A 127,655-nucleotide genomic window follows, 5' to 3' on the forward strand; every position below is an offset into this window, starting at 1 on the left:
GTCCAGTCCCGTTGACCTGCGGGTTCCCCGGGAAGGGGCCTTCACGGCGGGGCAAAGTCCTTCCTTTCCGCAAGGCCGCGAGAGTCAGCTCCTGCTGCCCGCAACGTGGCCGCGGGCAGGCGGCCTCGCCGGCAGAGCGCCCACACCGCAGTGTCCCCCTCAGCGCATGCTCGCTGCAACCGGGCAGCCGCAGACACGCAACTGCGCCTGCGCAGCCCTGGCTGCTGCCACAGACCCCCATAGAGCATGGCCGTAAAGGACTCCTGGACTGTCGTGAAAGGACGGCCGAGTGCTGGTTGACGGCTGGTGGCCATGTTGAGTGTGGGCGTTGGCGTTTTCTGGGTGTAGAGTTTGGGAAGTGAGATTTTAGCAAAGCAAGTGAGCCTCGAACACTTGATGGGGGTTGGGGGCTCCCTGGAACACGCCGTGCTTCATGAGGAGTGAGGTGGAGGCCTGCGAGCTGAGCTGCTGCTGCCGATGCTGCCCTGCTCCTCACCCGGTCTTAATTCACCTGAAACCCAAGGGCCTCTGGTTGTAGGACAGTCAAGGACATAGGACGGCCGTGCGGCCTCCGGAGAACCCGAGGCCGCGGAGGGAAGAACTGCCGCCTTCGGCTTCGCGGTGCCGGTAGCTGGCCTGCGCCTCCTGCAGGGTCCTCTGCCCACAGCCTTCCGCTCAGTCTGCTCCATACCCCCTTGTCCCAGCCCCGTAGTTCTTGAGCTTGTCCCTGTCGGGCTGGACCCCCAGCCTCGGCGACGCCTGCACAGAGCGTCGCTAGTGCTGCCTCCCAGGGCGTCGTGGGCGCGGAGAACTTGGTGGGCCACGCCTGGTGGACGCCCTGCAGTGTGCTGGCCGGGCTAACACCGTCCCATCCGTTACAACCCGTCACTGGTGCCCTCAGCGGGCAGCTGGACAAAAAGTGGACAGGCCGGTGCTGTGGTAGGGATGCTGGCGTGCCAGGTGGCTGCTGGACCTACCGCCCCAGCCCTGTGAGTCTTTGGAAGGCCCCTGTTATTCCAGTCCTGTAGAGCCTGCTGCCAACTCCTGCCCCGGGACACCACCCTCTCTGGACGTCCTCCTGGGTTCACCCTCATAGTCCTCTGTTTTGTTTTTTTTTTTCAAGATTTATTTATTTTTATTGCAAAGTCAGATATACAGAGAGGAGGAGAGCTAGAGAGGAAGATCTTCCATCCAATGATTCACTCCCCAAGTGACTGCAATGGCCGGTGCTGTGCCGATCCAAAGCCAGGAGCCAGGAACTTTCTCCAGGTCTCTCACACGGGTGCAGGGGCCCAAAGCATTGGGCCGTCCTCAACTGCTTTCCCAGGCCACAAGCAGGGAGCTGGATGGGAAGTGGAGCTGCTGGGATTAGAACCGGCGCCCATATGGGATCCTGGTGCGTTTAAGGCGAGGACTTTAGCTGCTAGGCCACGCCGCCGGGCCCAAGCCCTTTGTTCTGTTACTCAGCCTGTGTGATGCACCCTCCTCTTCCGTCCCCTCACACAGTGTGGGCAGCCTCAGTATCTCCTTCGTTTAACATCCACAGCACCACCCAGGAAGGCAAGATAGGCTAGAGTCTCCAAGCCAGTCACCCCCAGGAGGGCAGCAGTGAGCCACAAAACTGTGAATGGCCGGTGAGGAACCCTGAACCGCCCTGTGCACTCTGCAGTGTCGCCAGTCATTGCTTCTGTCCGTCCCCGTGACTCGCTGCTGTGACTCTTGGCCGATACTGGGCTCATTGTAGATAGCATTGCATTGCTTTTTGGTCTGAGGCGGCATTGAACTGTTGACCCCACAAAACAAGAAAGCAGGAATAAAGCTCTAGGCTGCAAAGCTGAGCCCTGGGATGAAAAGGACGTTAAAAAGCAAAGTGAGGCCACTGTGAAGAATGGTGTTTTGCCAGGAGTGTGCTGCCTTTTGCAGACGCAGAGTCCTCCCTGTGGGAGACGTCTCCACCCCAGGACGGAGGATTCTATCAAAGATACGCAAACCCCAGAGCTAATTCATACAGCGGTGAGGATGACCACAACAGGACGAGCGCAGTCTGGACTCCAGAGCAGAAGGCTGGAGACCTCCAGAGCGCTGGAGAAGATGCTGAAGGAAGAAATGTGGCATGTGGTCCACCTGCCAGGCCACCTAGGCGTGCTGCCTGCGCTTGTCCCGAGCTGTGGGTTAGAACAGCTTCCCCTGAGGAGAGCACCCACAGGTCCCCCAGGGGCTTTTGTGGGTGGGCACCTTCCAGGGCAGAGGAACATCTTCAGGGGCAAGCCTTTAGCATTGCTTACATAGTTGAAAGGGATGCATGCCCTGTGGATCTGCAGTTAGGCTGGGCAGGGTTGAGTTATGAAAGAAGGTGGAAGGGACAAATGCTTCATTTTTTTTTCCCTCCTATGTCCACAAGGAGGAAAGAGGAGGGGGTAACTCCTTGTGTCAAACTACATGGGCATCTGAGGACAGGGGACGGTCTTTTGTGGACGCCTTAGAGACCCAGATAGGGAAAGGTGTTCCAAGGTGTGACCTCAGTGCTTTTTATGGCTCTGAGACACTGTCAGCTTCACTGCACCAGAGTTGAGAAAATCTTTCCAAGGTCTGTTAGCTGACCAAGTCCACCTTAGTCCATCCACAGGCAGGAACATGTTGGCCGGGAGAATTGTCCCACCTGTTCTGCTTTGCATCCTCGGATGAGGCAGTGGACGTCCCCTGCTGGCCCAGAGGAGCTGATGCCCACGTCCGCCTGTGCCTCTGGGCGTGCTGACGACGCACAGGCAGCTGAGAAAGTGCTGTCCTGCCACATGCACTCCAAAGTTGGACCACATAGATTGGAGTTTGTCCTGTGGCCAGGGTCTGAGTCCAGCTCTCTGGTTGGAGTATCCCCCAAGAAACTACCTGGGGTGACCTCAGACTTGATTCCCATGCTGCAGCCAGTGCAGGGTCAGGTCTGATCTGTCACCTGTAGCAGCCAGCACACATACCAGTGGGTGCGGCTGCTGGTCAGTTCTGCCATCAGCCCCCATCTCACACAAATTGACAGGTGCTGTGACCTAGCCCACCACCAGCCCTGTCTTCACACACACCAGTGGGTGCCACAGCCTAGTTAAGGGCCACCCCCGGTACTCCCCCCCCAGGCCCATCACCAGCCCTGTCTTCACACACACCAGTGGGTGCCACAGCCTAGTTAGGGCGAACCCCGGTACTCCCCCCCAGGCCCATCACCAGCCCTGGTTGGTTGTGTGTGCTAGCATGTGCTGCATCCTAGCCAGGCCCATCCAGCATGCCATCTGGCTCTTGTGCACACTGTGGGAGCTGTAACAGCTCAGCCTGACGCTCCTCCAGAAGCAGCCTACACACTTGCCTGTGGGTGCTGTTGCTGTGCCAAGACCAGTCCACCACCAGTTCTGCCTCTTGTGCTCACCATCAGGAGCTGCAGTCTAGCAGAGAGTACCCATGGATTCCCTGCAGACCCACTCCCAGCGCTAGGTCTTGCACTTGGCAGGGAGTACTGTAGTCCAGCCTAACACGACCTACACCCAGTCCTAGCAGCTGCCAGCGGTGCTGCAGCCTATCCCAGCCAGCCTGCACCCCTTCTGGCTCTCACGCACACGAACACGGCAGCCTAGCCTGGCCTAACCTGGTCTGGCCCACCCCAGGGCCATTCTGCCCCCTGACTTGGCTCGCATACCAGTGGAAGCAGCAGCCCAGCAAGGGAGTCCCTGAAACTCCCCTACCAGGCCCGCTCACAGCTCTAGGTCTTGCACATGCCAATGGGTTCTCTGACCCAGTCTGGGATGGCCCACCCCCCCATCTTGACGTCTGCCAGCAGGTGCTACAGCCTGGCCAACCCCAGTCCCAGCTCTCTCTGGAGGATGCAGCAGCCTAGCTCAACCTGGCCTACTCCCAGCTCTGCTGTCAACTGGCTGGTGTTCTGGTCCCAGGCTAGGGCAACCTACGTTCCACAGGGCTTGTCCTCCTAATTGCCGCGGAAGGCCTGCCCTCCTACCTCTGCTGCTGAGCCTGATTGCTGTCTGGCATGGCTGGGTGACAGCTGTTCCTGTGGCTGAATTTGGTGACCCCACCCTGAGGCCAACAAGACAGATTACCATGTCCTGGGCACTTGAGCCCTTAACAGCTGTGGTCTCGGTGTGTGGCATGGGCAGGTAGATGCCTGGGACACAACGGCCTGTTTCTTCACCTGGAAGAAGCTTGCAGGTGGCCACTCTCAGGTCACGGATCTGTGCTACCTTTTCTGGGAGCCGTGTACTTGGGGTGAGACATAGCCCCTGCCCTCGCAGGTCTGTGGACCCTCCGCTCTCAGGCCCGTGGCCCCTGTCCTCACAGGCCCCTGGCCCCTGCCCTCATAGGCCCCTGGCCCCTCCCTCACAGGCCCCTGGCCCCTGCCCTCACAGGCCCCTGGCCCCTGCCCTCACAGGCCCCTGGCTCCTACCCTCTCAGGCCCGTGGCCCCTGCCCTCACAGGCCCCTGGCCCCTGCCCTCACAGGCCCCTGGCTCCTACCCTCACAGGCCCCTGGCCCCTGCCCTCATAGGCCCCTGGCTCCTACCATCACAGGCCCGTGGCCCCTGCCCTCACAGGCCCCTGGCCCCTGCCCTCACAGGCCCCTGGCTCCTACCCTCACAGGCCCCTGGCCCCTGCCCTCATAGGCCCCTGGCTCCTACCATCACAGGCCCGTGGCCCCTGCCCTCACAGGCCCCTGGCCCCTGCCCTCACAGGCCCGTGGCCCCTGCCCTCACAGGCCCCGTGGCCCCTGCCCTCACAGGCCCATGGCTCCTACCTTCACAGGCCCATGCTCTGAGAGCCTTGCTTCCTCAAGCCTCTGAACCTCCTCCCTCATCAAATATTTGTCTGGTACATTATCAAGGGGACAAACAGCTAGACTGAGACCTCGTTTGTGCAGTGGAGCTGGGTGGGTCTGTTGACCCACCTCTTCCACCTCTTCCACACCAAGGCCACCAGCAACCCCTCCACCGTGTGCGTCTGCATCTGCTCCGAGGACAGTGCCCTGAAGGCTCTGAGGTTGCTGGGCTGGCCCACTGTAGCTGCTGCAATGCCTTTGAAAGCAACGCTTCCCAGAAGCAGTGCTGAGGCCCCGCACTGCAGAGTCAGCAGGTCATGTCCCTCCCACAAGCCGGCCTTGGAGGTCTTGTGACACACCAGGGACCCTTGGATGGCCCCCAGTCCCCGGCAGCCTCCTCTACCACGTGATGTGGCCTGGCTCCCCGAGGCCCATGCCAGCTGTGCAGTGGGGACAGCAGACGCTGTGGCTCTGGGGTGCAAGGGACTGAGGCTGCCCAGTTGGTCCCTGATCGCGGGGGCATTAGGGTGGCTCCTACCTCTGCCCTCACTCCTTCCACTGATGCTTGCTCATGTCTGGGCGTCAAGCAACCCCACCTGCTGACATGTCACTCATTGCTCACTCAGCAAACAGCATGCATCCCCCAACCGCAGCAGTCCACCTGGGGAGGGCAGGACATCACCAGGGTTCAGTGGTGACCACACGATTCAGGAGAGCATGGCAAAGTGAGGCTGCCCTGAGGAGGCCTGTTCCTGGCCTGGGCTGAAGGAAGGTTCTAGAAAGGAAATCATAGCACTGCACACTGGACCAGAGCCTGGGCAGGAGGGCAGGGCTTGCTGGCTCTCCTGGCCTTGTGGGCCCCACCCTGTCAGCCTGGCCTCATAAAGCACTGTTGCTCCTGCCACAGCCCCAGGAAGACACAGCCCCAGGAGGAAGGTGGCTCAGACCCAGTAGCACCATGACGGAGCTCGAGACAGCCATGGGCATGATCATTGATGTCTTTGCCCGGTATGCGGGCGCCGAGGGTGACCCCCAGAGCCTGACCAAGGGTGAGCTGAAGGTGCTGATGGAGAAGGAGCTCCCGGGCTTCCTGCAGGTGAGCGACAGGTGGGGCTGGGAGGCCAGAGAGCCGAGGGACAGGGCCAGACCCATGGCAGGGGCGTGGAAGCAGCTGGGTCACATGGCCACCCAAGGCTGGAGCTCTGTGAGGGCAGCTGTGGTGGGACAGTGTGGAAGCAGGGGGCAACACCCTGGGGGGTGTGCACACTGGCCAAGGGAGGCACGGGGCATGCCCACTGTGGATGCTGGGTGGGGAGGCCGGGTACGAGCAGGTGTTGAGGATTAAGCCCTGGTGCACTGCAGCCATGCCTGGCCTCCTGCGGGACCCTGGAGAGAGCTCCACACCTGGACGCTGGCACTGGAATCACACCCATCCCCACTGGCCACCTCCCCCTGCAGCTGCTGACCACAGCTGTCCCAGCCCTGTCATCTGTCCTCCTCCATGCCCAGCTGCCTTATTGTTTGGCATTTGTGAGGCCAATGGCAATCAGGAACATCAATAGCCTTTCCTGGCCCCTGTCCTGCTGGGCCCGGAGCCTCAAGGAAGAGCCCTGTGGGGCCAGTGTCCCCTGCAAGCCTCATGTAGGTGCTTTAAACATTTGTTTCTGTCTTTTTAACATTTATTTTTATTTGAAAGGCAGATTTACAGAGTGAGAAAAAGAGGTTAGGTCTTTCTACTGGTTCACTCCTCAAATGGCCATAACGGCTGAAGCTGAGCCGATCTCAAGCCAGGAGCCAGGAGTTTCTTCCAGGTCTTCCATGTGAGTGCAGGGTTCTAAGGCCCTGGGACATGCTCTGCTGCTTTCCCAGGCCACAGGCAGGGAGCTGGGTAGGAAGTGGAACAGCCAGGACACGAACTGGTGTCCTAACGGGATGCCAGCACCACGTGGAGGAAGATGAGCCAGTGCAGCCATGGTGTCAGCCCCTGAAGATTGGCTTTTTCTCATTTGAAAGGTAGTGACAAAGATCTTCTGTCCACTAGTTCACTCCTCAAATGACTTCAAGGACCAGGTCAAAACAAGAAAGCCTAGAACTCCATCTGGTTCGCCATGTGGGTGACGGGTCCACCACGTGGGTACAGGGCCCACCACGTGGGTGCAGGCTCTGCCATGTGGGTGACGGGTCCACCACGTGGGTACAGGGCCCACCACGTAGGTGCAGGCTCTGCCACATGGGTGAGGGGTCCACCACGTGGGTACAGGACCCGCCACGTGGGTGCAGGCTCTGCCACATGGGTGAGGGGTCCACCACGTGGGTACAGGACCCGCCACGTGGGTGCAGGCTCTGCCACGTGGGTGAGGGGTCCACCATGTGGGTGCAGGGCCTGCCACATGGGTACAGGCTCTGCCACGTAGGTGCAGGCTCTGCCATGTGGGTGCGGGGTCCACCACGTGGGTGCAGGTTCTGCCACGTGGGTGAGGGATCCACCACATCGGTGCAGGGTCCGCCATGTGGGTACAGGGTCCCAAGCATTTGTGCCATTTTCCTTTGTTTTCCCAGGATATTAGCAGGGAGCTGGGTTGGAAGTGGAGAAGTGGGGACTCATAGGAGACATGTGTTGGCCCCCTCCCTGGCTCCCTGCCCCTCTGGGGACCTGAGCTGCCAAGCTGTCAAGCACCTGAGAATGCTGCCTCCATTTCCTGATGCTGAGGTGGTGAATCGGTGCTTTGACAGCCATCACTCCTCTTTCTCTGGTGCCCGTGTCTGTGGGAGGGGCTGCAGAAGCCAGGCGTGTGGAGATGGCCAGCCCTGGGCAGGGCCCCCCTCTCCTCACGGAGAGCTGGCGCGAGGGCTGAGGGCAGCTGTGTATGGCAAACTCTCCCCCTGAGTCTTACTGTGCATGCTTGTCCGTTCCAGGAACCCACACACGGAGCTGCTCACCTGTCCCAAGTGTGAGCATTTGCGTGATTTTATGTGAGAACCTTGCATCTGCTGGCTCACTCCTCCAAATGCTCCTATCCACCGGGGCTGGGCCAGGCCACAGCCAGGAGCTCGAGCAGGTGTCCAGCTCGGGTGCTCGTGCTGGGACAAACAGGGCCACCAGTATGTCCCCCTTCAGCGTGTGTGGCTCCACAGCTGTCCCAGTGTTGCCGGAGGGCCTGATCTGGACCAGGCCAGAGCCAGGGGAGTGATCCAGCTGTCCTGGATCACTCAGCGTGGGTGCTGACAAGAGCCCGACGACCTGTGCTCTCACAGCCACCTCCTGGGGGTACACCGTGAGAACCAGATCACCTAGGGGAGCCTGGTCAGGTCCTCGGGCAAGCCTTCCTCTAAAACACGAGACAGCGGAGCCATGCACCCTGTGAGGGGCACACACTGGTGGCCCTACTCCTCAGCGCCCGGCCCGGCAGTGCCTGGCAGTGCCTGGCAGTGCCAGAGCTGTGCAGGGACCCCCGGACCTGTTCCCTCGCTCCATGTGGAGCTGTGAGTCTCTGGTGGAGCGTCAGCGCCCCCTGCTGCTGTGCTCTGGTCACACCTGCTGCCACAGCCAGATGTCTGCACCCCAGCTGTACCCTTCTCCCTGTGTGGCCCAGGACAGGTCCCGTGGGGCCACCTTACCATCCCTGGGAATCTGGGCGATGCGCCCTCCTTACTGCTGGCTGTCATGATGACCAGTCTGCATTGGGACACACACACTCAGCAGAGACCAGAGGAGTGTGTGGCATGTGTGTGTATGTGTGTACCTACACGGGTCTGTGCACCTACAGCCAACAACGCCTGCAGCCCAGCGGCAACGTGTGTATGCGTGTGTGTACATGCAGGTATGTGTCATGACCCACAGCAGAGCCCAAAGCCCGGTGGAAGGCACCTCAGAACACCACTGCCTTCTGTTCCTTGCAGTTCCTGCTTGTTCCAGCAGGAGCACAGGTGGGCTTGCAGCCCGTCACCCGGCTTAGGACCCACCCCAGCACCTCATTCCTGGACCTGGGTGACAGCAGTTGGCCTGGAGGTGGGCAGTGAGGCTAGGGCCTGGCACAGGCTGCTGTGTCACCAAGCCTGCCCTCACCCCCTTTCTCCTAGAGCGGGAAGGACAGGGATGCCGTGGACAAACTGCTCAGGGACCTGGACGCCAACGGAGACGCCGAGGTGGACTTCAACGAGTTTGTGGTGTTCGTGGCTGCGCTTACATCCGCCTGCCACAAGTACTTCGTGCAGGCAGCGCCCAAATGATGCCCACGGGCATGGGGCAGCAGGTGGTGGGCATGGCGGCCCGCTCTCAGGCGCACCTGCTGCTGTGCCTCTGAGCAGCGCATGTGGGGGGCATAGGCCAGTTCCCTGCAACACCCAGTCAGTCCCTGGAACTTCCATGTCCTCCTCTGTGCATGCACACACAGGGACGTAATCATGAAATAAACCGTCACAATCTAAGAATGTGCCTCAGGCTGGCCCGGAACTGGCATTTCCCCAGCGTCCGCCTGTGCCCCCGCCACACCATGCGCCAGTGCTGCAGATGTAGGAGACGGGAGGCACCATGGCACTGGGGACGCCTCGAGGGTGGGCGGGAGTGGAAATCTTCTTTTTCTTGTCCATGGGCAATGCAGTCGCCAGTGTTTTAATCTGAGGAGGAGACACCAGCCCCTGGCGCTCCCGGGTTCCCTTGGCGTGGATTGAGCAGACAGGGGCAGTGACAGCCCACGGGACTGGGGCAGCGTTTGAAGGACAGTCCTCTGAGAACCAGGCACTGGCTCACGGCCCGGGCGGCAGGCCGCTCCCTCCAAGTGGTCTTCAGATGACTTCTGACCCTCCTTTTCCATCCCGTGGGAAGGTCTCCATGGACACGCCCTGGCCCGGGACACCTGTTCCTCTCATCATCAGTGGTGATGCTGTGGGCTTCACGTCCTGCCCAGCGCACTTACAGGGCAGGAGGCAGAGTGGTCGGAGATACGGGACAGGGAGACAGGAAAGGCACTGCGGTCCTCATGGAGCTGGACCTCCGGGGAGTCGCCCCTAACGGATCCGAGGAGTCATCCCTAACAGATACTGCTTCATGTCCCAGAGGACTCACTTCCCATCCAGCTCCCTGCTTGTGGCTTAGGAAAACAGTGGAGAATGGCCCAAGGCCTTGGGACCCTGCACCCGCGTGGTGCTCCTGGCTCCTGGCTTCAGATCAGCTCAGCTTCAGTCACTGCAGCCACTTGGGGAGTGAACCAGTGGATGGAAGATCTCTCACTCTCTGTAACTCTGCCTTTCAAATAAAAAGACACACCATCATTAAAAACAAATGAGCAAGAGGAGGCTTGAAGCTCAGGCAGCAGAGTGTGTGGTGGGTGGTCACTGCTTGGGGTGTGTAGGGGTCTTGGCCCTAGACCACCCACCCACCCAGGTAATGTGGTGGTGCTGCAGTGGTGGTCTCTGCAGACACATCGGAGACAGTCAAGGTGAACTTGACTGTTTATTAGTAGCCAAGCACAAGCTTGTATAGGGTAGGCTGAGGAAGGTCAATGGAGAGCAACAGTAATTTTATAGGATATTAATACATGTTACACGTTACAGTGTAGCCTATCAGCCTTAAGGAGCACCCACATCCTAACATTGTTTGTAATGAAACAGGTTTCTGGTAAGGTTAGGTGGGGGGAGGAGGTAACCCAGTTACTAGCAAGGGAAGATGGGGGTGGGGCCGGCCTGTTGACTGCTTTAGGCCAAGGCCGGCGGGCCTCCAGATGTCTGCCGAGTCCAAGGGGCCTCTGGGTGTGCACCCAGTCTTTAGGCTTTGGGCTGACCCCCAAGCCTTCCCAGGACCTCACCTTCCCCTGAAGCGCAACACGAGGCCCCGCCCAATACGAGTCACACTGCAAAGTGACACAAGTCAATGTGAGGGAAATAACTTCTGGTCAAACCCCATTTCTCCACAAAAGCTACCTTCCCCCAAACAAAATACATGTGACTACCTAACCCGCACCAAAGCCACCAAGGAGACAGCTACGTGCGGGCAAAATAATAATAATAAAACGAAACAGAGCTGGGAAGGCAGCCAGCTGTTCCCGCTTCCTGGTGGGGATGGCCATCCTTACCAGATGGCCAGTGTCCAGCTGACAAGTTCACTGCCTCTGGGATGTCCACACCCCGATGTGACAAGGAATGTGAACTGCCCACAGACACACCCGCCTTCTGGAAAAGTCTGGAAATGTCTAGGCTGGGCCGGCTTGGAACCCTTCCCAGCGTCCGGTGTGCCTCTGACAGGACCTCTGACAGGCTTCGCTGTTTGACCAAGCCGAACCCCTCGTCACGCACTTCTCCCCGCCCGCTAGGGTCCGGGCCGCCTGCCCAGCTCGGCCGCCTCCCGTTGCCGCGCAACCGCGTCCTGCCGGCACCTAGCAACGCGGACGCGCAGCCGTCAAGCGGCCCCTGGGCTTGTTTCCGGCTGCTCTCACGACCTAGCCGGGGATACTTCACGCTCTGGGCGCAGGCGGGTGTGCCGGCCCGTGATTTACAACTGGCTTGGGGGTGTGTGTGTTTAAGGTTTATTTACTTTCATTAGAAAGGCAGATCAGATTTGCAGAAGGAAAGATCTTCCGTCCGTTGCTTCACTGCACAAGTGGCCGCAGCGGCGGGAGCTGAGCCGGCGGGAGCCAGGAGCCCGGAGCCCTGTAAGGGTCCCGAGGCCTCGGCCGGTCCCCGCTGCTTCCCCGGGACGGGACGGACAGCGACGCCCTTCCGGGATGCGTGCCTGCGTGCGTGCCTGCGTGCGTGCGCGCGTGCGCCCTGCTCCCGGCCGTCATGGACGCTCCGCCGCGCGCCGCGGGGCCGCCGGCCGAGGCCGGGGAGGAGGACGCCGAGGACGCCGAGGGCCCGCGGGGCGCGCGCGGGGGCGGCGACAGCGGCCACGTCTCCCAGAGCCAGAGCCGCGCGTCGGGGCCGTGGGAGGACGAGGGCGCCGAGGAGCCGCCGCTGCGCCGCGCCGCCGCGGGCTATGCCGCCTGCCTGCTGCCCGGGGCGCGGCCCGAGGTGGCGGCGCTGGACGCCGGCCTCGAGGACCTGCTGACGCGCGTGGACGAGTTCGCGGGCATGCTGGACCTGATCCGCGGCGACTCCACGCACGTGGTCCGCGAGGGCGTGCCGCGCATCCACGCGCGCGTGGCCGAGATGAGGCGCATCTACGGCAGGATCGACCGGCTGGAGGCCTTCGTGCGCATGGTGGGCAGCCGCGTGGCCCGCACGGAGCAGCAGGTGGCCCGGGCCGAGGCCGAGCTGGGCGCGCTGCCCAGGGCCTTCCGGCAGCTGCTGCACGGCGTCGGCGTGCCCGGCCTCTTCGCCAAGCCCGCGCCCGCCGCCTACGAGCCGCCGCCCCTCTTTCGCACCGAGGACCACTTCCCGGGGCGCGGCGACAGACCCCCGCCCTGAGGGACCGCGGCCCGTCTCTGCAGCACTGTGACAATCCCGACAAGAGTCGCCGGAGCCTGGCGTGGCACAAGACTGCCTGCTTTAGAATCTAAGTGTCAAATAAAGTTCTTTAAGTTATTGTTTGAAAATACACAGTGATGTTGGTTCTCGGAGTGGGTTGAAGAGGCTCGGAGGGGCCTCCTTGCTGGAACGTTTGTGTGTTAAGGGGAAAACAGGCCTTCCATTTGCTGGTTCACCTCCGAATGGTCTGGAACCTACAGTCACATCCAGGTCTCCCACGTGGCTGCAGGGGCTCCAGCCCTCGGGCCTTCCTCCACTACTTCCCAGGTGCAGTAGCAGGGAGCTGCATGGACTTGAACCAGCACTCCGAGATGGGATGTCGCCATTGCGAACGGCGGCTTTTCCTGCTGTACCAAGCACCGACCCCTCCCAGCACGTTCGTTTCTCCCCTTGTCCCAAGTGTGAGACTGAAGACTCCCGCAGGGAGTCAGGGAAGGCCTAGAGGCCCCTGGCACACACAGGAGGCTGTGATGGAGAAGGGGCCCCTCCTGGCTGGGGGAACCTAGAGCCGTCTGTAGCCGAGCACCCGACCTGGGGGTGGGCCCACGTGTTCTCCACTGTGTGTGATGAGAAACGTGCCCGCCCTGGCTTTATTCGCCAGCTCCTTAGCATTATTTTTAAATCCAGGTGAATCACCGATTACAAATAAAGGCCCTCCTGAATTCAGAGCCAGCCAGAGCCCATGGTTACCGTGGAGCACCTGCTGTGTGCTGGCATCCTGTGACACTGGACATAAACAGTTTCCTTCTAATGCCCGTGTTGCTGTTTTTTGTTTGTTTTTATTTTTTTTAACTTCAGGCTAATACTGGAAAGCAGGTGGAACGTAGGACGAGTTAGCGCTGGGATTGGTCGAAGGTCAACCTGTAACAGCTGGATAGTGGCACAATTCCAGGAAAACACTCCCGACTTCTCTGTCAAAAGGCAATGAGAGAAGTGTAGGAGCCACTCAGGACGCTCTTGGCAGTACAGGATAGAGGCTTGTTTACTGGCTGGTTCCCCAGCTGAGCCTGGCCAGGCTGAAGTGGGGCATTCCACCTCAGGATCCCGGAGCTCCAGCTGGGTCTCACACGTGAGCTGAAGGACTGGACCCGTTCCTGCTGCCTCCACCGTGGCATCAGCAGGAAGCCAGAGTCGGGGTGCTCAGCTGCTGAGCCAGGTGCCTGTCCCCGGGATCTGACACGCCGCACAGCGTGTCCTCAGAGGGTGTGCAGGAGGAGCTGGTTACTGTTAACCACTGACGGTGAGGAGGGAGCGGGCGCCTCCGGCTGCAGGGACAGCGCCTCCGCCAGGGGCGCTGCGGGACGGCCTCCAGCATCCCCGAGCTGGAGCGCCCAGGACCCCAGGCCCCGGGGGACGCAGAGGAGCCACAGGCCTTGGCACGATGGCCACAGGCTTGTCCTCAGCTTTTGTCTCTGCCTCCCGGTGGGTGAGTGGGTGGGAGGGGACGGTGAGGACGAGAGCGCCAAGCAGATGGGGAGGCCAGGACTGGACTTAGAGGAGCAGCTTCGCCAACGACCCCGCCCCCACTTTCTTTCTCTAAAGATTTGTAGAAAGAGTTAAAAAGAACAGGAGAGACAGAAAGATCTTCCATCTTGTTCTTTCCCCAATGGCTGCAACTGCCAGAGCTGGGCCAGGCCGAAGCCAGGAGCCAAGGCCCCCATCTGGGTACCATGTGAGTACAGGGGCCCGAGGACTTGGGCCACCGCGGCTGCCTCCCAGGGTGTGCTGCAAAGTCTGCAGCCGTGTGGGCTCATTCTGTCGTCACAGCAGTCTCGGTGGGGGGTGCTGTCATCATCCCAGCCTACAGGTGCAGAAATGAAACCCAGGCAGGTACCACAGCTGTACCACATGGGGCAGGATTTGAACCCTGATCCCCATGTGTCACCATCTGCCTCAGCTGGGGGTGGGCCCTGTCTCACCTGGAAGAGTGTGGTAGTGACAGAGTGGGGGCCCAGGGAAGCAGCCCGAGAGCTCCCAGCAGGCAGAGTGCCTCTGAGCTAGACCATCCACATCCACTCCAATTCCTGACTCCACTTCCTTTGCGTGGATGCCTAGAAGCAAGTTGGCCGGGTGGCACCCTGGTAGCTGAGGCCTGCAGTGCTGTGGCCCCTAGCAGGCACAGCTCTCACCATCCCTACCAGTGGTATAAAACGATTTTTAAAATATATTTATTTATTTTTATGGAAAGGCAGATATACAGAGAGGAGGAGAGACAGAGTAGAAGATCTGCTGTCCAATGGTTCACTCCGCAAGTGGCTGCAACAGCTGGAGCTCAGCCAATCTGAAGCCAGGAGCCAGGAGCTTCTTCCAGGTCTCCCATGCGGGTGCAGGGTCCCAAAACTGGGCTTTCCTCCACTGTTTTCCCAGGCCACAGGCAGGGAGTTGGATGGGAAGCGTGATTGCTGGGATTAGAACCGGCACCCATATGGGATCCCGGCATGTTCAAGGTGAGGACTTTAACTGCTACACTATCGAGCTGGGCCCTACAACGATTCTTTTAAAAATATTTTTGGGCCCGGCGGCTTGGCCTAGCGGCTAAAGTCCTCGCCTTGAACGCACCAGGATCCCATATGAATGCTGGTTGTAATCCCGGCAGCTCTACTTCCCATCCAGCTTCCTGCTTGTGGCCTGGGAAAGCAGTCGAGGACAGCCCAAAGCTTTGGGCCCCTGCACCCATGTGGGAGACCTGGAGGAAGTTCCTGGCGCCTGGCTCCGGATCAGCGCAGTACTGGCCGTTGCGGCTCACTTGGGGAGTGAATCATCGGACGGAAGATCTTCCTCTCCGTCTCTGTTCCTCTCTGTATATCTGACTTGTAATAAAAATAAATAAATCTTTAAAAAATATATATTTTGGGCCCGGCGGCGTGGCCTAGCGGCTAAAGTCCTCGCCTTAAAAGCCCCGGGATCCCATATGGGCGCCGGTTCTAATCCCGGCAGCTCCACTTCCCATCCAGCTCCCTGCTTGTGGCCTGGGAAAGCAGTTGAGGACGGCCCAATGCATTGGGACACTGCACCCGCGTGGGAGACCCGGAAGAGGTTCCAGGTTCCCGGCTTCGGATTGGCGCGCATCGGCCCATTGCGGCTCACTTGGGGAGTGAATCATCGGACGGAAGATCTTCCTCTCTGTCTCTCCTCTGTATATATCTGGCTGTAATAAAATGAATAAATCTTTAAAAAATATATATATATATATTTTTATTTAGGACCTGGAGTGATAGCTCAATTGGCTAATCCTCATCATGCAAGTGCCAAGATCCCATATGGGGGCTGGTTTGTGTCCCGGCTGCTCTACTTCCCATCCAGCTCTCTGCTTGTGGCCTGGGAAAGCAGTCGAGGACGGCCCAAAGCCTTGGGCCCCTGCACCCGTGTGGGAGACCTGGAAGAAGCTCCTGGCTCCTGACTTTGGATTGGCTCAGCTCTGGCCATTGGGGTCATTAGGGGAGTGAACCAGCAGATGAAAGATCTTCCTCTCTGTCTCTTCTTCTCTCTACAAATCTGCCTTTCCGATAAGTAAATACATCTTTAAAAAATATTTTTATTTGAAAGACAGAATGACAAAGAGCAGGAGAAAAATGTCTTCTATTTGCTGATTCACTCCCCAAGCGGTTGCCAGTCTACAGCCAGGAGCCTAAAGCTCTACTCCGATCACCCACGGGGGTGTGGGGGGCGAGCACCTGGGCCGTCCCTCGCTGGGGCCTAAGCACCTGGGCCATCCCTCACTGGGGGCCGAGCGCCTGGGCCGTCCCTCGCTGGAGCCCGAGAGCCTGGGCCGTCCCTCGCTGGAGCCCGAGCGCCTGGGCTGTCCCTCGCTGCTTTCCCAGACTGTTAGCAAGAGCTGGATCAGAAGTGGAGCAGCTGGGGCGTCAGCATTAGAGGCAGCTTGCCCCGCAGAGCCACAGCACTGGCCTTCTGAGAATGTGTTAGGATTCAGGGTGGCTGTGTCCTCTCCCACACCTGGTAGCGGGGTTTCTGTGTCCCCCCTGCTGGGTCTGGGGTGGCGGGCTGAGAGGAGAGGCTGGCAGACGCTCTTCAGGGAGTGTGATGACATCAGAGAACAGCAACCCCTGCAGGAGGGGCAGTCTTTGGTGGGTGCTAGCCCTGGGGACCCCAGTCCCATTCCCTGTGGGTGGCCCATGAGGGTGACCTCCTCTCCGGGGTTGTGGTTCTGTGCCTTGCGGTGTCAGGAGGTCCTGAGTGGATGGGGCTCTTTGGGCACGGGGACAAGCCACTGCTCCCTGTAGCCACAGCAGTGACACCTTGGGGGAAAGAATGCGGCCCCCTGTGGCACACGTTAGCAATAGCAGAACTTCAGGGAGAGCTTAGCATCTGCCCAGCCCCCAGCTAGTGTCTGCTCAGGTCACTGTGATGACCCTCAGCTGGCTGTGGGACAGCTGGCAGGTCCCATGTGTGCCACGCTGTCCTCTGGGGACCCTGAGCTCCCCAAGGACACAGTGCTTGCTGGTGTGCACCACATGTCTGAGCTGACATCCATGTGTAGAGCCTGCCAAGATGAGAGTGTGCCCGTGACCCCAGCATGCCCTGGCCATGTGTGCCATTTGGCAAAGGAGTCGGGCAGAGGGGATGGAGAGCTGGGTGGGTGATCGCCCAGTCTGCTCTAGCCAGGGCCCAGAGGGTTGGATGGCCAGTGGGCGTGGCCTCTGTCCATCTCAGGCCGTGCCAGGTCTCACCTGATAAAGACCTGCTTCTTTCCCAGCCTACCCGGCCGTGCGGCTGCAGGCTCAATGAGCTATTCCGAGCTCCTGCCAGCCTGCCTGCCTGTTCTGCACACACTCGGGCCCTGTGTCTGCCCACGCCACCCTGTGGACTCCGTGTAAGGCAGCCCTGTACTTAGACTGGAGTCCCCCAGAGGATTAGCCCACTATTCCACTATGGCCTGGAGAATGGATTCTCAAAGCAAAGCGGACCTGTGAGGACTTCCTGTGATATCTTCAGGCTAGGATTGCACAAGCTCTGTCCACACGGGGCCTGGCAGTGGCGGCGAGTGCCCCTCCCATGCCCTGCTCGCAGCCTGCAGGAGGCTGGTGCCAGGGCTTCCCAGGGCTTCCCAGGGCCTCCCAGAAATTCCCAGGGCTTCCCGGGCCGGCGCTTCTCTGGGCTTGGAGGCGCCATCTGCTGCTGAGTCACGGCTGCTGCAGGCGGATGAGGAAGCTGGAGCTGCCCTGGCGGCCCCGCCCTGCAGGTCGCTCCCCACAACTCGGGGGCCCACATCACGGGACCCTCCCTGTGGGAGACAGCGCTGAGAGTCCTGTCTGTGGACCAGTGTGCTGGAAGGTTCCCTGCGGGAAGCCTTCACTCGTGCTGTGCTCGAGCCCGTCCTCAGAGCCGGGTCAGGGCGGCAGGGTCCGCCAAAAGTCCCAGCTCCAAGCAGGTGCAGGGAGAAGCCACAGCTGGCCCTCCTCGCCCCGCTGCCCACGGCCGCCTGGCGATGGGGTATGCTGGGCCTATGTGGCGGGTTTGTGTGAGGACTGCTAGGCTTGGAGCAGGCGCCTGGAGGGAAGATTCTGGAAAACTAGGGAAAGAAAGCAGAAGGCACATGGTGTGGGATCTGTGAGCAGGGGCTGCCTTTCCCGGACTCCCCGCGGTCTCCCCGGCCACGCACACACAGGCTGCCTGCTCCGGGGCCGTGCCCCAAAACCCTTGCTGCCCCTGCATGGGGCTCCTCTGTCCCTCCAGAAGTCTTGCCGTTCATCTGTTGGCTAGTTTGCTCCCCAAATGGCCACAATGGCCAGGGCTGTGCCAGGCCCACGCCGGGAGCCTGGAGCCACATCCGGGTCCCCCACGTGGGTGCAGGAGCCCAAGGACCTGGCCCGCAGGGAGCTGGATGGGAAGCGGAGCAGCCGGGACAAGTATCTGATGCTGACGCTGCAGGGAGCAGCTAACCCCAATACAGCACAACCCCAGGCCTGTTCACGGCTTCCCAGTGACGCAGGGTAGCACTCTCGCGGAGCTGAGCATTCCTCTGCTCGGAATCCCCCCTTCCCCCACCCTGAGCTGAAAGGTGTGTTCCCAGCAGAGCCCTGCGTATGCGTGTCTGCCCACAAGAGTCAGCCTGGGGATTGCGTGAAAACATCCAGTGGTGTGTGGGTGGGGAAGACATGGCATAAGACACAGGGCTGCTCACGCAGGCCACACGGTCTACCCAGACACAGCATGAAAATGCTGCCTGTCCGGTCAGTGACACCAACCGTGAACCCGTGTGTGGGCATCGGCACAGAATGACGCGCAAAAGACACGGGGCTGGAAGAGCAGTCTAAGCCTCCTGCTGCCGGGAGTCCGCAAGCCTGGCCCCAGAGTCCAGTCTCTGTCCTCGCCCTGTGTCTCGTGTCCTTTGTGTCGTCAGCCACTGGAGGTTGCGTACATTTAGGAGACTTTTTTCTTTTGAGGTTTATTTATTTTTATTGGAAAGTCATATTTACAGAGAGAAGGAGAGACAGAGAGGAAGATCTTTCATCCGATGAGTCACTCCTCAAGTGGCCATAATGGCCAGAGCTGAGCCGATCAGAACCCAGGAGCCAGGAGCTTCCTCTAGGTCTCCCACATAGGTGCAGCCTCCCAAGGTTTTGGGCCGTCCTCAACTACTTTCCCAGGCCACAAGCAGAGAGCTGGATGGGAAGTGGAGCAGTCAGCATTAGAACCGGTAGCCATATGGGATCCCAGTGCATGCAAGGCAAGAACTTCAGCCTCTAGGCTACAGTGCCAGGCCCTCTGGTCATCTTTAATCTGCAGAATTGCACCCACCACCCCAAAGCCAGTTCAGTTTCCAAGTAACTGGATCCCAAGCCCAGCGGGGTATACCTGTGAGAGCCTGGCCACTCCCCTCCTGTGTCCTGGGTCCCTGGGAGGGGTGAGGCTCGCAGATGAGAAGGGCAGCTGTCTTCCCCACACCACAGGGACTCGGGGTGCTGGCCCTGCCTTCTCCACATCTCCCTTGCACAGGGACCCCCACCACCCCAGGGCACAGAAGCATACAGGATGCGACATTTCTTTGTGGCCAGTGGCTCCTGATGGCACACCTCAGCAAGGACAGTCACACAGAGTGCCTGCCAGTCCTCCGTCCACCACCCACTTGCTGGGGCTCCCTGACCAGTGAGGGGAGGGGCTGCGGGGCACCTCTGTCCACCACCCACCCACAGGGGCTCCCTGACAGTGAGGGGAGGGGCTGCAGGGCACCTCCGTCCACCACCCACCCACAGGGGATCCCTGACAGTGAGGGGAGGGGCTGCGGGGCACCTCCGTCCACCACCCACCTGCTGGGGTTCCCTGACAGTGAGGGGAGGGGCTCCACTTGCCCCTCAACAGTGACTGAGTCTGGGCATGCCACCCAAGCATGCACACGTGGCATGTGGCATGGGTACACATGTACACACATGGGTGTTGGTGGACTTGTACCTGTTCCCTAGTGCTATGTGGACATGGGGATGTTTGTGCAGGCTCCCCAGCTACTGTCAGCAACATTGCGTGTGTGTGCGTGCGTGCCTATGTTGGCGGCCAGCAGGAGCAGGAGGAACATCCAGCTATGGCTGCCTGACTCTGTGTGCTTGGACAGAGCCCGGGGCTGCAGTGCCCAGGTGGCCAGGCACACAGCTCTGCCCAGGTTTCCCCCCTGCACAGCCCCGAGCCTGTGGTCCTGCCACACCCCATCACCTCCAGCTCCCTGCCTCTCCATGGCCTCCCCTTCAGGGGAGCTGGTCTGAGGCTAACACAGCGCAGCTGTCCCCGCAGCCCACAGCCTTCCCTTCCTGGCGCCTGGCGAAGGCCCCTGGGTAGCCGTCTCTCTCGTCTCTGACACAGCTCATTGTCACTCAGTTTTACGAGGCCTTAAAGAGTCCATTCAGGGAGACAGGGATGGCCTGGGTGTGGGGATAGACGTGGTCATCAAAGGGTGCCAGCAGCCAGCAAGGCTGGCACCGGGGTGCCCTGGGTCACCACCCGAGCTGGCAGCTGATCCCGCCCACCCCACACCTCCCAGCACAGCACCCTGGCAGGTCACAGGTCGGTCAAAGCGGGGTCATGGGTGGCCTGAGGCTGCACAGCACAGCCTGGGCTTAAGCCTGCCCTGGGGCCTGGGAGAGGGATGGTGGTGGCCAGTCCATGTCCCCCTCCAGAACCTGACTCAGTCACCTCCCAGAGCCACGCTGCCTCCAGCTGTGAAGACAAAACTTTCTTCACTCCTTCATTGCACGCCCCTGCCCTGGCACCCAGGGGCAGCCAGGCCTGCCTTAAACACTGGAGGACCAGAGAGGACTGTAGACGCAGGCCGGGGGACGACCTCCTGGGCCTCCTCCAAGGCCATCCGTGGCAGCCCTCGAGTGCTGCCCACTTTCCCTCTCGGCATCCCCTGTATCTGTCCAGAGTGGCTGTGTCTGTCAGTCTATACCAGCCGGCGGCTGCTGAGGCCCTGGAGCCTGGCACAGAGCTCTCTGCCAAGGGGAGTGGCCCACACATGGCCAGCCGAGGGTTAGTGCCCGGGTGATGCCTGTGGGTGGTTGGGAGGGCCGGCTAGGGGCAGTGACAGCATCAGGAGGCCAGGGGCAGTGGCCTGGCCTTGACCCCAAAGGACCCAGCCTTCCCTGCCCACCTGTGCTGTCCAGAGGCCAGGGACACCCCCACCTCCCAGAAGCAGAGGTGGATTCATACTCCCTGTGCTGCCAGCGAGCTGTGTGGGTGTCCCACGGTGAGCTCCTGGCCCAGCAGCAGTGGCCGCCACACCCCCTCACACTGCTGTGCCCCACAGCCTCGAGGCAACAGCCTTCTCACACCCGTGGTCAGGCGGGAAACTGAGGCGCAGAACGGGCAGTACACCTGGTGTGAAGGCATGAGACAAGGCCTGGTTCCTGGGTGGGGTTGGGGCTGTGCCAGGACAGCTGGGCAAGGATAAGGCCCCCTGTGTCCTGCGGGTCCCCATGGGCATGGCCGCCTGCTGGACCCATAGCAGCCTGCGAACTGTCACCTGTTTTTCTGGCAGCTATTCCCCAGGGGTGGCCGGCCTAGCCCCGAGTGTTCATGAGAGCAGGTGCAGTGTCCTCTGGCCTCCCTACCCCCTCCCCTGCCCAAGCTGCTTCTCCCTCCTCTCATCCCCCGACCCCTGCCAGCTGTCAGCCCCTCCACTGCGCCCCACAAGTGTGGTTGGGTATTCTCAGTCACCCCCTTTCCTGGGCTGTCCTCTGCTGCTTTCCTGGGTCACAAGCTGAGATCTGCATTGGAAATGGAGCAGCCAGGACACAAATTGGGGACCATATGAGACACTGATGCTACCGGCAGGAGCTTAATGTGCTACACCATGGAGTGAGCCACAGGGGCTGACCAGCACGTACGGTGTGCATGGCACTGTGCTCTTACTCCTCACAGTGGGTAAGGAGGAGATGTGCCACAGCCACACGCTGGCATGCTGTCTGTTTGGTTTGCGATCCACCACTGCTGCCCTGCGGCTCCTCCATGGGAATCCCTTGAGCTCACCGCTAAGAAAGAAGAACCCAGAGCCTGGAGCCAAGCTCACCCCTTCCTGCCCTGGGCTCTGTGGCCTGGGACGCCTTGCTTAACCTCGGGAGGCCTCAGAAACCTGCTCTGGAGGGTGGAGGGAAGTGTGTCTTCAGCATTCACAGGACACTTCCTGTGTGCTAGGCCCTGGGAACTGGGAACCCAGCAGTGCCTGCCTCGGGGCCCGGCAGACACCTCCTCTACTTGTGGTGTCGCTGGGGCCCAGCAGTGTGCCTGAAGACCAGCAAGGATTTGGGGAATGTGTGTGGGTGAAGGGAGCTCCCAGCAGGAGGCCATGCGAGAGCAAGGCAGGGCGCCACCGGGCAGGGCCCTGAGGTTGGGCTGTCCTCTTTGTGTGTCCCTAGGGTGCGGCTGGAGTGAGTAGCATCCCCTTCAGTCTGGCCACCCCTGGACATGACCCAAGGTACAGGGCCTCCTGTCTGACAGCTTCTACCGGTTTCCCGACCTGCCAGAGTCCTGGTCCCCATTTGACAGATGTGACAACTGAGGCTCGGCAAGGTTGGGTGTCATAGCTGCGCTAGCACAGTTGCGGGGTAGGGACTGAGGTCACCCCCATGACTGTCCCAGAAGGGTGGATAAACAAGACATAGTCTGTCCAGTCAGGGAGAAGGAGAGAAATGCTGGCGTGCTACACTGCGGCCAGACCCTGCGAGTGCTGTGCCAGGTGGGGCGGGGCGGGCACTGACCAGCACGTGTGGTATGCTCACTTTGGTCTCAAATACCTGGACTCCGTCAATTGCCACAGATTGGTGAGAGTGAAACAGGTTTAGGGTGTCCTTGGGGGACCATGGCAATATTCTGGAATGTTCTGGAAGTCAACAGTGAGGATGGTCACATAATGTCTAGAATGTGCTCAACACCGTTTAGTCATAGTACCATGCAAGAGTTTACTCCATGTTATCGGAATTTACCATCAATTTAAATAAAGAGAAAAGAGAAGTCGAGGGACCTGTCCGAGCACCGGTTCACCCCGCTGGAGTCCACCACACCCCCACAGACGCCCTCTTTGTCAGCCTGCCACTCGGGCTGTGGCCCAGGCTTCCAAGAGTGGAGTCAGCAGGTCAGAGGTGGCCAACCGGGTGGATGACAGAGCTAGGGAGGGAGCCTCGCCCTGCGTGGGCACCTGCTGGGCGGCCAGGTAGAATCCCAGGAGCCGGCTGCACGGGTGGTGCCCAGAGCCCAGCAGGGCCGCCCTTTGGCCTGCACCTGGGCTGAGCCCGGCCGTCAGCGCCCGCCTACTGCCTGCTGGAGTTGAGCCGGCCCCTGGGGATCCAGCAGGGCAGAGAGCGGCCTTGGAACCCTGCCTTCCTTGAGTGGCTGGCTGCTTAGCCACCAGGAAGCATGGACAGGGAGGAGGCTCCGTGGGCACCCAGAGCCACTTGGAGCCAGGCATGCTTCTGCTAAGCCCCCGGCAACGCCTGCCACGCCTCCCCGGAGACACCCCCGGCCTCTCCCACTGCGTCTGGCAAGGTTGACTGTGGACTTGTCATCAGGTCCGAGGTTCATTGTCAAGTCAGGGGCCTGGCCCTGGACAGGCAGGAGCCCTTTCTGTTTACTTGGGATTTTACGGCTTTACCATGTTTGTTTGCAGACACACAGAAGGTTTCTGGAAGGTTCTGTGTTGTGGACAGCAATTAGTTCCCTCTGAGGACCACAGGGAACCAGGTTTTTATCATTTAACGCCTTTCTGGGCTCTTGAGCACTAACCATGAGCATGTGTGACTGACAACAAAAAAATGTTGTTAATAAAAATTAAGCTCCAAGACAGAAAAAGAAAAAAAAAAAAACTTTAGTTATTTCATCCTACTAAATTCACAGGAAGGGGCCAGTGCTGTGAAGCGGCGGACTAAGCCTCTGACTGCAGCGCTGGCCTCCCTTATGGAGCCAGTTTGTGTCCCAGTGGCTCCATTTCCTCCTTCCAAATGTCCAGGGGCCTTCCTCAGCCCCTCCTCCTGCTTGCTCAGACTCCACCCCGAGCCTGGGCTCAGGCCCCAGCCCCAATCCTTGCTTCACACCTTACGTACAGCTGAAAGCTGAGACAATCACCCTGAGTGCTGGCCCGGAAGAGGCCCTTGTGTGTGCACCGTGCCCCCCGTGTCCCCGTGTCCCCGTGTCCCCCATGTCCCCCGTGTCCCCGTGTCCCCTGGCCCCACACCTCTGTCTGGTGGGCTTGCTGCACAGATGACCATCGTAAACAGCTCAGGGGTCCAGGCAGAGATCAGGCTGGGAGAGGGAGGGAGGGCAACCTGAACTCGCGCACTTGACCTCAGAAAAGTCAGCTCTGGGGGCTGGCAGCAGAAATCAACCGGCTAATCTTCTGTTTGCAAGCTCTGATATCCATATGGCTCCGGTTTGTGTCCAGCTGCTCCACTTCCCATCCAGCTTCCTGCTAATGCTGGGAAGGCAGTGGAAGACCACTCAAGTGCTTGCATTCCTGAACCTGCATGAGAGACTCAGAAGAAACCCCTGGCTCCTGATTGGCTCAACTCTGGCTATTGTAGCTATTTGAGGAGTGAACCAGCAGATGGAAGGTCTTTCTGTGTCTCCTTCCCTCTGTAAATCTGCCTTTCCCATAAAGATAAATAAATCTTAAAAACAAAAATCTAAGGCCTGCTGTGGTAGCCCAGTGGCTAAATCCTCACCTTGCATCCCATATGGGCACTGGTTTGTATCCCGACTGCTCCACTTCCCATCCAGCTCCCTGCTTGTGACCTGGGAAAGCAGTCAAGGACGGCTCAAAGCTTTGGAACCCTGCCACCCACATGGGAGACCCGGTAGAAGCTCCTGGCTCCTGGCTTTGGATTGGCTCAGCTGCCGGAGACCAGCTCCAGCTGAGTCCAGAGCTCGAGAAGGGTGCATGGATGAGGCGCGAAGAGAGAAAGAAAGGAGAGACGGACCACTAGGATTCCTTGATCATTGTGGACATAGCGAGAAAGCTGTCCGCTTTATTTATACAGAAGCAGTACAAGGTTTTCTTTTAGGGGCATTTTGACGTAGCCTCAGGGGGGCACAATTTACAACTTCTTGAGAAATGATTGAGGAAGGATTCCGCATTCCTTGCTTATCTTGGTTTGCCAGTCTTCATCCGCTCTCCTCAGGTCTGGGCTCTAACCTAGGCGCCGCCTGTGACAACCAGACCCCTACCTTGAATTATGTATGGGTTAGTAAGTCCGGGGTCTTGGTCTATGGGGATTACCGGCCATTGGCACTAAAGGCCATTAGGTCAGCAAGCTCACACAGTTTGTTAACTGAACAAGTAAAGCAAGAGTTATAACGGCGGAAAGAATTGTAATTAGCAATGAGCCAAGTTTACTCCATTTATGTTTCAATTCTACAATGGACAAGTGAGTGTTTCCAAAGATAATTCTACAAATTGTTTCACCTTAAGACAGGGTATTATCCATTCCAACGTTGCAGCCAAGAATTTCTCAGTAGGCAACACATCTTATTCAGTAATACACTCTTACTACGATTCTTATTCTACAACTTATCCATCACTTAATGGGAGAAATACATCAAAAGAGAAAAAACAAAGATCTAAGACAAAAGGTTCCAAACATTAAGTTCCTCTACAACTGCAGGTTCTACAACCTCATAAGTGATCAAACAATAATCAAAAGTATATCTTTGTGATGTTAGTGAAATCAGCCTATATTTCCTCTAGTTAGAAATCATGAAAGCAGCTAAAGCAACTACATTTTCTATGCTCTGAAGAGTTGCAAGGACAGGCTAACCCTTAAGGTCACAGTAACTATAATTTTTTTGCCTTAACAGGATAGCCTTTAGGGTCCCAGTAACAGGACAGCCTTTAGGGTCCCAGTAGCTATATTTTTTGTCCTAGCAGGATGGCCTTTAGGGTCCCAGTAACAGGATAGCTTTTAGGGTCCCAGTAGCTATATTTTTTGTCATGGCAGTTTTAACCCATACTCCCATCATTTCCATTAGTTTGTAAAATTCTTATCAAGCCATTTCCCAGAAAGCATGCTAAATGTCCGGGCCAGATTTTATGGCAATGGGTAGGTACACAATAAGGTGTCTGGAAACAGCATGGGCTTGATTGTACTCCTGTGTGCAGTTAAAGGCCCACTCACCAGGACATTATCAGTAACATTAACTCTTAAGCTCACGTTGGTTGTAAAAGCCATCTCACAGGGGCAGACAATGCCTCAATAGATTACATAGTGGGGTGGTTGAGTGCCCATGCGAAAGGGAGTGCAAACTGCGTCAAGGTGGTCAGAGATGAATCCGCTAGGCCCTGCCAAGCAGCTGGAAGCTCCCTGGGCCCTGCCATGCAGGGAGCTGTTCTCTTCACACCTTTGTGTCATTCACACCTACTGCACGGACCCCGGCACTCAGCTCTGGCCGTTGTGGCCACTTGGGGAGTGAACCAGTACATGGAAGATCTTTGTTTCTCCTGCTCTGTATATCTAACTTTTCCATAAAAATAAATAAATTTTAAAAAGAAAAGTCTACTCTTTCTACACGTGAGCGTCCTATCTGTGCAAGATGGAGGCTGGTAAAGTGACATCCTGTACCTGTCCAAATGGTGGCAGCTCCTCCCACTGGCCAGTGGCTTCCCCAGGCTCCACCAGCACAGCAAGGAGTCAGTCATTCCCCACCAGCAGCTACAGGTCTCCCTGCCACACCACCGCCTCCAAGGAGCGGTGCCCCAACAAGGCGGCTCTGTCCCCAGCCTGGGGGTCACACCGGGTCATGGTGTGCCTGGCTAGTTCCACCCCCTCTCTGTCTCTCGGGCTGAGATTGGGCTAGGTGAGAAGGTGAGGTGGACAGGTGAAGCCAAGCACACCCAGACCCGCAGTGGGAAGACCCTGACCACAGCCACTCCCCACATGTCACGCCCCATCCCATTTTGCCATGGGGTGAGAAAAAGGCCAGAAAACCAGACCTGGCAGCACAAGAATCAGAGCAGGGGTTACCTGGCAGGGGAGAGGGACTGCGGGGGCCCAGCAGGGGAGAGGGCGTGCAGGAGTCTGGCAGGGCTAGTAGCCCCTGTTTTTTGGAAGACTTATTTTTAAGTGTTTCAAAGGCAGAGTTACAGAAAGACAGAGGCAGAGAGATTGGCTAGCTGCTGGTTCGCTCCCTGAATGGCTAGTATTGCCAGTGTTAGGCCAACGCAAAACCAGGGAAAAAGAGCTTCATCCTGGTCTCCCACGTGGGTGCAGGGGCCCAAGTACTTCCGCTGCTTTCCCAGGTACATAAGCAGAGAGCTGAATCAGAAATGGAGCCACCAAGACTCGAACCGATGGCAAATGGACCGGTGCTTCTGTTTTCCATCTGACTGAAGCAGTGGCAGCAGAGCCTGCGCATTTGGTAAAACTCAATAGATGTGGGTGGGAGACTGGGTGGAGATTCTCCCTCAATATCCCCCTTCACCTCAGATACATAAATAATATAATAAAAATATATATTAAAAAAAAAAAGTGCTGGATGAATATCTATCAAAAAAAAAAAAAAAACTCAATAGATGCCTAGGACCTGTGCGTTGTTCTGCTCATAATTACACCTAGTGAGATTGAGGGAGAAGCAGAGGAGGGAAGGAGAGGAGGAAACAAGCTAACAGCAAGAGGAAGCATCAGAAAAAATAAATAGGGTGCCCAGCCAGCGGCCCTAACATGCGCATCTTCCCAGCCATAATCCTGAGTCACCAGCTCAGGGAGGGCTGGACAGTGACTCAGCAGAAGTGACCTCAGTGTCTGGGAGCCAGGATACAGACCTGAGGGAGTCGGAGGGGGAGTAGGTGGACAGGCAGGGCCTTGTAGGCCTTCCCATGAATGCCTGACCACTCCAGGGGCTGAGATGTGTGCAGGCTCCCTTGCAGCTATCCACAGCGTGCTATGGCCTCCTGACCAACGAGACGCAGGGCAGATCAGGGAGGGGACACTTAGAAAGCTGGCTCCAGAGGACAGGACTGGAGAGAGCTCTTTCTTTTCTTGCTCCTCACGAAAGACCGATGGCAGCGGCTCCAGCAGCAATATTGGACTGTGAAATGCCACAGAAGGCAGAACAAAGAGATGCGTTGTGGCTCCTGGCCTGGAGCCTGCGATCCTGGGTTTGTTTTGTTTTTTTTAAGATTTTTTTTTTAAAATTATTTTTATTACAAAGTCAGATACACAGAAAGGAGGAGGCACAGAGAGAAATATCTTCCGTCCAATGATTCACTCCCCAAGTGAGACGCAATGGCCGGTGCTGTGCCGATCCAGAGCCAGGAGCCAGGAACTTCCTCCAGGTCACCCACATGGGTGCAGGATCCCAAAGTATTGGACCGTCCTCGGCTGCTTTCCCAGGCCACAAGCAGGGAGCTGGATGGGAAGTGGGGCTGCCGGGATTAGAACTGGTGCCCATATGGGATCCCGGTGTGTTCAAGGCGAGGACTTTACCCACTAGGCCATGCCACTGGGCCCGCGATCCTGGTGGTTTGACCTCTTATTGCCCACCCTATGACCTCATTCCTCCTCACCCTCCCTTGTCTCTCACCACACCGTCTCCTGGTGATCTTCCTGTCCCTGCCTCTCGCCCATCAGTCCTTCCAGAAATCCCTCTGATCCAAAAGCTGCTGCCCTCCCCAGGGTGGCCTAAGCCCCTGGCCCCTCCCACCCAGGACGCTGCCTCATGGTGTTGAGATAAGCACTTGCACCCCTAACCCTGACTGGCAAGGTCTACCTGTCCCCCTCTTGCCACGCCCCCAGCTTTCAAGGCCCAGCCTAGGTCCTGGAGCCCAGGCACAGGGACAGCCAGTTCCTGTGTAGACCCTCTAGGAGCACCCCAGTCTGACCAGAAGCCCAGGGACGGAGATAGTGACAGGGCAAGGAGTGCTTTCTGTCTTTGGGACCTCCCCGGTTACACTTTGGTCCCATCCACCTGACTGGGGCACCCCCAGTTTCACCGAGCCCAGCTGAGCTGCTGAGTGGGGAGACGGGGTGCAGGAAGCCCAGATGTGCCAGTCATCATCTCTGACATCACAGACCGAATGTGGAGCCCAGGCGGGCCAGTGCCATGAACCCTCCAGGAGTCACTGGACATGGTGTTTGCAACAGCCCCTCGCCAGGCCACCGTGACCTTTCCAAGGGCGTGGGTGCAGCTTCCTCCTGGAGCTGGCCAGGCTGCAGCCAGGAAACAGGGATGAGAGTCAGGGCGGGTGCAGCCAGCAGCCCCTGGCTCTGGGTGTGCTCTGGCTTTGCTCCCTCCAGCCTTCAACCCACAGCATGGGCCAGTGTGAGGGTGCCCAGGCACAAAGTGGGATAAGGGGCCCAATACAGGGTGCACCCAGCCATCACAGCAGGCCCTTGCCAGGTCTGGCTCACTGCCAAGGGCAATTAGGGCTCAGTACAGCTGGTGGGTGGCAGAGCGTGTGGTCGGGCTGCTTCTGGGTCCACTCAATGTTTCTGAGCGTGCTCAGCCCACCTGGGCACAGGTGAGCGCATTAGAGTCTGGCCAGGCCCTCAGGAGGCAAGCCCCACCTTTATTACACAGAGAAGGAGGCAGAGGGTCAGAGAAGCGACTGCCCTAGGCCATCCAGCTCCAGAGTGACTGGCAGGGCCTGAACTCAGCAGCCAGGCTCCGGTAGCTGCAGAGGTCAGAGGTCAGAGCCCTGGAGCCACTGGGCATTGCTGCAGGTAATGCGATTTTGCTGTCACCTGGGCTTCTGACCCTAGTGGGAGCTTCCCCCCACCCCTCCGCCAAGATTTATTTATTTAAAGTTCAGAGTTACAGAAAGATATCTTCCATCTGCTAGTTCCCTCCCCAAACAGCTACAACAGCTGGAGCTGGGCCAGAACAAAACCAGAAGACAGGAGCTTCGGTCCAGGTCTCCCATGTGGGTACAGGTGCCCAAGTACTTGGGTAATCTTCCATTGCTTTCCCAGGCACATTAGCAAGAAGCTGGATGGAAAGTGAGGCAGCCAAGACTTGACCTGTCACTCCTATGGGATGCCCACATCATAGGGAGCTGTTTTGTGTTTGTTTGTTTTGTTTTGTTTTTGTTTTCCCACAGGGAGCTTTATGCCATAGTGTCAGCCCCTTGTAGTAGCTCATCTTACTCCCAGCTTCCAGTGGGGGAGGCTGAGGCTCAGGGAGACTGCTCGACTTGCTCAGTGTCACACAGATAGTGACGGGAACATCTTGAATCCCAAGAAGTCTCCTGGTCTGCCTTGAGAACTGACCCCCAACAGGAGCCCCTGCCAGCAGGACCCAGTGATGTCAGGAGCTCCTCGGACAAGGAACACAGCCGCCGCCCTTCCCTGTATGGCAGGGCAGGGCAGGGCTGACCTGTGTTCCAGCTCTGGCTGCCACTCCCTTGCTGCGTGACTTGGGACAAGGCCCTGCCCTCTCTGGACACAGGGTCACCACATCCAGCAGAGGAACCAGTCACGTGGCTCTCTGCTGCTTATTTCAAGGTCTAGGGGCCATCTAGGCAGGGCTCCGTGCATCTGCTGGGCCTGGGAGCACCTGTACGGAAGGCCTCTGGGCATCCGTGGGGCCAGAGACCCACAGCAGCCACATTACGAAAGCAAGAGCCCACAAGTTTGTAGTGCTGCCATCTCCCAGCTGTGTGAGCCTGGTCTGGTGACCTGGCCCTTCCCATAAAATGGGAGTAACATTTGTGGGGCACTCAGCTCAGCGCCTGGGGGTTGCTCACTCAGTGCACAGTCATAGAAGATGATGCAGAGACAGGGACGGGCCCTTGTTGTTTGCAAACACCTATTATGTGCCATAGCACACAGCAGGGCTTCTCCAGAGTCGCACGTGGCTGTCTCTGCGGCCTGTGTTTAGACCAGTGCTGGATTGGCCCTGAGACCCCCCTTTCTGTATTTTCCATTTTGAATCATGTGACTATTTTACTTCCTTGAAGTTTTTGGTTTTTTGTTTGTTTTTTTAAGATCTATGTTTTTGAAAGGCAGACTTAGAGAGAGGGAGAGAGAGAAAGAGAGATCTTCCATCAGCTAGTTCACTCTCCAAATGGCCATAATAGGCAGGGCTGGACCAGGCTGAAGTCAGGAATCAGGAGTTTTTCCTGATCTCCCATGTGGGTGTAGGGGGTCCAAGCTCTTGGGCCGTCCTCTGCTGCTTTCCCAGGCCATAGCCAGGGACTGGACGGGAAGTGCAGCAGCTGGGGCAGGAAGTGGTGTCCATGTGGGATGCCAGCACCACAGGTAGCAGATTAACCTTTTATGTCATAATGCCGGCTCTGCCTTCTTAAACATTTACATTTTAACATTTGAGTCTCAAAATGGCCTGCAAGAAAGAACTAGAGCAGGGCCCAGCACAGCAGCCTAACGTCTAAAGTCCAAGCCCTGAACGTGCAGGGTTCTACTCCCGACGGCCCCACTTCCCATCCAGCTTCTTGCTTGCAGCCTGGAAAAGCTGGATGGCCCAAGCCTTGGGATCCTGCACCTGCGTGGGAGACCCGGAAGAGGCTCCTGGCTCCGAATCGGCTCAGCTCTGGCTGTTACAGACGCTTGGGGAGTGAATCAACAGACGGAAGATCTTTCTCTCTGTCACTCCTCCTCTCTATATATCTGACTTTGCAATAAAAATAAAGTAAAAAAAAAAAAAGAACCAGAGCCAATTGATTGGCACACAAAAAGAAAGGTGACTCTTTCCAGGTCACACAGCAACAGGAAGCCAGCAGCCAGGATACTGTAGCTGACTGCTGTGCAGCAGAGAGGAGCCTCGTGTGTGGTCCCACTGAGGCCTCTGGGGAGTCTACTCGGCAGGTGGAACCTGCTTGGTTTTCAAACTTGCCCTGCAGCCTTCAGCTCCACAGGGGAGTAGAAGGAATAAAAATAGCCAGGCCAGAGGCTCAAGGGGCCCAGGCCTGAGGCCAGCTGTGGGCAGCAGTGCGTGGCTTTGCCATGACGCTCGGGAGTGTCCTTCCCTAAGCTGCCCCGGGTGCCCACAGGAGTCCGCAGCCTGCCGTGTGAGACAGGCGTGCCCAGCACAGTGTCCAGGATGGGAGCCCCTGAGGGACCTGTGGTGAAGCTTTACAAGAGAGGACCCAGCCCTGGGGGCTGTTGGGAGAGCATCCAGACAGGGCCTGGGCAGCGGACTCAGCGTCTACGAAGCCAGGGGCGTGGCCAGGAGCTGCCTCCTGGGACAGGCTGGGACTGGAGGCTGTGGGAGCCAGACTCCAGAGCAGGGGTAATGTGGCTGGGGCTACATCTTGCTTGCGGGTTGCCTGTGCGATGCTGCGCCATGCACGCCCTGGGGGCCACTGCTGGTGTCTGCAGAGGCCCACACCTGCTGCTGCCACCTCTCCCCACTCAGTAGGTCCCTGAACCTTGTCACACAAACAGCAGACAAAGGGATCATGAGGACAGGGATATGACATTGCAGAAGAGGATCAGAGCTTAGGACGAACACGTAGATCGGTGATGTGACCAATCCACAGATAGAAGACCAGAATAACAGAGAGAGAGAGACAGAGACAGAGAGAGAGAGAGGCCTTTCCTTGCTGTTTCATTCGCCAGGTGACTGATGCAGCTTCCTCCAGGTCTCCCCCATGGGTTCAGGGGTCCAGGCATCTGGTCCAGGCCATGAGCAGGGAGCTGTATTGGAAATGGCACCGCTGGGACATACACTGATACCCGATGGCATGTCAGCATCACAGGTTGCAGCTTTACTCACGGACTCCAGCCCCAGCTCCAGCTTTGACCTTGCCCAGCCATGTTTCAGGCATTTGAGAGTAACTAGCGGACAGAACGTCTCTGTCTCTTAGCCTCTCAACTTTACAACAAAACTTTCAACTAAAAAGGAAGGGAATGCTGACACCTGCTCTGGAGCGGGTAAACCATGAGGACTTGGGCCAGGTGGATTACGTGAGAGCGCATGCACGGGGGGGTTGCCGGGGACCCAGACCAAGACTACAAGGAATGTGTCTTGGGGACTGAGTTTCAGGCACACAAGCCGAGAAAGGCCTGGAGAGCAGCATTTAGGGGCAGAGAGTGGATTCTAAAGAGGGAATGCTTTGCTGAGGAGTAGTACAGAGGGGGCCTGGGGAGTGGGAGGGGGTGTCAGCCACGTGTGCTGGGTGTCTGCCTGCGGGCACGCCTCCCGCCCTCTGAGCTTGGGGTCTCTCTGCTCCTGGAATAGGGAGGGCTCAGGAGGGCAAATCCAAGCCATTTCAGCAGTAAGGGCTGGGGTGAGGAAGTGCCCAGGTTTGGTCTGCCTGGCCAGAGCACCCGCCACCCGAGGACCCTGTGTTGGGGTACTGGGATGCCTGCCTTCTCCAGGGCTCTCAGGGGGCATGTTACAGACAGAAGCAGTTCAGCGATGTTCACTATGCACGTGCTGTGTTCCAGACCAGGCCACTGCCCCAAGGGACGAAGCAGCGGATGCAGGTAGACAAGCCAGATGGGTGGGTCTCAGAGCTGCCGGGTGGAGGGGCAGGTCTAGAGCCTAGTCCCCTGGGCCCTGGCCGAGCAGAGAAAAAGACTTCCCTGCCCTGTCTCGTGGGGCAGCTAGCACGTCACAGCCCAGGGGAGTGCATGGCCTTGGAGGAGCCTGTGAGGGCTCGAGCAGTGGCTGCGGGGAGAGCAGAGTGTCTCGTGGGAGACTTTCCCTCAGAAAGGCCACAACATAAGCTGAGGCCAAGATCACATCCATGAGCTGGGAGGCGCACCTGAGGGGAGTTGGCTGTGCCAGGCCACATGAGGTGATCATGGGCTCTGGAAAGGCCCAGGGGGATTTGCTGCCTGCTGGTCCTGGCTTTGCACCAGCTGCCAACTGCTTTAGGCAGAAAGCCCCCTACTGGGGCCCCAGAAGGAGCCCTGACTTTCCTTCCCCTCCCTGGTTGCCATGCTTTGGGGGCCTTCTTCCAGCTTCTGCTGTGACACCACCCCTGAATTCAGGTTCCTTGCAGTGGGGAGAGGCGCACATAGCTTTTGCATGGACATTCACGATGGGTGGCCCCCTTGGCAGGATGGCGAGGTGGTGATGGGAATGTGTATGGAAGGAGAGACAAGATGGAGTCGGAGAGCAGTCCAGGCTCGCTCTTGGACACCAGCCTCCTCTTTCAGGGGTAACTGCTTTCGTACCTTCTGCAGGCATTTTCCCACTCCCCTGACCCCCTCCACCACACTCTGGGCTCCACCCCTGGACCTACCACCTCTCAAACCTGGCCCCTCCCTGGGGACCGTGCTCCCTGCACATGAGCCTCTGGGAGAACAGAGAGCCTGCTGCGGGCTAGAGCGCCCAGCCTGAGTTGAAGGAGCCCTGGGGTTAACCCTCCGGGGCAGCTTTCTGTGTGAGAGGCCACATTGCCTGCCTTGGACAGGACAAGACTGGGCCGGGCGCTTGCCCAAGGGCTGGTCTCACGTGTGGTCATTCCTCCAGGAAGATGCCAGCTCCCTGCCACGGAACAGAAACATGGTCATCAGACTGTGAAATAATTGTGGCGTGTAAAATACACAGAGCGTCAGTTGCCACCAGCCAACATCCACGCCATTTCCTCTGTGCGCATCATTGCATCATGCTTGTGAGCAGCGATTCCAGGTTGGGGGAATGGCTCCGATGGGGCTGTGACCCTCCAGCACCCCCTGGCTGAGTCATCCCAATGCTATGCGCCCTGAGCACCTGCTAGGTGGAGGCTGGGGAAGCATGGAGGCACCTATGCTCCCTGGAGCCCACAGCTAGACAGGGAGAAAGGCAGTGGACACCGAAGCACACACAGCCCAGCACCTGACCCTTAGCAAGCATAGGAAAAAAACAGCAAGACACAAGGGTGGGAGCTATGTGGGTTTCAGGGCCAGAGTGGAGTGAACCCTACAAGGTGTGATCCCTGGAACCTTGTGAGTGTGACTTCATATGGAAAACGGGTCTTTGCAGATGTAGCTGAGTTAAGGAAGTGTTTTTAAAGATTCATTTATTTTACGTGAAAATTATAGAAAGGGGCCTGATAAAATGGCTTGATTGGCTAATCCTCCTCCTGTAAGTGCCACTATTCCAAATAAGTGCCTGCTTGTGTCCTGGCTGCTCCACTTCCCCTCCAGCTCCCTGCTTGTGGCCTGGGAAAGCAGTCGAGCATGGCCCAAGTGCTCGGACCCCTGCACCCACATGGGAGACCTGGAAGAAGCTCCTGGTTCCTGGCTTCTGGCTTTGGATCGGCTCAATCCCAGCTGTTGGGGCTACGTGGAGAGTGAACCAGCAGATGGAAGCTCTCCCTTGGGCTTCCTCTTCTAATACATTGCTCTTAAGACAGTCAGGGGCTGCCTAATTGCAGATTATTGGCTAGACAACCTGGAGCTGCAGCTTTGTCCCAGACCCTGAGAGACCCAAAAGAGCCCATACCTCCGGGGCCACAAGCTGAGTCAGCTCTGGGCTCACCAGAACATGGGGATCAGACACGCCCCATCCAGCTGGGTTCAAGTGGGAAATTATTTTCTCACACACCTGCCAAAGGTTCACAATTCCCACTAGCCCCAAACTTCTTTCTATAGTGGACCTGATGGGATCTGGACTCTGTGTGTGCGCTCACACACACACATGCGTGCACACACACACACCCCCATCAGCATCCTGTGGCTTCCAGAAGACCCTTGCATGTGCTGTGTTCGCTTCCCCTCAGCGTAGCCCTTCCTTCTCCTTCTTTAGGCTTCAGCTGAAATGTTACTTCCTGTGGGTCAGAGGGGCGGTGCCTTGACACAGTCGCTAGAGCTGCCATCTATGATGCTGGCATCCCATATAGGCACCTTTTCAACTCCTGACTGCTCCACTTCTGATGCAGCTCCCTGCTAACGTGACTAGGAAAGCAACAGAAGATGGTCCAATGGTTTGGACCCCTGCAGCCATGTGGGAGACCTGGAGGAAGTTCCTGGCTGCTGGTACCAGACAGGCCCAACTTTGGCTGTTGCAGTCACTTGGGGAACAAACCAATGGATGGAAGATCTCTCTCTCTCTGTAAGTCTACTTCTCAAATAGAATAGAATGAAGAACTAACCTAAGAGACAGACACCACTACGATTGTTCCCATTTCACAGATAAGAAAAAGAGCAGCCAAATGACTTCCGCAGGCTGGGAGCTGTGGTGTGATAGACTCCGGCTTCATCTGGCTTCCTTCCTAGTGCCCTGACTTTGTTCATAACCACCACACTGCCCTGTGTCTGCGTTGATGGTCCCTGATGATGAGGCTGAGCCTTCCCCAGGTCGGGGTGGAGGGGTAGGGAGAGGCAGAAGTCAGGCAGTAGAATGACTACACATGCCAAGGGGGATCACCACACCCCGGCTTGGCTTGCACACCCCTGTCCCCAAGCAGGAGCACAGAGCATCACGGCTGTCTCTTCACCTGCTGGGACACCACAGCCCTCGGCAGGTCACAACCGTGGCCTGAGGCTGGCAGAGGCGTGGCCTCAGCTCCTCAGACCCTGGAGTGTTGCCTACAACTTTAGGAGGGATGGAAGGGCAGGAAGGGTGGGGGGGGGCCTGTGCACCTGCAGGGAGTCAGAGAGAGGCCATGAAGGAATGTTCCTGAGGTCACTTGAACCGATAACATCTGGGCTGGCTGAACAGCTGGTTGCTCCCCAGGGACCTTGGACAATGAAGGCTTCACTGGGTTATGGTTCTTATATGGGCATCACACACTAAAAAGTTGACTCAGGATGGATTTTGATGAAACTAGGGGCAAGATCAGGGCTGGGATGAGACCCTGGTGCTACCACTTCCTGACTGCGTGCCCTAGGGTGAGGCATTCAACCCAGCAGAGCCTCAGGATCTCTGAGTAAGAGCCAAGTGGCCGGGCAAGGCACCTGTGATGCAGCTGGGGCTTGGGACGCAGGGGCTGGTGACAGCGTGCCATCAAGCACTGCTGCGGGCAGTCGCAGTGGGGGGCCCAGCCATGTTGTCCCCACTGGCCAAGCAGGCATGTTTACAGAGTCGCTGCCCCAGCTGGCATTTGCTGGCATCCTTCCTGGCATCTAGAACATGTGAGTCAGAGGGCACAGCACGTTGTCATCTTAACCCCCGTGTCACTGCTGAGCCTGCTCTGCAGCAGGTGCACTTGAAATCAGAGAAATGAAACGAGTGGAGACCAGGACCATCTCTCTTCAGAGTCCTCAGCCTCCGTGCCAACTTTGCCTTACTGCTGGCACCTTCTGGCCCCCTGCATTCCTCGGGGATCTTGCCCCACTAGGGCGAGAGAGCTACTGCTGTCCTGAGTTGAACTTGGCTGATCTCCACCCAGGAGCCTCAGCCAAGTCATGAGCGAGGCAGCAGGCTAAAATGTGCAGGACTGGTCTTGGCAACCCTGGCCTCTGACCACTCCTGACGACCCTGGCCACTGGCCACTCCTGATCACCCTGGCCTCTAACTGCTCCCAGCGACCCTGTCACAGAGATCACTGACCGCTCCCAGCGACCCTGGCCACTGACCACTCCTGACGACCCTGGCACTGGCCACTCCTCACAACCTTGGCCTCTAACTGCTCCCAGCAACCCTGTCACAGAGATCACTGACCGCTCCCAGCGACCCTGGCCACTGACTGCTCCTGATGACCCAGGCCACTGACCGTTCCCAGTGACCCTGGCCACTGACCACTCCTCACAACCTTGGCCTCTAACTGCTCCCAGCGACCCTGTCACAGAGATCACTGACCACTCTCAGCGACCCTGGCCTCTGACCACTCCTGACAACCCTGGCCACTGACCACTCCTGACGACCCTGGCCACTGACCACTCCTGACGGCCCTGGCCACTGACCACTCCTGACGGCCCTGGCCACTGACCACTCCTGACGACCCTGGCCACTGACCACTCCTGACGACCCTGGCCACTGACCACTCCTCACGACCTTGGCCACTGACCACTCCTGACGACCCTGGCCACTGACAACTCCTGACGGCCCTGGCCACTGACCACTCCTGACGACCCTGGCCACTGACCACTCCTGACGACCCTGGCCACTGACCACTCCTCACGACCTTGGCCACTGACCACTCCTGACGACCCTGGCCACTGACAACTCCTGACGACCCTGGCCACTGACCACTCCTGACGGGCCTGGCTTCTGACTGCTCCCAGCGACCCTGGTCACTGAGATCACTGACCACTCCCTGTGACCCTGGCCACTGAATGCTTCCTAGAAGGGGGGGGCATTGCTCATTGAACATTCACTGCATCACAGGTGACCATTCTGTCATTTCCTCACAAACCAGACGTCATCTGAGTTATGCGCTTGCGTGAGGAACCCTGGACATACAGAGTGAAAACCATGGGCCAGATGCCTGTTCCCCCAAGATAAGGATGAAGAGTGGAAGCTGATATTAACAAAGAATCTGTCAAGAGTTGCACACTGACGTGAGAGTGGCATCCCATACGGGTGCTGGTTCATGTCCCAGCTGCTTCGCTTTCAACCCAGCTTCCTGCTAATACACTTGGGCAATTAGTAGATGACCCAAGTCCTTGGACCACTGTATCCATGTGGGAGACCCAGATGAGCTCCTGACTCCTGGCTTCGTCCTGGCCTACCCCCAGGGAGTAAACTGGAAGATCTGTTTCTCCCTCTCTTAGTAGCTCTGGCTTCCAAACAAATAAGTAAGGTCCAACTCAATGTCTCAACTGACTAATTCTTCACCTCCAAGTGCCGGGATCCCATATGGGTGTTGGTTTGAGTTCCAGCTGCCCCACTTCCCATCCACCTGCCAGTAGAGGATGGCCCAAAGCCTAGGGATCCTGCATCCATGTGGGAGACAAGGAAGACGCTCCTTACTCGTAGCTTCTGATTGGCTCAGCTCTGGCTGTTGTGACCACTTGGGGAGTGGATGAAAGATCTTTCTGTAAATCTGACTTTCCAATCAAAAGAAACAAGTCTTTAAATCTTATAAAAAAGAACAGGGCTTTACCCTCCTACCTTGGGTGTCAGGACAGGGTCTCTGGGTGGGTGACAGTGGCTGGGCAGGAGAGTCAGGGGGAGCTCAGAGGTTGTGGTTAGCCACGCCTTCTGGTGCTTCCTGGAAAATCCAGTCTGGGGTGGGGGCCTTCAGCCTGCAGCTGGCGTATGGAAGTTCCTGGGGCTGCTGCTGGAGGTGGGTGTGATGGCTCCCCTGCCTGACCCTGCGAGAGCCAGACTGCTTCTCCAGTTCCCACCTTTGGCCCCAAGGGCGGGGGGCCAGTGCTTGTGGCAGGAAGAACCAGTAGATGGTTCTCTCTCTCTCCAAAACACAATATAAAGCAAAAAACAAACAAAAAGCCAGTCTTAAAAAAATAACTGAAGATTTTGTTAAGGAAACAGGGTCACCAAAGTCTGGGGAACGTCCGGCAGGGAGGTTTCCATTCTTCCTGGTCACCTCCCCACCACCTGCAAATCCTACTAAGCCTAGTTAATTACTACTCAACGCAGGGACCTCTTCATCCAAGAAGCCTTCGGGTTCTACCAGTTTGTAGTTTATTAACAAAAAGGCTCTGTATCAAAGTGATACACTAAGATCAGTAAGCTTGGTGTGTGTGCCTGTCTAGAAGGAGGCCAACTGCTTACTTTTTTTCCTGAGACTATAAGATACATTGTTACTGCCCAAGAAACTGGCCACCTTCACCAAGTCCCTGGCATTGTGGGGAAGTGTGGTGTGGGTGGGCGGGAGACACCCAGGGGTCTGGGAGCACCTTGAGTGTCAGACTGGGAAGCTCGGTATCTTCCTCCCGCCGTGTGCTCCTAGGTCTCCCATACCGACTCATTCTTTGATGGGCCAGGGCCTAGGGACCGCCCCTGCCTGGCACCCAGCCAGGCCCAGAACAGGCGCTACTGAGATTTCTGGGGAGACGCTTGGAAAGCAAGCTGGAGCCGGTAGATGGGAGGCAGAGCCCTGTCCAGGGAAGCCGCAGACGTCAGCCCTGGGGGGCCTGCGATGCACGTGGGGTCTGGCAGTCCAAGGCCTCGCCCACTCACAAGGCTGAAGCCAGAGGTTTCTGAGCGTCAGCTTCCTCGCCAAAGAAATGGTGGCAGCGCTCTGCTCTGGACACTGAGCAGCTACCACGTGAAGTCACAGTTGTTCAAGGCCATCTGTCCTGCCACAGTCCAGGACACGGCCGCCTGCCTCCCTTGGCACTGGCCAGCCTCACCTCCACGAAGGCAGAAGCCTAGGGCCTGGCACCTGCCGGGTTTAGTTGATGGACAACTGACCCCAGGCAAGCCACGCCCTCCCAGGACGCGGTTCTTCTTTGCAAGTGGGTCACCTCGCAGTCCCTTAGTTGACTGCATTATTCCCCTTTGCATGACTGGCCTGGCAAGGGGAAGGGGGTGGGGTCCCTTCGGGGCAGGCGGGCGGGTGTGAAGAGGCTGCGGCAAAGGTTAGTGCACATTTTTGGTTGCCACTTCCGAATCTCCCAGAATTTTTTGCACTTCTTGTCTACTTAATAACAATCATAAAATGCAAGGCAGTTTTTTTTTTAGGGTATCTAATTTTTTTTCTTAAAATGCCGTCTTTGTGCCGCCCACGCGAGCCATCCCAGGACGTGGCGGCGAGGGGGCGCAGACAGGTGCGGCGCATTCCCCGAGCGCAGGCCCGGGCGCGCTGGCCCAGGTCAGCCCCGCGCCCCGCTGCCCCGGGCCTGCAGCCCCGCACCCCGCGCCCCGCTGCGTCCCCTGCGCCCCCGGAGCGCGCGCCCGCTGCGTCCCCTGCGCCCCCTGCGCCCCCGGAGCGCGCGCCCGCGGCCAGGGGCCCGGCGTGGGGCGGGGCCGGTGTGATGTAATCCCGGCGCCCGGGCGGAAGGATATGGAGCGCGGGCCTGGTTGGCGGGGCGCTGAGGCCAGTTGCCGGGTAACGGAGCGGAGCGGCTGCGGCGCGCCGCCTCCCGCCCTCCGCCGAGTGGCGCCGGGGCAGCGGCTCGTACGTCAGGCGCAGGCCAGGGCCGCCCGGCGTCGGCAGCGCCCGCAGCCCCTCGGAGCGAGAGGAGAGGCGCCCCCGCCGGCCGCCGGGGCAGGTACGGCGCGCGGCGCGCAGGGAGGGCCGGCTGAGGGGGCGCCGGCAGCCTGCGGGGCTCGGGGCCGGGCGCCCGCGCTCGCTCGCGGACAGTGGACGATGAGTCCGCACAATGGGCCGGCCCGTCCCCCGGGCCGGTGCGGCGGCGGCGGGGGAGGATGCGAGGCGCGGGTGTGCGTGCTGCCGGGGGCGGGGGCTCCTCTGCGGCGCGGGGCCGGGCGCGGGGAGGCCCCCGGCGGGGGGCCCGGCTGGCTCGCTCGCGTCCCCGGCGTCCCGCTCCCCCTCCCCTCCAGCATTGTCCTTTCGGGGCCCCGGGAAGGGAGAAGCGCGGGGCGGGGGAGGCGGCTGAGCGGCGGCCGCGCGGGCCTATGGCGCGGGGCGCGGCGCGCGCGGGGCGGGGCCGGTGCGGCGCAAGGTTTGGCGAAGGTTACCGGGCGAATGCAGAAGTGACAGGGCCCCGAAGTCGCAGGCGTGCCACCCCGAACGCCCTGCTGACTCGCCGCGGGCCGGACCCGAGAACGCGCGTCTGCAACCCGGCCGGAGCGCCCCCAGACTTGGTCGGCTTGTGCCAGTGCCTCTGGTTGTCCCTTGGAATCGGGGCCGCGCGGGTGACAGCTCTGCCAAGCTCTCGTGGACACCCGCTTCCCTCTCCTCCCCCTCACCGTGCGCGCCGACCCCGGACCGTGGCAGAAAGAAATCAGTTTTGGGGTTGTTCTTTGCCAGCCTTTTCAGCTCTCGTCCTCTGTAAGCGAGCTATTTAAAGACTTAACCCTGGGGGTGCGGAGGGGGGAGTGTGGGAGACGGATGCGGCGGGCAGGGGCTGCACGGGGTCGGGGTGCCTTCGCTGTTGGAAGTCATAGAGCTAAGTGCGATTCTTGCCGGGGTTCACCTGGCTGGCAGGCTTGGGCTCATCGCGCAGGTGCACAAGGATGGGCTTGACAGTCAGGGGCCTTGCTTGTATAGAAAAAGCATGTTGGCAGGTGGGTGGTGGTTGAGCGGTTTGGGTCTCAGGCGATGCTGAGGGTGGAATCCTTGAGCTAGGTTTTGGCTGTGTGCTAGGAGACCGGCTCTGGGACAATTGGACTGATTCGAATCCCAAGTCCTCTGCATGCTGAAGGTCAAACATGATTTTGGGCTGAACCATTCCTAACTAGGTCTGGGGATCCGCAGGCGTGCCTTCGCATACCTCCGGAAGCACCTTGCGAGCAGCGCTGTCTGTCCAGCCTGTGTCGCCGCCCTTGCTGGCTAATGCCGTTTTAATCCTTCGGAAAGTCGTTTGTGGCTTCAGTGTTGGGTGTCAGGGGATTTTTATAAGCACATGTCACCCACGAAATGCCGGTTGCGTCCCTCACGGGTTGTTGGGAAGGGGGACTTTACTGTGAGATTTTACTCAGCTTCGTGGCTTGGAGGGGTTGGGGGTGGTCTGGAGCAACAGCAGGACTGTCTGTTGTGGCCTCCGTGGGTGCCGCAGGGGTGATAGCTGGTTTGCGAGCACTGGCTGGCGTGAGGTGAGTGTGCAGCACCTGCACGGTGCTCCCCGTGCCCACCTGGTGGTGCCAGAGCTTTGCCGCTGCCCTGGTAGCCCTTGCTTGGAGCAGTTGGTGACCACTGAGCTGGTTTCTCATCTGTAGAATGGGACAGTTGATGACACCCATCTCCCAGGATGGTGAGGATGGTCTCATGGGGACCCCTTCACATGTGGGGTGAGGGTTGTTCCCCTGGGAGCCCCAGCTCTTCAGCTTCTCCCCGATCCCTCCTGTTGCCAGCCTCCAGCTCAGCAGGCGTCCCACACGACCTTGCCCGAGACACCGGAGTTGAGACTCGCAGCCTCGCCGTCTGGCACTGGTTCTCTTTGTGCCTGTTCCCACGCAGGCCAGCTCCGTGAGGCTCACGCGTCCTTGACGGTGCCAAGCCACTCCAGCTCTTTGCTGCATTGTTTCCTTAATGGAAATGCCCTGCCTCACTTGTGCTCCAGGTTTTAAAAGTTCACCTCAGATGTTATGTGCCCTGCAGTGCTTTGGGCCAGTCCAGAGCAGGATCCAGGAACTCCATGTGGGCTCCATTGAGGTGGCAGGTGCCCAGGTACACTGCCTTCCCGTGTGCGTTAACAGGAAGCTGGGTTGGAAGTGGAGCAGCCCGGGCCCAAGCCAGCACTCAGCCGTGGGATGCTTAACCCGCAGTGCCACAGCCCTGCCCTTGAACTTCTGAAGATTTACCTAATTATTTGAAAGGCAGAGTTATATGAGGAGAGGGAGGGAGTGACGGAGAGAGTAGGATCTTTTATCCACTGGTTCACTCCTCAGACGGCTGCAGTGGCCGGGGCTGGGCCAGCCCGAAGCCAGGAGCTCCTTCTGAGTCTCCCGTGTGGGTGCAGGGACCCACACACTTGGGTGTGTTGGGGAGCTGCCGTCACAGTTAGTGACTTGACTGGCTGTGCCACAGTGCTCATCCCTCTTTGAAATGTTTCTGAGAACAAATATCAGGGTACCTACCACAACATTAAAAACTCGGGTTCACCGTGTTGGGATGAATCCTGTTGAGAGTATTCCCGTAGGTTATCCTGGCTTCTCACGGACTCAGTAATGAGAGTCTGAGTGTGGGTCCAGCCCTTGCACCGGCTTGCTGCCTTGTGTCTTGTGCGGGTGCAGGTTTGAAGGTGGTGGTACCTTGGAAGGTACTGTCACGCCCTGCCCGGTAGCTCACCTGCTTTTGTGTAAACCTGTGTTACAGAGGTGGACTGTGCTCACAGTCCTATGGTTGGGCCAGGGCGCTGGGTGTTTACCCTCCCAGGCCGGGCTTTGTGTGCTGGGGGTGGGAATTGGGAGGAGGGAGGTGTCTCACTTCACTGTACGCTACCCCCCTCCTTACCCAGGCTGGAGAACTGTGGAGATGCCTGCCTTTTATGAGCTGTATTCATTTCCCAATTCAAAGTTACACAGACAGAGAATGGCCTGTCTGCTGGTTTGCCCCCGATGGGGCCAGGGCTGGGCCAGACCACACGCCTGGAACTTCATCCGTGTCTGAACCGTGGGCCATCTTCAGCCATTAGCAAGGAGCTGGATCAGAAGTGGGACAGCCAGGACAGGAACCAGCGTCCACTGGGGATGCTGGCATTTCAGCATGGCTCGAGCTGCACACCACAGTGCCGCTTCTTTTCTTGTCAGCCAGAGCTTCCGAAATTTGCCTCCATCAAGCTTTGTTTTTTTTTAAAGATTTATGTATTTTTATTACAAAGTCAGATATACAGAGAGGAGGAGAGACAGAGAGGAGGATCTTCCGTCCGATGATTCACTCCCCAAGTGAGCGCAACGGCCAGTGCTGTGCCGATCCGAAGCCGGGAACCAGGAACTTCTTCTGGGTCTCCCATGCGGGTGCAGGGTCCCAAAGCTTTGGGCCGTCCTGGACTGCTTTCCTAGGCCACAGGCAGGGAGCTGGATGGGAAGTGGAGCTGCCGGGATTAGAACCGGTGCCTATATTACCAAGCTTTTCATTTGTGGTGGTCCTACTCTCCTTACTGCTCCCCCCTCAATTCTGTCTTGGCTGGTTCTGTTGCCTGGATTATTTAATATGAAAGCCATATCATGCTGTCTCCCACTGCCCAGCACGTTTGCACTGTGGGCCCCTTCCTGTGCCCTTGGGGGCTGTGACAGTTCTGTGGGGGACGCTGGAGGTGTAATGCCAAGAGAATTTGGCCTTGCCGACCCCTCTGCTCCCGCCCCTTAGTCCAGAGGGTTAGAAAATAATTCGCTCCACCCTCTGGCCTCATCTTCCACCCAGTCTCTTCTTGTCCGCTTGTATCTAGGCAGGAGACCTCTGGCTAGTTCTCCAATTGTCTGTCCAGTTCCTTTAGTCTGGAATGTTCTTTTCACCTTTTTCTTCCCTATCAGAATTGTGGAGACTTGGTTAAAATGCTGCTGCTTCTACCACCTGGTTTTTCAGAGTCAACTGTACATTCTTGCTGTCAGTGCCTGCCTGATACCGTCACTGCTCTGTGTGTGTGTGTGTGTTTGTGTGTGTGTGAGAGAGAGAGAGTTAGTTAGTTTATGTTAGCTCTACATGTAGGTCTTTCCTGGATTATGAAGTGCTTGGAGGAAAGAGAAGGAAACGGTTAGGTTTGGGGTTATGCTGTTGAGTCCCTCTAGCGTGCGAAGTGGGATTTTGCACAGCTTTCATTTTCTGAACATTAGCTGGGCATCCCTTTGCAATCTCTGACTTCAACGCAGGGGAGCAGGGAGGGGGCAGCTGCATGGGAGAACTGGGTGGGCCCCCACCCAGGCAGTGGGTGCTCAGTGTGTGGCTTGAAGGGCTGGATTAGCTGCCTGATGGGTGCGTGCCACTTGCCACCTGCTCACAGGGCTGCGTCTGGAGCGTGTGGGTCAAGACGTCGGCTGCACTCAGTGAGTTGGAGGGGCCTTTTGAAGGGGTCGGTGGTAGTACTGAGTTATTCGCACTCGGGCAAACCCCCCTGCAGCTGAGCGTGTTAAAGGCAGCGAGACAACTGGAACCAGCAGAGTAGTCATGCACCTTGTCGTTGTTCAGCACATAGGAGAGTTCCCCACACATCCAGGCTTTCCCCTCGCTCTGGGGCTTGTGGCAGTCTCGGCCCCTGGCTGGGTAGTGAATAGGCAAGTGAGGAACCAGCGACTTGTATGCTTTTAATTACCAGATGCAAATTTGTGTGCATCACTGCTCAAGTAAGTCCTCAACAGGACGGCTAGTTCTGAATGCGGAGACCCCGGGTTTGCCAGGGTGACACTGACTGTTTAACTTACATGGGCTAGGTAAGTCTTTTTATCTAGAAATATGTTTTCCTAAACTCTTGAAATCTGGTCCCCAAATTTGGGCATAATAGGACTAGTGTAGTGAGTGAACATGCTAACACAGCTGGCGTCTTTATTGGAAATCAAAGGCGATATGACAGAGGGGAATATGCCGGAGTCTGAGTGTGTGGTGGTGGTGAATGACATGCGTGAACAGACACGTGGGGTGGTGAATGAATGAGATAAGAATACAGGTGTATGTGTGGGTGAGGTCTGAACACAGGCTGTGTGTGTGTATTTGTGAGGTCAGTCAACACAAGCGGATGTGTGAAGGAAAGGAGGATGTGTGGATTAGGTCCGTGAACACAGCCATGTGCTTGCATATGCATGAGGCCTGTGAATACAGGCACTGTGTCTGTGAGGTCTGTGAGCACAGGTGTGTGTGTGAGAGAGAGTGCTCCTTGTGTACCCACAGGTGTGGACACTGTGTGTGAGTGCTCCTGGAGTACCCACAGGTGTGGACACTGTGTGTGTGTGTGTGTGTGTGTGTGTGTGTGAGTGCTCCTGGAGTACCCACAGGTGTGTGTGTGTGTGTGTGTGTGTGCTCCTGGAGTACCCACAGGTGTGTGTGTGTGTGCGCTCCTGGAGTACCCACCGGTGTGGACACTGTGTGTGTATGAGTGCTCCTGGAGTACCCACAGGTGTGTGTGTGTGTGTGCGCTCCTGGAGTACCCACAGGTGTGTGTGTGTGTGTGTGTGTGTGTGTGCGCTCCTGGAGTACCCACAGGTGTGGACACTGTGTGTGTGTGAGTGCTCCTGGAGTACCCACAGGTGTGTGTGTGTGTGTGTGTGTGTGTGCGCGCGCTCCTGGAGTACCCACAGGTGTGGACACTGTGTGTGTGTGAGTGCTCCTGGAGTACCCACAGGTGTGTGTGTGTGTGCGCTCCTGGAGTACCCACAGGTGTGGACACTGTGTGTGTGTGAGTGCTCCTGGAGTACCCACAGATCTTACTACCCATGAACACTCTTATTGTAATCTTTCAGGAAGTTTCTTATTTTTAGAAACTGTGAAGTTGAATTTGTATATTTTGTGTTGTTTACCAAAACAATTTAAATGTAATTGGGTATTATAAAGCAAATTTTTTGATAATGTGCAGACTAAGGAAGTCTGAAAGTGTGTAAGTTATAATATGAAGTTTTCTTTTTTTCTCTTCTATCTTGTACTTGTTTTACTTGGGAGAAACCCATTGGTAACTTCACTGTTACATCACAGAGATAGGCTTGAAAGTGTAGAAGTAGGGTTGTGGTAGAGAGTGTTTTTGTGTCGGGGTTTGGACAAACACTGAATGTTGGAGTACTTTTCATGTCTGCCACACGCATGTGCTGCTGTTTGAAATGTGACTACTATGCTGCACTCGTGGTCGGGCCGGGCTGTGGTGTAGTGGGTGTAGCTGTCACTGTGACAGTGGTGTTCCGTACAGATGTCTGTCTCTCTCCTTGGCTGTTTTGCCTACAGCTCGGCTTCCCTGCATCTGTGCCTGGGGCAGCAGCGGTAGGGTCCCTGCTGTCCAGGGGTAAGCTCCTGTACCAGCCCGTGGCACCCATGGCCACTGCAGCCATTTTGGGAGTGAACTAGAGTTTGGAAGACAACCTTCTCTCTCTAACTACCTTCCAAATGAATAAAATATTTTTTGAAAATTGTCAACATATATTCAACTAATTGATGGCATAGGTTTCACTTTTTTGTTACTGTGCCATAATTGCCACGGTGAACGTTCTTATGTGTGCAGAGCGTCTGTAGACGGCTCATGGGCAATGTGTGTTATATAAATATTACTGAACTACCAATTGTTCTTGCACTGAAGTGACAGTACCTGTTACAGTGTGAAGCACAGCATTTACAAATTATATAAATTTTATTTTTGAAAATTTTTACATATTTGATCAGAATGCGAAGGATCCAGGGTAGAGGAAAGTGGGCGAGACCATTGTTTTCACATTCTTGTTTTTCCTCCCTGTCCCCGGGGGAAGGGGAGAGATAAGGGGAGAAGCCCCACCCAGCCGCCCACCCATCCCAGGTGCCCGATGTGGGGCGCGCTCCAAGGGTCCTGCTCAAGTGGTTTTGATAGTTCAGCAGTTCTGTATTGCTGCCGATCTTGCCACTGCAAGCACGATGAACTCTCTTTAGACTGCGCTGGCTGACATAGTCCACCTTAGAGCCTCTATTTGCTCAGGTGTTCACTGCCAACTCTTGGCTGGGGTAGTTGATCAATTTATTTTGTCCTCTGTTATGGTACCAGGTGTCTTCTGCAGGCTCCAGTGTACTGCCTTATGCTCCATGTGTACCTGGATATGCTGTCTACTGCTCCATCTGAGCCATTGAGGACGCTCAGCTTTGACGCAGGCATTGCACGATCAGACCGTGGAACCTGCAATGTTCTCCATGGTTGGAGTTCTGAGTCCAGTGGTTCAGTTGGGGGGATTCCCAAAGAAACTTCATCTGAGGTGATCCCAGACCTGATCCTTGTGTGTGCTGACCAATACAGGGTCTCGCACAGTCCATCACCCAAATCAGCCTATGTGCACACTGGTAGTTGCGATTGCAGGATCTGTTGTCTCCAGCCCTGTCTTCTACACATTTAATGGGTGTTACAGTCCAGCTCGATCCTTCCCACCACATACGCGACCCCCCACGCAAATCAGTGGGAGTTGTAGTCTAGTTGGAGCGACCCACAATAACCCCCACCAGGCCTGGCCCTTCCGTTGTTCCTGAGTTTGCCAGTATGCACAGCAGACTGGTCCGTTCTGTCCCACATCCCATTCAGCTCTCACGTGTCAATGGGCATTGAAGCTTAGTCTCACTATCCCGCCCACACATGTGCCTTGGGTACCACTCTCTGTCTAGCCATGCCTATCCCAGGCCTGGTTCTCATGCTTACCAGTGGGAATGGCAACCCAGGAGGGAGATGCCCACTGTTTCCCTAATGGGACCACTTTCACTTCTGGATCTTGCACTTTGCAGTGGTACTGCAGTTTAGCCAACAGAGTTTGCCCCCCATGCCAGCATCTGCTAGCTGATGCTGCAGCAAAGCCCAATCTCCCCTTACCCCCCTCTGGCTTATTCATGTACCAGTAGGAACAGTCCACCCAGCCTGGCTTGTCCCTGATCCAGCTTACATGCAGGCCAACAGGTGTTGTAGCCCTGTCTGACCTGGTCTGCTCCATATCCCAGCTGTCACGCTCACCAGTGGGAATAGTGGGCCCGGCAGGGGAGCTCCCTGCAGCCCCGCTACTGGATTCACCTGCTCTCGCCTGGCCTCATGTGCACTGGTTGGGCATTGTGGCCCAGTCTGGCATGGCCTGCTTCACCTTGGAATTTTCTAGTGGGTGTGTAGCCTGGCCCGGCACTGCCCCCAGTTCCAGCTCAAGCTGGTGGGGATTACAACCTAGCCAGCCGAGCCAGATCCCAGTCCCAGCCCTAATGTGAACTGGCTGGTATTGCGGCCCAACTTGGCATGACCCACACACCATTCTGGCTCTCAGATTTGCCAGCAGGTGATATGAACTGGCCCAGCCTGGCTTGCCCCAGACCTGAGCCAAAGGTAAGCCTGTGGGAACTGTAACCTGGCCTGGCCTGGACTGTTCCTTTTCTTGGTTCTTGTGCTCACCTGCAGGGACTGTGTTCCGACAGAGGAGTTCCCCAAGCTCCTCCATCGGAACCTCTCCCAATGCCAGATCTCACACTCACTGGTGGGTCCATGGGCCAGCCCTATTTAGTCCACCTCATGTCCTAGCAGGAACAGTATCCTTTCCTGACTGGCTCTCATCCATTCTGATTCTTACTGTTGGGTGCTACATCTCAGCCAAGCCTGGTCTGCACCCAGATACAGCTCACACATGGCTCAGCAGGGGCAGAGACCCCGCCCAACCCATCCTATACTCACTATGGTTCTCATGAGCACCAGTGGGTGCTGGAGTCTAGCCCAGTCTGGCATACCCCAGACCCAGTCCACACTCATGCCCAGGGAGACTGCAGCCCTGTCTAGACCAGACCACAGCCCCCACTCCGTCCCCTGCATTCACCAGTGGGACCCACAACTCCATCAGGGTGTCCCCTTTGCTCCCCAGCCGGGCCTGATCCCAGGCACAGATATTGTGCATGCCAGTGGTTGCTCTGACCCTGCTTGGCATAGCCCCTCACCTGTCTTGGGCTTTGGCTTCAGCTGATGCAGCCTGGCCTGCCCCGGCCTGCCCCCAGTCCTACTCTATGTGGTGGGTGCTGCTACCTAACCCTGCTTAGTTTGCTCCCATCCCTGGCTCATGCAAACCAGTAGGTATGGCAGCCTAGCCTGGCATGACCTGCACTCCATCCTGGTTTCTGCACTTTCCTGTGGGCTATGGTTTGCTCAGGCCACCCGGTCTGCCTCTTTCCAAAACCAACTCACACACTTGCTGTCAGATGGAGCTACCCTGCCCAGCCTGCCCAGCACCTAGGCTTGGACCACGTGCTCATCAGGAGGAGCTGGGACCCACTAGGGGAGTTTCCCAGGCTCCCCCACGCAGGCCACTTGCAGACCCAGATCTTATGCATGCCAGTGGGTGGTGCTTGGCCCTTGCCCGGCATGGCCTGTCCCATCTGTTCTGGCCTTTGTATACGCTGGAGTTGCCTGGCCTGTCCCACACCCTGTTTTAGGGTGCTCATGTGGGTGCTGCAGCCTGGATCTGCCCTGCTTGTTCCCAGCTCCAGTACCGTGACTATTGGTGAGTTCCATGGTCATGTCTAGCTCAGCCCATCACCATCCCAACTCTCAAGATAACCAGTGGGACTTGTAGTTCCATAACATTGGGCCCACGTATCCCCCACAGAATCCCTGGACCTGGTTCCCTTGCGTGCCTAGTCTAATGTGCCCCATCCCCTGATCCGACACTCACTGTCCGGTTCTGGGATCTAGTCCTGCCAGACAGGCCACTAGCCATAACTTATGTGTGCTGGCGTGTGGTGCTCAGCCATGTCCCATGCTAACACACCCAAACCAGGACTCACATGTGGGTTGGTGCATCAGTCTGACCCATACAGATCTTCAGGTCTCTCCCCTCCAAACCACCAAGCCTCAGTTCCATCGCTTACCTGCAAGTACAGTGGCCCTGCCATGGGTGTCCCTCAGGGTTCATTTCTCACCTACACACACAGTGGCCTTATTCATGGATGTCCCTAGGCAATAATTCCCTATCCTCAAGACCCCAGAGCTTGCCACCGGGTGGCCAGCAGGTACATCTTGGCGCTGTTAGCACTCTGCCTGCCTGCCTACAAGCCCAGGATCCTCCCCTCACCTAGCAGTGGTGGATGGGGAGCTAGGATCCCCAGCAGGAAGCCTGGCCTGGCATGGTTCCCCCAGCCACAGCCACAGGGGGTCCAGACACCTGCACTGCTGCTCAGCCTTAGCTGGAAGCATGGCGTTGTAATTGTGTGGGTTAAGGTGCTCCTGTAACAGTGCTGCTCCTCTTCCCATCTAGCTTCCTGCTGACCTGCCAGGGACACAGCAGGTGATGGCTCGACTGCTCTGGTCCCTCCACGTGTACCTGGTTGATCTTAGCTTAGTTCGACCTTTTTGGCCATTTGGGGAGTGAATCAAGGGACGAAAGGTTTAAAGTCTGTCATTTTAAATAAATCAATCTCTTTTTGAAAAAGATCAATTTCCATCTGTCGGTTCACTGCCTAAATGACCGTGATAGCTAGCACTGGACCAGGGCAAAGCCAGGAGCCTGGAACTCCATCCACGTTGGACCATCTTCTGCTGCTGTGCCGGGTGCGTTAGCAGGGATCTGGATGAAAAGTAGAGCAGTGCATCTGGGATGCCATTGTGACAGGTGGCAGCTTAACATGCTGTGCTGTGACACTAGCCTGAAAATAATTTTTTTAAGATTTTAATTTTTATTGGAAAGGCAGATCAGATTTACAGAGCGAACGACAGAAAAAAATCTTTCATCTGCTGATTGACTCCTCAAATGACCACAGTGACTGGAGCTGAGCCATTCTGAGGCCAGAAACTGCTTCTGGGTACAGGGTCCCAAGGCTTTGAGCTGTCCTCCACTGCTCTCTCAGGCCACAAGCAGGGAGCTGGATGGGAAACAGGGCAGCTGGGGGACATGAACTGACACCCATAGGGACCCTGGCACTGGTAAGGTGAGGGCTTAGCTATTGAGCATCACTCCAGACCCAGATAAATACTTCCAAAGATTTATTTATTTTTTATATGAATGGCTGATTTACAGAGAAGGTGAAACAGAGACAGAGCTCTTCCCCTGCTGGCTCACTCCCCAGAGGGCTGCTGTGATTGAAGCTGGGCCGATCTGAAGCCAGGAGTCCAGAGATTGTTATGGTTTCCCATGTGGGCTCAGGGGCCCAAGGACTTGAGCTGTTCTCTACTGTCTTACCAGACCATTAACGGGGAACTAGATTAGAAGTGGAGCAGCTGGGACAGGAACTGGGAGCACAAACCGGCATCCCGTATGGCATGCAGAGGATTAGGCTGGTAGGCCACCATGTTGCTTCCCCCAAACTGTTTTTTTGAAAGGTAGAGTTACTGTGAGACAGAGAGAGACAGAGAGGGGTGAGGTGGGGGATCTTAACACCTGCTGGTTCACTTCCCAAATGGTCACCATGCTGGAGGCTGGAACTCTGGGTCTCCTGCATGGGTGCAGGGGTCCGGACACTTGGACATTTTCTGCTGCCTCCCCCGTGCGTTGGAGGAGATGAATGGGAAGTGGAGGTGAACAGGTGCTCTTGGGATGCCAGGATCACGGGCAGTGCCTTAACCCCTGTGCCACTTGCTGGTCACAATTGAAGTGCAAACTTCTAAGGTATTGCGTATGTTTATATTTTTGTGTTAGACATTTTAAAATGTGTGTATAAATAGCATATCATACTTTATTTTTTTCCTAAATATTTATTTATTTTTATTGGAAAGGCAGATTTACAGAGAGGAGAGACAGAGAAAGATCTTTCATCCTTTGGTTCACTCCACAAATGGCCACAACAACTGATGCTGAGCCAGTCCGAAGCCAGGAGCTTCTTTCGGGTCTCCCACATGGGTACAGGGTCACCAGGCGTTGGGCCATCCTCTACTGCTTTCCCAGCCAGTTAGGGAGCTGGGTGGGAAGTGGAGCCACCTTGGAGGAGCAACGAGTTGAGCCACTGTGCCAGGCCCTGGACTGGCCCATCTTACAAATATAGGAGTGAGTCTTCAGATGGACTCCTCTGACTAGATTGCCTGAGGTTGATTTGAAAACCAAGGATGGGACAGGTCCTTTCCAAGACTCGTTCACTCCCACGAAGCAGTCCCACAGGCCTAGCTTCTCTGACACTCGCCTCTACCTGTGTCCTCATGCAGCTGACCTGTCACAGACCCCTCTGTTCCCCGTCCCTCCCTCAGCCATGCCCTCACTCCTGTCCTGGCTCTCTAGCTTCCAGCCTCCAGAGCACACGAAGGTGAGCAGCATGTACATACTGTTATGCTCCTGGTAGCCATGCTGGAAAAGAGAGCGGGACACGTGCTTGGTCTGTCAGTTGAGATGCCAGTGAAGGTGCCCACATCGCGTGTCAGAGTGTGTGGATGTGAGTCCCGGCCGTGCGCCAGATCCCGACCGGACCCGGCTCCAGAGCCGGGCCCTGGCAGCTCACTGCTGACCCGGCTCCAGAGCTGGGCCCTGGCAGCTCACTCCTGACCCGGCTCCAGAGCTGGGCCCTGGCAGCTCACTCCTGACCCGGCTCCAGAGCTGGGCCCTGGCAGCTCACTCCCACATGTTCTTGGCTTGTAGCTCCAGCGTGCCCCAGCCCCAGCCATCCTGAGTAGAGGCGGCTCCTGGTTGCATACTCATCCTCCTGCTCTCTCTGCCTCTCGAATAAATAACTTAGAAAGAGAAAAGCCAGATTAGTTTAATAATTTTTTTACATAGTCCTACATACCAAAAATAATGTAACCAAAATAATCAATTAGTTTTCATACTGAACCTTTGGCGCCTGGTGTGCTTGGCACTGCACTGTTCAGGCTGGCCACATGTAAGGCCCCAAGGTCACACGTGCAGCTCCCACATGCAGCTCAGGGCCGTCTTGCTGGCGCCAGGCCTTTGATCTCTCTGCTCATCACTTCCAACTTTCTACCCTTCTTCTAGCTTCACTTCTGGAATTCTGTGCAGGTGTTTCACTGGCACCTCCGATGGGCAACACGATGACTCTGGACGAGATGGCTTCTCTCTCTTCACCATCCTTGCTGTGAGCTTCCCTGTAATGGTCAAGGGCAGCTCCGGGCTGCCATGTGTCCTCTTCCACAGCCCACAGCAGCAGGACAGCAGCCCTCTTGGTCTGGAGCCCTGTGCCAGACAGTGCATCTTGCCCCTAGAGTTTCCCCTTGCAGAGAACCCTTCTCTGGGCACCCGTCTGCTCTTCTTCCCGCTTGGCACTGGACACACACACTTGCCTTATGCTGTGTCAGCCTTGCCCTTGAGATCCACCAAGAACAGTGCTCTGCATGTGTGAGCACAGGTTGTCCTGCTCGTGTCCCCCCCGGAGGGACTGCCTCCCACTGCTGCCCGTCACGACACACACGCTGAGGCCTGCCTGCCTCAGGCCACCCTGAGCAAGCTGGGCAGGAAGGGGCTCCCACCTGACCAGGAACACCCAGCTGGGGCTGAGTACTCCAGCGGCCTGGCCAGAACTCCCTCAGAAATACAGTCGGATCTAAGACTGCTCCCACCTATTCTGTGCTTATCAGCTGTCACAATTGTAGCAAAGTCTCACTGGTCCCAGTCCTGGCCCCTGGTGAGACTGAGGGATGGCGCATAGGACAGCATGCCATGTCAGGAAGCAGAGGAGACACACCTGGCTCACAGCCTCTCCCAACAACTCCCTGCCGAGGGCGAGTCCCTGAGACCGAGGACCCTCCACTCAGTGCCCACCTCCTTCTCTGTGAGCACTGGGGCTTGGGGGCTTGAACACGGGCAGGACTTGGGAAGCCCCGTCCTGTTCAGAACGCCCTCTGCTTTCACTGGCCCCTCCCCACATGCTCCTCCTGCACCCCTTTACCCTGCCTGGGCAAGGCACATACCCACTGCCTTGCCCAGGCGGCAGTTTGTGAATGAAGGCGCCTCAGGAGGGGCAGGACGGTGCAGACCACGCGCAGCTCGGGGCAGCGCGATCAGACCTCTGGGGCGGACTCCTCCCAACGCTGCCACGGAGGTCCCAGACACAAAGCACAAGGGGGAACTGTTCACAAGGAAAGCTCATTTTCTCCTTACCCATTTTTTTCTTTTTAAAAAAGTTTTTTCGTTTGCAAGGTAGAGTGACAGAGAGAAGATGAAACATAGCAATTCTCTAAGGGCTCACTCACCAGTGATTGCAGAGCCCTGGCGGAAGCCAGGAGCCAGGAACTCCATCTGGGCCTCCCAGTGGGTAGCGGGGGCCCACACACCCAGGCCACCTTCCCTTCCACTGTTTTCCAGACAGATCTGCAGGGAGCTGGATGGGAAGAACGGAGCAGCCAGGACTTGAACCTGTGCTCTGAGGCAGCAGGCCAGCGTTGTAGGGGGCGGCTTAGTCCACTGCACCACGACATGGGCCCCTCTCGTCCCCCGCTTTCTGCAGCTGCATCTAAGGAGTCTCACTCTTCCACCTGTGAGTTCCAACCACCACTTTTTAGGTAAAGCACCAGATACTCCCAGGAAGCCTTTGCTCAGCTGAGTTTGTCAGAGCACATCATCCTTGTCTCTGACCTACCCGTGGTGAGCTGGGACTTGTGTCACTTAATTTTAAGAAGGAACTCTCCTTTCAGGCAGCTGTCTTAAGTCTGAAACTTTAGCTGCACCCCTAAAACAGGGATGGGAATCTTATTTCTGCCATAATCTGCAAACCATGGAAAAAAAATCAACTTAGAAATCAGCCTGCTGTTTCTGAGTAAGCAGGGAGCCCTGTCGCCCACAGCTGTCCTCTGCAGCCTGCCCGCGCCGCCTCGTTCCTGCAGCGCCCTTGGTGAGCACAGTGATTCTGGGTTTCAGTTTCGTTATCTGTGAAATGAAAGTAACAGTGTCTCGTAGAGTGAAATGAAACCCCGACCCTCACGGAGTAGGGCTCAGGCTGCTGCAAGACCACCACACTCCCAGCTGGAGACAAAGCTGCATCCTTCACCTTAGCAAGCTTCCCCTGGAAGGACATGTTGCTAATCAGCGAGAATGTCTGTGGGAAAGCTGTGAGGGACGTGGTCTCAGGAGGCTCAGGCTCCGGCTGCCCTGCTGCACACTGCAAGGAAGCGGTGTGGCCTCCACACCCCGGGACGCGGGGAGCCCGACCCTGGCTGCCCTGTTGCTGCACACTGCAAGGAAGCGGTGTGGCCTCCACACCCCGGGACGCGGGGAGCCCGACCCTGGCTGCCCTGTTGCTGCACACTGCAAGGAAGCGGTGTGGCCTCCACACCCCGAGACGCAGGGAGCCCGACCCTGGCTGCCCTGTTGCTGCACACTGCAAGGAAGCGGTGTGGCCTCCACACCCCGGGACGCAGGGAGCCCGACCCCGGCTGCCGCCCGACCCCGCCATTTCAGCTGTTGTGGGAATCAGTCAGTAGAGGAAGGTCATGTCCTCTCTCAGACTTTCAAAGTAATATTTTTTTTTTTTGAAAAAAAAAAAAAAAGCTAATTTGGTGTGTTGGACAGGGTGAGTTTCGGCTCTGCTGAGGCCCTGAGGTGCAGCAGTGGCAGCCCAGGTGTGTCCCTGGGTCCCCACCACTGGCAGCTCCTATTGCCTCCTGAGGACCGAGGTGTGTCCCGGGGAAGGGCAGGATCCGGAAGCTTCTGATTTACTGCACAGTACAGGAAAGAAAAGAAGGCTGGGTTATCTTCCTAGATTCCCCTCAGTTAACCGCTGCAGCCGTAAGAGGTGCAGCGTGTGAGGACCTGGCGTGGCCTGGGTCTTAGGGAAACATTAGTTCCATCAGCAGGAGCAGATCCATCCACAGACACTGTCCACTGTCTCAGGTGCACATGAGCCTGCTCAGAAGGTCGAGGTGTTCTGAAATGAACACACCTGCTCTGGGGACGCTCTGACGGGTCTCTAAGTTAGGTAAGAGGAAGCAGTTGTATAGCAGAATAATACTTTATACTATGAGGAAACTTTATGGCAGGTTACCAGCGGAATTTTGCTTATTCAGATAGCATCTAGGAGCTGGAAAGGTTACTGTGCTTACCTTAAGAACCACATCTACAGACTTCATGTACGATTTGGAAGGCATGTGATAGTGGATGAAAAAGGAAAACTTCTGCTTGATCCTGTTCTGAGGTCCCGAGTGTGAATCTTACTGCAGAATCAAAGCTTCATTTGGACCCTTGACAATTCCTGGCTAATTGCTTATGAGTCACGTAATCCAGAGAAAGGTTTGATACAGTTAGACGCTTTCATGTTGCCGTGTGGAAACTTGAAGTGTTGAATGTCGCCTCAGTCCTTTAGCAGACGACTGAGATCACAGAGTGCGCTTCAGCATGGTAGGGCTTGTTTTTAATGTAAAAACTATAAAATTACACATTTCTGTTTCTAAATTTAGAGTTTTTGAAAGTTTTGCATTTTTTAAACTTGAACATTGTTTACATAGTGGAGGGCTGCATGCCCATATGGACCTATGATGCGGGTGGGCAGGGTTAGGTGTGGAGGAAGGTGGGTGGGACAGATGTCTCAGCTTTTCTCTGTGTCTGCAGGGAGATGGGGGCTGCTGCTTGCTGTTAAGCTCCATCAGTACACTGGATGGAGGATAGCTCTTTGATGCCTCACAGTCCACGATGTGGGGAGGAGTGTTCCAAAGGTGTCACTTAAGTGGTTTTGTTACTTCTGAGAAGTTACTGGTTTCGTCGCCCTAGGGTTAAGAAAATCTTTCCAAAGTCTGTTGGTTGATCAAATCCACCTAGGACATGCTGCAGAGCTTGGCCGTAAGAACTGTCCTCTGAAGAGACAGTTGACGTCCCCTGCTGGCCTAGATGAACTGACCATCATGCCCTCCATGTGCGTCTGGGCATGCTGTCCACTGCACAGGCATCAGCAACTGAGGAGGCCCAGTCCTGACACAAGCTCGGACCACACCACCTGTGGTTTTTCCTGTACCCAGGGTCCGAATCTGCTGGTCTTGTTGGGGGAGTCCCTCAAGAGACCTTGCCTGGGGTGACCTCTGACTTGCCAGCCAGTACAGGGTCAGGTTCGCTCTGCCACCTGCACCTGCCAACACATGCTTCTGCTGGAGCAAAGTGCGTACCGACCTGTATCTCCTGCTCTCGTGCGTACTGGTGGGTGCTACCGCTGAGCCCAGCCTGACTAGCTCATGCTGACAGGTGCTGTTGCTCCCAGCCCTCGTTCTGCTCACCAGCACAAGGAAGGCCTGTAGGGGACTGCTCACAGTTCCTGACAGGCATGCTCCAAGCCCTGGATCTTACTCCTGCCAAGGGGTGCTGTGGTGCAGCCTGACATGACTTACACCAAGTCTTAGCACTTGCCAGCAGGTGCTGTAGCCTCGTCTGGCTGGTCTGCACCATTCTGGCTCCTGTACACGCTGGCAGGTGCAGTAGCCTAGCTCAGCCTGGCCTACCTCCAGTTCCAGCTACACACTCACCAGTGGAAACAGCAGCCCAGCAAGGGAGTCCCCGAAGTTCCCTTATCAAGCCCACTCCCAGCCCTGGGTCTTTTTTTTTTTTTTAAAGAATTCATTATTTTTTATTGGAAAGGCAGATTAACAGAGAGGAGATACAGAAAGATCTTCTCTCTGTTGGTTCATCCCCCAAGTAGCCACAACAGCTGCAGCTGAGCCAGTCTGAAGCCAGGAGCCAGAGCTTCTGGATCTCCCACAGGGGGACAGGGTCCCAAGACTTTGGGCCATCCTCTACTGCTTTCCCAGGCCATAGGCAGGGAGCTGGATGGGAAGTGGAGCAGTTGGGACACAAACCAGTGCCCACATGGGATCCTGGCATATGCAAGGCTAGGATTTAACCACTGAACCATCGCACTAACTCCCTAACCCTGGGTTTTGTACATGCCGGCAGGTGCTGTGGCTCAGTCTGAGATTACGCACCCCCAGTCTCGGTGTCTGCCCAGCAGCTATTACTGCCTGGCTCCAGCTCTCACTGGTGGATGCAGCAACGTAGCCAAGCCTGGCCCACCTCTAGCTTTGATGTGAACTGGTGGGTATTGTGGTCCAACCCAGCCTCGCCTGCACCTTGTCTTGGCTCTGGCTGTGGACTGACTCAGTGCCTACCCAGAGACTCGGCTCACACATATGCCAACGGGTGCCACAGCCCAGTCTGGTCTGGCCTGGTCCCAGCCCCAGGTCTGTGGGAGCTGTGACTTAGCAGGAAGATTCCCCAAGTTCTATCAGACCTGTTCCCAACAACAGATCTCACAGGTGCTGGTGGGTGCTGGTGCACAGACTGACATGGCCAGCCCCCAGTCCTGCACTCACCGGAGGGTGCCATGGCCTGGCCTGACTGGCTTGCACCCATTCTGGCTCTTGGGTAAGTGCTGCAGCCTAGCTCAGCATGACCGACACCCAGACCCAGCTCTCATGTTACCTGGCGAGTGCCATGGCCTGGCCTGGCCTGGCCCACATTCCTTATGGCTTTTGCCAGTGACAGTGGGTGCTAGAGCCTAGTCCGGGCTGATCTGTCCCTAGACGTAGCCCAACACGCACTCTGATGGATTCTGCAGCCTTGCCCAGCCTGATCTGCCCTTAGCCTCAGCTTTCTAACTCACCAGAAGTGTCGTCTCAGGACCATTCCCAGTGCTGGGTCTTGTGCGTGCTGGCAGGTGTTTCAGCTCAGCCTGGCATGGCATGCCTTCAGCCACAGCTCTTGCTGGTGAGTGTTGCAGCCTAACTCAGCTGGGTGTGATGCACACCTTGTCCTGGCTCTTGTGTCCGGCCTGTGCCCGGACCTAGTCCACACAAGTGCTGACAAATGCTGCACCCTTGCCTGGCCCGCCTCCAGCCTCAACTTTTCTACTCCTCAGCAGAAGTTGCGACCTAGTGGGGTTGTTCCCCAAGTCCTACCAGACCTGCTCTTAACCCCGGCTGTCAATGTGCCAGTGGGTGTAGTGGCCCTGCTTGGTATGGTCTGCTAGGTACTGGCTTTTGCGTGTGCTGATGGTGCTGCAGCTTGGCCCCACCGGGCCTCTTCCCGGCCTCAGTTCCTGTGAGTGTCAGGTGGGTTGCTGTCAGGTGAGTACTGTGATCCAGCTAAGTATGTTTCCTAGCCTCACTTTTCTTTTTTTAAGATTTATTTATTTTTATTGGAAAGACAGATATATAGAGAGTAGAAGAGACAGAGAGGAAGATCTTCCGTCTGATGGTTCACTCCCCAAGTGAGCGCAACAGCTGGAGCTGAGCCAATCCAAAGCCAGGAGCCAGGAGCTCTTCCGGGTCTCCCACGTGGGTGTAGGGTCCCAAGGCTTTGGGCCGTCCTCCACTGCTGTCCCAGGCCACAGGCAGGGAGCTGGATGGGAAGCAGGGCTGCCAGGATTAAAACCCGCGACCATATGGGATCTCAGTGCGTGCAAGGCGAGGACCTTAACCACTACACTATCGCGCCTAGCCCCACTTTTTGCATGTGCCAGCGGGCAGCAGGCGATACTGTCCAGCCCAGCCAAGGTGTCCTGTGGAGTGGGGCCTTGGCCTGACCCGCACGTACCCTCCGGTTTCCCTTCTCTAAAACTCTTGGTCTCAGCTCCCTCGCCTACTTGTGAGTGCAGTGGTCTGGCCCGTGGAGGCCCCCAGAAGTCACTCCTGTGGTGTCGAACATGCTCTCAGCAGCTTCCACTCCCGTGCGTCTCCAGACCCCTTTCCCTGGGTGTGTTTCCCCTCCCCCCCGGCATTCCCTGGCTTCCCCACTTATCTGAACAGGCAGCTGTTCTGGACACTGGTGTAGTTAACACACATTTGGCACTAACCAGGCCCAGAGTGTCCGCCAGCTCCTGGCTGCTTTTCTCCCTGCAGTGTGACACTTGCCTGGGTAAAAGGCAACCCAGACAGTTGCCTACGGCATGGGAAAATTTACATTTTTTAAATTAATTTTATTGTCTCCTAATTGAAGGTCTGAAGATCTCCAAAATTTTATTTCCTCAATTTTCTACCAATTTTTTATAGAAACTATGGAATTTCATAAAACTTGTTTTCTTGCATTCTGTTTTGGTGTTATTTGTTACACACATTCCCCCCTCCTTTATTTTATGTGCGTTTTCATCTTGTGAACCACCTGTTGTGGAGTTTGCCTCGCTTTGCTAAGGGCAAGAGGCAGCATTAAATCAGACATGCTGACAGAGGAGAATGAATTATCAAGTAACTTGAAGTCAAGTGAAAGCTGGGAACAATATACTTTACATGAGTAGTTCATCTTAATAGCTGAGTTAGTATGACAGAACATAGAAGCTGAGCAGACCGTGGAGTGTGTGTGGGCACAGCTGGGCTTGGAGAACTTAAACCGATTGGTTGTGAAGTTCTTCAGCTCTCAGTGATTTTGCATTGGTGGAAGTGCGCTTAGTACTTCGCATTCACTGTAGCTCGGATTACATAGACCTGTGCGTTAGTGTTGTTACACAGCGTAAAGATGGATTTATGTGTTTGAGAGGCAGCGCAGAGCTGTTCCACCTGCTGGTTTACTCCCCAACAGCACTGGTTGGGGATGGTCAGGGGCTTGCTCCAGTCTCCCGCCACCGGGGGTCGTCCGCTGCCTCCCGCACATTAGCAAGCGTGCGGTAGTTGGATGTGAAGCGGAGCAGCTGGAACTTGTGCTGGCCCTCCAGTGTGGGTGGCGTGAAGGTCCAGTGCTCCATGCTCTGTGTTTGCTTTTGTTTAAGATTTACTTACTTATTTGAAAGGTAGAGTGACACGGGAAGAGAGAAAGCGGTTTCCCCCGATTGCCTGCAGCAGCCAGGCCTGGGACAGGCTGGAGCCGGAGCCCTGCGGGTCTCCCACGCGTGTGGCCTGGGACAGGCTGGAGCCGGAGCCCTGCGGGTCTCCCACGCGTGTGGCCTGGGACAGGCTGGAGCAGGAGCCCTGCGGGTCTCCCACGTGTGTGGCCTGGGACAGGCTGGAGCAGGAGCCCTGCGGGTCTCCCACGCGTGTGGCCTTGGACAGGCTGGAGCCGGAGCCCTGCGGGTCTCCCACGCTTGTGGCCTTGGACAGGCTGGAGCCGGAGCCCTGCGGGTCTCCCACGCGTGTGGCCTGGGACAGGCTGGAGCCAGAGCCTTGCGGGTCTCCCACGCGTGTGGCCTGGGACAGGCTGGAGCAGGAGCCCTGCGGGTCTCCCACGCGTGTGGCCTTGGACAGGCTGGAGCCGGAGCCCTGCGGGTCTCCCACGCTTGTGGCCTGGGACAGGCTGGAGCCGGAGCCCTGCGGGTCTCCCACGCGTGTGGCCTGGGCCAGGATACTTCCCAAGTGCGTCGGCAGGAAGCTGCATTGGAAGCTTAACCCACTGCACAGCAGTGCCAGCCACCGAAGAGGCTCTTCATCTTTCAGGCAAAAATGAACCAGGTCTGGGGGCAGTCCTGGGTCACACTGGGTAGTGCTGCCCTTCAGGAGCCCGTGTCCCATATCAAAATGCCAAATCCAAGTCCTGGATGCTCCATACTTTGAATACAGCTCCCTGCTAACGTATCTTGGCAGTGCATTAGCCCGCGTGCTCCTGCCCCCGGATGGGAGGTGAGTTCCTGGCCAGCTCCTGGCCGATATGGGAATCTGGGGAGTGATCCAACAGGTGGAAGTCTTGTCTTTGCTTTTCAAACGAATAGATCTTTCATTTGCTTGAGAGAGAGAGAGAATCTTCCATCTGGTGATTCACTCCTCAAATGGCTGCAGTGGCCAGGGTGGGGCCAGGCTGAAGCCAGGAGCTTCTCTGGGTTTCCCATGTGGGTGCCGGGCCCACACATGTGAATTGTCCTCCACTGCCTTCTCTGATACTGGAGTGGCTGGAGCACAAACCGGCACCCATATGGGATGCTGGCATTGCAGGTTCTGCGGCTTACCTCACTGCTCCACAGTGCCAGCCCCAAATAATGAATCTTTTCAATTTTAGTATATGTGCTTCCAAAGCGAGCAGCAAATAAATCATGGTTTAAAATTATGCATCGAGGGCCTGATGCAGTAACCTGGTGGCTAAAGTCTTTGCCTTGCACATGCCAGGATTCCATATGACACCGGTTTCTGTTTGACTGCTCCACTTCCCATCCAGCTCCCTGCCTATGGCCTGGGAAAGCAGTCGAGGATGGCCCAAAGCCTTGGGACCCAGGAGAAGCTCCTGGCTCCTTGCTTCGGATTGACTCAGCTCTGGCTCTTGGTGGCTGCTTAGGGAGTAAACAGCTGATGGAAGATCTTTCTCCTCTGTATATCTGCCTTTCAGATAAAACTAAATAAATAGGAAACTAAATAGGAAAAAATTGTGCATTGAATAAAAAAAAGAGTTAACCAGATCTGGTACAGTATTGAGACTTACTAAGACGTACAGTAAGGCCCAGAGCAATGGCTTGGACGGTAAATACTCATCTTGCATGTACCAGGATCCCATATGGGCGCAGGTTCGTATCCCGGTGGCTCCACTTGCCATCCAGCTCCCTGCTTGTGGCCTGGGAATGCAGTAGAGGACGGCCCAAAGCCTTGGGAGACCCAGAAGAAGCTCCTGGTTCCTGGTTTCAGATCGGCTCAGCTCCGGCCATTGCAGCCTCTTAGGGAGTGAATTAGCAGATGGAAGATCTCTGTCTCCTCTTTTTTTTTATGAGTTATTTATTTTTATTGGAAAGGCACATTTACAAAGAGAAGGAGAGACAGAGAAAGATCTTCTGTCTGCTAGTTCACTCCCCAGGTGGCCGCAGTGGCCAGAGCTGAGCTGACCTGAAGCCAGGAGCCTCTTCTGGGTCTCCTATGCAGGTGCAGGATCCCAAGACCTTGGGCTGTCCTCTACTACTTTCCCAAGCCACAGGCAGGGAAACAGATGGGAAGTGGTGCAGCAGGGACATGAACCAGCTGGCGCATGCAAGGCAAAGATTTTAGTGTTAGGCTACTGCACCAGACTCAAAAGTAAGTAAATCTTAAAAGTAGTGATCTTTCCTGTAAGAAAAGTCCTATTAAATAGGATTCCGTTTCATTGTGACCAGAGCATATGCGCTTACCAGTGTGTGTCTGACCGCTTGGCTAAGGAAAACCTGAATTTCTTACCCTTTATGCAGTGTGCCATGTGGAAAGAGCTCAGACCTCATACTATTCCTGTTTGTTACATTATGTTATTGTAAAAAGCAAGTTTTGGGTTGGTGTTGTATCGGGTGAGGCTGCCTCCTAGCTACCACATCCCATATTGACGCTGATTCATTCGCTGGATGCTCTGTTTCCAGTCCAGCTCCCTCTAATGTCTCGGGAAAGTAGTGCAGGGTGGTCAAGTGAGCCCTTGCCACCCCGTGAGAGAACTGGAAGAGGTTTCTGACACCCATCTTGCCTACCCTGGCTGTGGCAGCCGCCTGAGAAGTGAATCAGCTAGAAGATTGTCTCTCTCTCTGTAACTCTGTCAAAGAAATAAATGAAAAAAGGGAAAGTCTTAGTCATTTCTTTGATCTTGACACACTCCAAGAATGGGTCCGAGAAGCTGGTTTTGTGGCATAACAGCTTCAGCCGCTCTCTGCAGTGCCAGCGTCCCACGTGGGCGTGCCCCGCATCTAATCCATCCCTCTGCCGTGTGCCTGCCGAAGCAGCAGGTCGTGGCCCAAGGGCTTGGCCCCTGTAGCCGTTTAGGAAACCCAGATGAAGCTCCTGGGTCCTGAGTTTGGTCTGGCCCAGCTCTGGCTGTTGTGGCATTTCAAATTAAAATGATTTTCTAAAAAGCACTTCCAGCCTCATTTGTGGTGACTGCATTCCCAGGAGGCTGTTCCGCAGCAGTGTGGGTGGGTATAAAGATGAGACCAGAGGCCACAGGGGCGTCTTGAGTATGTAGACCGAGAACGCAGGGTGGCCTAAGAAACTGGAGAAGCCCCTGGAGGAGGTAGAGTGGAACTGACCCTGTGCTCCCGGCTTGTGAAACCTCTGGCCATGCTGCCTCTGTCTCCGCTCCCCTTGCCAAGGGTCACCAGAAGGCTGGTGTCAGCAGTGTTAGACCCCGGAGTTGCTTCCCAGCAGGAGTTCCCAGTTCTGTCCCTTGAAATGGTCACCAGGACCGTTGACCGCTGTCTATTAAAGTGAGGCCTGCTTTGAAAGTGCGAGCACACTGTCCCATGCAGTCCTGGTGTTCTCCAACTCCAGGGTTCAAGGCGGGGCTGTCTGTTAACCCACTGCTGAGTCATCGCTCAGTCCAGGATGGAGATGGAGCACACACGCACGTAAGAGCCTCGGTGCTGAGCGCCTGCAGTTTGGGGTGGTCTGCCTCAGTGGCACGATCCACCTGCCTAACTGAACAACCTTTCTCCAGGTCTGTCTCTTGGCCTCTCCCTGCCGGCTCTCCGTCCTCATGTGGCTTCGTCTGTTTCTGCTGCTGCGCACTCTGACCTTTGACCTTACTGCTGGACCTTCCGTGGTTACTTTGAACTGTAGTGAAATTTATCTGCTGAAATGGGTGATTGTCGCACGTGAAGGTTCCTTTTGGGCACAATGTATTATCTCAAAATACCGTGATTGGCATTTCATTTTCTAGTTGTGAGGAAGTTTCATCTCGTCTGCAGGCACATGGGCAGGGTGGGGCAGGGACCCTGTTGAAATGAATTCACGAACTGTCTCTCCAACAAGTGACTATGTTGACGTCAGGCCCAGTGCTGTGCGGAAGTTCCGAGCTGTCGGGAATGTGCGGCGTTTGCCTTGTAGCCCCTAAGCTGCTCGGGGCTGCTGTGACCGAAGAACTGATTTTCAACCTGAATGTGGTCACATGTGACTGGTGGCTGCTGGAATGGACAGTGGAACAACAGGGAGGGGGTGACACAGACTAGGTGGACAAGAAAATACAGACGTCTGTGTGTGCATGTACTTAAAGTGTTAGTACCATCAGAGCATTTTAGGAAAGTGGTAAGCAGTGCTCCAAAGTATTAACAGTGACTATTACATGCTGAAACGTGTAGGTTTGGTTTAGAAGTGCTCTGAGGCCAGGAGGCTGTGATAGGTTGGACAGGGCCACCTGCGTTGTCGCCATGGACCCACTGTTGTACCTGGTTTTCAGTGCACTCTGGCGCTCCGAGGAGCTGTGCTGTGGCCAAGTACGTGGAGAAAACAGGTCCCCCTAAAACCCGGGCAGCGTGTCACAGGGAGATGCTGTTTGAAGTGATTTTCATGTGCTGGGATCGCATCGCAGAGTCTTATGGAATGAAAAACACGCTCATGTTTAAATTGGCCACGTGTGTCACTCCTACATGCTGCAGAAGCGGAGTTACAGCACAGTGTCTGTCGTGGTTTGTGGAAAGCCCTGACAGCACACTCCGAATGTCAGGAACACTGACCTAATCTGAATTCCCAGTGACACACGTGAGACTGTGCAAGGATGGCGCTGTAGTTCTCGGGAATTTGCCAACATCAGAAATGAAGTTTTGGAAGTTACTGAACTTCAAAGGGATTCTTCACTCTTGGTATACATTGTTATTATTTGAAATGTCATCGTGTTTCTCTACTTGGTGATAAAGGAGGTTTTTACATCAGTCCTATTTTCTCTGGGAAACCAGCTATTTGGGGCTAGTCCATGTTACTCCAAAAACATGTAAGGTAGGTAAAGAGTTAAAAGCATTTAAAAATCCACGTGGTGGCTCTAGTGCAAGGCCCTCCTGGACGGTGAGTGCTGGAGACAGGCCTGGGCTGCCGAGGGCACGGGCAGGGTCAGCTGCTTTTCCTGGCCCCGTCACACTCGGGCGCACAGCTTGTCACTGGGAAGCTCGGGTCAGCACCGGGTGCTTCCACCTTCAATAGATCGCTCTTGTTCAGCACTAGGACTGTGGTTAAGTCCAAGGGCCCTAAGATGGCAACAGGAAGAGCCAAGGTGGGGCTGGCGGCAGGAGGCGGCTGGTTAATTACATGGCCGCTTGAGGGGGCACCCCATGCTTGAGCGCAGATGGTTAATTACATGGCCGTTTAGGGGGGCACCCCATGCTTGAGCACAGATTCCGGTCTGAGCTCCTGTTTCTGATTCAGCTGCTTGCCCCTGTGCCCAGGAAGGCAGAGGGAGAAGGCGAGACTCTTAGGCCGCCGCCTCCATGTGGGAGTCCTGCGGGGAGCTTCCGGCTTCAATGTGACTGTTACAGGCATTTGTGGAGTGAATCAGTGGATGAAAGATCTCCCCCTCCTTCCCTCATCCTTTCTCCTTTCCTTTTCCTCCTTCCCCACCTTCCTAATGAGTAAATACATCTTAAGAAGTAATAAAGGAGGAAGCTCAGTGTGTACGGAGCCTTGCTGCTGAGGGCAGCAGTGGGCTGCCTATGCAGACGCTGGCTGCGCGCTGCGCGGTCTCATGGCCGTGTCCCGGAGACACCAGACCCGACAGCCAGGTGGGGCCTCTGTTTCTGTGTTTATGCTCTGGACGTGACCATTCTGGTCAAGCCTCTCATCTGAGCCTTGTTCTAGAAAATTAAAATGTTACCTGATAAGGGGAGAAGCCCTGATGTGATGAGAACTACTTTATTATAAATGGTGATTTCATAGTTTTTCTTTTTAAAAGATAGTAAGGAGGTTGAGAATATTTTATTTGATAATAATTTATTCATTTGCGGGGCTGGTGCTGTGATGTAGTGGGTAAAGAAGCTGTCTATGGCGCCAGCATCCCGCATGGCGCTGGACTGGGTCCACTGCTCCGCTTGCCGTCCAGCTCCCTGCCGGTGGCCTGGGAAGGCAGCAGCACGTGGGCCAAGTGCTTGGGCCCTTGCAGACACATGGGAGATTTGAACGAAGCTCCTGGCTTCACAGCAGTCCACCTTCAGCCATGGGGGCCATTTGGGCAGTGAAACCAGTGGATGGAAGATTTCTCTTGTCTCTCCCTCGCTGTAACTTTGCCTTTCAAATAGATAAATAAAGAGAAGGGGCAAGTGTGTGCTGTCTTAGCTGCTGATTCACCCCCCAAGGTAATGGATGACCAGGGCAGGGCTGGGCCTGAGCCAGGAGCTGCAGCTGGGAACCCAAGGCCAGCACTCTGGTGTTTTAACTGCTAGCCAAATGCCTGTCAGCTAATATATTTTGAATAATTACTGCTTTCCAGATGATCCTGCTAGTTAAGGAATCTGGGATTAAGCAAGTAACAATGGATAGTGGGACGAGAGTTCACATTAAAACAGCTTGACATTTTGGGACATGCAGAGGCCACACAGTATGGAGATGAGCCTCTCATGCTCATTGCCACGTTTCTGGGAGGATCCGAGGGGAGAGTAAGTGTATGCTTGTTTACATAGGAGAACCTGAGACCTGGGCACACAGTCCAGCTGTTGAGCAACGGAGGTGACAGAGTACTGCCCAGCATCCTGTCCCTGGTCATCTGCTAACAGTTTGAGAACAGGGCAAGAAGCTGAGACCGAAGTTCCAAGAACAGTCCAGACCTGCCGTTATGGTGCAGGGCAAAGCAAGCCGTCCAGAGACTGGTGTGCACCGAGGGCGCTGTGCGGGTGGGGGTCCCCAGGACTGGTGTGTACTGAGGGCGCTGTGCACCGAGGGCGCTGTGCGGGTGGGGGTCCCCAGGACTGGTGTGTACTGAGGGCGCTGTGCAGGAGGGGGGCTGGTGTGCACCGAAGGCGCTGTGCGGGTGGGGGTCCCCAGGACTGGTGTGTACTGAGGGCGCTGTGCGGGTGGGAGGTCCCCAGGACTGGTGTGTACTGAGGGCGCTGTGCAGGAGGGGGGCTGGTGTGCACCGAGGGTGCTGTGCGGGTGGGGGTCCCCAGGACTGGTGTGTACTGAGGGCGCTGTGCGGGTGGGGGGTCCCCAGAACTGGTGTGCACTGAGGGCGCTGTGCAGGAGGGGGGCTGGTGTGCACCGAGGGCGCTGTGCAGGAGGGGGGCTGGTGTGCACCGAGGGCGCTGTGCGGGTGGGGGTCCCCAGGACTGGTGTGTACTGAGGGCGCTGTGTAGGTGGGGGGCTGGTGTGCACCGAGGGTGCTGTGCGGGTGGGGGTCCCCAGGACTGGTGTGTACTGAGGGCGCTGTGTAGGTGGGGGGCTGGTGTGCACCGAGGGCGCTGTGCGGGTGGAGGGCTGGTGTGCACTGAGGGCACTGTGCAGGTGGGGGGCTGGTGTGTACTGAGGGCGCTGTGCAGGTGGGGAGTCCCCAGAACTGGTGTGTACTGAGGGCGCTGTGTAGGTGGGGGGCTGGTGTGCACCGAGGGCGCTGTGAAGGTGGGGGGCTGGTGTGCACTGAGGGTGCTGTGCAGGTGGGGGTCCCCGGGACTGGTGTGCACTAAGTGCTGTGCAGGTGGGCTGCTCTGCAGGTGGGGGTAGGTGACCTGATGCCACAGACCTAGAGGGCTGCACTCTGTTCTGCCTTCCCTGGGTCCCCTGTATTCTGCACTGTGTAGATTATAACCACTAGTGACCCCGTGGACATCAGCAGTTACTCTAGGCCATCTGTTGACCAGGTCTTAGGAAAGCCTCGTTCAGGGTGATTACACAAATGAGAACTTAAACCAGTCTGGACGAGGTCACGTGGAGCCAATGTGTTTTGCTTTATGTTGTATTTGTATACCATTTTAAAATCTATTTTTAAAAATGTTTAATGTGTGCTTGAACAGCATGGTAACAAGGAGTGAAGAGGGAGGAAAAATATCAGTTGATCTTCATCTGTTGGTTTACTCCCCCAGGCCCACAAGCACAGTCCTAGGCCAGGCTGCTTCTGGAAGCCACCCACTCCATCCTGGCTGCCATGGGCATGGCAGGAGCCCAGGTACTGAGCACCCGTTCCCTGCTTCCCACAATGCACACCAGCAGGAGATTGCTTGATCTCAGCCAAAAGGCTACAAGTGATTTTTTTTTAATGAGTTAGAGAAAGATCTCCTCCCATCCACTGGTTCACTCTCCAAATGGCCACAAGGCCAGAACTGGGCTGATCGGGAGCCAGGCGCCTCCTTCTCGGTCTTCCACATGGGGGTCAGGGGCCCTAGAGACTTGGGCCGTCCTCCACTGCTTTCCCAGGCCACAGGCAGGGAGCTGGATGGGAAGTAGAGCAGCCAGGACACGAACTGGTGCCCATATGGGATGCTGGCATTGCAGGCAGAAGCTCGGCCTGCTACGGCACGGCACTGCCCCAGGAGGCTGGATCAGGAACAAGGGAGGTACTCGCTTGGTGGTCCCCACACCCACCTTGTCCTTTCCTGTTAACCTGCTATGTCTTTGATGCTTATACTTAAAGTGGATTTTTTATAGGTAGTTTGTAGTTGAGTTTGCTGTTTTAAAATATAGTCTTTCTCTGCCTTTTAAAGGATATATTTAAATGCTTTTCATTTATTATGATTTCTGATAGCTATCATTGTCTGTCCTCACAGATACTGTATTGATTTCATGTAACTTGTAAGAACCATGTGGGAGCACTTCACAAGGTTCATGGACAAGATTTGAGTTGCTGGTTAATTTTTAAAGAATCTATGCATAGATTTTTTTTAAAGATTTATTTATTTTTGTTGGAATGGCAGGTATAGAGAGAGGAGGAGAGACACAGAGGAAGATCTTCCATCTGCTGATTCATTCCGCAAGTGGCCACAATGGCCAGGGCTGAGCTGATCTGAAGCCAGGAGCCAGGAGCTTCTTCCGGGTTTCCCACGCGGGTACAGGGTCCCAAGGCTTTGGGCTCAATTACTCTCCTAGGCCACAAGCAGGGAGCTGGATTGGAAGCAGAGGATTAGAACCAGTGCCCATATGGGATCCCGATGTGTGCAAGGCGAGGACTTTAGCCGCTAGGCTACCACACCGGGCCCTACACATTGATTTTTAAAATAATACCTTTCTAAAGACCTCTCATATGCATCAATTTAAAATACTTTGGGGTGCTCACACTGGAACATTAAAGGTTACCTGTGGCACTGGTATCCTGTTTGAGCCTGTTTGAATCCCAGCTGCTCCAGTTCTGATCCAGCTCCCTGCTAAGCACCTGGGAGAGCAGCAGAGGGAGCCCGGCTTGCTGGGTCCCTCACAGGGGAGACCCAGGGAAGCTCCCGGCTTTGCTGCCCAGCCCCGCTGTTGCAGTCTTCTGGGGAGTGAGCCAGTGGAAGGAAGGTCTGTCTCTCCCTTCTCTCTCTGACTCTACCTTGGGAATAGGTGAATGAATGTTTAAGAAGAAATCCTGGCACCAGGTTTTACCCTTCAGTTCCATTTCCCACAGACTTTGTGAAGCACATCTAGCAGCATACTCGTTTACTCCTGGTTTTATGTTGCTGTTATCACACATTTTACTTACATATATGTGACAAGTCCTATAATCTGTTGTTTTTGTTCAGTCAGATACTTAAATTTTTTTTTAAGTTTTATTAGAAAGGAAGATTTACAGAGAGAAGGAGAGAGAGAAAAATCTTCCACTCACTGGTTCACTCCCAGGTGGCCTCAATGGCCAGAGCTAAGCCAATCCAAAGCCAGGAGCCTCTTCTGGGTCTCCCACGTGGGTGCAGGGTCCCAAGGCTCTGGGCCGTCCTCGACTGCTTTCCCAGGCCACAGGCAGGCAGCTGGATGGGAAGTGGAGCAGCTGGAACATGAGCTATTGCCCATATGGGATCTCAGTGCATGCAGGACTAGGATTTGGCCCACTGAGCCATCCTGCTGGGTCCCAGCCAGTATGTTTTAAAGATGATTAAGTAGTAAGACAAATGTGGCTGCCCTTTCTAGGTCCTTCTCTCTTTTTAAACATTTCTACTGTTACTTTCGCAGAGGCTGCGCTAGCTTAGGACTGAGCCAGGACTGAGCCAGGACAAAGCAAGGAGCCAGGGCCTCCCCTAGGTCTCCCATGTAGGGAGCAGGGCCATCTTTGCCTGCTCTTCCCCGGCAAGGACCTGGGTTCAAAGTAGAGTTGGGGCTTGAAGCAGTACCTTTCACTTTCCCTTGCATGTAAATAAGAGTAAATGTTTAAAACATACACACACACACGCATGCACGCACACGCACGCACACGCATGCACACACACGCACACACGATGCTTGGATGGTCTCAGTTCCCTGGGTCATTGCTTCCGGCCTGCTCACGACCTCGGCTGCTCTCTACTGACGTTGACCAGCTCGTCAACTTGAGGTGATAGACGCAGGGCTGGACGCATTGATAACCTCTCTGGCATCCTGAGAGCCAATTGGAATGATTTAGGGAAAATTTTCCACTTTGAGAGCTGGAAAATGTAGCTGGTAAAAGTTGTGAAAAATCTTTGGTATAATTTTTCTGATTTTTAAAAAAGGTTTATTATTTATTTGAAAGGCCTGACATGGTGGCTTAGTGGCTAAATCCTCACTTTGCGCGTGTCAGGATCTCAAATGGGCACTGGTTCATGTCCCGGCTGCTCCACTTCGCATCCAGCTCCCTGCTTGTAGCCTAGAAAAGCAGTCGAGGACGGCCCAAGGCCATGGGATGCTGTACCTGCGTGGGAGACCTGGAAGAGGCTCCTGGCTTTGGATCAGCTCGGCTGCAACCATTGCAGCCAAAATGGAGTGAACCAGCTGGTAGAAGATCTTTCTCTCTGTCTGTCCTTCTCTCTGTAAATCTGCCATTCCAATAAAAATAAACGCATTAGGATCCCATATGGGTGCCAGTTCTAATCCCGGCAGCCCCACTTCCCATCCAACTCCCTGCCTGTGGCCTGGGAAAGCCGTGGAGGACGGCCCACAGCTTTGGGACTCTGCACTTGCGTGGGAGACCCTGAAGAGCTCCTGACTCCTGGCTTCAGATCGACACAGTTCTGACTGTTGCGGTCATTTGGAAAGTGAATCATTGGACAGAGGATCTTCCTCTCTATCTCTCCTCCTCTCTGTATATCTGACTTTGCAGTAAAAATAAATAGATCTTTAAAATAAATAAATATTTAAAAAAAGAAGAAGAAAAGGAATGACAGAGAGAGGGTGAGAGAAGGAGAGAGATCTTGTTATCTTCTGGTTCCTCTGCAAGTGACTCAGCGGCCAGCACTGCCAGACTGCAGCCAGCTGCCTGCAGTCATCGGTGTGACCTGTGTCGGTCTGTGTGCTGTCCAGGGACACAGAAGCAGAAGCTGGGTGGGTCAGCCAGCCAGGGGGGAAGCCTCATACAGGACCCCTGGGTGGGTCAGTCAGCCAGGAGGGAAAGCCTCATATAGGACTCCTGGGTGGGTCAGCCAGCAGGAGGGGAAGCCTCCTACAGGACCCCTGGGTGGGTCAGCCAGCAGGAGGGGAAGCCTCATACAGGACCCCTGGGTGGGTCAGTCAGCCAGGAGGGGAAGCCTCGTACAGGACCCCTGGGTGGGTCAGTCAGCCAGGAGGGGAAGCCTCGTACAGGACCCCTGGGTGGGTCAGCCAGCAGGAGGGGAAGCTTTCATGAGGAACCCCAGCTTCATGGACAGAGGCCTCACCCAAGGGCACTACAACAACCCCTTCATCTGGTTTCTACAACTAGAAGATAACTATAATAATGAAGATTTTTTTTAAAAAGAAGAAAAAAAAACCCAGATATACATTAGTGATACATTGGACAAGTACTTTCCTACAGTGGATTTAAAATCTCTATCACAGATAATCGGAAACTCAGCCTAGGTATGAAAAATGTTCTTTACATTTGATGTATGTAAAATTTGTTACATGTTTACATATCAAAGGTAGAAATCTTGGTCTTAAACCCATGGAAAGAGTCTTGCTTTCTGCCTTGATGTGCGTACTAATAGTGTTTAGTTTAAGTTTATTTGGGGTGGCCCTCTGCCGTCTGCCTGGGGTGGCCCTCTGCCGTCTGCCTGGGGTGGCCCTCTGCTGTCTGTTTTTTCTTTCATCTCACTTTCCTTGCCTTCAACTTTTTCTTTTCTCAGTGATATAAACTAATCAAAATTCTGCCACAGAATATTGTGATTTAATAATTCCATTGCTGGATCCATTTGCCATATCCGAAGTGCGTTAATTTAAGGAGTAACAGTAATAAAGTTCTCTATCAACAGATAATCAGAAACTCAGCCTAGGTATGAAAAAACACAGTTGGAATAGTAAGGTAACATGAGTCATGGGCCCGGCGGTGTGGCCTAGTGGCTAAAGTCCTCGCCTTGAACGCACCGGGATCCCATATGGGCGCCGGTTCTAATCCCGGCAGCTCCACTTCCCATCCAGCTCCCTGCTTGTGGCCTGAGAAAGCAGTTGAGGACGGCCCAAAGCTTTGGGACCCTGCACCCGCGTGGGAGACCCGGAAGAGGTTCCTGGCTCCTGGCTTCGGATCAGCACAGTACCGGCCATTGCAGTCCCTTGGGGAGCGAATTATTGGATGGAAGATCTTCCTCGCTGTCTCTCCTCCTCTCTGCATATCTGACTTTGTAATAATATAAATAAATACTAAAAAAAAGCATGAGTCTAAGACAAATTTGTTCTTTACCTTAATTTTTGAGATTGTTGCTGGCAAATTACATCTGTAGTCATACAAAATAAGGGATTTACCGGTATCTAACTTAAGGAGCTCCTTGTTAACCACTGTTTCGATGCGGTTACCATTCTCTCAGCTACTCAAGCTGTGTTACACTTGGGTATGAGCTCTCGGTGTGTTTCAGCCTGGCAGGTAAGCTCGTGACCTGTCCATCTCCTGACACAGCACACTGCAGCATCGCACCCGAGGAGCACATCGGCTTTGAATTCTTTTTTTTTTTTAATTAAAATTAGTTCAAAATATCAAAAGATTATGGGAAAGGGAGGGAATTCTCAGTTATCAAAGATTTTTAATAAAAAACAGCTTATTTGATTTTTTCTTTTTGTCAAAAGATGTGTAACTTAATGTATACTTGTAGATAACAGTGTATTTCTCTTTTGTAGGTTCTGCCAGAAACTTCCATTTGGCCTCAATGTGAAATCAAAGTAGAAATTTCCATCCGTGTGTATGTTGCTTCAGGAGCCCTGGGTCATGTCTGAAGAGGGAAGCTGTGTTCCCGACAGCTGAGCGCCTGCGGAAATCCATGCTGCCCCTCGAGGTGCAGCGTGTCGCCGCCTCCCCGGAGTGACGAGCCAGGCAGCCGCACGCAGCCGCCCAGAGCATGCCGTGCGCCCTAAGCATGCCGGCCACCTAGACTCATGCGCCCTGCCTGTCCAGCTGTGGATGCTCTGCCGTCGGGAAGCTCCTCACATCCTTCCCGGGGCCCTGCGTGTGCTGCCGAGATGTCTCTGCTTCATGCCTTGGGCCCCGTGCAAACCTGGCTGGGACAAGAGCTCGAGAAATGTGGCATCGATGCCATGATCTACACACGCTACGTCCTCAGCCTCCTGCTGCATGACAGCTACGACTACGACCTGCAGGAACAGGTACCTGACAGTCCCTGCGGACCTTCCTGCCAGAGGCCGCTGTCATTCTCTAGAACGTGCTCCCTGTGGGCGGTGCGGACTTACCTGGCCAGACACAGGTGGTGAGGCGGCTTCCGAGTGCAAGTCAGGTGTGCCATTCGGCACGGTCAGGCTCAGTCCCTTCTGTCTTGGCCAGGCACTCTCTGTGTACCTTGCTTCTGGGCTTGTCACGGAACTGACTGCTTGCCGCCCTGGAGCAGTGCCCCAGAGGATTGGTTCTGGCCCCTACAGAAGTGAGAGGCTGTGATACTTAAACGCTGAGTCAGCTGTCCTTATTCTAAAGTTTAAGACTACATTTTATCTTCAAGAATGACGTTACACAGTTTGTTAATCACAATGTACACGGACAGGAAGTTTGGGAAGGCATGTAACTTTGCTGAAAGTCCAGGTCCGTCATTATACATCTTGTTTGAGTGAGCGACCCACCAAATGCAGTTCTTGGGAATAATCTCAACTTTGGTCTGACTATCCAGGAGCAAGTACAGTGTGACATGCCAGAGGGCAGTCACCAACAATGAATGGACTGGTTCTGGGTTGTCCCTCTCAGAATGCCATGTGGAATCTTGGCGTGTTTCTGGACCATTGGTAGCAAGAAGGGGTATTTTGTGGGCAGCGCTTGTGGTTCTAAGCCATTGTCACCAACACTGAGCGAAACAACAAGGTTTGATTTGCAAACCACAAAGATGGCCTGCAGGTTTGATGGCCAGTGGGCACTGAGGGCTTGCCAGGCGCTTCAGCATTCCTCAGTGTTGATCTTGTAGTTGCCAGATGCAGCCAGTGGCATCCTGCCTGCCCTCACATGTTACTCCTTCATTAGGGGAGATTCCGGCCATGTAGAGTCTCAAGGAAAGTGACTTAGGATCTAATAATTAGATGTGTTTGCACATAGAAATTTCCTTATTGTCATTTTTCTAGTAAGTGTGGAGTTTTTTAAAAATTTATATATTTGGAATGCAGAGTTACAGAGAGGAAGGAGAGAGAGAGAGAGAAGTCTTCCATCCACTGGTTCATTTCCCAAATGGCCCCAATGGCCAGAGCTAGACCATCTGAAGCCAGGAACCAGAATCTTCTGCTGGGTCTCCCATGGGTGTGCAGGGGCCTATGTATTTGGGCCATTTTCTGCTTTCCCAGGCCACAGTAACAGGGCGGTGGATGGGAAATGGAGCACTCAGGACTTGAACTGATGCCCGTAGGATGTCGGTGTCGCAGTTGGAGGGTTAACCCGGTATGGTACTGCACTGGCCCCAAATGTACTTCTAAGTCATGAAATAACTTCTGTTTTCAGAAATGAAGAGATTTCCTGAAGTTCAGAAATTGTATGCTTTAGTTGTAAACATGTGTTCACAGCAAATGAATATTAGGGTGTTAATATAGCTTTTCATTTCCTTGCATATATTAGCCATTTTGCTCGAGAATACCTGATGAACACAAACATAAAGACTGAACTAAGACATAAATACCTGTACTTACTCAGGTGGCTGTGCTGCTGTCTCTGTAGCAGGTGGAGTCAGGCAGAATGAGGACGCTCAGTGTCTGCAGCTTGTGCTTGGTGTCCCTTCAGAGTTCTGGCTCAGCTTAGGGCGAGGGAGCACGTGCCAAGCCCTGGAATGCTTCTTCATAGAAGCCAAGCTTAGTCTACGGCCATACCACCCTGAACGCGCCCGATCTCGTCGGATCTTGGAAGCTAAGCAGGGTCGGGCCTGGTTAGTACTTGGATGGGAGAAGCCAAGCTTGAGTGCTCAGGAGAAACGGACAGTGACACTCAGTAACACATGACATAGAGATCAGTTAACCCCGTGTTACTTTTCCCTGTAATTATGGTCACTTTTTTTTAAACATTTATTTGAAATAGTTGCAGAGCGAGAAGGAAAGACAGAAAGAGAGCTTTTATCCACTGGTTCACTGCCCAAAGAGCTGGACAGTCTGAAGACTGGAGCTTGGAGCTGCTTCCACTTCTCCCGAATGGGTGCAGGGACCCAAGCGCCTGGGCCGTCGTCCACTGCTTTCCCAGGCACATTGGCAGGGAGCTGGTTTGTAAGTGCAGCAGCTGGGACACACAGCCGCCCCTTTGTGGGATGCTGCATCAGGAGCGGCAGCCTCAGCACTGCACGCTGTGCAGGCCCCAGGGTCACCTTTTAAAGGTTAGAAAAGGCTGCACAGGAGAACATGCACTGTGCACAGTTCAGGAGCCCAGTGAGGGCCAAGGACGGGGCCTTGGCATGGCCCCACAATTCACAGCTGCAGTTGCTGTCCTGACCCCTGTTTATGCTGGGCTGACCGCCTGGCCTTGGCTCCCCTTCTGAGTGTACCTGTCCTGGGATCTCCGTCCAGCCCCTACTTGCACTTAGATAGCTTCAAGGCTGCTGTTCAACTCCTAGTCATATGTCCTGCATCCAGTATGCCACTTTTCCAAGTCTTAGTTAAAATATACACATGAAAAGTCTTGCACTTTGAAGCCAACTTTGTGCCTGGATTTGGTCTCAGCTGTGCAGCTGGGCAGACCATGCCCTGATGGAGGCGGAAAAGCCAGGCGGCTCCACCTGCCGACCTCTGGCGTGACATGTCAGCGTGTGCTTGTAGAGAGCTGCTTTTTTATTTCCATAACTTTTCTTCTTGCATTCTGTCTTTTCCTCTCTTTTGTCACAGTCAGTGTGTCCTGACGAGTCCAATCTTGGTTCATCAAGAATTCACTGATCTTTGTTGTTGTTGAAGATTTGTGTATTTGTATTGCAAAGGCAGAGTCACAGAGTAAAGCAGAGACCATAAGTAAGATCTTCTGTTTCCTGGTTCACTGCTCCAGTGATGCAACAGTCAGAGCTGGACCTGTGTGAAGCCAGGAGCTGGGACTTCCTCCAGATCTGCCATGCAGATGTGTGGGCCAAGGCTCGGGGCCATCTCCACTGCTTTCCCAGGACATAAGCAGAGAGCTGGATGGGAAGTGGGGCAGTGCTTATATGGGATGCTGGGGCTTGAAGATGGAGGATTAGCCTGTTGAGACACCGTGCTAACCCGTTGATTGTTCTTTAGATGATTTTTTTTTCCTCATTTTTTCCCCATTATCCAAAACCCAGGCCAACTTTGTCCAATTTGATGATTTCCAGTGACAGCAGTGTCCCCTCCCAACAGGAGCGTATTCCCAGTGGAGAGCTCTGTGTTCTGCACGGCGGTGACACCCTCTGGGCGGAAACCGCGGGCATTCGTCTGAAGAACGCTACTGTTTTCTCATGCAGTGCTTCCACGTGTCAGATTAGCAGAACTTTGTGTACTTGTCATTTGGTCACCCGTGGGAGCGCTGTCATATTCGCTCTGTTTCTGTCTTGGCTTCTCCTCACGCCCACTAATGAATAAATCAGTGTGTACGGAAGTAAGGACTTGCTCCCAGATAGCCGCAGGACGACTGCAACGTCCGTGTGGGGTCTAACACACAGTACTCAGCAGTGTTCTCAATGCACTGCTCGCTGTCCTCTCAGCCTGTGTTGTCGGCTTGGCCTGTCACATGTGTGTAATCTAATCTAGAACAGTTCTGTGTTGTTCCCTCGTGTCCTGTGACATTGATACTTTTGGAGAGTCCAGGCCAGTTTTCTTCCAAAATGCCTCTGACTTGGGGTCTCCTGGATGCTGCTTTGTATCTAGACTGCTAATGGTGACGGCAGTCATTCCCTTGGTGGGGAGGTTTCCTTCTTAGATGCTGCGTCAGATGGTACGTCCAGCGGTCCATTTTGTTGTTGATGGTCTTGTAGCCAGCGAGTGCAGAGAGAGTGGCTCTTCTGCTGCTTGCATCCGTGGTTCCACCCTGAATCAGCTGGTACTGTGGCGTGCTGCACTTACCCCTGTATGTTCTGCTGTAGCACCTTCCCCTTCCAGAGTCAGCAGCCTGAGCCTGGCATTGTGGCAGAACAATGTTAGGCCGTTGCCTGGGATGCTGGTTTCCCATACAAGCACTGGTTCAAGTCCCACATGTTCCACTTCAGTCCAGCACCCTGCTTACATGTCTGGGTGCTTACAGACCTGCTTACCCTGCTTACAGACCTGGCCCCTGTAACCTTTGTGGACATGACCGTGACACAGTTGGGTCTTACACTAAGGACTAACAGAGTCCAGTGGCAGTTACTTCTATTTCTTTGTCACATGATGACTAGCTTTAAAAAAATGGTAATTTTAGAAAGTTAAAGTAAAAAGTCAGGGCTGCTGCAGTGGCTCAGCAGGCTAATTCTTTGCCGAGCAGTGCTCCCTGTGGGTACTGATTCGTGTCCTGGCTGCTCCATTTCCCATCCAGCTCCCTGCTGTGGCCTGGGAAGGCAGTTGAGAACAGCTCAAAGCCTTGGGACCCTGCACCCGCGTGGGAGACCTGGAGGAGGTTCCCCGCTTTGGGTCAGCTTGGTTGTGGCCATTGCGGCCATTTGGAGAGTGAACCAGTGGGTAGAAAATCTGTGTGTGTGTCTTTCTCTGTATATCTGCCTTTCCAATAAATAAATCTTTTTTTTTGTTTTTTGAAGTAAGAATCATTTGATGTTACATATAGGCAAAATGGCCTGGATTTGTTCACCAAAAGTATAATGTGGAAAGATTCTACATACAAAAAAACTAAGAGGTTAGTATTTTTTAAACTTCCACATTTGTTTATTGGTTAATTTGAGTATGAAAGTGCTAACCTATATGCTGAAATTTCTTTTAGTTAAATTCTGAATTGTTTGGGTTCCTTGCAGCTAAAGCATATTTTTTTAACAGTGTCTGAACTGGTATGTTTGAAATTAATGAAGCCAAGCATTTTCCTACACACCTGGGGATCACCCTGAGTAATAACCTTAGCTGTAGGATGAAGCTTAAAACTATTTCCTGTCAGATTTAAAATTATTTCATGTTAAAATAAAATGCAAAATTTTATACCTTAGCAATATGAGAATGGAAGTAGGAGTTAGTGCTAATGATAGGTATATAAATTTACATGCTTTTTATTTTTAGTCTGCCATCTTAGTGTTTTTATATGTAGAATCTTTCCATAAATAGATTCTGGGGCCCAGCAAGATGGCTCAGTGGCTAAATCATCACCTTGCAAGCTCCAGGATCCCATATGGGTGCTGATTTGTGTCCCAGCTGCTCCACTTCCCATCCAGCTCCTGGCCTGTGGCCTGGGAAAGCAGGCCAGGATGGCCCAAAGCCTTGGGACCCTGCACCAGTGTGGGAGACCCTGGAGAAGCTCCTGGCTTCAGTTTAGCTCTGGCCGTGGCCACTTGTGGAGAAGGGTGGAAGATCTTTCTCTTTTTCCTTCTGTCTGTAAAGTTGCCTTTCCTATATAATTAAATCTTTTTTTTTTTAAAGCATAAAAAGAACAAAGATTCTGTGTATAAATATTTCTGGGGCGGGTGCTGAGGGCATATCAGGTTAAACCCCCCCCCGGGGCCTGGGCATCCCACATGGGCACCTGTTTGTGTCCTGATGCTCCGCTTCCCAGCCAGCTCCCTGCTAAAGTGTCTGGGAAAGCAGTGGAGTCCTTGGGCTCCTGCACATACAAGGCAGACCTGATAGACGCTCCTGGCTCCCAACTTACAGCTTGCTCAGCTCTAGCATCAGGGCCATGTGTGGAGTAAGCCAGCAGGCAGATGATCTCTCTGTCCTTTCTTTTTAACTCTGACTTCCAAAGACATAACTAACCTTAAAAAAAACTTCACATTTCGACCCTGTTTTTTTTTAAAGATTTATTTATTTTTATTACAAAGTCAGATATGCAGAGAGGAGGAGAGACAGAGAGGAAGATCTTCCGTCTGATGATTCACTCCCCAAGTGAGCCGCAACGGCCGGTGTTGCACCAATTCGAAGCCAGGAGCCAGGAACTTCCTCCAGGTCTCCCACGTGGGTGCAGGGTCCCAATGCATTGGGCCGGCCTCGACTACTTTCCCAGGCCACAAACAGGGAGCTGGATGGGAAGTGGAGCAGCCAGGATTAGAACCGGCGCCCAAATGGGATCCCAGGGCATTCAAGGCGAGGACTTTAGCTGCTAGGCCACCACACCAGGCCCAAATTATATTATTTTTAAAGCTGGTTATTCAGTGTTGTTAAATGTAGATTAAATAACGAGAGGTTCACACAATACATGAGGCAAGGCAGCAAACAGCACGAGGGAGCTCTCAAGTGCAAGTGAAGAACAGAGTGCAAACCCTGAATGTAGTGTGCTGCTGCTCGCCGCCTCTGCTACACATGTGAAGTTTCTTAATGAATTCAACTACAGCGCCAGATAGCACTGTGTGCAAAGTTTACGGTGCCGTAAATCATTCTAACTAGCATGGTTTGACTCACGTAACATTGCATGTGGTCTCTTGTTTTGTCAGAAGACAAGAACGAGGGCCGGGTGTTTGCTGTAACAGGTTGCAGCGCGGCCCTCCACGTCTCTTGTTGGTGGCCTTGGGTCAAGTCCTGGCTCCACTGCTGAGTCAGGCCTCCACAGGCGATGGCTGTGGCGGGCGGGGCCTGCTGCCCGTGGGAGAGAGCTCAGTGTGGTCCAGCCCCTGGTGCTGCAGAGTGAGCCAGCGGGCAGGGGAGCGCTTAGGTTTTTGTTTGTTTCTCTCTGCCTTTCAAATGAAATAAATACAATAGGTTTTAAAGTGAAACCACAGGGCCAGTGTTGTGGTACAGTGTGATGCCCGCATCTCGTGTTGGTGTCACTTTAAGACCTGGCGGCTGCTCCACGTGTGTGTGTGTTTCTGTGGCCCCCGTTTATATCAACTCTGCCTTCCAAATTAAAACAGATAATCCCCTTTTAAAGAAGTAAAATCCTGGGACTGGGCTTGTAACGAGTAGGTAATGCTAACACTCCATGTGAGCAGTTTGGGTCCTGGCTCACCAACTTTCCATCTAGCTCTCTGCTCATGCGCCTGGGAAAGCAGCGGCAGGTGGCCCAGGTGCTTGGTCCTTGCCACCCATGTGGCCCAGGCCCGGCCACTGCAGCTATTTGGAAAGTGAACCAGCAGATGGAGGACCTGACTGTGTCTCTCTGACTTCAGTGTTCAAGTAAATAAAATTAGATTTGTAACGGGCTCCTTATTTCCCCATGAATTTGCAGTGGATGTGCTGTCCCAGGTGGAACTGCCGTTCTGGAGCGCGGCGTTCGCAGGGCTGGACAGAGAGCACTGCTGACTCCCATCAGCACGTGTCTACAGTTCACTTGAGGCACATTCACTCAATTTTCACTTTAAAGTAATTAAACTACAACATATTCACATGCTGAAATGCAAATATCAAGGAAAGAATGTAGCGGAATTTTATAAATGCTTTTTAAGCATTTAGTATGTTCAATTAAACCCATTCTTACAGATTAATGTTAACATTGGGCAATATCTGATCATGTGAAGACATTTTCAGAGATAAAAGTATATGCTTTTTTAAAAAAGGTTTATTTATTTTTATTGCAAAGTCGGATATACAGAGAGGAAGAGAGATAGAGAGGAAGATCTTCTGTCCGATGATTCACTCCCCAAGTGGCCTGCAGCTGCCGGAACTGAGCCAATCCAAAGCCAGGAGCCAGGAGCCTCTTCCTGGTCTCCCACGTTGGTTCAGGGTCCCAAGGCTTTGGGCTGTCCTTGACTGCTTTCCCAGGCCACAAGCAAGGAGTTGGATGGGAAGCGGGGCCACCAGGATTAGATCCAGCAGGGCTTGGGTCACCTGGCCCAGGTCACCTGGCCTGGGCCCCTGTGTCCATCTGTGAGGTGGGTGCCAAATTCGTGAGCCCTGAGGTGGAGAATCCAGCAGAATTTGGGTCGCCAGGCTCGGGCCCTTGGGACAACCAGCAATGGGGAGCCTGGCCCAGGTCCTTGGATTCACCTGCAAGAATATGCCCTCCTGAATGAAAAAGGTGGAGCAGTGAACACAGCCCCCGATGCCCATGGAGAATATGGCAGCACATTTGGTACCATCACAGAGGAAGGAGAACAGGGCAAATTAGACAACTACCCCTGCAGGCGATGACAGCAAAAACCTGGGTGAGTGGAGACTTGAGGCTGACCACGTCAACCAATGGGCACTGGGAGGAATGCATCACCCTTGGATCAGCAAAATCAACAGCACTGCAGATCCATCCAGACCGCTTGGGCAGAACCCGCAGCACGTGCACCACGGGGGGCCCTGGGCTGGTATCGGGTGGCCGTTCACCGTGCCTGGGTGCTCCGACATTTGGGAGGCTGGACGTGGCTTCCCCCTTTATTTCTCCATGTCCCCCAGAAACAAGAAATAGCAAATTTGGGAATAATAATTTCACCCATTTATCCATTTCATCCTGATCCACTATGTAGTTGCCATGAAAAATAAAAAGAACTTACATAGACAAAGGATTTGTAGTAACACAGGGTAGTGCTGCAGTCTAGCAGTGGGCTCAGCCTGCTACGCTACCGCGTCAGCCCCACGTGTGTGTGAAAAGCACGCAGGCGTCCGGGATCAGGAAGTAGAGCTGCCTGCTGCACCGTATCTGCTTTGCCGTCGGCTAGTCTCCTTGTACAGTTCATCTATGAGAGCATGTGTGGATGCATGTGTGTCTATTTGTTTTGTATTTTACATGCATGTCACCTTGATTCAGAGAGAACACGTGATACTTGTTCCTTTGGGATTGGCTTATTTCACTGAGCACAGTGGTCTCCAGACCTTGACAGTATGACACTAGATTTTCTACTATTTCCTAAACCTACTATGCCATGATATGTTAATACTATGAGGGAAAATTGTGGTCGTGGGTGAATGGATGGGGAACGGGGGAAATCCCCATACCTGTAAAACTGTATTATGGAAAATAATAGCGATTTAAAAAATACAAATATATATATAGTTTTAAAAAAAGGCATACACAAAAGGCTGAGAGAGGCACGCTGGGTTGCTTTTCCCGGGGCTGGTGCAGTGCCGCAGCGGCTAATCCTCCATCGGAGACTCCGTCATCCCATAGAGTGCCAGTTTGTGTCCCAGCTGTTCCACCTGGGATCCAGCCCCTTGCTTACGGCCTGAGGAAGCAGCAGGAGGACCTTACAGCACGTGGGAGACCCGGGGGAAGCTGCTGGCTCCCTGCTTTGGGTTAGCTCAGTTCTGGCTGTTGGGGCCATTTGGTAAGTGAACCAGCAGACACGGGGTCTTAGCGCCTATGTCTCTCCTTCTAAAATAAAAAGACAGACTTACAGGGAAAAGGAGAGAGAGAGAAAAAGTGAGAGAGGTCTTCTGTTCACTGGTTCATTCCCCAAATGGCCACAGTGGCCAGAGCTGAGCAGACCCAAGGCAGGAGCCAGGAGCTTCTTCCTGGTCTCCCACATGGGTGGGTGCAGGGTCCCAAGGCTTTGGGCCGTCCTCTACTGCTTTCACATCCCTGTGCACAGAGAGCTGGATGGGAAATGGAGCAGCCAGGACACGAACTGATGCCATATGGGATGCTGGTGCTTGACAGTAGAGGATGAGCCTGTTGAGCCATTGTGCCAGCCCCTCTTTAGGGAAAAAAAGAAGAAAGAAGGAAAAGTAGTTTTTACTTGAGCAGTAAGAGCCTGGGTGATTTATTTTTTCCCTTCCTTTCTGGTTTTGAATGTCTTTCAAATCTTTATTCTGTGCCTATGTAGTTGAGGAAAATAAAGTTAAAATCATTTCAAAATATCTTATATGTATTTGTTGTTTTTTCAGGCTACAGCAAGAAATATGGATTTGGTTGCAAAATACCAAATTCTGATAGTAACCTGGGTACTCACTGAAGAGTATCGTTGAAGAGCAGGAAGTACAGAAGAAATGATGTATAATTGTGTGTATAACTTAGAATTTATACTTAGATTTAATTTCATTTGCTCACACATGTCTGAGTTGTTTCCCAGGCAGCAGTTTCTTTAGCTGGTCATATTTGTTAAGGTCGTAAGTGATGGTTACACAGCACCCCTGACAGTTGGTGCGGCCTCTTAGCAGCGCGCGACGGGGAGCTTCGTAGGGGAGCTGTTTAGGGCGGAAGCAGTTACTTTGTCCTGACGTTTAACCTGGTGTGCTCTTACTGTAGGAGAATGACATCTTCCGGGGCTGGGAAAAAGGAGCTTGTAAGAAGTGGGGGAAGAGTAAGAAGAAGTGCCCGGATCTGACTCTGGAGGAGAGGAAGAAGCAGGCTGCTGTGCAGTGTCTCCGCTCGGCCTCGGATGAAGTAAGCTGGCGCTTCGTGCTTCCGGGGAGCCCCCACCCGCGTGCCGCTGTGGCGGGTGCAGCAGCATCCGTCCCTTGGCGGGGCTCTGTGTCTTCAGCTGTGAAACGCACTTACCTGTGGTATTCTAAAGAGAATGTGTGCAAGTGTCATAGCTCAGGATGTAACTGAGCATTCTGTATTCCTGTGGCTGTCTGGTCTACTCTGCGTGGCTGGATTGTCTTGGTAAGCACTGTTCTAGTGGTGGTGGAGCACGTTTCTCATGACTGGGTATCTGGGTGGCTCTTGCTGTTGATAAGGTGTCGAGGATGTTTGGGGAGCCGCTGTTTGCTCCGTGGTAGGGGTGGGGCAGTTCTGACACTTCAGGAGCACAAGTAAGCGTTCATAGCTAATAATTTTGTTTAGTATCTTGATTAGAAAATGTTGGAAGATTATTTGTCTTTTAACACTTAATATTAAGTATTTTTGATATATTTTAGCATCCTGAAATAACAAAGTAACTATAAATCAGGCTCATCTATTTAAGGTAGTACTCTGGGGACTGGTGCAGTAGCCTAGTGGCTAAAGTCCTCGCCTTGCATGCACCAGGATCCCGTATGGGCGCCGGTTCCTATCCAGGCTGCTCCACTTCCTCTCCAGCTCCCTACTTGTGGCCTGGGGAAGCAGTCGAGGACGGCCCAAAGCTTTGAGATGCTGTAGCGTGTGGGAGACCTGGAAGAGGTTCCTGCCTGGAAGAGGCTCCTGCCCCTGGCTTCGGAGTGGTTCAACTTGAGCCAGATACTTGGGGAGGGAACCAACAAACAGGGATTTTCTGTATCTCCTTCTCTCTGTAAATCCGCCTTTCCAATAAAAATAAATCTTGGGAAACAAAAAGGTAGTACTGTGGGTTCTCAGGTTACTGTCAGTTCTTAGGTATGACTGTGCAGTGTGGGGACAGGAACCTGTCCCAGAGCCACGTGTCTCATTGTGGGACCACAGGCTGCCTGTGCTTGGTAACCTGCCCAGATGTCTGTGCCTCCTAGCCTGTGTGCTTCTTAACACCTGCTGGTATTTCCCTCTCGGACGTTTTTGCCCAACCCAGAGTTCACTGGCTAAATCCTTACAGGATAAATGTGGAGCACAGGTGAAATGGCTCCCAGTCCTGCAGAGAAGGTGTTGGAGAGGGCTTGTTGTGAGCTATCTCAGGCCCTGGAGCAGTGAGCGCCCAGCCCAGGAGGTGCTGAGTTCCCAGGGCCAGGAGCAGTGAGCGCCAGGGCCAGGAGCAGTGAGCTCCCAGCCCAGGAGGGACTGAGTTCCCAGGGCCTGGAGCAGTGAGCACCCAGCCCAGGAGGGACTGAGTTCCCAGGGCCAGGAGCAGTGAGCACCCAGCCCAGGAGGTGCTGAGTTCCCAGGGCCAGGAGCAGTGAGCACCCAGCCCAGGAGGGACTGAGTTCCCAGGGCCAGGAGCAGTGAGCGCCCAGCCCAGGAGGTGCTGAGTTCCCAGGGCCAGGAGCAGTGAGCGCCCAGCCCAGGAGGGGCTGAGTTCCCAGGGCCAGGAGCAGTGAGCGCCCAGCCCAGGAGGGACTGAGTTCCCAGGGCCAGGAGCAGTGAGCGCCCAGCCCAGGAGGGACTGAGTTCCCAGGGCCAGGAGCAGTGAGCGCCCAGCCCAGGAGGGACTGAGTTCCCAGGGCCAGGAGCAGTGAGCGCCCAGCCCAGGAGGGACTGAGTTCCCAGGGCCAGGAGCAGTGAGCGCCCAGCCCAGGAGGGACTGAGTTCCCAGGGCCAGGAGCAGTGAGCGCCCAGCCCAGGAGGGACTGAGTTCCCAGGGCCAGGAGCAGTGAGCGCCCAGCCCAGGAGGGACTGAGTTCCCAGGGCCAGGAGCAGTGAGCGCCCAGCCCAGGAGGGACTGAGTTCCCAGGGCCAGGAGCAGTGAGCGCCCAGCCCAGGAGGTGCTGAGTTCCCAGGGCCAGGAGCAGTGAGCGCCCAGCCCAGGAGGGACTGAGTTCCCAGGGCCAGGAGCAGTGAGCGCCCAGCCCAGGAGGGACTGAGTTCCCAGGGCCTGGAGCAGTGAGCACCCAGCCCAGGAGGGACTGAGTTCCCAGGGCCAGGAGCAGTGAGCGCCCAGCCCAGCCCAGGAGGGATTGAGCCATCTCAGGCCCTGGAGCAGTGAGCGCCCAGCCCAGGAGGTGCTGAGTTCCCAGGGCCAGGAGCAGTGAGTTCCCAGCCCAGGAGGGACTGAGTTCCCAGGGCCTGGAGCAGTGAGCACCCAGCCCAGGAGGGACTGAGTTCCCAGGGCCAGGACCAGGAGCAGTGAGCACCCAGCCCAGGAGGTGCTGAGTTCCCAGGGCCAGGAGCAGTGAGCACCCAGCCCAGGAGGGACTGAGTTCCCAGGGCCAGGAGCAGTGAGCGCCCAGCCCAGGAGGTGCTGAGTTCCCAGGGCCAGGAGCAGTGAGCGCCCAGCCCAGGAGGGACTGAGTTCCCAGGGCCAGGAGCAGTGAGCGCCCAGCCCAGGAGGTGCTGAGTTTCTGGTGTCAAGAGTGTACCCTCAGCCAAGCCTTTCTCCTCTCTCAGTTGTTTTGTTCCTTCCTTCCCCACTCCCTTTTATTATTCTTTTTAAACATCTGAATCTCAGGAAGCTTCTGCTTCATAATCTAGGATAGAAATTTGAAAGTTAGCAATATGCTTCTGGGCACCATATCCTTACAACCAATAACGGTTCACCTGCTTTAAGAAATAAACACATACATAAATGTGGCTGGTGTTGTGTTTAGGTAAAGCTGCTACCTGCCAAGCTAGCATCCCATGTGAGTGCCTGTTGGAGTCCCAGGTGGCCGCTTCCCATCACCTCCCTGCTAACATGCCCTGGAAAACTATGGAAGATGGTGCAAGTTTTTGGGCCTGTTACCCACATTGGAGACTGAGATGGAGTTCAGGCTCCTGGCTTTGCTGGACCCAAGCCCAGCTATTATAGCCATCTGGGGAGTGAGCCAGTGATGGAAGATCTCTGTCTCCTGCTCCCTCTGTCTCTTTCAAAGATTTATTTATTTATTTTTATTGCAAAGTCAGATATACACAGAGGAGAGACAGAGAGGAAGATATTCCATCCAATGATTCACTCCCCAAGTGGTCTGCAGTTGCCAGAGCTGAGCCAATCCAAAGCCAGGAGCCTCTTCTGGGTTTCCCATGCTCACGCAGGAACCCAAGGCTTTGGGCTGTCCTCGACTGCTTTCCCAGGCCACAAGCAGGGAGCTGGATGGGTAGCGGAGCCACGGACACATACTGGCATCCATATGGGATCCCAGTGGATGCAAGGCAAGGACTTTTGCCACTAGGCTACTGCGCTGGGCCTATAACTCTACCTTTCAAATAATGCTTTAACTAACACACACACGCACACACGCACACACACACACACACACACTCTACAGGAATCTCTCACTAAAACCAAGTGCTGAAAGTAGACTAGTCCCAGGAGGGACCTCCATGTGGTTGCAGACAGTCACTTTGTCCAGTGACCCAGGATCTCTCGTTTGCTACTCTTGCTGGCTTTCTCTGCTCTGGTACATGCAGAGTGAAGGGTCACTCCAGCCCTCCCCTCACTGGTAACGACTGCAGTGTCCGGGGCCTTTCTGTGGGAGGGAACCTAACTGGCAGGGCTTGGACCAGGTGTCCACTCAGTTTGAATTGACTGGAGCTTCACTCTGTGGCAGTGGTCGCAGGGAAGGCATGGCTGGATGGTTACCCCAAAGTGCTTTCTGGATGCCGCACAGGCTGGGAAGCCTTGTAGAACTTGAAAGAGAATTCAGAATGCGAAGGCTTTCGCCCGACCCAGCCCTGGCCTTTGCGGCCCAGGAGATACGCTGTCTTTCACATGACTGGAAGGAATTTTTGTTGATGATCACATTGCTGTATTTTTTTCCTTTGAAGTGTTTTTCTGCTGTGAGGCTGCAAGGTGTTTACCTCTGTCCTGGTGGTGTTCCAAGTTCCAGTCCAAGGACCTTGACGTTCTTGGGAATTGGATAGTAAGGTGTGAAATTCTTATCTGCATGTGCAACCCAGGGCATTCAGAGCGGCTGAAGCCTTCTCCCTCAGGCAGGGTCGCTGCAGTGAGGACCAGGGCATCTGGCAGCCCCCTGGCTGACGTAAGAACAGTGTCCTGCCCGTGTGACGACGTGTGGGTTAGGTCAGCAAGATGGTGCTGGGGGCTAGGACCGGTGGCGTGGCAGCCGTTTCCTGTGGAAGCTGAGGTGGAGGCTGAGCAAAGCAGTGCCTGTTGGCCTCCCCCGGCCAGTGCAGGCCTGGTCCTCGCTGCGTCCCGTCACTGCTAAGGACTAGCACAGAGCCGGCCTACCTTTTCTGAAGCCTTGGCTGCTGCCGGAGAGTGTAACAGGCTGAAGGCCTGTGCTCTTTATTTAAATGAAAGGTGGAGTGCCGGGCCTGGGGTGCCTTCCGTTTAGGTGACCACAATAGCTGGGACTTGGAACTCCGTCTTGGTCTGCCACAGGAATGGTGAGGCCCAAGCATACTGACTACCCAGCACACAGCAAGGAGTTGGATTGAAAGTGGGGCAGCTGAGACTAAAACTGCCACTCTGGTAAGGGATGCCAGTGTTGCAGGTGCCAGCTTAACTTCCTGGGCCACAACATAGGCCAGCCTGGCATACATTGTAACTTTTCTCCATGATTGTGTACCTTGGCTGCTTTCCTCCAGGAAACTTCCCAAGTGTTTGATTGTGTTTGTCTGTGGGATGCTTCATTCATCCTCCCGCCCTGGGGAGAGAATGTGGGAAAACCTGGAGGCAGCTGGGTTGACGTGTGTGTGCACGTGTGTTGCTGGTTTTTTAAGGTTTCTTCGCCTCTCTGAAGGACTGAATGGCAGGAAGGAACACATTTTGCATCTGCTGGTTTACTTTCCCAACACCGAACAGCTAGGATAGGGCCAGGCACTCCATCCCGGTGTCCCACGTGGGTGGCAGGGATCCAGACACTTGGGCCACTGTTTGCTGCCTCCCAGGTACGTTGTCAGGAAACTGAATCAGAAGTGGTAGTAACGTGGACATGGACAGGGCACCCTAGTGTGGGATGTGTCCTTCCAAGTGGCAGCCTAACCCACTGAGTCGTAGCAGTGGTCCCAGGCAGGTCTGTGGCTCCTCCTGGCAATGGTGCCAATCACAGCCTTCATGCAGGTGCTGTGGCGGGAGACACATTTTGTTTTTCAAGTTTTTAAAAGTTTGGATCACTTCCCTGGGCACTGAGGGTATGAATTTGTGAATCCTTTGTTGAGTCTCCTTTCTCAGCACTCTTTTGTTGTTGGCTTAACTTGCAAATTTACTCTTTTAAAATTTGATATCTCCTATCTACTGGGCTACTCCACAAATATTTCCAAAGCCAGAAACCCAGAGCTCTTATATGGTTGGCAGGAACCCCTGTTGTTGAGCCATCACCTGCTACCTTCCAGGGCCAGTATTAGCAGGAAGCTGGAATTGGAAGTGTAGCCAGACCCCAGACCTCAAGCCCAGACATCTTGGGCTTTGGCTGTCCCACGCAGTGTCTCAACTCCTACGCCAAATGCCCATCCATAGTTGTAAATTTTTAAAGAGTTGCACACTGTTACTGGGTCTTCTCCCAGCGGTCTTCCAGCTCATCTAAGAGAAGTGTGGAGAGGGTGGAGCTGGACACAGGGGCATTTGGGAGCCTTGGTCTGTTGACAGCTTCACGACAGAGGAGCCTGAGGCTCAGTGTCTTAGAGCAGACATTTTATTTGCTTTGGATACTGTGGGTTAGCCAGGGCTCAACTGGAAGTTCTGTACTGGCCAAGTGACCTCACTGTGGCCTACGTGGCCCACAGGTCAGCATGGCAGGAGGCCGTGTGTCCCCTTCATTCTCGCGTCCTGGCATGCCATGGCCAGGAGTGAGCGACGGGAGCCCCTGCTTGTCAGGATGCCTGAGGCAGGGACAGGAAGCTAGACAAACTGGTGGGTTCGTATCCCACAGGCAGGAGAGTATGTGGGATTGTTGTGAGAAAGAGATTGCTACAAAAAAATTAAAATATTCAAGGAACAAGCAAAATAATAGGCATGAAAGACTCCACAGAAGTTTGGGAGATTCAGTGAAGGAAATCTCTCAAATTAGGACAAAACCAAATGAGGACTCGGTGGAGGCAGTGAGAGGCCCAGCTATGAAGGAGTCACCGTGTGATTGGCAGCATGTCCCAGCTGTGAGGCTGGAGGTTTGGCTAAAGGGTAACTGATTGACAAGGGGTCACGTGGGAGTCCACATGGAAAGGACAGGTGTGTGCGCAGCATGTCACGGGCCTGGGGGCCGTTCTGCGGAGGAAGGCTGACCTGTGAGATGGGGTGACGGGGCGGAGCGACGGGGAGGCAGAGTACAGCAGACTGTCTTCCATTCCGAGGATGGGCAGTGTGGATAGGCTGGAGAGGGTGGGAAATGACAGGAGCTTTTCAGGGAACATGCAAGTTGTTTTCAGAAGACCCTGGCCCCCAGCTGCAGTGCTGGACCCAGGCTCAGTCTGCACCCGTTGTCGCCGTCTCCACCCCAGCCCACAGCCAGCTAGCTGAGCACGTGGCGGGAGCCAGGCCCAGAGCTGAATGGAGATCCAGCAAGGGAGTTAATTACCATTGTCACTCCTCTACCTCAGACTCAAATTGTGACAAAAACAAAGGGCTTAAGGTGGGACACCCACATCCCACCTCAGTGCTGGGGCTGCAGACCACTGCCTGCGGAGGCCTCCACTGCCATGCTGTGGACCCAACTCCACTTTTCCCAGCTTCCCATGGAGATTCCCACTGCCATGCTGTGGACCCAACTCCACTTCCATTCCCAGCTTCCCGTGCAGAGGCCTACACTGCCAGGCAGCCAATCCGACTCCACTTCCGCTCCCAGCTTATCGCGGGGGCCCTCCCTGCCAGGCAGCCGTTGGTATCTCCGTGTTTGAGTCCCTGTTACCAACGTGGGAGAACAAGATAGGGTTCTAGAGTCTGTGGGCATTTGAGGAATGAACCAGTAGACCAGAGGATTCCTTCTGTTGTTGTCTTTCAAATAAAACGTAAAGGGTTTTTGAAAAAAATGAATGGAAAAAATGAGATTTTGGAAAATCAATGCCATGAAGATCTGGAAGTGGCGCTGTTGAAGTAAGGCCTTGTCTGTCATCTGAGGTCACCCTCCGTCCCCATGAGGGGAGTGCTGGAGTGGTGGCCTCACAGGGTAAGTGGCACGCCAGCCCTGTGCTGTCCAGTGAGTGCGGCAGGGCAGGAACAGAGAAGCAGCCCTGCTGCCCTCAAACCGAACATGTCCCCCTTGGCCCTGTTGTCAGCGACACGTGGCAGGCCTTGGTTTCCCTTGGTGCCCTGCGTGGCCCATGGGAACACCCGACCTTTGCTCCCAGATTAGCAGGGGTGTGCCTGGTGCACAGAGCGTGGCCCTCTCTGTGACTGCCCAGGACTTCTGATGCAGATGGGGACCCTGCAGCTCCAGTTGTCCAGAGCTGCCAGGTGGCAGAGCCTTGCGCCACGTGTCGGATGGGTGCTGGTGGGTGCAGGATGCTTTGAGTCAGGAGAACAGCTTCTGAGTTTGGTGAGAGAGTATTGTGGATGTTCTTGTTTTGTTTTGCTTTTAGAGTTATTTTTTTTTAAAGATTTATTTATTTTTATTACTAAGTCAGATATGCAGAGAGGAGGAGAGACAGAGAGGAAGATCTTCCGTCCGATGATTGACTCCCCAAGTGAGCCGCAACGGCCGGTGCTGTGCTGATCCGAAGCCAGGAGCCAGGAACCTCTTCCAGGTCTCCCACACGGTTGCAGGGTCCCAAAGCATTGGGCCGTCGTCGACTGCTTTCCCAGGCCACAAGCAGGGAGCTGGATGGGAAGTGGTTCAGCCAGGATTAGAACCGGCGCCCATATGGGATCCCGGTGCATTCAAGGCGAGGACTTTAGCCGCTAGGCCATTGCGCCGGGCCCATGATTGATTTGTTTTAAAAGCATAGCAGAGAGGGGTAGAGCTGCAGAGAGATGTTCCATGTACTGTTGGCCTCCCCACGTGCCACCAGAGCCAGCAGCTGCATCTCGGTCTCTCACATGCCCAGCAGGGACCCAGCACTTGGGCCGTCTTGCACTGCATTTCCCAGCTTCAGTAGTAGGGAACTGGATTGAAGTAGAGCTGCTGGCATCCCTTGGCATGCCTGCACTGCAGGTGGTGGCATTCCCTGCTGTGCCACACTGCTGGCCCCGGGTAGCATTGTACAGCCCAGTGCTTGCTATACTAAGTTATGAGTATAATTTAACTTTTTCTCATTTCTCAGCATACTATAAACTCCCAAAGTATTCTTGAATTCCTGTAGAAAAAGTGTAGCACTGGGCCCGGCGGCGTAGCCTAGCAGCCAAAGTCCTCGCCTTGAACGCCCCAAGATCCCATTTGGGCGCTGGTTCTAATCCTGGCTGCTCCACTTCCCATCCAGCTCCCTGCTTGTGGCCTGGGAAAGCAGTGGAGGACGGCCCAAAGCTTTGGGACCCTGCACCCGCGTGGGAGACCCGGAAGAGGTTCCTGGCTCCTGGCTTCGGATCAGCGCAGCACCAGCCGTTGCGGCTCACTTGCGGAGTGAATTATAGGATGGAAGATCTTCCTCTCTGTGTCTCCTCCTCTCTGAATATCTAACTTTGTAATAAAAATAAATAAATCTTTAAAAAAAAGTGTAGCACTAAAATAAAATGACCGAAATTCTCCAGTAACTTCCCTGATAGTTGGAAAGTGATGAAGTTTCTCCTGAGTGGCTCTGAATTACTGCCAGAAAGCATCGGGGTGTGGCGATGCTTTCTACGGCCCCTCTGCTCCTGCACTGGCCGTCACGCAGCCCAGGGCTTCATGCTTTAATGAGTATGAGGAGGTCCCGGCAGGAACTGGAGAGCTTGCTTCACACACGGTGAAGAGTGAGCACTCGGGGCTGTTTTGATTATTCATATAGGAAAGCAAGTGCTCAAACATACGTTTGTTGTTCCATGTAAATAAATGTGTGTGTGGTCTATAGTTGACTTCCAGGAGAGAGTCTACAGAAAACCCCGTGGCTGGTTTGCAGTAGTCACTCTGGGAGTGTGTTCAGGGGCAGCTCTGATTCAGAGTGTTTAAGGAGGGTTAATCAGCGGTCCCTGGAGGTTGAGTGTTCTGCCCTGGAGACCGAGCCTGGGCTGAAAACAGTGGCTCGCGGAGCAGGGCAGCGTGCGGCGGTCAGCTGACAGTGGTGTTCGTTTCGGGCTCTGGGGGGAACGCACTGAGATAGTCATGCCCGGCACACCTTGAACGCCATGGTAAGCTCCCCCTTTCTGGCGGACTTGTGCGTGGAGAAATGTTCGTGGCTCGTGTCTACCATGGTTATTAGGAGTGTTTTCAGAGGAGCGGCAGCTCTGCTTGGGCCCGTCTCCGTGTATCTTTGTTAACAGTGGTGCTGTGGTGCGGACAGAGTATTGGCTGAGTGTGGATGGTCGACTGTTCTTGTTGTCATTGTTTCTTGCTGTTCAAGCCATGGAACTGTGGGGTTTCTTGCTTAGGATCGCTGTAAGCCGTGTGCTGAGTCATTTCGAGTTAAGCGAATGGGTTCAAGTTCTATTCTTAGCCCCGAAGGCCCGGTGAGGACATAGGGTTAGCCAACGAACTGCTTGCCCTGCCTGGGGTTTCTGTTTGGGGCAGTGCCACCAAAGCCAACTTGATTCCATTGTACATCAGACTTGCCGTGTTAAATATATTTAAGGTTTCTAACAGACATGTTTATCATTTTGTCAGTTGTAAAGATTTTTCTCCTCACATGAGAAGTAGAAAAATTAAGTCTGTGTGGTAAAAGATCACTTTACACTTATTGCCAACCTTGATGTTACACTAAAGGGGAACCCTGTCGTTACACTGAGCTGTGTTTGTGCACAGCTCACGCCTGCTCAGAGCACACGCTCCTTACACTGACCCGTGACTGCACAGCTCACACTTGCTCAGAGCACACGCTCCTTACACTGATCGTGACTGTGCACAGCTCACACCTGCTCAGAGCACACGCTCCTTACACTGACCCGTGACTGTGCACAGCTCACGCCTGCTCAGAGCACACGCTCCTTACACTGACCCGTGACTGTGCACAGCTCACACCTGCTCAGAGCACACGCTCCTTACACTGACCCGTGACTGTGCACAGCTCACACCTGCTCAGAGCACACGCTCCTTACACTGACCCGTGACTGTGCACAGCTCACACTTGCTCAGAGCACACGCTCCTTACACTGACCCGTGACTGTGCACAGCTCACGCCTGCTCAGAGCACACGCTCCTTACACTGACTGTTCTGTGCACAGCTCACGTCTGCTCAGAGCACACACTCCTTACACTGACTGTTCTGTGCACAGCTCACACCTGCTCAGAGCACACGCTCCTTACACTGACTGTTCTGTGCACAGCTCACACTTGCTCAGAGCACACGCTCCTTACACTGACCCGTGACTGCACAGCTCACACTTGCTCAGAGCACACGCTCCTTACACTGACTGTTCTGTGCACAGCTCACACCTGCTCAGAGCACACGCTCCTTACACTGACTGTTCTGTGCACAGCTCACACTTGCTCAGAGCACATGCTCCTTACACTGACTGTTCTGTGCACAGCTCACACCTGCTCAGAGCACACGCTCCTTACACTGACTGTTCTGTGCACAGCTCACACCTGCTCAGAGCACACGCTCCTTACACTGACTGTTCTGTGCACAGCTCTCACTTGTTCCAGACTCTGAAGAGTGGACAGCTTTCATAGTTGTTCTCTATGCTGAATGCTTTACTGTTTTATGTTGAATATTCACTTAGAAAAAGAAAAAAATCACCTTTTTCTCTTTCAATTGAGAGGTTTTAGAGTACCAGTGAGCTTTTTTTGGTCTGGTTTGAGACCATTCTCACATCGGTATTTAATATTGTCTTGATGACGACTGGCTTTGGACATCTGATTGGCATTTGGGCCATTGGTATGCCCCTAATCAGGATGAGTACCTCCGGGAAACAGAAGCTATTCTGGAAGGGAAGGAAGTTAATACTTTAACATTTTATCAGTAAGTTCCATTTAATGTTCTTCATTATTAGTAAAATGTATACTAATTTTGGGGCTCGGCAGCGTGGCCTAGTGGCTAAGGTCCTCGCCTTGATCCCATATGGCCGCTGGTTCTAATCCCGTCAGCTCCACTTCCTCTCTATCTCTCCTCCTCTCAGTATATCTGACTTTGTAATAAAAATTTTAAAAAATAATAAAAATATTTTAAAAAGTATACTAATTTAGATCTACAGTCCTGTAATTTTTTTTAAAGATTTATTTATTTTATTACAAAGTCAGATATACAGAGAGGAGGAGAGACAGAGAGGAAGATCCTCCGACTGATGACTCACTCCCCATGTGACCGCAACGGCCGGTGCTGTGCCGATCTAAAGCCGGGAACCAGGAACTTCTTTCTGGGTCTCCCATGCGGGTGCAGGGTCCCAAAGCTTTGGGCCGTCCTCAACTGCTTTCTCAGGCCACAAGCAGGGAGCTGGATGGGAAGTGGAGCTGCAGGGACTAGAACTGGCGCCCAGTTATATGGGATCCTAGGGCGTTCAAGGCAAGGACTTTAGCCGCTAAGGCCATTGCGCCTGGCCCCAGTCCTGCAATTTTTGACACCTGGTATTCATTTAGATATAGGCAGTAGGTTTCACTAGCATGAAGGACTTGCAAAGTGTTGGTGTGAAAGCAGAGTTATGCTGAGCCCTGGTGTTTGTGTACCTTGCAGTAACCTGATGTGTCTGTTGTCACACAGAGCTCTGGGATCGAGACGTTGGTGGAGGAGCTGTGCTCCAGGCTGAAAGACCTACAGAGCAAGCAAGGTGAGACTGCTCCCGCAGAGGCCAGGGGCCAGCATCTGCCAGGCTGCCATCCGCTGAGCGAAGGCTCACACTTGAGCCAAGGCAGAACTTGACTGAAGTCTTATAGCTTGATGTGGGGCCTCGGGCAGCATCCTGCTGCCTGCAGCTCTGTTGGGGCTTCCGTGGCAGTGCCTGGCACAGCTCACAGACCTGCCTGCTCCTGCAGAAGCGACTTGATCTGCAGGTGCCCGGGTAGGCAGGAGCTCTGCCTGCTTCTCTCCTCTTGCATTGCTGTCTTCAAGAACACAGGTTGGAGCAGTATTTTCGCTCCCCCAAGCCCTGAGTCCTCCTGTGAAGGGCATAGGTTGGTTGCTTAGTTCTAGTCTAGGACGGTGCCGTGGCTGAGCCGCAGGCATGGACTCCTGGCTTTCTATTTTGGATGGAATACAGCTGCTGCCCGCGTACGTGCTAAGTATGTGAGCTATGGCCACAAAGAGTTCTCATGGACTGCTTTGATCAGAATGAGTCGTTACAAAGTCTGTAGGTGGAGAATTTTGTAGGAAAGTGTTTTTGGAACGTGAACAGATGTTCCCTGCTTCTGGTCTAATTAGTAAGTACAGAGGGGATTCAGTCTCTTAATTAAATGCCTCTAGAGCACTGTATCGGTGTGGGATGAGTGACATTCACTTCTTAGCCAGAGAATTCTCTCGGGCATACTAGAGAAATAGGTTTTTATTAAAAGAAAAAAAAAACTGCTATCGAGTCTTTTTTTAAGCCAAGAAAACCTCTGTCATCTCTGATTAAAGTTACTTTTTTAAAGCATGGGCATTTACTAACTAGATGTAAGACACATTTTCCCAATTTTTGTTTTATAACAGAAGAGAAGATTCACAAAAAATTGGAGGGGTCTCCCTCTCCAGAGGCGGAATTGTCCCCCACAGCAAAGGATCAAGTGGAAATGTATGTAAAACCATGTTCTGTAATCAAGTGTGTGTGTGTGTGTGTGTGCGCAGCGCTGAAACCAGACGGTGACTGCTACATGGTTTCCATTGTTTTTGTCTGTCATTTATTTTGTTTCATATTTGGTAACTTAGAAAACATCTAACCCTTATTGTGGAATTGACAGAATCAGGTGAGGATGAGATGGTTCTCTTTGTATGAATGAGGTGAGAAAGGGTGTCATTGCTAAGTCATGGACCCTTGGAGGTCACGGGCTCCTGTGTGGCAGCACAGAGGGACACCTGTCCTTGTCCCCGAGCAAGGTCAGGGAGTTCCCACCACTGAGGCAAGGGACGCAGGCAGACCCTTGACCTTCCCAAACCTCTTTGCTAGAAACACTTTCGACTCTTGTAAATAAGTAGAGTTAAAATGGGTGTCCTTAGTACAGATTTTTTAGAAACCTCCTGAACTGCTAAATTCTAAGGAAGAAATAGCATGTCGTTGGTTGTGTAGACTGGTGCTGTCCGTTTACCAGTAGCGTGAGCAAGCTGCCTATAGCTGCTGCGTTTGGAAAGCAGCTCTTCAAGCTGTGATGTTCCCCAAGTGTGACATTCTGATGAAAGGCAGTTGTGAAAAAGCGTATAATAATGCAGGAATGATTTTCTCATATTGATTATATGTTAAAGTGTTAATATTGGCCACATAACTGTATTATTGGCATTAATTTCAACTGTTTCCTCCTAAACTTTTGATGTGACTGTTAGAACATTTAAAATTGCCCGAGAGGCATATGGTGTCTTCCTGCTGCACGGCGCTGACATAGCTGAGGTCTTGTGTGAACTTGGCCTTCGTGGCTGTTGCCCAGGGGGCTCGTGTGGGTCACTGGTCTCATCAGGCCGTGTGGGTGTTCACGTCCTCACTCGGGTCCAGTGTAGCACTAGCTGACTGCCCAGATCAGCCGTGGCGTTGGGAGCCTTGCCCTGTCTTCTCTGCTGAGCGCTGGACTGTCATGGTCCACGCTGCTTCTGAGGGCTCGCCTCAGTGAGGGCAGCTGCTGAAGGTGGTGCTGTCATGCTCTCTCAAGTGGAATCATTAGTGCCCCCTTTTGTAGGGGAGGCCACAGAGCCCCAAGAGGTGCAACCCCAGGCCTCAGGTCACCCAGCGGAGTTCAGGCTACGGACTGCTTTGCTGTACACGTGTTTCTGGTGCTCTGGGACCCTCACTTGATAGTGGACGTAGACAGACATTTCATAATGACCTTCATGTCATAGCAGAGTGAGATTCAGACACTTCTTACGGAACAGGCAACATTTTCTGGACTACATCATTTTGTTACTTTTGTCTTCTTGATCAATTAAAAAGTGTCATTTTACATATTTGACATTTCTTACTATGTAAGCAGAAATCGGTGCCTGGTGCCTAGGACTGGCTCGACCATTTGAAGTGACAGTAAACAGTCCTGCACTTGGCAGCTTGGGAATGCTGCGAGAGCCGACTGGGTTAGCATGCTGTGTCCGCTCCTTTGGTGGCGACTGTGTCTGCTCCCCGGACGCGTGAGTGACCAGGTGTTGATTCTGTGCCCTGTTTTGCAGGTACTATGAAGCCTTTCCGCCACTTTCTGAGAAGCCAGTCTGCCTGCAGGAAGTCATGACTGTGTGGAACAAGTCCAAAGTCTGTTCTTATTCTAGCTCCTCTTCGTCATCCACAGCGCCCCCAGCCAGCACAGGCCCGTCGTCTCCCAAGGACTGCCACAGTGAGAGCGAGACCATCCAGGAGAGAAGCAGCAAAGCGCCCTGCACTGCGCCCGAAGGGACCCAGCGCAGAAGCCTCGAGGAAGAGGTCAAGGTCGGGAACGGCACCGCTCAGGAAAAGCCCGCCTTGTACAAGAAGCAGATCCGACAGAAGCCCCAAGGGAAGGCTCGGCCTCGCTCGTGGTCCTCCGGCTCCAGCGAGGCCGGCTCCAGCTCCAGCGGGAACCAGGCAGAGCTGAGAGCATCCCTGAAGTACGTGAAAGTGAGACACAAGGCTCGAGAAATCCGAAACAGAAAAGGCCGCAGCGGGCCGGGCAGGCTGGCCCTGAAGCAGGGCGAGAAGGGGGACCGGAGCGGCCACGCTGGAAGCAGCAGCAGCGGCAGCGGCTCGGTCAGACAGCTCTGCAGACGGGGCAAGCGGGCCCTGAAGGAGGCTGGGAGGAGAGAGCCTGGGAGCGCCGGAGGGCCCGACGTGTGCGTGGCCAGCGGGAACGACAGGGAGTACAAGGAGGAGCCGCTGTGGTACACGGAGCCCATCGCGGAGTACTTCATTCCTTTGAGCAGGAAAAGTAAACTGGAGACCACGTACCGGCACAGGCCGGAGACAAGCGAGCTGACGGCCGAGGCGGTGGAGGAGCTGTCTGGGGCCGTGCATGGGCTTTGTATCAGCAACAATAATATTCCTAAAACATACCTCGCAGCAGGCACTTTCATTGATGGCCATTTTGTCGAAATGCCTGCGGTTATCAATGAGGACAATGACCTCACTGGGACCTCATTCTGTTCTCTGCCGGAGGACAGCGAATACCTGGATGATATTCATCTCTCAGAATTAACACACTTCTATGAAGTGGATATTGACCAATCCATGTTGGATCCTGGTGCCTCAGAAACCATGCAAGGAGAAAGTCGGATTTTGAATATGATTCGACAAAAAAGCAAAGAGAATACAAATTTTGAGGCAGAATGTTGCATAGTGTTAGATGGGATGGAGTTGCAAGGGGAACGTGCAATATGGACAGACTCGACCAGCCCCGTGGGTGCCGAGGGCCTGCTCCTGCAGGACCTTGGCAACCTGGCTCAGTTTTGGGAATGCTGCTCCTCCAGCTCGGGTGATGCCGACGGAGAGAGTTTTGGGGGAGAGTCTCCAGTTAGACTGTCGCCCATCTTGGACGGCACGATGTTCAGTTCACACTTGCTCGCTGGCAAGCAAGAGCTGTTTCCGGAGATGGCCGAAGGAGCCGGCGGCGTGAGCTCTGGTCTCTCGGTGTTTGAAGTGCAATGCAGTAAGTCTGTTCTCCCGTTTCCTTTTGAAACACTCAACTTGGGAAACGAAGACACAGGTTCCAGTGCTAACGTGCTTGGGAAGACGCAATCCAGACTGCTCCTATGGGCCAAAAATAGTGCCTTTGAAGAAAACGAACACTGTTCTAATCTTTCAACAAGAACTTGTAGTCCATGGTCCCATTCGGAAGAAACACGTTCAGACAACGAGACGCTAAACATTCAGTTTGAAGAATCCACACAGTTTAATGCAGAGGATATTAATTATGTCGTTCCTGGAGTCTCGGCAAATTATGTAGACGAAGAACTGCTAGATTTTTTGCAAAATGAAGCTGGTCAGCGAAACAGAACTCTAGGAGAAATTCCTACATTGGTTTTCAAGAAAAAATCTAAACTAGAATCTGTGTGTGGTATTCCACTAGAACAAAAACCAGACAACAAAAACTTTGAAACTCCACAAGTAGGGAGTGAGAGTGGTCCACGTGGAGATGGCTACACCTCAGGGGTTATTAAGGACATTTGGACAAAGATGGCAGATGGGAGCTCTTTGGCCACAGTAGAACTAGAAGGGATTGACGATGAGTTGTTTTCAGCAGATGTGGATAGCTGCTGCTGCTGTTTGGGTCCTGAGGCCAAGGTGGAGGCCCTGGAGCAGCCGCACAGGGCTGTGCAGAGGTCAGAATACCACCTTTGGGAGGGGCAGAAGGAGAACCCAGAGAAAAGAGTGTTTGTTCCTAGGGAGCTGTCCAAGGCGGGTGGGGGGGATTACACCACGCCCTCCAAGCCCTGGGCTGTCGCTCAGGACAAAGAGAGCACGTTCATTCTCGGGGGAGTCTATGGAGAACTCAAGGCCTTCGGCAGCGATGGGGAGTGGGCTGTGCTCCCACCCGGCCCCGCGAGAGGAAGCTTGTCGCAGTGTGCGGCTTCCCACGTCGTGACCATTGCAGGCACAGACGTCTGTGTGACCCCCGGAAGCAGCTTCGCTCCCGGCCACAGACAGCTGTGGAAACCCTTCGTGTCACTTGAGCACAACGATCAGCCGAAGAGCGGAGAAAATGGATTAAACAAGGGATTTTCTTTTATCTTCCATGAAGACTTACTAGGAGCTTGCAGTAACTTTCAAGTGGAAGATCCCGGACTCGAGTATTCATTCTCTTCCTTTGACTTCAGCAATCCATTTTCACAAGTTCTGCACGTGGAATGTTCGCTGGAACCCGAGGGCATTGCGTCTTTGAGCCCCAGCTTCAAGCCCAAGTCCATCCTCTGCTCTGAGTCAGACGGTGAGGCCTTTCACCCTCGGATCTGCGGGGTTGACAGGACGCAGTACAGGGCCATTCGCATCTCTCCTCGGACTCACTTCCGCCCCATCTCTGCATCAGAGCTGTCCCCAGCGGGAGGAAGTGAGTCCGAGTTTGAGTCTGAGAAAGACGAAGCGAACATCCCCGTCCCTTCTCGGGTTGACGTGTTTGAGGATCCACAGGCCGACCTCAGGCCTCTGGAAGAAGATGCAGAGAAGGAAGGCCACTACTATGGGAAGTCAGAGCTTGAGTCTGGAAAATTCCTGCCTCGGTTAAAGAAGTCCGGGATGGAGAAGAGTGCTCAGACCTCCCTTGATTCGCAGGAGGAGGCAGCAGGCATCCTGCTGGGAGCCAAGCCAGATCCGTGCTTGGGGTGCAGCAAGAGCCAGTCTCTGGAGACTGATCTGGAGAGCTCGGAAGCAAACTGTAAAATAATGACACAGTGCGAGGAAGAAGTGAGTCACTTGTGCAGTTGCAGGGCAGGTTGCCAGTTCCCTGCTTACGAAGATAATCCAGTCTCTTCAGGACACCTGCGAGAGGTATGTGTGCTGCTGTGTGTCGGTGTTTGGCGGGAGGACTGGGCCAGGCCAGTCACTGGGAGATTAGGGTGATGGCTTAAACACTAAAGCGTTATGTTCAGGGACTTAATTTTGCATAAGTCGGGACTAGACGGTAGACTTTTCTGCAGAGGACCAGTTCTACATAAGCGACAAGAGCAAAGTTCTTATGTGTTACTGTACAGGTACGCTTCAAAAAGCCTACTGGATAATCATAGCTGAAAGTTGATGGGTCAGGGAATGGCTGGCAGCAAGAAGCTTGCAGCCTCCTGGAGCCCAGGGACTTGAGTGGAACCTGCGTTCCACCTACAAGCAAAGGCACAGCTGTCGCAGTTCCTAAAAGTCAGTCCACAAATACAGAGTAGCTGCTGCGGCTGCGCAGTGAATCTGTCAGATGGCACGCCAGCCTCGCTGGTGGGCACCACTGCACTCCCTGGCTGTATTCCAAGGAAGCAGTTTGTTGTTAAGTTGATGGTACAGGAAAAAACATGGCCATTTCCTGTTTCACGAAAAAGCATATTCTTCCCGATGTCCAGCTGCTGACAGGGGCAGTGGTGCCCGCCATTTACCCAGAGGCCTGGTGTGCCAGCACAGAGATGTGGAGCGCTGCCTCCCTCCGGCCAGCCGCACCCCCTTCCCAGCCCCCCTCCCCCTCACCGGCTCCTCTGCCCGCCCACACCTGTGCTGGGCTTCCCTTCTGCCCCTTGCTGCTCATGGACTTTGTTTCTTTTTTTGCCGCGTTTTCCTCCTCTAGTGAGTTGCCTATCTGTGTGCTTCCTTGCACAAGCTGCTTGTTTACCCTCCGCTCGAGTCGCAGGGTCTCCGGGTGCTGCTGCTTGTCTGCGGTCACTCTGCGGTGACTTGAGAACCACTGCCCTTGCCAGCTTGCCCAAGAATCCCTGGAGGGAGGAGTTTAAAGCAGTAAAATAAGAACTAAAAACAAAGTCCCATTGTTAGCCTGTCACCTGCTTGTTTTTTGCCCCATTTTCACCCTCAAATATTGCTTTATGTACCTTGTATCTCACCTGGCTCCGGACTGGGGAGAAAGGAAAGGAGGAAGGAAGCAAGATTCCACATCCCGCCACTACTGTGCGCCTTCGCTTCCTAGTATGTTGGTGGAATTTTGTGTTAGCTGAATTCTGCATTTTCTTGAAAAGTCTTGGCTTCCAGACAGTTCCCGGCAGACATCTGGGGTTGCCTGGAGGCCAAGGCTGTGCCTGCATGGTGGGCACGGGCCTCTGTCCAGTTACTCTGGGCACTCCATCATAGACATCACCTGAGGCCCAGAGACTGCCAGTTAGAGGCATTCTTGTCGGGGCTTTGGGGTCAGGCTGGGATTAGGGCTGGCTTCTGTCATATGACGTTGCCTGGCCAGGGGGGGTGCTCCTAACTGGATGTTCCCACCCCCTTCCCCGGCTGAAGCCAGTCCTAGCAGACCTGCTTCCAGGTCGCCAGTAGCCCATTTGTTGGTCATCCAGTAGAATTGGTTTTTAGGAACATGAACACTTTGCAGAGGTTAGTCACCTCACATCTTTGCTTGCCTGTCATACACCTGTCCCCAAGGCCGAGGCCCTGGGTGAGAACAGCTTTATCCTGGCTGCGGAAGTAGGCAGAGGAGTGACTTGACTCAATCAGGAGGTCTAAGAGGGTGGGCACAGTGAGGAGCCCCCCAGCACCTGCTGGCAGGAGCTCTGGACTCTAGTCCAAGGCTCAGCAGTGCACATGCTTTCTTTGTGCTCAAGTGGCACTTGTTGGTAACCGCCCCTTGTCAGCTTTCTGGGTGCTGATCATTGAAAGGACGCACTGTCTTGTCTTTCAGGGGCTTTGGACCCGTGCAGTGTGAGTCATGTGATGGGAGAGTGGCTTGGCATGAGACAGGTGGCAGGAGGAGTGTGCAGTGTGAGTCACGTGGTGGGGAAGTGGCAGAGCCTTCAGGAGGATGCCACAGCTGTGGGAGCTGGGCTGGGGCGGGAGCGGTGGCCTGGCAGCAGCAACAGCACAGGCCGGAGTGCAAAGGCTGAGACTGCTGTGTGCCGGAGCGCTTGGCTCCTGCAGTGGGAGGTGGCGCTCAGTGCAGGGGGCACAAAGCCTCAGGCGTCCGCCTGTGCAGAAAGTGGTGGCAAAGTGTTCTCCTGTGGTTGCTAGCTTAGTGCCAAGCGCTTCGAGCCAAGAAAGGAAGCTGGAGGCTGAGTCACTGCCTTCAGAGTGTTGGAGGCCACCCCAAGCGGAGAGCTCGGCCCCTCCCGGCTGATGCTGTGCTGGGCAGCATGCTGGGTCTCCCCGCCAGAAGGCCAAGGGGTGGAGGCAGGGGTTCAGCCTGGTGCCTGCTGAGGACACAGAGGCTCAGGCTTGGCCCGTGCTCCAAGCCAGCTCTGCCAATCATACTACATTGCCATGAGCCAAGGTAAACTTCCCGGCAGGTGCCTGTCTTTTGTCTGTGTTGTATTCGGTGTCTCTTCATTTATATTTTGTTTCTTCTTTTCCAAAGGAAAGGGCGCCTCTGACTGTTCCTCCTCTTTGTGACTGAGACGCCAGGGACTGGCTATGGTCATGGCACATTCTCGCAGTCACACTGGGATACAGCGAAACGGGGGCTGGGCCCTGGGCATTCTCTTCACCCGCTCCGCCTCCTAAAGGAGTCGAGTGTTGTGTCTGCTGCTCAAAGCATGTCTGGCCTGGCCTTGTGCGCTCTGTTTACCCTCCTGGATCATCAGATCCTTACCCAGCACCTCCCGTGCCGGGTGCTGGTCTCGGTGCTGAGAGCAGCTAACAGGTCCCGGGCTGTGGAGTGACTGCCAGCCTCGGGGAGCTGACAGTGAGCTGGTGAAGCAGGAGTGCATGAGTCCCTGGAGGTTCTGCAGTGAACCAGGGAGAGGGAGAGGGGGCGGCACCCCTCCTGGTGAGTGTGCTGTGCGCTGGGCTGGGTTTCCACTGTGCTTTCTGCCTGCCTTCCTTTTGGCCACAGCCAGGCCGAAAGCTGAATTAAGATGTTCCACAGGTGCCACGTGGGCCGAGTGTGCTCTGGCTTCCTGTGCAGGCTCAGTGTTGGAGTGGGAGGAGGGGCCTCTGGAGGGGCTGTGGATCTGTGGGGCGTTTTCTTTCTCCAGTAGGTGGCAGGGGTGGTGGAGAGAGTTCTGGCCAGGACTGTCTTTACTGTCTGAGTAAAACAGGCAGAGCCTTTCCAGAAAACTCTACAGTGGTGTGGACTGCCCTCCAGGTGCTGCTGGCCGCCTCGAGTTGACCAGACGGTGCACACGGCTGACGTTTGCACTGAACCTTGCTGTGTCCGCCCCACTGTCTCTGGCGTCAGTCTTTCTGTTTCTCATCTTAGGAGTTTTGCTGAATAGTTGGGGAAGTAGAAAATGCTTCCCACTTAGTTACACAGCAAAGAGCACAGGGGACCAGACGTAGCAGTTTTAGACCCATGAGCAGGTTAGTAGATGCACAGGAAAGCCCAGTTAGCAGGATGACGACTGTTAATTCCTGAAACAGCTCAGGTTTTAAACCTGAACAGCACAGCGTCTGTTCAAGCCCTGACGGGACTTGCACTTCCTGCGTTGCAGGCATGCCTGTCGAGGAGGTGCCTAGATGTGGAGCCAGGCCTGACCAGGCACAGGGAAGGCTGCACGGCAGGGGTCCCCAACCAGGGTGTTCATGGGAGCCAAAGCTGGACACAAGTCTGTTGGCTACTCCTGAGGACTGTCCCTGACCGTTGCTGACAGCTGTTCTCTGTCACCCACCTGTCCAGTGTGAATGCCCAGGCAGGTGGGCGGTACCCGCCAGGACTGAAAGTCCCCTCCCGAAGGTGCCTGGATTCATGCCAGGGTCTCCTCCTTGAAGACACCCCTTGTGTCGTTTGGGTGACTTGTTTAGAATTTGAATTTGTAATTTGATTTTGGTTTCAGCATCATTCCAGTTCTCACCTAGACAATGCTTTTGTTACAAAGACATTTGGGTTTGTAACTCTGCCTACAAGAAGTTCCTATATGTTAAAAAGACATATGAGGGGCCTGGTGTAATAGCCTAGTAGTTAGATCCTTGTCTTGCATCCACCAGGATCCCATATAGGCACTGGTTTGTGTCTCAGCTGCTCCACTTCCCATCCAGCTCCTTGTTTGTGACCTGGGAATGCAGTTAGAGACGGCCCAAAGCCTTGGTCCTTGAGACCCTGCACCTGCGTGGGAGACCTGGAGGAGATTCCTGGCTCCTGGCTTTGGATCGCCTCAGCTCTGGCTGTTGTGGCCACATAGAGAGTGAACCCGCGGACAGAAGATCTTTCTGTATCGCCTTCTTTCTGTAAATCTGACTTTCCAATAAAAAATAAACTTAAAAATCTTTTTTAAAAAAAGACATTCATTTTATGGTTGGCACTGTGGTATAGTGTGTAAAGCCGCCACCTGCAGCGCTGGCATTCCATATGAACACCAGTTCAAGTCCTGGCCTCTCTACTTCCAGTCAGGCAGCTTGCTGATGGCCTGGGAAAGAGCAGAGAATGGCTCAAGTCCTTGGGCCCCTGCACCCACAGGGAGACCCAGAAGAAGCCAGCTTCAGTCCAGCCCTGCTGTGGCCGTTGTGGCCATTGGGGAAGTGACTCAGCAGATGGAAGATTCTCTCTCTCTGTTTCTCTATAACTCTACCTTTCAAGTAAATAAATGTATATATTTAAAAAGCTCTTTAAGGACTGCTGCTTTGTGTGGTGGTTAAAATGCCAGCCTCCCACAGCAGAGTACTTGTGCTGGGTCAGTACACCTGCTCCCCACTCCAGCTGCCTTCCGTGCTGGCTCCCGGGGGCAGTGGTCGTGGCCCGCCGTGCAGCTGACCTGGCTGAAGTTGGCAGCTCTGGGGTGGACCTAGCCCAGCCCTGACTGTTGAGTGTGTTTGCAGAAGGGGGAGCACATTTGCTTGCTCTCCTTAAATTTTATTTTTACTTAAACATGTTTTTAACATTTGTATAATTACAAGTTTATATAATGTGATTGTCTTTCAAAAAAAAAAAGGTTCACTTACTTGAAAGGCAGAGTTACAGAGTAATCCTCCACCTGCTGGTTCCTTCCCCCAGAACCCCAAAGGCCAGGGCTGGACCAGCTGAAGCCTGGATGGAGGCGCTTCATCCCGGTGTCCTGCGTGGGCGCCCTCTGCTCCTTCCCCAAGGTGCATTAGCAGGGAGCTGGTTTAGAAGTGGGGCAGCTGGGACCTGGGCTGGTGGCCATATGGGATGCTGGTGCCGCAGGCAGTGGCAGCACCCACTGCACCATAGCGCCCCCCACCGTGTCAGTGCTTTGGGGAGAATGTTGGTAATTTGCTAAGGACAAGTTAGCTTTTTTATTAATACAGTTTTAAAAAATCAGTTAATAATGCTTCACTTTCATCCTCTATTCTGAAAGTTTGTAAACTTTCTCTCTGTCTGGCTTAATCTAAACAGTTTCCACTGTTGAATACTGATGTACAAGGAGTGAGTAGAAGCCAAGAAAAGCAGACCTGGTGGGAGAAAGCCTTGGACTCCCCCCTTTTCCCTGCGTCGGATTGTGAAGGTAAGCAGCCTTGGGGTGATTCATTCATTCCGATTCCCAGGTCGTTAAGAACAGCAAGTCATTTAGCTGTGACTGTCAGTCCAGGAAGTGTCTGCGGGATGTTTAAGTGTGACTGGCACCTTGTCAGCATCCGGGGACATCAAGGTTTGGACCATGCTGCCAACACAGCTCCAGCCTATTGGAGGGAAAGGCGTGAGATGCCTGAGAACGGTGCCCCTCTGCTGAGATGTGTACCAGCCTCTTGGAGTGGCAGGGGAGGACACAGTTGTGCAGCACCTTCAGCACCTTCTCAAAGCCTGGGGCTGTGCAGGAGGCAGAGGAGCCGTGGTGACCTCTGGGGCCAGCCAGCCAGGAAGGACAGGCTGATTAGAGCAGGTGTGCATTTAGAACCCAGCTAGGGACAGTGGCAATGGGAGGACCCCACCAGGGTTAGGTACCAACAGTGATGTGGGAGGGATCAGGACAGGGTTGGCCAAGGCAGTCATGGTCCGGAGGGATAAAGGGAGCGACATGAAGAGACCCTGTGAAGCGTGCCGGCTGGAGGGCTCTCTGCAAGTGTCTGGCAGTGGATGATGGGGGGACATGGCTGGAACAAGAGTGGCCATCCCAGTGGCTGAGCCCAAACACTGGGCTTGTGCAGTGTGGCCTTTGGAGCTTCTGTTGACTGCCACTTTATTATTCTCAGCCAGCCTTAAGAAGTACTGCACGTATGTCATGTCTCCACAGCTAGCCAGTAATGAGCATGTAGCCGGTGACTGATGGCCCACACTGGCTGACACCTCAGCCACGGCCTGGGCTCAGGAACGGGAGGCTGGGTGGATGGGTAGGACGCTTTGGGAGCGCTTGACTCTCTCGGCCCAGCTCCCATGCCTGCCTGCCTCATGCAGGGTTGGCCAAGTGCTCCCTGTCAATACCTTTTCTCCTTGCATGCTGTTGATTGCAAGTGCTCTGCCATCAGCCCATGGTGGGAAGCCATTTGTTGCTGGAAGATGCTCTCCGTCTCCTATATGAGCCCTGCCAAAGCCTGGGGAGGTGTTCCCCTTCCCCCATCTCTTAGATGAGAACACTGAGTTTCCGATCAAGTGATCTGTGCAGCCTCCTGCAGCTAGCCAGTGAGCAGAGGCTTCGAGGGAGCCTGTTTCCTGTGGTCCACGGGTGGTGTCGTACCCAGGGCTGTGTGTGCCTTGTGCTCAGGTGTGCAGGTGTGCCCAGGCTCGTGTCAGCACAGGAAGGGCATACCCAGAGCTGTGCCACAGAGGGGCCTCAGGAAAGGTTGCAGGGAGAAGGTCCGCCGTGTGGTGGTGAGCAGCCCGGGACGATGGTCACGCACGCTGAGAGCCGACTGTTCCTGCAGCACAGCTCCAGGGCACCAGCTGCACATCTTGGCTCTGGGTCCTGGGGTTGTCAGAGTGTACTGTGGGTAAAGGGCTGTTAGCACATGTGCCTTTTTTATGGTGTGTGTGTTTGGGGTGGAGTGAAATGGCACGGGCAAAAATTCTCAGTGGATAAAGGAAACAAGCCAAAATTTTGAATGCCTTTGGTTGTCACCTGTGAGTGGGCTCCCTAAAGAGTTGCCTTGTGGTCACATGGGACAGTGACCCTGTTGCACTCACAGGGCAGGGACCTGTGAACAAAAGAAAGCAAGCAGGCAGCTCCGCCACTCTCAGCAGGAGTGGTTGGGAGTCATGCCACAGGCATTTAAGAGAAAGTACGCAGCTTTCCAATCCGGGCTTTGAGCCTTCGGCATCTGTGAAAAGAAGGAGAGCGAGGCAGGCCCGGCCCCACGCTCACGGGCATGGGAGCCCACACAGTTGGGCCGTACACTACGTGGGCCTGCCTCATTCTGGACATGGCTTTAGGCTCTGGAGTGCAGAGACAACATAGCCTGTCCTCCTGTTGTGCCTGTGCCTGCTGGGGGAGTGGGGCAAACCACATGACAGTGGGGTACAGCTCCAAGAAGAGGTGCTGCAGCATGAGGGTGACTGGTAAAGCAGAGACAGCCCCAGAGTGTATGTGTGTGGCAAGGACCAAGGCCAGCAGGGAGCCCAGCTACAGGGGCCTTGCCAGCTGTATGAATGGCCATCTGCAGAGCTTTGCCCTTGCTGGTCAGTGGCAGGAAAGCTTGGTGGTGTCGGGGCATTGTTGTAGCCTTTACACGGAGCCCCATGGGGAAGCAGTATGGACAGAGGCTTGACCAGAAAACTGACTTGGAACCCAGGGCCTCTGTTGAACCTGCTAGACCTTGCGCCAGCATTGTCTGTATTGGTAAAGGTGGCTGAAGGTCATGTGTTTCTGGTCAGGTGGGTGTGAGAGTAGACACAGAGCTAGACGGGCTGGACACTGGCTCTTCCCCAGGACAGATGGGGAGCGGTGCCACAGCATCCTTTCCAGACATCTGTGGCGGGATTGGAACTTCTGTTCTCACAGAATGCCTAGAACAAGCACAAAGAGGAAAGGCAGCTGGAGATGGCTCTGTCCCCTCTGGGAGCACATCTTAGTACAGGAGGTCAGCAGCTTCCCAGCCACATGGCCTGGAGCAGGGCCAAGCTGAAGGTCTCTTGGGGACAGGTTCTGTGGTATAGAAATTGTGCCTTGCAGAGCAGCAGGTACTGAGGCCCGCCCCTGCGCCCAGGGCACTCAGGCCTTGCGCTCAAGTGCTCAGTCTGGTGTCAGGCTCAGGGACACTGAGCAGAGTGGGCAGCAGAGAGCACATGGTGTGCCCCAGCAGTCCTGAGCCCGGCCCGAGGGTGGCCTTCAGTCGTACTGACACACGTCATACGCTGGCATCGTACTGTCAGACACACAGATGCCTGTGAGAAAAGGTGGTGATGATACAGCAGCATCTCAGAACTGCGCCACAAGAAGTAGTGTACCTGGAATTGGCAGAAGCCTGTCAGATCCCAGAGCCAGAGTCATGACCCTGAGCTATACCCTGAAGTACCTTAGGGCCTCAGACAAGAACAGGCTGTGGAGAGTCTCCACGGGCCCAGGCAGCCTGGCCAGGGCACAGTCTGCCTGCAGAGGCCAAGGGCTACAGTGGGCAGTGAGGCTGACCTCGGTGTTTGGATTGGTGCATGGGGTGGGCATATGGTTAAACAACTTGTGGCTGCTCTCCAGGCAGGGATGGGTGCTGCCTTCTGAGGCTCATAGACTGGGCCTTTCTGAGCCAGTGCACACCCTCTATCCCCCCAACCTGCCACAGCCATCACCTTTGTGGACTCAGGGAGAGTAAGGGCTGTTCTAGCTTGAGACCAGACATCAGTGCAGGGTGCACTACATCCCCCAAAGCCCCTGGGTCCCCAGGAAATACAGATACTGCACCCCCCAGACCAGTGCAGTCAACCTGCAGGGAGAGGAGGTCCTGCGTCCCTGGCTTCCTGAAGTTCTGAATGTTGCTGAGAACCAGTGGGTGCCCCAATTCCAACCTCCATTTCCTTCTCCTTGGGTCCGTTTGCCCAGTCAAACCTTCAGCCTCATTTCCTTTGGTGTTCCACAGAGAGAGGAAGCATGCAGTGGGCGTGGGGCTGAGCTGAGGGAGAAAGGGCAAAGGTGTTACCCGCTGTGCTCCTGCTGTCCGGAGTTCCAGGACCATGTGTCTGGTGCCCCGTTATCTCCCTCCACCCCATGTTCATCCTTGAGAGCCTGAGGCCTGTTGGTCTGATCCCCCATGTGCCCAGGGCCGTTGGAGTGACAGGGACGTGTGGCTGTGCTGGCTTGGGGCTCGCAGGCCAGCGCCCTCTGCCGTGTGCTCTGAGCCCAGCTGGCCGTGCCATGGGTGAGTGCCTTGGCACTCTCCACAGGGTGGGGAGGCCCAGCTGAGGGACGCTCAGCAAACAGCAAAGCAAGGATGTGTGTGTGTTTCATAACTGTGTCTTAATGGAATTTCCCCCTTTCCCTCTTTTCCCTTCTCCATTCAAAATGATTAAGAATGTTATACAAATGCCAAGGGAGAGAATGGTATAGAAGAATATCCAGACGTTAAAGAGATACCCAGTAATGAAGAGCGTCTGTTAGATTTTAATAGGGTAAGTGGACTGTCCTCCTCCTGTTAACTTCAAGATGGCCACCATCCTCCTTGTCACTCTAAAACCTGGTAACCAAATGAGACCCTGCCCAGCTGCCCCAAGTCACCAGGAGCTGTGCCACCTGACCGTGTGCTGCAGGCTTCCTTAGTCCCCGCTGCTGGCATTGCTAAGCATGCAGGCGGCTCTGTCACGCCCCACCACAACCGCTGCACAGTGGACTCTGCTCCTGTGCCTGGCCACAGCCCACCTCAGGCTGTTGCAGCTGTGGCTCTGGGCTCTCTTAATGTCTGCACATCCCCTCCCTGACAGGCTGCGACCGCCTTGAAGGGGCAGGGAGCAGAGCCTGCACCTGCCTAGTCTGGCCCCAGCCCTTCCCAGTCAGGGCGGTGGGTGAGTGGATGTAGGACTCATGTTTCTGCTCACTGTTGCTTGTCAGTGGGGGTTTAGGTCCTATAGGATTTTTCTCCCAGTGTTACCTGTAGTGCTGTTGCCCACGTCCTGCTGGCCATTGAGCTGCCAGACTGACCATGGCACAGCTGCTAAGGGGCCCACTGACTGCAGGCTTGTGGTGAGAGTGGGTCCCGCCCCCCTTCCTGGCAGGCTGCCCACCAGTCCCCTCACTTCCCTACCACTGCAGTCCCCTAGGGCCTTACCTCCAACCCTCCTGGATGGCAGCCCCAGCCAGCTCACTGTTGGCCTGCTTTGCGTGCCGGGCCAGTGGTTCCAAGTCCTTGCAGCCACCCTGTGAGGAATGCTGTGGCCGTGTCGCTCTGTAGACCAGAGGTGACTCACAGGGCCGAGCGGCGCCCCCAACCCTGGGGCCTGACCCCCACCCGCTGTAAGGCCTTGTGTTTGCCCCATCTGCTCTGTCTGCTCTCCCCTCACTTCGTGTGGCTTTCCTGAGCCCCTGCCTCAGAGCCTCAAGAGGGACAGTGCTGTCATTGGGTGCTTGTTAGTGTGACTGGCATCTGGGGACCAGAGATGCTGAGCCTGTGGCACGGCCGGGGAGGGGGGTGCTGTCCCGCACAGCAGTTTCTCTAGGAGGCACGGCAGGGTAAGTGCCTGGCACTGAGAGCATCCTCCAAGCACCACCTAGGCCCGTCATCCCTCACAGGCAGCCACGGAAGATCCCTCATGGGCGGCTTTGAGTCCCATCACAGGCGGCCATGTCTGTACAGGCAGCGTTGGGCGTCTCCTCACAGGCGGCCGTGTCTGTGCAGGTGGCCGCGGGTGTCGGTCGGTCCGTGCGCTCCTTCATCCTGTCACATTCTGCGGCCACAGGGGGTGGCCGTGCTCCAGGCGCCTGTCCTGCCGGGGTCAGGGCCTTGGGGCTTCACGGAGGGGCTTTGCTCCGAGCCAGCAGAACTGCCGCAGGAAGGCATCACCGTCTGCTCTCCGGACGTTTTGATGTGTTGGAACTTGTTTCTGTGCTCGCAGGTGTCTTCTGTTTATGAAGCTCGGTGCACGGCGGACCGGGACCCCGGCGCGCCCTCGGGTGGCTCCGTGGGCAGCGTGGGCAGCAGCGGCGCGGCGGACGCGGGCTCGGAAGGCGGCTGGGCGGAGCCCCGCGCCCAGGGGCTCTTCTCGCGCACGCATCTCTAAGCTGGTACCCTCGGGAGGCTTGTGGATCCAAGACACCTTAGGGTTCTTCAATTAACTGATTCCGATCAGTACTTCGCTCTCTCCTCTTGCTTATATTAGAGTTGAGGACAGCTATCCTGTTGACGATTTTTTTTCCCAAGCTGTTAACTTCTTGGCTATTTGAAATAGACTAGATCGTGTTGTCAAACCAAGAATGGGTGTGCATGTGCTTGTCTTAGAAGTTCCACTGCTTTCTGCCTCTTCACCGCAGTCACGTCGCTGTCACCTTCGAGCATTGCAGTGTCCGCAGCCTCTTGTGCCGTGTGGAGCCTGGCCTCGGCCAGCCTGGGGCCCTGGGAGCTCGGGTCTGCAGTCCCTCCCTGCAGCCGGCCACTGCCTCCTGCCGACGGGGAGGGCGGAGGGGGCTCGCAGCGCTGGAGGAAGGAGTGTTCTCTCCCCGGCTTTTCCCTTCCCAGACATCCTGGGAGATTCTGTGGTTTGTGACTTTTTTTGCTGACTGACGGAGTTAGGGACTGGCAGTTGAGTTGCGACGGGTGAGACACACAGCCCTCCCCAGCCTTCTGCTGTCCATGTACACCAGAATCCACCACGAGGCCCCTTTCTTTCGTAAATTATTTTCTCGTCAATCATTTTCAATTGAAGCCCCCAAAACTTGAAGCGTAAACATTTGACGTGCAGGAGAGCCCTTCTCAGCCAGAGGGCCTTTGGTTGCTGCAGCTGGCTACACTGTGGCTGGCACGTAGGTGAGCTTCTGTCTCATCTTGTTTTAGAGAGAGCGTTCTGGTGGGCTGCGGCAGGGAGAGAACACTCTTCCCATGCCTGCGCAGCAGCTGTGCCCGCCGCATCTTGTGGCTCGCCTCCAGCCTTGCCTGGTGCGCCCAGGGCTCAGGACGTCTGGTGAGAGGCGTGCTGTGTCCAGGTCCGATGGTGACCTCCAGCTGTCAGGGCGCTGTGCCACAGGCTGAAGCTGGGAGAGGCAAGGTTTGAGAACCCTAAAGGTTTTGAGTTGTTTTTGGTTTTTTGACCAACTCATTTTTAAACATGCCTGACACCAGTTCAGCATGTCTGTGACCTTGGAGTACCAGGGGGGAGCCTGCTGTGGGCCGGCCGGCTTCCCCGCTGATGGGGCACGCAGTGACCAGACAGGTGGCTTGCTGGCTGGGAGCTGAACTGACTGGGACACAGGATTTGCTTTGAGCCTCTGGGTTTGTTGCCTTTTACTTAATCCCCAGAGAGGCCCACTGGAGCTGGGGAGCCTGGGGGGCACGAGTCCTCACCGGGACTTGTGCGTTAGGGTTTATTTTTATACAGCACATCTTTTGACACTTTAAAGTGGGTTTGTGCGTGTGTGCGTGTGCGTGTGTGTGTGTGTGTGCGCGCGCGCATGTGTAAGGTTTTATGTTGCTGTTATTTATTTATGGACTTCAGATAAGTGTTTAAGTATTCTTTCTTCTGGAGCTTCCTCAAATTTGTTTAGCATCTGCACTGAAATCTTCCTAAACAGCAAAGGCAAAGATGATTGCAAGTTGTAAATCCCTGAAGTTCCAGTGGTGGCGATCGTCCCGCGGCCACCTGCAGCCAAGCCATGCCGACCCTGGGGGAGCAGACTCCCTGCAGTGGGGACAGGCTTGCAGAGGGAAGAGGGAGCCCCCGTTGTGTGTGTGTGTGCATGGCTCGGCGGTTAGAGCTTACGCTCTCAGCTGCGGAGCTGAGTGTGGTTTTAGTTTTGTGAATGGATGATCACCAAGAAAAAAACATTACAAAAAAATTGGCAAACGCTGAGACGCACTGTGGCATGAAGCGTGTTGCATTTCCGTAGCACTGAAGCTTCAGTCTCCTTTCCTGGACTGAGAGTTCCCCGTGGTTCTATTGTTCTGATTTTCACTGACACCAGAGGAACGGAGGTTTTTTTTGTTTGTTTTCTTGTGGAGTTAACACCAAATAAAAAATGGAAAGAAAAAAAAAAAAAAGAAAAAACCAGTTGGCTGTTTTTCTTTATTACAACAAAGATTCTTCTGGAACACCCAGCTGCCTGTGAGCTGGTGGCAGGTGAGAGGACAGGTTCCATCTTGCCATGTGTCTTTGCCGAGGCTACCCTGCTTCTGTGGCAAGGACCACCGTTCCTAGCCCCAACACGCAAAGCTACCTCTAAGTCTTTCATAAAAGCACAGGGGGAGGGGTAGGTGTTTCATAAAACAATGCCATGGTTTAGTGGGTTAGGCTTCTGCCTGCAGTGCTAGTATCCCATATGGGCAATGGTTTGAGTCCCAGCTGCTCCACTTCCAATCCTTCCAATCCTTCCTCTCCCTGCTAACGTGGCCTGAGTGTTTGGGTCCCTGTGCCCACATGGGAGACCTGGAGGAGGTTCCTGGCTCCTGGCTTCGGGATGACCCAGTCCTGGCTGTGGTGGCCATTTGGAAGTGAACCAGTGATGGAGGTGCACTCTCTAATTCTACCTTGCAAAGAAAAAGTAGTTCACCCACCCCCCACACACACAGTGTGTGTTTCCAGGCTCAGTCTTGTGATTTTCTTGTGATATAGATCTGTACGTGTTACCATGAGGGGTGCTGGTTAGTAGAAGAAGTGGGTGTTTGTGAAGCCAAGGAAAGTGAAACTCACCTGGCCACCAGGCATCCACACACAAGCCCTGGGTTGGATGTGCTGGCCCTTCCTGGCCCAGGGCTGCAGCGCTGGTGTCCTGGCTGCTCAGTCCCCAGGGTCTGGTCCTGCAGTCTGACATGAGACACCTTGTCGTTGTGTGCCCTGTGGTGGCAGCACTGCAGTGCACTCCCTTGCATGAGGTGCCTGCCACCTGGCATGGCTCCGCCAACACGTGCAGCCCGTGTGGCCCTTCAGGGCCTGCTTGTTTTTTTCTCTCTCTCAAGATGTATTAATCTTTAAAAGTTACAGAGAAGAAGGGAGAGACAGAATGTCTTCATTCACTGATTTGCTCTCCACAGGACTGCATGGCCAGGACTGGTGAGGCCGGAAGCTAGGGCCGGAAACGTCCTCTCACTGGCATGGCAGTGCCCAGGCATGTGGGCTGTGCTTGGCTGCTTTTCCCAGAGCAGCGGCAGGGAGCTGGGTTGGAATGGGGACCTGTTGGCAGGGGAGGAGCTGGCTGCACACAGTTAGTGCTTGACCTTTTTTTTCTGGTTTCTGGGGTGTCTATGTAGTTCTCTATACCTTAAAATGATACAGCTATTCACCTGTATTTTCCAAAAAGCTGTGTGAACCTCAAAAAATTGGGGATGAGTTTATTCAATGCAAAAACTTCTGAAGTCCACACGGTGTTTTTCTTTTTTCCTTTTTTAAAAAGATTTTTCATTTATACTTATTGCAAAGTCAGATATACAGAGAGAAGGAGAGACAGAGAGGAAGATCTTCTGCCCGTTGATTCACTCCCCAAGTGACCACAACAGCTGGTGCTGTGCTGATCTGAAGCCAGGAGCCAGGAGCTTCTTCCAGGTCTCCCACGTGGGTGCAGGGTCCCAAGGCTTTAGGCTGTCCTCCACTGCTTTCCCATGACACAACCAGGGAATTGGATGGGAAGTGGAGCTGCCGGGACCAAAACCGGCGCCCGTATAGGATCCCTGCGAGTTCAAGGCAAGGACTTTAGCTGTTAGTCCACGGCACTGGGCCCCACACAGTTTTTCAAAATACACATTTGCTGTACACTTTTTGGAGGTGGCTTGCCTTCTGCCACCGGGTCTTGTCTTTTGAACCTGTGTATGTTGCACACAACACACGCGGCGTTAGCATCTGCCCTGTGCCTTCCACAGAGAGCCCACCGAGCTCCTGGCGCCGCTTCTGTACACTCTTCTGAGAGAACAGGCCTGTTTGCTTTGTGATCTGGGCTAAGTCAACCCAAGAAGCCACAGACCCTGAAAGGGATCCTCTGGGACTCAGGCTGGGTCTGCTCTGACTGGTGCCAACTCCACTCTGTGGACTGCGGCTTGGGTGCCCTGCTGGGGCAGTACAGTGCCCCGCTGTTCCACACACCTGAGGGCATTTATCACTGGCTTTACCTGTGGCTGGTGGCAGTGCGTGCCAGTGCCATGCCAGAGGTGCTTTCCTGTTGGTTCAGAGGTGGCCTTGTTGACTGCCGAGTCCACGTCACCATGTCTTGTCTCCAAGGATGGCACTTCTGGCTCCTCGGTGGTGTGTCCCCAGAATGTCAGGAAGGGCGACAGCCATCACCAGGCACTCGGGCTTCAGCCACTGCCACCGCAGAGCCACTCAGCAGGCCCCAGCAGCTGGGCCGTGCCTGGGAGGACTGGGAGGGAGGAGCTGCCAAGGTCAGGGAGAGAACTGTACTCCAAGCCTGCCGCTGGGCCGTCCTCACGAGCGTGCTCAGGGACAGCTCCTGCTGGCGACAGCCAGCTTCACGTGCCAGCCTGCTGGCGACTGGCAGCTCTGAGAGGCAGGTGCGTGGGTAACGCTGGGCCCCGAAGACAGAGGCCATGTGATCCTCTGCAACTTCCCACTGCCCATACCCCTCGTCAGGAAAGTGTGTGTGTGGAAGGGGTAGGGGCTGCAGCTGCATCCATCAGGCAGCCTTTTGCTGATGGCTGTGGGTGGTGGCATTCCCAGGAGGCCTATCCCTGGCCGTGTGTGCGGGGGCCAGTTCCTGTCCATGGTGCTGTGTCTGATGCAGGACACGTGATCACAAGACATGGGCCCCACACAGCGAAGGTAGGGACATCCTTAACAGGGGCCGCAGAGACCTTGGGGCGTCTCTGCCTGGGCTCAGCAGAGGTCAGTCCCACAGATATGGGCACCCTGACCATGGTCACACGACAGTCATGTGGCTGGCACAGGCTCCCTCTCCCTCTGAAGTGAGGCCATACTGGCCCTGCAGGATAGGACACCAGTCCCTCTGACTGTCCCTGGCTCTTGGGGGTGGCTAAGGCAGACAGCAGGGGCCAAAGGTAACCATCAGCCACTGTTAGGCACTGGACTTCAGCCAAGAGCAGGGCATTTGGTATCCGGTCTGCTGTTCCAGTGGGCCCTATCAGGGCCCACCTTCTTGCCCTCCACCATCTGGGGGATTTGAACGGGCCTGTCATCCCAGCTGAGGGAGCATAAGAGGTCAGTCCTCAGAGTGATCCCGAGACCAGGAACCCAGTGCCTGTGTTGGCAGGCAATGGGCTCCCCTTCTAGGATGCGTGACCCTGAGCCAGTGGCTGTCACCGCAGTCCTCCTGGGCCCCCACATGCTTCTTCCCACCTCCTGTCACCCAGAAGCCTGGGTTACAGGGCTCTGAGAGCCCTGGGCCCTCTGGCCTGCCATGCTTTGGCCCAGCTGTGTGGCTGTGGTCCCTGGGCCTGCCCAGTGGCTCTGGCTGTCACCAAAGCTGGTGAGTCTGAGGCTGTCGGAGGTTCCAAGCCACCTGCACAAACCGAGAGGCCGGCCCTGCTTGCACCTTGCCCCCAGCCCACCCCCACTGTGCCTGCTCCTTCACTTAGCTCAGACCTGCAGTGTCAGGTCCTCAGGGAGATGGAACCAACTGCAGGCTGAGGCCTGGGCATGCCCAGGCGAGCTCAGGAAAGCCCATGGTGGGCCTGGCCTGGCATGGAACCAACTTCAGGCTGAGGCCTGGGCATGCCCAGGCGAGCTCATGAAAACCCATGGTGGGCCTGGCCTGGCATGGAGGAGGCTCTGGACTGGAACCCGAGGGGACCAGTACTGGAGGCTTAGGCCAGCTTTGTGTACAGAAACCAGCGCCGAAGTCACCTTGGGTAACATGCCATGCATCCCAGGCTCACCGGACTTTGAGTCAGTCCTGGGCCTGATTCAGCTGCTCCCGCCGGTGGCCAGACAGCTCGACTCTTCTTGGGACCCCACACCTGTGATCACAGATGGCAAGCTGCGGGCCAATGAGGGCAGCCAGCCTCCCCTCGGGGCTGCCTGGTACGTGCACCTCAGGTGAGCACAGGTGGGGCTGGGGCTGTAACAGGTCAGGGGCCTTGCCAGGGCCATGACCTGAGTGGCAGGCCCTGACTGTGGTGTGGGCACACTGCTGTTCTTCCCAGTCTGTCCCCCCAGCCATGCGTGTGCGGGTCACCCTTGCTGGTTCACTTCCTTAATGCCCCCAGCATCCAGGGTTGGGCCGGGCCAGCGCTGGAAGGTGACAGAGTTGACGCATTGGGTGGGCCATTCCCTGCCCTCTCCCAAGATGTGCCTGCAGGAAGCTGGATTGTAGGTGGAAGAGCCTTGGCCTCCTGAGAGCGCACAGCCTCAGCCACTGCACCAGAACAGACAGCTTGTCCCTGTCCTGCAGCCCTTGGGGAGACCAGGCATGGCAGGTGGCCTCCGGCCTGGATGGAGATGAACCAGCTAAGAGTGAGATTCAGAAGTGGTTGTGGAATCATCCTTCCACGAAGCAACACTGATGGCAGAGTGATTGTGACTCAGAAGAAAGGCCTGGCCGCCACAGGCCTGGGTGGGGCAAGCTAGAAGCGCTCACAGGATGGCAGAGACGTGAGACAGTGCCTAGAGGAATCCCGGAGACCCACAACAGGAGGCGAGCCGAGCCGGGTGCCAACTCTCCTCTGGATCTGACCTCTTCCGGGTGAAAAGTGTTCTGAGACCTAAAGGGAAAAAAACACACCAACTGGGTAGAATGCAGGTTTGAGCCAGTCATGGGGTGTGACTGCAGTCCAGGTGGGTTCGAAAGGGCACAGCCCTGAGGACCCCTACATCATGTGTCACTCTGCCAGCACCCTAGCACAGACACTGGGGGCCCTGCCTCTCCTCCCCATGGAAGACCCAGATGGAGTCGTACCTTCCCGGCTGCTCGGCACATCTGAGCTGGGAACTGGCAGCTGCAAGATCTCTGTCCCTGCCTGTCAAAGTGAAACAGTTTTAAGGGGCTGTCACAGTAGGCTAATCTGCCTGCTAGTGCCAACATCCCATATGGGCACTGGTCAGTGTCCAGGTTGCTTCATTTCTGATCCAGCTCCTGCTTATGAGCTGGGAAGGCAGCAAGGTCGGCCCAAGTCCTTGGAACCCTGTACCCAAGTGGGAGACCCAGAAGCTGCTCCTGGCTCCTGGGCTCAGATTGGCTGTGGTCTGACCAGTGCAACCATTTGGGGAGTGAACCAGCAAATGAAAGTTCTAAAAATAAATCTGAGGGGGAAAAGGCCATAGCAGGGATGCGGACACCCTCATAACCGGGGACCCGTCTACTGGGCTCCAGGAATGGGTGAGAAGCAGGGACCTGCTGGAGTCCCCGGCAAGCCCTGGGCCTGCCTGGCTGCTGGCTTGAGGCAGGTGGAGCTGCTTGGAGAGGGCTGAGCTTCACTGGGAGCCAGAGACCCCTAGACTCCCACTTTGGGACCTGGGCTGCGCCTACACCTCTGACTCCTGCATCCCAGTCCCCCTTCCTTCTCCTACCCTCATGGTCCCTGGAGCCCCTCCAAGCCCCTTCCTCAAGGACTTGCTCCTTGCTGGTCCAGGACTGCCAGTGGGCTCTGCCCTGCCCCCAGCATCAATGAACAGTGTATAATCATGGGCCTGGTGCTGAGGCACAGCAAGGGCACCCAGTGATGCAAGCAGCCCACATGGGTGCCAGTTTAAGTCCGGCTCTTGCTCCGCTTCCAGGTAGAATATGGGGAATTGGCGACGCAGAGGGTTACCAGGCGTGTGGCCACTGCCTGCCAAGTGTGGATGTGGTCCCATGTCCTCGCCACCAGTGTTACCACCTCACCCTCACTGCTGAGGCTCTGCCTGTCTGTGAGCTCCCCAGGCTCACATGTGGAATCTTAGCCTAAGATGGCAGCATTGGCAGGGTGGGGGTGTTTCTGGAGGAGGTAAGATGGAGCCTTCCGTGTGGTAAGAGCCAGAACGCGGGCCCTCAGCAGCCCCTGAAGTGTCCTGTGCCTTGCTCTGGCATCTGCAGTCAACTTGGGGTGTCCGTGAGCCACTCAGCCTGCAGGACTTTATCATGGCAAGCCAGACAGGCGAGACCACAATCGTCTCCGGTCCTGAACTTCCACCACTTCCATAGCACTGGTGGCTGTGAGCCCAAACACTGGGCTGCACTCAGCTCCTGGGAAGCAGGTGCTGTGGCATGCTGCCTGTCTTGGGGGTACCCGCTGGGACAGATAATGCAAGTTAAGCTCTGTCCCCCATGGAGGAGGGAGCCCCGGCTACACAGGCAGCACTCTTGGACCTGTCTGATGGCCTCCTCCAGGGAGGTGTCCCCAGTCTCCTACATGGAGACCTGCCCTGCTGCTGCCGCCTGAGCCCACGCCAGAGGCTGACCCTCCCGACTCCTCCCAGAGGCCGGGGAAGTGGTGGGCGTCCCATTCTGCAGATGAGCCAGTTGAGGCTCAGGTAGGATGCACTCAAGGATGAATCCATGGCAGGAGGCTGTCTGGGTCCCCACATGGCAGGAGTTACAGGGAGAGGCTCGGGGGAGCAGGGGCCCTCCCTTCAGGAAACTGTGGGGCAGGACAGGAGGTGGTATGACCTGGCAGGTGCTGTGTAGCCTGGTGGGTGTAGCATGACCTGTTGTGTGCAGTGTGGCAGGTACCATATGGCCTGGTGGGTGTAACGTGGCCTGGCAGGGGTGGTGTGCCTGGTGGGTGAAGTGTGGCCTGGCGGATGTAACGTGGCCTGGCAGGGGTGGTGTGCCTGGTGGGTGCAGTGTGGTCTGGTGGGTGTAACGTGGCCTGGCAGGGGTGGTGTGCCTGGTGGGTGCAGTGTGGCCTGGTAGGTATAACGTGGCCTGGCAGGGGTGGTGTGCCTGGTGGGTGCAGTGTGGCCTGGTGGGTGGAGTGTGGCCTGGCAGGGGTGGTGTGCCTGGTGGGTGCAGTGTGGCCTGGTGGGTGTAACGTGGCCTGGCAGGGGTGGTGTGCCTGGTGGGTGAAGTGTGGCCTGGCGGATGTAACGTGGCCTGGCAGGGGTGGTGTGCCTGGTGGGTGCAGTGTGGCCTGGTGGGTGCAGTGTGGCCTGGTGGGTGGAGTGTGGCCTGGCGGGCGGCAGCAGAGGATGGCACAAGTGCTTGGGCCCTTGCTGTATGTGCAAGACTCCCCAAAGGCTCTTGACTCCTGGCTTTGACATGGCCCAGCTCTGCCATTGTGGCCACTGAGCAGGTAAACCAACAGATAGAAAATCTCTCTTTGTAACTCTACCTTTCAAATAAATGAATCAATCCTTGAGAAAACAATGAAAGTGCTGGCAAGCATGTGGTCCAGTGGTGACGTCACAGCTGCACTCCTGTTCTGGAGCGCCTGGTTTGTGTCCCGGCAGGTAGGGGTGTGGCTGAGCGGGATCTGGAGGTCTTCCCCAGAGGCTCAGAGGGCAGAGAGAGTGTCTGCCTGCTCACAGGGGTATCAGCACCTCACAGGGCAAGTCTCCTGGCATGGAGAGGAGGGAGGGGCAGGCATTGAGCAGGAAGGTGTTGGTAGGAGCTGAAAACGTCTTTGTGCCAGCAGGTGTAGGCCGGGGCCAGCCAGGGACAGGATGCTGGGGACGAGAGAGGGCCTGGAGCCAGCCATGTATGTAAATGGGCGCATGTATGTATAGGCATGTGTATGTGTATATATACAGGTGTACAGGTGTGCATACATTATATATGTATGTATCATGTAGGTGTGCATGTGTGTATCTGTAGGTGTGTGTATATACAGGTGTACAGGTGTGCATACATTATATATGTATGTATCATGTAGGTGTGCATGTGTGTATCTGTAGGTGTGTGTATATACAGGTGTACAGGTGTGCATACATTATATATGTATGTATCATGTAGGTGTGCATGTGTGTATCTGTAGGTGTGTGTATATACAGGTGTACAGGTGTGCATACATTATATATGTATGTATCATGTAGGTGTGCATGTGTGTATCTGTAGGTGTGTGTATATACAGGTGTACAGGTGTGCATACATTATATATGTATGTATCATGTAGGTGTGCATGTGTGTATATGTAGGTGTGTACATGTATGCGTGCATGTATAAGTACATCTATGCTGTAAGTATGTATGGTTGCATGTATATGTGCATGTTTGTGTGCTTGCCATGCTCCTGGTAGGAGCTGCAGGGGGTGGGTGGGTTGGATGGAGGGGTTGAAGGCAGTTTCCCTGAGCTGGAGGCACCTGAGGATGGGGCTGTAGGAAGGAGGTGGCGACGGGCAAGCCAATATGGCAGGAGAAAAGTCCATTTGCCACAGTGCACAGTGTGTGGTGTGCAGGAATGGAACCCTGCTTCTGGCAGAGGGCCCACCCTCAGCCGCACAGTGCGTAACAGCTCCCGAAGGCTGCCCAGACCCTCCGTTGGCATGCTCATGCAGGGACTGAACAGCAGGGTTCTGTGTGGACTGTGGCCAGGAGGCACCAAGGCGGCACCACGAGGGCATGGTGGGCCTGCAGCCATGGGAGTGACTGCTGCTGCCATCTCTCTGGGGCCAGGGACACCAGGGCAAGGAGGCAGGGTGGAGCAGGTGCCAGGCAGGATGAGGTCTCAGTTGGGGACAAAGGGCCTTGCTGGTTGTGGGTGGGGGAGGGGAGCTGGGCCTATATCCCCTGCCTGCCTCTTCCCTCCCGGCTTCCTCACGTGGCCCAACGTGAGACCAGATTTCTGTGGCTTCTAAATCAGGCCTTGCTGTTGGATGGCGGCAGCTGGTGACCAGGGATGCCTTTAGAAACCAGGAGATTGGGAAAATTCCACTGTGGTGTGTGCAGCCTGGGGCCTCAGCCCAAGTGCTTGCTTGGTGTGCTGAGTACCTGCTGCCTGGTGCTTCTGAAGGCGGAGGAGCAGGTTGTGGGGGCAACCTGGCTGCCAGGGACACCCCTGGTCTCCTCCTTGCACCCCCATTGTGTCCCTTTATGGCTTCCTTGTGGGAGTGAGTGGCCGCCCTGGCTGGCTGAAGAGTTGGAGGGGCTGTTGTACGACAGCAGGTGTTCGCTTGGTGGCGGTGGTGGTCATCACACTGCCTTCCAAACCTGGAACTTTGGCGTTCATAAAATGGTCACAGTGCATGGCCGCCCTGCTCAGGGTGTGGGCAGTCAGGGCTGGTGGCCGCCCTGCTCGGGATGTGGGCAGTCAGGGCTGGTGGCCGCCCTGCTCGGGGTGTGGGCGCTCAGGGCCAGCAGCCACCCTGCCCGGGATGTGGGTGCTCGGTGCCAGCGGCCACCCTGCCTGGGGTGTGGGCACTCAGGGTGTGGGTGCTTGGGGCCAGCCACCCTGCCTGGGGTGTGGGCACTCGGAGTTTTTGTGTGTGTTTGCTGCAGAAGCTTGTGAAGGACAGAGCTGGTGTGGTGGGCACGGCCTGTTTGGCTGCCATCTGCAGTGCCAGCATCCCATATGGGGCCCAGTTTGGGTTCTGGCTGCTCCGTTTCTCACCAGCTTCCTGCTACTGGGCCTGGGAAAGCAGCAGAGGATGGCCCAAGTGCTTGGGACTTGTGCCCAGGTGGGAGACCCAGAAGACTGGACTCCTGGCTTCAGACTGGCTCAGCTCTGGTTACTAAGGCCATTTGGGGAGTGAACCAGCAGATGGAAGACCTCTTTCTCTCTCTCTCTCTCTCTCTCTCTCTCTCTTCCCCTCCACCCCAAGGAAAGAAAATCATGAAGGCACAAACTTTGAAAGATGGTGGTATTTTTTGCACTTTCATTGTGGAGGATGTGTGTCTGCTGACAGCTGCGCCTGCTGTTTTAGCGGCAGCATGCTGAAGTTGTGTTGATGGCTGCATCCCGTAGGCCTGTGCACTTGCACTGGGCCTCCCTGCCATATCCACGTCTGTGTCAGGGGAAGAAACAGCACTGTGGCGGCAGTCATCCTGTCCAGTAGTTGGGCTGAGCGCTGGGGACGGCCCCTCTGACCAAGGCTATCCTTGCTCTGTCCCTGGAGCCCCTGGAAAGCAGCTGGCTTGATCTGCAGATAGGAGGCGTGGTCTCCTACACAGACCCCCATCTCCATGGTGCCGAGGCAGGAGTGTAGGTTTTGCAGGCGGCTGAGCTTCCCCACAGATGGCCAGGAGCCATTCCGTGTGCCACAGGGGGGCGCTCCTGCAACCTGTCAGTCCATCCATGCCGGTCCTTGGCCCTTGCTTCTGGTCATGTCAAGGTCCCTGGTGGAAACCAGGGACAATGAAGCGGGAGGCTGAGGAGCAGCTGGGCGCGACCTCCTGGCCTGGCTCCCAGTACCCGTTCCCTCAGCTGTAAGGTCACATTCACCACATCTGGTGTGTTGGGCTGCGGGCGGTGACCGAGTCAGCACAGGTGGCCGGCGTGGCGGCCGGGGCAGCTGTGAGCGGGACCCCTTCAGCCCCATTAGTCAGAGACCAGCTGTGTCCTGATGGTGGGGCACACAGGCTCACCTTCCTCGCCCTGACCCCAGGGCCTCCCAGAACTCTGGAATTACAGTGGGGCCTGGTGACCAGCAAGGGCCAGTTTGCTGTCTCTCTGGAGGCGCCTGGTCTCAATGGGCCCCCGTTACAGCTGAGCGAGGGCTGCTGCTGCCGAGCAAGCTTGGGGGTGGGAATGGGGGTCTAGGGATCTCGGAAGAGCCCCAAGTCGTGTTTGCTTTTCCGTGGTGGGCAACAAGGAGAAAGAGCTCCAAGATGCATCGGCAAGGCCTCCCTGCTCCTGGACTCTGACCCGGCCGCTGGCGGGGGACGGCCCAGACAGCCCAGGGGACAGGTGTTGGGGCTGGCACAGGACCTGCTGGTGTTCCTGGCACCTTTGATTTCCCCAGGAGGCTGGTGAGTCGCAGGTCACATGGCACCTGCCCCATGACAGCCCAGGTGCTCAGGCGCCAGGGAGGCATGCAGAGGCGCCATGGAGGCACCCAGCGGCACCAGGCACTAACTTACAGTTCTGGGAAAGGACAGTGAGTTCTTGTCACTGTAGGCTGGTTGTCCGTTTTTAGTATTTATTTTATTTTAATTTGAAAGGAAGGTTTACAGAGGAGAGACAGAAAGACCTATCCAGGGTTTACTCCCCAAATGGCTACAATGGTGAGCTGAGCTGACTCTTGGACCATCCGGCACTGCGTTCCCAGGTCATAAGCAGGGAGCTGGAAGGAAGTGAGCCAGCAGTCACGTGGGATGCTGGCAGCACAGGCAACAGCTTCACCCCCTAAGCCACGGCACCAGCCCCGTCCGTGATGCTCTGTCAACACTGTGCTGCCTTAGAGGGTGCTCAGAACCCGGGGGACCAAGGGCTGGCTTCTGTGAGCCAGCGGCTCCCCAGTCTGTGTGCACAGTTCGACTCCCACGGGGGCGCCCTGCTCCCGGGGTGAGGGCAAGCTCGACCGGAGCAGATCAGCCCGTTCCACAGACCGGCACACCAAGGCCGGAGCCCCTTCGCACCGGCGCGCGCCGCCCCATCGATGCGCTCCGCCGCTCGGCTCCCCACGCCTGCTCCCCGCCGGCTCGAGCCACCTGCCCCCTCCCGGCCGCTTCCCACTTCCAAGATGGCCGCGGGTGGAGCCAGGCAGGTAGGGGACCCCTGGTGGGTGTCCGCGGGGCCCAGAGGAGACGCAGCCTCCGCGCCGTGAGGGCCGCCTCCTCGCAGCTCTGCTCGGCCCTGGGGACCGAAGAGGGCCGGCGACGACCGCGGCCAGCGACGCACCCGCGGGCAGGAGGAGGGGCCGCCGGGCGAGCGTCGAGCGCAGCGAGCGAGGCGCGGCGGGGGGCGGTGGCCCGGGCGGAAGAGCGGACCGCGGGCGGCGGGGCGGGGGTGTGGCCAGCGCGCCTGGGGGCGGGGCTAGTGCCTGAGGGCGGGCGGGATGGTCCTGGGGCGGGGGCTAGTGCC

General features: G+C 55.2%; 4 protein-coding genes across 4 annotated transcripts in view; all 4 read left to right on the forward strand.

The window, feature by feature from the left end:
* Positions 1-5,734: 5,734 nt before the first annotated feature.
* Positions 5,735-9,158, forward strand: S100P (S100 calcium binding protein P). The gene is made up of 2 exons (XM_004579362.2): positions 5,735-5,904; positions 8,889-9,158. The coding sequence occupies exons 1-2, from the start codon at positions 5,767-5,769 to the stop codon at positions 9,036-9,038; spliced, it is 288 nt and encodes a 95-aa protein (XP_004579419.1). The 5' UTR covers positions 5,735-5,766; the 3' UTR covers positions 9,039-9,158.
* A 2,395-nt stretch (positions 9,159-11,553) lies between these two features.
* BLOC1S4 (biogenesis of lysosomal organelles complex 1 subunit 4) lies at positions 11,554-12,216 on the forward strand. Its single transcript, XM_004579363.2, has one exon. The coding sequence runs from the start codon at positions 11,586-11,588 to the stop codon at positions 12,207-12,209; it is 624 nt and encodes a 207-aa protein (XP_004579420.2). The 5' UTR covers positions 11,554-11,585; the 3' UTR covers positions 12,210-12,216.
* A 28,336-nt stretch (positions 12,217-40,552) lies between these two features.
* KIAA0232 (KIAA0232 ortholog) lies at positions 40,553-113,890 on the forward strand. Its single transcript, XM_058670307.1, has 9 exons — positions 40,553-40,711; positions 74,402-74,884; positions 84,924-85,061; positions 96,858-96,924; positions 97,782-97,863; positions 99,435-102,714; positions 108,155-108,263; positions 112,191-112,288; positions 113,726-113,890. Exons 2-9 carry the CDS (start codon positions 74,657-74,659, stop codon positions 113,888-113,890), a joined length of 4,167 nt encoding a protein of 1,388 aa, XP_058526290.1. The 5' UTR covers positions 40,553-40,711; positions 74,402-74,656.
* A 13,372-nt stretch (positions 113,891-127,262) lies between these two features.
* The window catches only part of TBC1D14 (TBC1 domain family member 14), an 83,074-nt gene continuing 82,681 nt past the window's right edge, over positions 127,263-127,655 (forward strand). Inside the window, exon 1 of the mRNA XM_058670313.1 lies at positions 127,263-127,338. The gene's annotated coding sequence lies outside the window, so the exon portion shown is untranslated. The remainder of the gene's footprint in view (positions 127,339-127,655) is intronic.

This window comes from Ochotona princeps, chromosome 11 (genome assembly GCF_030435755.1).
Source record: "Ochotona princeps isolate mOchPri1 chromosome 11, mOchPri1.hap1, whole genome shotgun sequence".
Taxonomy (NCBI): Eukaryota; Metazoa; Chordata; class Mammalia; order Lagomorpha; family Ochotonidae; genus Ochotona; species Ochotona princeps.

Bases quoted from the DNA above. Each gene is read 5' to 3' on its own strand.
- BLOC1S4 (XM_004579363.2), top strand. From the start codon at position 11,586: ATGGACGCTCCGCCGCGCGCCGCGGGGCCGCCGGCCGAGGCCGGGGAG.
- KIAA0232 (XM_058670307.1), top strand. From the start codon at position 74,657: ATGCGCCCTGCCTGTCCAGCTGTGGATGCTCTGCCGTCGGGAAGCTCC. The intron at 85,062-96,857 runs GTAAGCTGGCGC...GTTGTCACACAG, and splicing joins TCCGCTCGGCCTCGGATGAA to AGCTCTGGGATCGAGACGTT. The intron at 112,289-113,725 runs GTAAGTGGACTG...CTGTGCTCGCAG, and splicing joins GTCTGTTAGATTTTAATAGG to GTGTCTTCTGTTTATGAAGC.
- S100P (XM_004579362.2), top strand. From the start codon at position 5,767: ATGACGGAGCTCGAGACAGCCATGGGCATGATCATTGATGTCTTTGCC. The intron at 5,905-8,888 runs GTGAGCGACAGG...CCTTTCTCCTAG, and splicing joins AGCTCCCGGGCTTCCTGCAG to AGCGGGAAGGACAGGGATGC.